Raw genomic sequence first — 104,435 nt, 5'->3', positions numbered from 1 at the left:
ACATTTCCAAATATATTTTGAGGTTGCACCAATTAAATTTCAGAATGCGACTAAAATGGGTGCAATTTCGAGCCCTGAAAATGATGATTATTTGTGGGTGAACTATCCCTTTAATGCCAAAAACATATTTCATAAATACAAATCTGCATGTGCATGAATAAAGTTGTCTTTAGTTTAGGAAACAAGTAAATCAGTAGGATAACATCTATCAGAAATCATCTGAATTACAGCTCTTAAAGTCTGATAAAAGTATTTTGCTGAGCGTACAGGTAACAGTTCAATATAAAATGTATAATTCTTAAAGATTTAAAGCTCCAAGAAAATGACTCTTACTTAAATGTATCCTCACATTCGCCACGACAGATGTGTATGTTTCACAAAAAATACTTTGTTTAGACAGCAATCATCTGCATGGCCTGATACGCAGAGTAAGGAGAGATGATGCAGACAAAGACTAAATTGGTTGTTGCAGAATAATTACATTGATGTACAAGCACAACAAAGTCCACTATTTCTGTTTGCAAAATAGCTCTAGACGGCTATTTGGTGTGCAATGTGAATGTGAATGTGGTACATAATATATGTGCATGTGATTTTAAAGACTGACCAAGAGAGCATCACTGAATTAAATAACATGACTTAAAGGGGGGGGGGGGTTAATAATATTTCAAGCATTCTGACTTATTAACACAGTTATAGAGTTGTTTCCTCATGCTAAACGTAGGCAAAGTGTCAAAACCGCAGTTGGGCGTGTTTCAGAGTATTTCTGTGCCGAATGCACTTCGCCAGGGTTCGTACAAGTTTCGGCTAATTTTTTTCGATTACGGTTCTAACTGACGTTTCAGGGGTTTTCGATACGCATCACTTCTTTATATGGGCTTCCGCAGGAAAACTTCCCCCGGAAAACCCCGCCCAGCCGTCAGTCAGCGGGAGACGCTAGAGCTTGCTAACAGCTTATCACGCCACTCAGCTTTGTTTAATTTCAAAGTCAACAATGGCACAAGAAGAAGTGTGTTTTTGGATGTAAGGAGAAGACATCTAGCCTTATGGAAACAACGGATATAGTTTATTATCCGGATTAGCAGCTGAGTTTTGCGTGTGTGTTTGATGCGGTGGATTTTTAGAACCGGGTCATGACGAGTTACACGTGGTAAGTAAGACTTCTGTCTTATGTTGGAAATAGGCGCGTGTATATTATATAAATGACACGAACATGTAGTGAATCATAAGTTAAAACAGTGTTGTATAGTGTTGCATGACTCGTACTCGCTCCTCCTGCGGTAGTAACTCCTCCTTTTTCATTTTTTCAAACGTTATCGGAAAGATTCTGTAAAGCTAATCTTTCTTTTATAAATCTGATTAAACTAAAGACTCTTCAGAGATATAAAGGATGTCATACTACTCTATAGGTACTCCAGATTAACATCAGAAATGCAGAAACAGCGTGTTACGTGAGCTTTAAAGGCACACCATGAAACTTTTTGGCCACTAGGGGGTGCTAGACATGTATTTTTCACGCCTAGCGCCCCTAGAGGCCACAAGCGCCGCAGCACTGTCGCAAAGGAAAGGAACTGGCCAACCTTAAAACTAAATTAAAAACTAAACATTTAAAACGCTAAACGATCAACATTTTGAGACAACAGGGAGAAACGCAGTCATGTTACAACTTTCTGATGAGGAACTCGTCGTGGCAGAAGCCATTTCTCAATCTGAAGGTTGCAGCCTCCGAATGTCGCATTTCTAAGCTGCATACGTCATCAAGACTCTCTTTTTCACAATATTAACAATTATAAAGTTGACTATTGTACTTAATTAATCGTAAATTGTTGCAGTATGCTTATGACTTGCGAATGTAATGCTCAGTTTACCTTAATAAACCAGGCTTGATGACGTATTCAGCCTCCATATTTGACCTCCGGAGGCTGCAGCCTTCAAATTGAGAAACGACCAGAAATATTTCCTTGCCTTTTTCCAAACAAATATTGTTGCATCGTCTCTCTCTCCCTCGCCACCAGGATTTTCCGCAATGGCGCTTGTTTTTCCTCTCTTTTGTGTGAAAATTGTCGCTCCAAATCCAAGTAAACCGATGTGATCCAAGCAGACCTAAAGTCTGCCGCTTTGTAATACGTCACGCGAGTGACAGCGGAACGCAGCAAATGAGGAAGAGAGAAGAGAGAAACGCTCAGATCTGATTGGTGAATGAATAGGGTTTGGTTTTACACTGTGAGCAAGTTTGACTGCTGTAGCATCCTGGATTGTAATGTAAATACCATAGACACAGTAAAAGAAAGGTAAATACGTGAACACAGCATCTGAATACAGGGAACTATAAGCAAGATAATCGCCGTCATTTATAAAGAAGATCGCATTTATGTATGAATCAAGATCGTGAGTTTATATAAAAAAAATTGCCTTAAAGGGGAATCGAACCCGGGTCGCCCGTGTTATAGGTCCGTGACACTAAAGACTGTGCCACAGAGTCACATAATAGAAGTCGCTCTCTACATTCCTTAAGTAGCCTCCAGCAAAATTCACGTTAAAAACAAATTGTGTGGAGGAAGTGACGTATGCCGTAAAGCAGTCGAATTTTGTAGTTTTTTTTGTGCTTTTGTCACAACCAGAAACCCTAAGTTTTAAAATACGAGTAAAAGTGATACAGACCCCGTCAGGCTATGGTAGACATGTCATTCAACCTATTTAAAGTCGATGTACTACCACAAGGGTCTTGAAAATTTATTATGAAGGTTGAAAAATTACATGGTGTCACTTTAAAGGTGCACTGTGTAGATTTTAGCAGCATCTAGCGGTGAGGTTGCGAATTGCAATCAACGGCTCAGTCCACCGCTCACCGTTTCCTTTCGAAAGGCAAAAGAGATGGTAGTGCCACAGGACAAAACATGTCATCGACAACATCATGATGAAACGCACTCTGTAGAGCAGTTTGTCCATTAAGGGCTACTGTATGCCGACTTCCATGTAAGGAGACGTGGTGTATGTAGATAAAAAACGCTCATTTTCAGGTAATTAAAATATACTAATGTATACATCACTGAAAATATAGTTATGTATATTACACTGCATATCTGTCAAGAGATCCTCCTAAAAGTAACACAGTGCACCTTTAAAGGAGAATCAGGATGTACATCTGGTAATTGAGATGCCCAAATGTATTCTTCAGCTCTTACGGGCCCATTATTAAAATATGAGTAAATGGCCTTTTAAGGGCACTTATAAGTCACAAGTATTGTATTTATGACTTCATGACACATATTTGTAGGTTATTTATCAAAATTGCCTGAGGTGAGTTTGGAACAATTAAAAATAAAGAACAAATCGTTCAAAGCCCGAGCACTGCGCCTCTATTTACTAATGTGCTTTTTGGCAGACACATCAACTGCTACATTGTTGAGCGATCAACATTGATCTATATGGCTTTAAAGGCCATCCATTAGGTAGGCTTGTGGAAATCAAGTCAATATTTAGTCAATCTTAAAGCCATATGCAAGTTAATTGCTTTGCTTTGTGCAGCAAGAACCTGTATATGTAGATTTCAGATAACTGAGCCATTCTGTACCATACTGTACTGGACTAGTGGATCAAAATCAATAAAGCAGTGATTTTGTCACAGAAAATAAGCAGAGCAATTACTTAACAGAAACTTTAGCTATACCCATGTATAAAAAATAAATATAAATAAATATTGAAAGCTTTTAAAGTTTATACATTACTGTAGCAACTGATGAAATAAAGAGGAGTAAAAATGTCATTTTCAAAGATCAAAATATTGCATCAAAATGCTGTTTTCTCCTCTAAATGGAAAAATTCAAACAGTATCTGATACATCATGCGGGTTTAAACAGGGAAAAAGTTTGCTGTACTTGCAGGACTCCGGAGGATCTGGGTAATTTTTCAAAAGCCTGTTAATTTTCCTTAACCTTTAAAAAGCGGTTAGTACTGTCTGTCACTCTTTGAATTTTAAATGGAAAATTCAACTCGTTCCAGTCATAATGTCACATTTTAACTTAAAGGACAAAACGTTTTACTGCCTACATAGAGCCACACCAAGTCATCATAAAATACAAAATAGGTTAAAATGGGTTTGTGGACAGTTTATCAAAGAGTTCAGAAAAGACTAAAGCCCTATTCGGATGAGATTAGTTTTACAGGGGTAGATGGCGTAATGTAATTTTACCACAGGACGTCTGTAATATTAATGGTAATTTCGGACGGGATTAGAAATCTCAAACATTCAGAAGTGGGAGGGGTGCGTCACCTTTCTCGTCGTCACATGCACATTGCCTTGCTTCCTGATATCACATGTGCAAACAATATGACACAGACGAGGAAAACGCAAAACACTTGCTGCGTCCGAAACCGCTTACTTCCATACTATATATAACGCGAAAAGCAGTAGGCGAGGCGAGTAGTATGTCCGAATACATAGTTTTCGAAAAACAGTATGCATCCTATGATGCCCAGGGGGAGAGGAGTTCTCCAACGAAGACGACGACACGTAGGCTGAATTGGTGCTGGAATGACATGACGTGATGAAGACGTATGTCACGTGATGTAGCAACATGGCGGATGTAGTACGTCCGAATCTCATTCATACTACCAGGATCCATACTATACTAGGGATGGGCATTCGATTAAGTTTTCTTTGTCGATCGTCGGGAGAATTAACGATCGACTATCGATTAATCATTAATATTTTTATAATAATATTTGTTATTTAACTTTTATACTTAAAAAATGCAATGAATACAAATAAACAGCGTGTTTTTTCTCGATGAGACCTTTATTACAAGATCAACTTGTGGCAGACAGTTAAACTATGTTTCAAACATATATGTGCGTGCATGTGGGTGCTCTAATGCAGCGGAACCTGCAGCTGCGAGCCAGCATTCTTAAACAGAGACCTCATTAGTTCCAAAATAAAAAATAAAAAAAACAGATTCATGTTTAACATTAAATTAAACAAAAAACATAATACTTAGATCTGAAAGGTTTTGTCAAAATGTAACTCAAAATTATTCAAGCCAGAAGAAAGTGCAAGATATTAGCCTTCCTAACATTAGGCTATAACAAATTAGGCATTAAAGCCTCGTGAAAAATAACTAACTTTAGTAACTCGCATAAAACTTCTGCACCAGTCTACTGATTTTTTTTTGAGAAATAAAAACATGTTTTGGGGTCAGACGCGACCGCCGAAAACAGCCGCTCTGAGGAGACTGACTAGGATGCATAAGGTACCTCAGCGCTAACTTATTCCGCATACAGAGTATGTGTGAAACAGCGTGCGTTTTGTGAGCCCCATTCACCATTATTTAATTATACTAACATAGTCTTTTAGTTTTTATTTGTTGTAAAACAACAGTAGACACATTTACTATGGTCTCCAACTCCACAATATAGCCTACCATAACCATGTTATTTGTAGTAAAATTGCGGAAATACAAATCGTTTTTTATCTGGAAAAAAAACATTTTCACAATGATAAAATCATGGCTAATTTTCCTAAGGTAGTAATTACAAAATTATATGTGTTTGAAAGACGGAGATGCGCACCTGTCAATCTATTACATAACAGAGCGAGGCCAGAGACAAACGTGCTCCTAAACGGGAGTAATATGGAATAATGTGTGCATCTTTGAATAACTGTAAGTAAGTATACATTTCTTTTAAATATATTTTGTCAAATAAAGTTTTGAGACATGGCCTAATAATGCTTTTTTCGCTGTTATTGCTCATTTAGACTTATTGTGCGGGTAACAGCGTTTTTGACGCATTTACCTCAGAGATTATTTTAGCAATATTGCTTTTTTCCGGTAATAATAATACAATTTATATTTCAATCCTGTTTCATTGTCTGTTTATTCATTTCATTATGCTGTTATGTTAATGTGAGGATATTTATTTGCCACATGAAACGTGCCGTTAATTGAATACTTTTATATAATATTCAAATTATATGCGGAATAATGTCTGCATCTTTGAATAACTGTAGGAATACAGTTGATTTTTGTCATAAAGTTTTGAGAAATAATAATATTGTGAGGATTTTTTCCATATGAGACGCTTTTTGTCGTTGAATACTCTCGTTTATTATTTGGAAATCATATACATACATAGTAGGAAATATATAATGTGGAAGGGTAGCAGTTACTCTGCTTATTTTTATTTATGATATATGTGGAGATAATTAAAGCATTGCAAAACTGCTGATTTGATCCATTCAGATCCTGACCACCAGGCTAGAGATTTTAAACATCCTTATTCCACACGTACTAGTCTGTCAAATAATATTTAAAATATATTGTTTTGTGAAAAAAAATTATGCTTTGTTCTATTGTTTATGCGGAAAAGTGTTCACATAAAGTGTCAATCACATGAACGTTTTATATGCAGAATAACCGGTCTGCAGCGCACTGCAACGGGTGCTTGACGGATTCGCCGCACATATATGCAAACGCACTGCATACAGAGTTGTGAAACAGGAGTTAGATAAAAAAATGCATTCGATTAATTGATGATAAATTAACGTCATCGACGAAATTCTTAACAATCAATTATCGATCGTCGATTAATTATGCCCATCCCTATACTATACAGTACCTACTGTTTTAACGGTAAGTAACACTTCATCTCATTCAGTACCTCCTGTACAGTATGCGGTTTCAGACGCAGCCACTGTGTTTTATTTCAGTTTGGGGAGAACGCTAGTTTCGTGCCAAGGAGAAGTAAATTAGATTTTTTTTAAGTTTGTGTCGTGTTATGCAAGTAAATGCTTCAAGTGCTTTTATATTTAAAAGAAATCCACAAATTAACAGGAAATGACGCAATTTACGTGTATATTTACAGCTGGTCAATTTGCACTGGATTAGTATTACCTGAAGTAATTTCTCCAGACCTTTTTACAGAAGGTAAAATTTGCCGTAATTATTACTGACATGGAATATTCAGACAGAACTAAAATCTCTGAGAAGCTCTGATAAAAATTGCTTTACCCCACCTCCCTATTTAAAACTAATCCCGTCCGAATAGTACTAAGGTTGATGTTTCTCAGTAAGAGCTGAATTTCAATCGAAAAGGTTAAATATTGAAGGCACCTGGTGCCACACTCTAATCAGCTAATTAACTCAAAACACCTGCAAAGTGCCTTTAAATGGCCTCTCTTGCTGCGTCCGAAACCGCCTACTTCCATACTATATAATACGCGAAAGGCAGTAGGCGAGGCGAGTAGTATGTTCGAATACATAGTATTCGAAAAACAGTATGCGAAAAGTACCCGGATGACCTACTACTTCCGGTTAGATTTTGCAGTGTGCATACGATGGACACTTCACTATTCCATGACGCCCCGGGAAAGGAGTTATCCAACGAAGAAGATGACGTGCCGCGGCTATATTCGCGCTGGGATGACATGATGTGATGATGACGTGATGTCTTAACATGGCGAATGTAGTATGTCTGAATCGCATTCATACTACCAGGATTCATACTATACAGTACCTACTGTTTTAACAGTCAGTAAGTAAGTACTTAATCTCATTTAGTACCTACTGAACAGTATGCGGTTTTGGATGCAGCCTCAGTCTAGTTCTGTAGGCTACCCAATCATGGAGAAGACTGCTGACTTGACAGATGTCCAAAAGTCGACCATTGACACCTTGCACATGGAGGGCGAGACACAAAAGGCATTGAAAAAGAGGCTGGCTGTTCACAGAGCTCTGTGTCCAAGCACATTAATAGAGAGGCGAAGGGAAGGAAAAGATGTGGTAGAAAAAAGTGTACAAGCAATTTGGATAACCACACCCTGGAGAGGATTGTGAAACAAAACCCATTCAAAAATGTGGGGGAGATTCACAAAGAGTGGACTGCAGCTGGAGTCAGTGCTTTAAGAACCACTACGCACATACGTATGCAAGAGATGGGTCGCATTCCTTGTGTCAAGCCAATCTTGAACAACAGACAGCGTCAGAAGCATCTGGCCCAAAGCTATGTTTTCTGATTGAAGTAAATTTAGAATTTCCTTTAGAAATCAGGGGCCTCATTTATCAAACGTGCGTACGCACAGAAGTGTTCGTAAAGTGTGCGTAGGAACAGTTTTACGCAAAGTGTGGAATTTATCAAATTGCACTTATACGTAGAAATGTGTGTAAATATACTCACACCTCTGAGTATGCGTACACAGAGCATCTAGTGGTAGAATAGCGATACTACACAGGACCCTGTTCCAGTGAGTAAAGAAGTGTCTATTTTTTATCCACAAGCAGGTGTTAAAAATGATTAATGTCAGTATGGTAACAGCAAATAATTATAATGATTTATTTGTGATATGTATCTGTAACTGTGAAAGCTCTACATGTGATTTGTATAAATGAAGTCTCCGACAAATGCTTGACACAGTGCAATGGCTTATCTTGCGTTATTGGAAGACTTGGCAAATAATCCATTCCGCCGGTAGCGCGTTTTCAAAGATCGCGCCAATGATGCTGGTTATATATGCTGCTGTCCAAGGTGGAAAGTTGTCTGTCCTCCTCCAGTTGCACTCGTTTCACGTCGGTGTGCTGTGACGCGTTTTTTTTTTTTTTGCTGATAATTTAATGTCAAACCACTTTTTATTTCTGGAAGTGTTCTCTCCTCATATTCAACGGAATTAAACTCAATGGTAACATGTAGATTTGTTTTCTTTTGTTAGTCATTCCTCCCGCACTAAGTAAACCAAACAGGATGTGTTATTAGGATTTAACCTCATCCAGCAGTAACTCAATTTCTGTGTCTGTAAAATTCCTCTTTTACACTCTCTTTGTCATTATTGCGATGAGGGAAAAAGCACAACCACGTGACATATAACGGGAGGTGTTGTCACCATATATGGTTCATTGGAGGCGTTTCGGAATGCAAATAACTATGAACGTGCACGAGCATGATGCTTAAGAACAAGTGGGATTTATCATCAAGGATTACTTACTGATGTGCGTAAGAACCACGTGCGCACGTTTGATAAATCCCGATTTTTTTGTACTTAGGCACATTCTAAATTTCATTCGTAGGTACAAATATAGAACATTTTCTACGCAATGTTGATAAACGAGGCCCCAGGGTCCCAGAGTCTGGAGAAAGAGAGGCACACAATCCACTTTGCTTGAGGTCCATTGTAAAGTTTCCACAGTCAGTGATGGTTTGGGTTGCCATGTCTTCTGCTGGTGTTGGTCCACTGTGTTTTCTGAGGTCCAAGGTCAACACAGCCGTATATCCGGAAGTTTTAGAGCACTTCATGCTCCTTATCCATTTACATGTGTGTGTATATATACATCCCAAGGGTTTTTTCCTCCTAGGACTTTTTTTTATTTCCTCGGCTAAAAAGCCTGGGGGGTTTTTTCTACTAGGGGGTTTTTCAACCCGGGGAGGCAGCCTTCTTGGGCTTAACTTAGCACCCTCCTCTATACGTTACATTAGTAATACGCTCGCTTATAATGTTGATTCATAGCCGCAGCAAATTTAGCTGCTTATGCTATCGTGTATTATGTTGTGCTATCTGTCGTTTTTCTGTGCTTTTCACTGCTTTTATTAATGTAAAGCTGCTTTGAAACAATTAACTATTGTAAAAAGCGCTATATGAATAAAATTGAATTAAAAGAATTGAATTGCTGCTAACCAACTTTATGGAGATGCAGATTTCATTTTCCAACAGGACTTGGCACCTGCACACAGGCCCAAAGCTACCAGTACCTGGTTTAAGGACCCCCTGTTCTTAATTGGCCAGCAAACTCGCCTGACATTAACCCCATAGAAAATCTATGGGGTATTGTGAAGAGGAAGATGCGATATGCCAGACCCAACAATGCAGAAGAGCAGAAGGCCACTATCAGACCAACCTGGGCTCTGATAACACCTGAGCAGTGCCACAGACTGATCAACTCCAAGCCACACCGCATTGCTGCAGTAATTCAAGCAAAAGGAGCCCCAACTAAGTATTGAGTGCTGTATATGCTCATACTACCAAACAAAAATTTAGGGGGGAGGATATTAATTAATCAATTTTTCGACAATACAGCCCAAGGGTTTAAGGGTGTGCAAGTATTTGTGGTACCACCAGTCAATCATTGTTGTCGTTTCCTAAAGCAGAAAACCATTAAATCACATGGCAATTAAAACTGAGGTGATTGGCTAGGAAAAGAACAAAACAATACATGCAGGTTGTCGAACTGCCACTGAGTTAAACAAAAAATGACAATGGATAGCACTCACTAAGTCTCATAGACCTTCATGGCTGGATTTCAATAAAATAGTTTCATTTCGTCTCCCTATTCGCACTCATATCTCTAAAAATAAAAAGCCTTTTAATCCTGTGATGTTTTCTGCATGAGCTGCCTATCCAGTTCCTCAGTTTCTTTGCTAAACCTTCAAACCAGTCTGCTGCTGACCTCATTGAAAAACCTGATTGCTCCTGCTGGATTAAGTCTAAGTGCAGTGTTATGAATAAATAACAGGAAGATGATAAAGGACAGAGAACTGCTCATTACTTATAACAAGAATAAAGTTTCAGTGAAGGCCATTGTGGGTCATTGATCATCAAAAAAGTAATACCAATGTAATGCGTGCTGGATATAATGGCGTGCTTATGACCACTTGAGAACCAATGACAGGATGATTACACAGACGTCACACCTGTGATGAGATGAAACGTGTTTTTAGGATGTCACTGGGTCATTTTTCATCCATTTGAAAAGCCGGCATTGACGATGGGTCTCATGGTGATGTGACATGATCTGGGAGGGTAGAGGACAATTCTCTGGGAAACAAAAAGAATCTTCTTTTGTTTAATATTACTACCTGAACCCCCTATCTAATTATTTTTGTTTTCCACAGTCCAGCATGCAGACATCTTTTAATGAAAGCCTGTTTGCTGACTGCGCTGTCTGCAATCTGTATTTTTAGCTGTTCACTTGCCCTGTTTTTATTTAGAACGTGTGCCATTTTGATGAACTAAACATTAACTAGAAAAAGAAAAACCTTAAAGGAATAGTCTGCTCATTTTCAATATTAAAGTATGTTGTTGCCTTAGAGGCGGAGTCCATGATGTTTGAAAGCCAATGTTGATATTTGAAATCACCTAAACAAACACGCCCCTACCCCAATAGAATCTGGACCTTCTGTTGATAGACCCGCCCCACACATACGCAAACCGGCATTTGATTTGATTTGATTGGCTATAAGTGTGTTTTGGTAGTCGGCCCGTCTCCTTCTCCAAACCGTTTTTCAAACATCGTGGACTCCGCCTTTAACTAGGGATTGTTGATGCATCCCTCTATCATCTGGTGCGTGCACGCAAGCGCTGGAGCGCGCTGCGACGCTTCGACAGCATTTGGCTTAGCCCCATTCATTCAATGGCACCATCCAGAGACAAAGCCAGAAGTGACCAAACACATCAACGCTTTTCCATTCAAGACGAGTAGTCACACGAGCAAGCTTGGTGGCACAAAATAAAATGTAGCGCTTTTCTAAGCAGAGGAGCTATATTTTATGGCGTAATAGCACTTTTGGGAGTACTTCGACTCGGAGCAGTAACACCCTCCCTCTCCCATTATGAGAGTGAGAAGGGGAGCGGACTTTTCAGGCGAGTCGAAGTACTCCCAAAAGTGCTATTACGCCATAAAATATAGTTCCTCTTTTAAATCCGCTTAGAAAAGCGCTACGTTTTATTTTGTTGATGTATTAAATTCAATTAATCATTTTTTTCAGTGTGGGTGAAACGCTCAGCTCGTCAATGTCACTTCTTGGCAGTCCAATCACAGTGCAGGAGGGGGGGGGACAAATATTCCAACAACCAACCGGGCACATCATTCAACGACTGATAGCCAAAGCAGAAGTATCATAGCAACCAAAGCGCTCAGCTGAAAAAAATCAGTCATTTAAACGCTTTGGTATACATATTTTCTAAGTCAGTCTGACATGTATTCTAGTAAATTAGCATTTTGTTTTATCAGACTCTAATGAAGTTTTTATCTGTTGAACAGAAAAGAAAATATTTTGATAAATGACCTTTACAACAAAGTTGAGGGTATACACATTGACATCCTTATAAGTAAAACAAATACTAAGTCAATGGGTACTGTCAACTGTGTGCTTACCATCATTTATCAAAATATCTTCTTTTGCTTTTGTGTTCAACAGAATAAAGAGACTCATACAAGTTTAAAACAACACAAGAGTATGTACATGATGACCAATGCTATCTCACAAGAATTCGTTCATATTTTACGAGTTGGCTTATTAGTATTAATTCATACAACCACATTCGTAAGTTTTGGTACGATTTCCCTTGATCCCTGTGACGTTGGGGTTAGGTTCGGGGTTTGGTTCATTGTTGTTTTTTATCATGAGAATCGTACGATTTTGCATGTTTAACTTCGTATAAATTGATACGAATTAACCAACTCATAAAATATGTAAGATTTCTTGTGAGATCATGCGGTGGTGACCGATATTTTATTTTTGGATGAACTAATCCGTTTTAATCATTGATTTTATTTTCCTCTTATTTATAAATTCATTCAATTTACTCAAATTTTTAAGGTGGTTGCAATCAATTTATTTAAGCTACATTAAAACAAAAGGGTTTTTTTTCAATTTTTTTGTTGTTGTTGTTGTTTAAATGTAGCTTAAATAAATTGATTGCAACCACTTACATTAAAAAATTTAGTAAATTGAATGAATCTTTTTTTTTCGGTGTACTTTCACTTAAAAGGAAAAATAACAAAAAATATAAGCATTAAAAATAAATATAAATAAAAAGACAAACAAGTAAATCAATAAAAACAAAAATATCACAATATTTTATCCACGGCTCTTTTGATTGGTCAGTGTTGCCACTAATCTCTAAATTGTATAACTGTTGTCCTACATTGCTGTACTGGTTTCACGCTCTCTTCTTTCATATTAGCATTACTTCAACTCAAACAAATATTTAATTTCCTTTTTTACTATTTCTTTACAGATCTGCCATTTAATGAGATACAGTACAGTGAGCCAGTCATTACCATACAAGGTCATACAAGTACTCTTCACCCTGTCAGTTAATTCGGAGATAATTACTGGATGATTGTATCCTTTACTTATCCAGCATACAAATATAGAGTTCAAGGTGTTTCCATGATGAGAGAAAAAAATTTATCATGCCTTTTCTAAAAAATGCATTAGAAAGTTCATTTATTTGTCTAATCAAGAACGCATTAAAATAGCTTAACTGCTGTGTTAAGCTTCAATGCAGGCTTTGATCCTTCTTGACCTCTATTGAAATTTTAATAGATTTCACCATCATGTACTAAGCTGATTTATCCCAAATCTCAGGTTTTTCAGTTGTATTACCTAAATAAATTTGTGCAGACAGAGCTCTTTGGTTGCTCATTGGCAGCTTTACAAAAATATTTTGGTAAGACTTTACAATAAGGTTGTATTTCTTAACAATTAGTTAATGCATTAATGAACAATACTTCTACGACATTTATTAATGTTAGTTCATGTTCATTTCTCTATTATTAATACTTTTTTTAAAATCAAGCGTTGTAACTGTTGACATTAATTAATGCACCATGAGCTAACATGAATACCTGTATTGACATTAACAATTAATACATGCTTAGCGTGACCATAGTCCCATTCTTCCCGGACAAGTCCTTGCCAGAATTCCGGGAAATTGTATTTGTTGACTGCCTGCATCAATGTTCTATAACATTTCAGTTAAAACATAAGACACACAATCGTAGTTACTTACCGTATTATTATTCCAATATTTATTCACCCTCGAATTGTTTCAAACCTGTACAAATTTATTTGCTCTGCCTAACACAAAAGAAGATATTTTCTGCAATGTTTTGGAGTACCATTGATTTCCATAAAATTTTTCCTACTATGAAAGTCAATGGTGCTCCTGTTACCTGTTGGATAACAAATATCAGTAAATGGGAATTTTCTATCCTTTAAATATATAACAAAAACTGGTTAGTGTGAGTTCCCAACAGAACTATTCACAATAATATTATTAATTAAAATTAATAAACTGTATTTTAGGAGAACGCTTGATTACTCCCCATATAATAAACAATTTTCACTTTTTTTGGAAATATTTCAGGTCACCTTTTAATGGATAATGTACTGTCTGAATCCTGAAGCAAAACCACCTGCTAACCAACAACTTCTTTTGCAGTTCACGTTTGAATAAAGCATTGTGAAGCAAAGGCGACGTCTCTATTGCATAATTCTTTTTTTTTAATAACGCTTTATGCATTTTACTGGTTTCCATGGCAATCCTTTTACTTAGCTTTTGCTTAATGGAAGATAATTATTACAGAAAAGAAATTGACATGGCAGAGCAAGGGCTTAATTTTACAGCAACATATTTCTTTTGAATGCCGCTTTGTAAGAACCCGGATTCGTTTCCTTTTCACAGAAATTTTCAAAGCGATAGAATAGACACCTTAAAGTACAACTTCTAGACTTGTTAGCACTGCACACAACTGTCATATCACCACTATAATGTGATCACACACTTTTGACTGCTTATCCATTACTCACTTACCTTTAGGTTATATAGTAAGGAAGTTCACACACACGCACACGTTAAAGGAAAACAGCACCGTTTTTCAATATTTTACTATGTTCTTACCTCAACTTAGACAAATGAATAATACACCCCTATATTTTTTTAATGCATGCACTTAATCTTTGTACAGCGCGTCGTGACTGTCTTAGCATCAAGCCTAGCCATACAATTATACTGCCCTACAAAGGCTAAGCAGTAACTACGCAAACATTGAAAACCGAGAAAAATGCCCCTTAAAGTTTTTTACACCAGCCAGTGAAACATGTTACTGCAATTTTGGCACACACGTTTCTCTGAAATGTGACAAAATTGAACCAGGAGACTTTGTCACAAGACACAACAGATCTCACAAAGCCCATTTCAACCCTCAATTTTGACCAAATTCGTAGTTACTGCGCTTTGGCTTTGTAGGGCAGTATAGTTCAAATTTTTTATCCACTTAAAAAAATCGCCACGTTTTATTTTGTGCCACCATACTTACTCGTGTAAGTCTTTGAATAGGGAAAACATGGAAGTGTTTGGTGGCTTCCAAATTTATCTCTGTTTGGATCCTAAGGAATGAATGGGGCTAGGCTAAATGCTAACACATTCACGAAGAACTGCGCAAAGATTTAGTGCACGCATTGAAAAAAGATAGGCATGTATTAATGTGTCTAAGTTGAGGTAAGAACATAGTAAAATATTTAAAAAATGGTGATGTTTTCCTTTAAAGGTTTTTAATTTGTATGAACTCGGTGGGTAAATCTCAGTAAAAAGTAAAACAGCTTAAATACTATAGCAGCTCACTTAAGGGAGTTTACTCATGTTAAATATTTAACCATTTTAACTATTTATTCTGAATCCCATATATGTGAACATGGATCACAAAAAAAAACAGGTATATTTGTAGCAATAGCAAAATTATCCATTTTTCTTTTATGCCAAAAATCATTAAAATATTAAGTAAAAATCCATGAACCAATGTTCCATAATAGGATTTGGTCATTTCCTATACCGTAAATATAACCAAACTTTTGTGAGTTGATGCAGTTGCTAAGGACTTCTTTGGAGGCAAAAGGCAATTAATGAAAATATTTCGATTTTATTATTATTATAAAAAAAATTTCACCCTCGGATTCCAGATTTTCAAATCAGACTGATCCCACTGAAAGTCGTGTTGTAGTCAATTTGATCAATTTATTTGTGTCCTTGAGCAGGAATGTCTTTTTTGTGACACTCGCACAAATTTCTAAAAATAGTTTTTCGTGTGCGTTGCACGACCTTCTTTTTCGTGTAATTTTATGTATTGTATTGTATTTTCTTACCATTGTCACTTGGTGTTGGGGTTAGAATTACTTTCTCTTACATTTTTAGACATCCTAACCCATACATGGGCAATATACGGTGCTTCAATCCGGCCCCCGCGATGCGCTCACAATTTGTATGAAACTGTCATGGTTGCAGTGTTTTCCATACATTGATTTATCTGTGGCGGGCCGCCACAAATAGTCTTTTCATGTTTCCCATTTACATTTTACTATTTAAATTGTCTTAATTCATTGCAGCGAGTGCTTAGAGCGCTTCCTTCCCCTTCTCTCTCTCTCTCGTTGCGTGCAGCTTAATGTAAATGTATGATGATTTTTTCAGACAATGTCGCGTTTTTAGCAGCAGTTAATAAAGAGCTGGTTGGATTAAACAAAGAGTTACTGGGTCCGGTTTAGTCACTATTTTATAGACAACAGAACAGATAATATGTAAAAATAGCATTTGGTTGTGTTAAAATGCAATATAATGTGACAGATCAAAGAGTAAAACACGACCCAATGACGTCACATATATGCTAATTGACGTGTGACGTTATTACCGCCACAGTCTCTCAAAATCCTGTGGGAAACACTGCCTGGTGGTTAATACAAAATAAAAAAAAAGAAATAATAATAATAAATTATCTTCTCACATCTTGTGTGTTCGTATGGTGTGTGTGTTAGGATGGTTTGCATGTGGGCATATTGCTGTAGTATGAATGAAAGTTGAACAATATGCAGGGTAGGAAATTAATCCTTGAAAGTAAATCCAGTTATTCTAATGTTAGAGTAGCCTAGGTCAGACAGGCCTAGCAAAAATAAATATCAGGCCTTGAAATAGGCTGACAAAGTCAAAGTAACTGTAGAGTAGCCTTATACATGTTTGCATTGAATTATTTTTAACCTTTTAATCATGTAACTATGTTTAATTAAAATTTTTCCAAGTGTGGCCCTCCGCTTACTTTGCCCAACCCTGTCCTAACCCAAACCCAAATCATACCCCAATCCCAAGCGACAATTATTTAAAAATAGTGGAAAAATAAGAAAAAAATACATAAAATGACACGAAAAAGAAAGTCTTGCCACGGACACGAGAAACTATATATAGAAATTTGTTTGAGTGTCACAAAAAAGACATTCGTGCTCAAGGCCGGAAAAAAGCTGATCTTATTTTGCGTGACTATAACATGACTTTCCATGAGATCATGTTGTTTCAAATAGTTGTATCTTAGCCAAATATTGTATATCCTAACAAACCATACATTTTTGACCCAATGCTATCTATTTTCTGTCATCTACTCATCGTTTACGTAAATTAACTGCACCGTAAAAAAATCTGTAGAAATTACAATGTTATTGCAGCAGGGGTTGCCGGTGAATTGCTGTAGAGTTGAATTTATGTTATTTGCTGGCGGGAGTTTGTTCAAAGTTGAATAAATTATAAATTTTAACAAGTCTTTATCTTTACAGAACAAAACTATACAATAACAGCCTCATGCAAAGCATTCTGGGAACCAGAAATCATCATCAAACTTTTTCTGTTTTTTGCTTCAGATTTTGTTTCCCAGAATGTTTTGCTTGATGCCGTTTTTCTAGTTTTATTCTGTAAAGACAAAGACTTGTAAATGATTAATGTTCATATAACTTTGAACAAAATGTAGCCAGCAATAACATAAATTTAAATCTACAGTAAGTTACCGGCAACCCAGTTGCAAATTTCTACGGAATTTTTTTACAGTGTGGTCACCCATTATTTGCGTTATTCATATTATATAATTATTCCCTAATTTTTGTGTGCATTAATCCTTTAATGTCCGTCTTGCAAAAATGACAGATGGTACACAAATATCTCCTTTGAAGACATCGAATTATTATAAAAAACAGCAGAAATGTTTACCCTGTAAAGTTTGCATCCCTTGTACTGTGAAAATGAACAGATCCTGTGAAGCGTAACATTTTCCTTTTCCGCTCTTACATTCTTATTCTTTGGTCTAATGGCACTCAGTGATTCATCTGTTGAAATAGTCAGCCTTTTATTGCTGGTGCATTTATTATATGCAGTCACCAATCCAATAGCCATTAAAGTGCACGCCCTGTACAAAAGAGCAAATACGTCTGCTTAAAAAAAGACTTGGGCAGAAGTAATTATCACAAATTGACTATGTGCATTCAGCTATATTTGATGATGCCTGGATGCATTTTAAGGCCATTTAAAGTGCTCGATGGACATACTGAGTTTGTGGATCTGTGGAGCAGAGTGTTGTTTAGGGCTTTACAGCTTGCTGCATATATAGGAACATATTGTGCAGAGGAGGAAGTGAGTCATCAAAGAGATTTAAATTATTTTTTTTATTTCTTGACTAAGCAGTAGAATTGATGAAATGTACTTTCAATCTGAAATGCTTCAGAGCAGATGGCACTTTGTGTGCTGGCTGGCAGAATGACACCGGCGGATTTGCATTATACTTTGTGTCGGCACAGTGACCTACAGAAAGGCTACGATCATCTGAGGAAGTTAGAGATTCATTACTTCTAATGAGCTTAATGAATCAGCTCAACTAGACACACTGGGCAAAAGACAAACATTTATTAAATATCCTTCGTACCCTTGAGCAGTTAAAAGGCTGGATTTTTCATATGAGGTCTTTTATGCAATGAGATGAGAGCCATTAAAGTCTTTGCAGGTCATATGCAATAGAAAAAAATGAGATCTTCATTAACACAATTACTTTTCAACAATGAGAGCAAATAGAGGAAAGTGTTTGATTCAATCTCCTGATAGTAATTTCACATGTCTCAGACGAAAAATATCTCTTTTTACTGTAAAAAAAAAAACAAATGTGTGTCAAATCAACATATATTCTTCTGTTACTTTAACTTAAAGGTGCAATTTGTAAAATATTTGCAGTAAAATATCCAAAAATATATATATTTTGTCCAACTGATTACTATCAATATCTGTAATGTTTTCAACTACTTGTAAATCGTGAGAAAATTGCCATTCATAACATTGACACGGGGCAGTGCAGTCTCCTGTCAATGACGTTAATATCCATGTGACCCTTTGTCACTGCCTTTACTGACATAAAAAGCAAATGACAAAAGTGTCGTGTACAAATGCGGAAGTATGCGTTAGCGCCTGTCGGCTACGCGCTTGTTTATGGACTAAGATTACTCTTTACCGTCTGCCGCTGGTTGTGTCAGCGTACACGTAAGCGTACGGGCCAAGAAGAGTTTGAAACAAGATGGGATAAAGAAAAAAAGAATAAGGATCAATATCAGTTTTGCACTGGATGGAGATAGCTTTGCGACAACATTTAACTAGACAGAGATGCTGATCTTGCTTGTGTTTTACCCGACGGGTGTGTTGTTTTGATTCGTAACTCTTCAAAAATCGTTTGCTATTATATCGATCACAACATTAGTGTGTAGATTAATCAGTGCGTCTTCCCGCGGACCATATAATGCACATCAAGTATTGTACAGCAATAAGACACTCACTGATAGAGTTTGGTACTGTACCGTCTATCATAATTTTACATCATAACCTCACAATAAGATTTGTACTGTCAATACATTATGTGAAAAATCATTTTAGATTGTAAGTATGAACACTTAATTCTGTGCTGTGTTAACACACCATCGAATTTGGTCTCATACTGTAACATCTATGACTAACAATTTCGTTTTGAACATCAAATATAACCTTAGATAGATAATGAAATACGATGTCATCAAACGCAATATTTATAAGACTTGATTATCTTATCCGTCAACGTGATTTCTCGTTCGCGTTTGATTAATGGCCATCAGCGGTTGAGTTAAAGACTACAAATCCCATAATTCCACGCTGCTTCAGAGCGTCATTAATCTACGTCATTTGTTATTATTGCTGTTTTGGCGGCATCTAAGTGGCGAATTCTACGTATTCCACCTTTTACAAATTTATTTAAACAATTCAACTTGTTTTTACACGTTATAACAACTTATCACATGTTAAAAGGGGACATATCATGAAAATCTGATTTTTCCATGTTTAAGTGCTATAATTGGGTCCTCAGTGCTTCTATCAACCTAGAAAATGTAAAAAAGATCAACCAGTAACATAGTTTTGGTAAACCATTCTCTGCAAGCATGTGAAAAAATAGGTCATTAAAATTTGGTTCTACTTGTGACATCAGAAGGGGATAATACCGCCCCTTACTCTTCACTATCCAACCACAGCACTCCCATTTAAAGCAGAGATCAGCTCATTTGCATTTAAAAGGGCACACCCAAAAAAAAAACATTTTTGCTCACACCTACAAAGTGGCAATTTTAACATGCTATAATAAATTATCTTTATGGTATATTGAGCTAAAACTTCACATACGTACTCTGAGGACACCAAAGATTTATTTGACCTCTTAAAAATTACTTGTAAAATGTCCCCTTTAAAATAGTAGGTTTAACTGACTTGCAAAACCAAGTTGTTTTAACTTCATACTGCATTTTTTTTACAATGCAGCAGAAAGAAACAAATACATCCGTTGGGTTGATATTTTACTATGTTCTTACCTAAACTTAGACGAATTAATACATACATATCTTTTTTCAATGCATGCACTTAATGTTTTACACATTTTTTTTATTTTTATTTTTTGAGTATACAGACAGACATGTACTAAAAGCCACAATCTCCAATTCAGATATCATGGGAGTGAATATTTATTGATGCCCAGCATGATTTTATACACTGTTAAAAAGATGGTTCAATTTAAAATAGTAAGTTTAAAAATATTAGTTGACATAATTTTACACAACTATTTTGAGTCAACTATACTCTAAAAATGTCCATGTTTTTAACCCATAATGGGTAAATATTGTACAGAACACATGCTGGGTTAAAAATGACCCAATGTTGGGTTGTTATTATGCAACCATTGGGTCCCAGCACTGGGTCAATTTTAGCCCAGCGGTTTGTTCTGTCCAATATTTACCCAACATGGCTTAAAAATATAACCCAGCTATAGAGTGTAATGTTTTTAAAAATAATTACACAACTAGATCTAAAAGTCGAAATGCTCAGAGACGGGTGTCAAAAACCCATATTCAAAAGTTTATAACTTCTCACAAAATCTGTCGAATACGATTACTCTTCACTGTGACATGCAATAAATGAAGATACCCCGGGCCAGCTAATACTTCCACAGAGCAGAGCTGGTGTTAAAAAAATGCTGTTAAGTCAACTCCCCAGGCTTGTTATGTAAAGCCAAATCTGCTTTCTGTATTCGTTCCACACAAATGACAATGCCAATTTTTCAAGCCAAGCCTGAATGTCACAAAAAAGACATTCTTCTTCATAAGGGAGAGACAAAGAGAAATAAAAACGCATCAATTCCAGTCAGCCCCATCACTGATGAGGACGTTTTTAGAAAACAATAGTAACCATCTGTAGCCATTTCTGATTTTGGCCTCTGAGGATGTTTAAGCATTTCCCCACATTTTAAATTTGACGTTATCCTCGACTTTTGAGGTTCAGTTATGAACAAAATATAGCTCAATCAACCTTCTATTCATTCATGTCTAAGAGCGTAGATTTGGTTTAAGGGAAGGGATGTCAATTGTACGTTTTTCTTAATCATTTCATAATTATTGTGGTGGTGGGTTGACAAAATTCTTACAGTCAAACTTAAGGGGCCCTATTTTAACAATCTAAGCGCATTGTCTAAAGCGCAGCGCGACATCTAAATGGGTGTGTCCAAATCCACTTTTGCTAATTTAACGACGGAAAAAATGGTTTGTGCTCCGAGCGCATGGTCGAAAAGGGTTGGTACAATTTTTTTAATGAGAAATGGGAGTATTTCGGGCATAACGTGCAATAAACCAATGAGAGTCTCAGCTCTCATCCCCTTTAAAAGCAAGTTGCGCTGGCGCTATGTCTAATCCCTAGATGACGGACTTTGTAAACTTAAAAACTAGGCGAAGGAAGAAGATCCAGTTTAAGATTAATGTTAAATAATTGTGTTGTTTATCACTTGTATTGAAATTGTTATTTTTTGGATTAAAACCTTTAAAACTCGTTTTCTTTTAGTCATGGAAGTAAAAATGCAGGCTTTTAATTGCTTTAAATGTATGGCTATCCAATATCATCAAAAATTATTTACAAGTATGTAAGAAAAGGTTTGTACTCTAAAAATACTTTATTTGTGACAAACGGGAGATAAAGAATTTACAAACGGCTCTCCGCGTGTTTCGGAACTTGGACAGCGTTTTTTTAAGCAAAGAGTTTTTTTAAGCATTACTTAAAAATGTTTCCCATCTCACCGTATATACAGGTACAGAGTCATCATATACAATAAATCTGTGAGGTAGCATTTAAAAAAAAACATTTAAAAACAGATGCATTTGTTTAAAGCAAAGCATTATTTACTTACCAGACTACAGGTGAACAGGGCCGGCGTCATCGCGGGCAGTGCCCCCTTCAAACAGGTTGTTGTGCCCCCCCTACAAAGTTTTTTATTAATTTAATATATATCAAGAATAATTAAAATAAATTAAACATTGAATGTTTCATGACTTGTAATGTAATCAAATGAGAAAAATATTGATATATGTTTTCTTTAATTAAAATAGACCAGTTTCTCTGATTGGATTTATAGTATGGAAGCATCTCACCCGTCTTACGTCTTTAGCATATTTGTGACTTGATAGCAACGTGTTTTTTCGCGGCATTTTATGGATCGTGTAAAATATGGATATTAGAACATTTAGAACCAACCAGCACCGCCTGCTTCATCTTCATGCAAACACAGACTGGCTCAAACTCAGAGATTAGAGGTCGAGGAGTAATTTACAAATCTACAGGAAACTGTTTTAAGGAAGTTTAATGTTCGTACACGCCGTCTTTAGCTATTTTAAAGGTAAGTTAGCATTTTTTTAAATTACGTAAGCTTAAATGTGAACTGTGGCTATAGACCGTTAACAGCATTACGATGTGACTATGGTAAAGCTGCTTTTTTAAGCTAGGACGCGGTGTGCGCTGCGCTATGAAACCCATTCATTTCAATGGCTTGCGGCGCGCGAGGGCGGTTTGTTGTTGTGTCGAGCAAAGCGCGAGCGCAGCGGAGCTCAGCTTGCGCTTACGCCGCGGTCAAAGTTCAATAGTTTTGCGCATAGTTTGTGGTCTTTTGCATTTTATACGGGAAATGAGCTGACAGTCTGTACCAGTTGTATGAATGTGTGCTTGCTGCTTGTTTTTGCAAGTTAATGTTGCTATTGCGTGCCCCTCCGTTGGAAGCCAAGTGCCCCCCTGTTAGTTATGGTCTGGCGCCGGCTCTGCAGGTGAAGCAGCTCTTTGCACCTTCTAACGTCTCATAAATAGTCCTAATTTATGTCCAAGAGATTCAATAATAATATTTTACATTCATATTTAAAAAACGTTTTTGTTCTGCTGGGCATTCATGTGCAAAAAACATATAGCGCCATTGACTTTAGATCAGGTTTTTGTTGGTCAATGGTGTAGTCTATTTTAGTTGCCTCAAAATAGCAACGCGCCAACAATGCGCCTGAACACACCTCGTTTTTAGACCAAGCACGCCCATGGGCACAAAAGGGGGCGCAAATGAATTTGTTATTTAAACAACGTGGTGCTAAACGTGAAAATTATAATTGCGCAGGGTGGAAACTAGCAAAAGACACTTGCGCTGCATTGTGCCGGGTGTAAGATAGAGCCCAAGGTCTTTCACTTCTGCCAATGAATCAAAACATTTTATAACATCACTACTACATGCTAGCTTCTCATCAGATTTTTCTGACCAATAAAATGCTCTCTAGATTCTGAAGCTTCCCACATTTATCAATTTCAGTATGAACTATTTCTAACTATATTTATAAGCCGGGACACACCAAAATGACATCAAAACAAAGAAAACTGCAGTTTCACCTACGACAGGGGTGAAAAGTGGAGCTTAAACACAGCGCAAAGACTACAGCCAAGTAGTGAAGGGCAATATCCCTCAAACACCAGTAGTAGCTGATGTAGTGGGTATTCATTCATTCAAAACCAAACCAAAACTGTGGATATACAAACAGCAGCTCTTGCTTGCCATTCACACAAATCCTGCACTTTGTATAGCTTCTTTAAATATCACAAATACGTAGTCCTTGATTATTACGCCAGAATGAGAGCACAGTCCCAGCCATATCTGGCTAGAAAATCGCAACTTATAATTTTCTGTTGGTTTTAGTACACGATGTAACTACAGAAGAGTCAAGTTTAAAATAGGAAAAATATCGAAACTCTTTGGTTATTTTTTAGCGCAATGCTAAAGATTCAATGAATTGTGCTAAACTATGCTAAAAGTGGTACTGCCAGACCCGGAGATCAGCTGAATGGATTCCAAAAAGGTAAAAATCAAATGTTTAACTCTAGGGGAGCTAGAAAATGAGCATATTTTCAAAAAACGTGGAGTGTTCCTTTAAATAACGACATTACGATATCTTTGAGAAATTATTATTGAAGAATAAATATTTGCAATTATTTTCATATAGGAATCTGGAAAAGTGATAGAGTCATGGGCAAAAATAATACCAAACTTTGGAACACTTTACGTGTTTGTCCTTTATTCAAATATCATTAAATCAATTATTAGAAATTTTGTGTTGTGTTTGGAATATGAACTAAAGCTCAGCATGTTGTTTAAAACCTGTGTAAATTTTCTGATGACCACAGAAAAAGATATGTTGAGAAATGGTGGTAAACACACAGCATATAGTGTCCATTGACTATAGGAAAAAAATATTTTGGAAGAATTGTGATAAATGATGAAGAAAATATTTTGAAAAATGATGGTAAGCACACAGTTGACGGTACCCATTAAATTCCATTTTATTCCTACTATGGAAGTCAATGGATGCTGTGTGTTTACATCAGAAAAAATACATTCATACAGGTTTGAAACAACATGAGGATGAGTCAATGATGACAGAAATTTCATTTTTGGGTGAACTATCCCTTTAAGGCTTGGCAAAATATTACACACAACACAGGCAGTCTGAGTCGATGCCCAGAAGAATGACTTCTCAAATGTAGTCAAAAAGAACAACAAAATATGAAAAACTGATTAAACTGAACATAATTTATTTCCTTTTAGCTGTTAGTCTTTCTATGAATTTTTGTATATTAAAAAAACTGAATAATACAACTGATAAGTTGTAATTCGCCTTTTTTGCTTAAAACTATGAGACTGTAAGAGACAGGAGATCACAATGTGGATATGTACAGTCTAGCAGCTCAGCTCAAGCTATATTTGTAAAATTACTTTCTCATTATTATTTTATTTACATGTAACCTTTTGCAATGAGGGTTATTGTCTAAGAAGACTCGTAATGTACATGCAAAGTAAATACCCCCCCCCACACCTCTTTTGTACTTGTTATTTGTTTTTAACTTCCTTCACATTACAAGAAGAACAGCATTCCTCTTACACATTTGAGAAGTTGAAATACTTATGCATGTCACTGTTACTGAATAAGTGTGTTTACAAAGCAGAAAGAGTGAAACTTTACTGAGATAATCACATTGAAGGTGAGTTTGATTTTAACACAAAGTCTTTCTCATAATCTGTAAAACTTGTGTGCTACTGAAAAAGAAGAAAACAATTGTTTTGATGAAATCTGACATGTTGAGCAGATGGATTTTTTTATACACACTTGAGAGGGACTTAAAATCGGATGCAGGTGAAAAAACTGCAGTTAGCAAATGCTGTTACATTTAGATCTGCATTACCATAAATTTTACTTAAAATGTATTTTTGTATTTTTCTGGAGACTTGTTTGTTTATCTTCCAGAATTTAATAGTAGTTGTTATAGAAAAGTTACGTCAGGTGAACATATTTGATCGGGCAAGTGATGTTCCAAGAGATTTCCTACAAACGGAGCAACAGTGTTTTCTTTTCCTCCGGGATCAAATGGAGCAAAACTTCCCTCACCAGTGAGCTGGGAATGTAAAATGGGAAGCCTGAAGGTGGAGCTGAGTGATTAGAAAATGCTTTAAAAGGAAAAAAATCTGAATAGACATGATTATACACTCACCTAAAGGATTATAAGAAACACCATACTAATGCTCAAACTGATTTTGCCAAGTGGTTGATGTCCTCAGGGCAACATATTGTGTTGACCCAAGGACAACATTTTTCTAAATAAAACCTAAACCCACCCCAAACCCCAGCCCTAACCATAACCAAACCCTAAAATCAGAGGGACATGATAAGTGAAAAACAATGGTCTAGAAACAGCTAATCCTGGTTGTAAGCTTAAACTTAAAACAAACTGTAAACTTATTTCTGAAATCTGATTGGTTGACTGCAATGTTGTCCCAGGGTCAACATAATGTTGCCCTGAGGACATCAACCACTTGGCAAAATCAGGAGAGCCCCATAGCTCTACTGTGTTTGGCCCCCTTTCGCCTTCAGAACTGCCTAAATTCTACATGGCATTGATTGAAAGCATTTTTTTTTAGAAATGTTGTCCCATATTAATAAGATAGCATCTTGCAGTTGATGGAGATTTGTGCGATGCACATCCAGGACACGAAGCTCCCGTTCCACCAAATCCCAAAGATGCTCTATTAGGTTGAGATCTGGTGACTAGGGGGGCCATATTAGTACAGAGAACTCATTGTTATGTTCAAGAAATCAATTTAAAATGATTCGAGCTTTGTAACATGGTGCATTATCCTGCTGGAAGTAGTCATCAGAGGATGGGTACGTGGTGGTCATAAAGGGATGGACATGGTCAGAAACAATGCTCAGGTAGGCCGTGGCATTTAAACGATGCCCAATTTGAACTAAGCGGCACTAACAAGGCATGATGGATCCAGGTTCTCATTCTGTTTACGCCAAATTCTGACTCTACCATCTGAATGTCTCAACAGAAATCGAGACTCATCAGACCAGGCAACATTTTTCCAGTCTTCAACTGTACAATTTTGGTGAGCTTTTGCAAATTGTAGCCTTTTTTTCCTATTTGTAGTGGAGATGAGTGGTACCCGGTGGGGTCTTCTGCTGTCGTAGCCCATCCGCCTCAAGGTTGAGCGTGTTGTGGCTTCACAAATGCTTTGCTGCATACCTCGGATGTAACGAGTGGTTATTTCAGTCAAAGTTGCTCTTCTATCAACTTGAATCAGTCGATCCATTCTCTTCTGACCTCTAGCATCAACAAGGCATTTTCACCCACAGGACTGCTGCATACTGGATGTTTTTCCCTTTTCACAACATTCTTTGTAAACCCTAGAAATGGTTGTGCATGAAAATCCCAGTAACTGAGCAGATTGTGAAATACTCAGACCGATCCGTCTGGCACCAACAACCATGCCACGCTCAAAATTACTTAAATCACCTTTCTTTCCCATTCTGACATTCAGTTTGGAGTTCAGGAGATTGTCTTGACCAGGAACACACCCCTAAATGCATTGAAGCAACTGCCATGTGATTGGTTGTTTAGATAATTGCATTAATGAAAAATTAAACAGTTGTTCCTAATAATCCGTTAGGTGAGTGTATGTGGAGATATACATGCAAATACTAAAACTGAGTTTGTGTTAGTATGGTCAAATGTGGTTGTCAATAAACAGTTCATTGTCATTTCAGAAAGGTTTAATATTATCACTTGAATGTGTCCTTTGTTTCAGAATGTCTTTGAGTGCGTCACAGGGCGAAGGATTGACCGTATTCCCTATCACCACAAATCCAAAAAGCAAATGGCCCACATTGTGTCACATCCTGGGTAATCTGTGCCTCAGTCCAGTGTCTTCAACACCTCATGACCTCAAAAGTGCAATGTATTGCCCCACAGCAGTACTAGGGGTGAGCCAGAGTCTGATATAGACATGACACAGCTTACATTACTGTGCCCCCAATGGTTTCTAGACACTTGTGAAAAGTTCACCAAAATATGAAAATTCTTCCTAATTTACTTACCCTCATGCCACTGAAAAAAATGTATATGACTTCTTTTTTCAGTAAAACACACAAATCATTTTATATTAAAGTGCTGCCATGTTGTCTTATATGGGGATCAAAATGGCAAAGTTTTAAAAAGCATTTATAAGTGTAAAGTACCTATTTACACATTTTTGGGGTGCCAAGGTGCATTTATTGGACATTAATTTTACAATAGCATGCGATTATCATAAAATAACAATAACGAAACCCAAACCTTAATGTCAAAAGGGGGAAAGCAAATTTACGAATGTGGTTGTATGAATTAATACAGATTGAACACCACCTAGTAAAATATGTATGAATTGAGATAGCTTTGGTATAAACTTGTTCTCTTATTCATTAGGTTTTGCAGATTATAGTGGGAATCCTCAACATCATAACAGGGATTTTGTTTGCAAACTGGGGGATACATGATTACATTATGATGATTTATGCTCCATTTTGGCTTGGTGCTGTGGTAAGAATTTAGTCTTTTTCTGCTTATTCTTTATATTCCAATGAAATAAGTAAGTCCATTAAGACAGTAAATTATATGACACTTGGTTGTTTTGTTTAAATCCCCACACTTGAGCATTAAAGTGCCCCTTAGATGGATTTTCTAAAATGACCTTTATTGCGGTGTAATGTAGCCAGACAATAAATAAAGTTATTGTCTTCCAAAAGAAGGAGTAGACTATGAATCGCCTTAACGAGTCATCAGTAAGTCAAATCTTTATGGATCTACGTCACTAAGTATCACTTTTGCACTATGCAATGGCTGGTTCCCTTTCAGTCGGTCACTACGACGTCACGTCGTGACCGACGAATTGGGAACTCGCTTAGAGAGACCAATCTGCTTCGAATACTACTAAAATGCCAATGAACTTGGCATTGAGATATTTGCATAATGCTGGCGCCGCCCCGCCAGGTGCGTATATAAGGCGCACGTGCAAATAGGGAAATCAGCTTTTTATCGCTTCGAAAGCCGGCAGTATCTGCTACTGAGAAGCTACTTTACTCTGTTGGGATCGATTGCGGAAGTTGGTTGGACTGGCAGTACCACAGCGGACGCTTCGCAGTATTCCACAGGCTCTGCATCTTTTTGTTTTGAGTTTAGTGTGTGCGTTGCCTTTCCCTGTGCGCATCATCAACTGAGCATCTGAGTGAATTTCCCTAAAAGAGTGATACGAGAGAGCTTTGTGCCTTGTTAAAGGCAGCCACTCTCTCGTATATCCGGAGATTAGCGTCCTTTTCAGGATGGCTTTTCGTCCGTGCGATCTTGGATGCGGGAAATATATGGGTCCGAAGGACGGTCACGAGCGTTGTCTTTCGTGCTTGGGCATCGAGCACGCAGAGGCAGCGTTTGCTGGGGGTAAGTGTTCTCACTGCGAGAACATGTCCCTTGTGGATTTGCGGAGACGGTTGTCTTTCCTCCGGGAAAAATGCAACCCACGTCCGACAAGCTCTGAACGCCGCCACGGAGCGGCCGTGAAGCTCTCGAAAGACGATCTCCGCATCACTGTGCTGAGCCGGTCGGGGGATTCGTCCTCCGGCTCTCAGCCTCCTCGTCCACAGCCGGTTGATGTGCCGATGGAAACTTCAGAGTCGTGTTCTACGATGTCTGTTGGATCTGTCGTGCCTCCCTCCGGGTCCACGGAGACCGCAGCATCCGAGGGTGGGCCCTCTCCCTCTGAGGATCCGGATGTCCTCCCCCCTTCCGGACGGGTCGTGACGCCGGATTTCGATCCAGAGATGGTGGCCGTGCTCTCTCGAGCGGCGGAGACCGTAGGGTTGGAGTGGGTTCACCCCCCACAGCCCGAACCGTCCCGCCTGGATGATTGGTTCTTTGGAGCTGCCCGGGTTTCACAGCCCTCTCCGCCAGTACCTTTCTTCCCCGAGGTGCACGAGGAGCTGACCAGGACCTGGAGGTCGCCGTATTCTACCCGTTTACGGCCGTTTCAGCCCTCCCCCCTCACCTCCCTCACCGATGGAGCCGCTAAGGGTTATACGGGGATCCCCCCCGTGGAGCGTGCGGTCGTGATGCAGCTGTGTCCGGCCAACGCTCCCACTTGGAAGGATCGCCCAACCCTCCCCTCCCGTGCTTGCAGACAGTCTTCCGGTTTAACGGGGGCTGCCTATCAGGCATGTGGAGAGGCGGCTTCAGCCCTGGACACTATGGCGTTGCTGCAGGTCCACCAGGCTAAGGCCTTGAGAGATCTGCACGAGGGAGGACACGACTCGCCTGTGCTTTCGGAGCTCCGGGCCGCTACGGATCTGGCCCTCCGTGCTACGAAGGTCACGGCACAGGCGATTGGTCGTGCGATGTCCACGATGGTGGTCCAGGAACGCCATCTGTGGCTCTGTCTGGCCGACATGACGGATGCAGAAAAGAACAAGTTCTTGGATGCTCCCGTATCCCAGGCAGGCCTGTTCGGCGAGTCGGTGGAGTCGTTTGCCCAGCAGTTCTCCGCCGCCCAGAAGCAGACGGAAGCGATCACTCAGATCATGCCCCGGCGCAAGCGACCTGCATCTCGCCCTCCAGCGCCGGCGGCCCCGTCTGCTCCTCGCCGAGGGCGCCCTCCGGCGGCTGCCTCCGCCCCCCCCGCTAGAACGTCTTCTAGACCACGGAGAGGGAACAGCCGTCGGCAGCCCGCCCCGCCCGCACCACCCGCTTCCCGTGGCAAACGGAAATCGAAGCGGCCCTGAGACGGGCGACCTGGAGTTGGATGGGATCACTCAGCGGGAGACGGTGATGGCACCGCTCCTTCCACCGGTAGAGGGCCGGGTGGAAAATCTTTGGTTTCGTTTTGTTTCTGTTCCGCCGGCTTCTCAGCCGGCACCCACAAAACCACAAAAAGAGTGCATTCCTATTCCTTCTCCAGGTCTCCAGAGGATCGAGAGAGATGTGAGCGGGCAGTCAGATGCTCTTCCTCCCTCTCCTCTATCGCCAGTGGGTGTTCTGAGGAGTTCGAGCTCTCCGCTACGGAGCCGGACCACCAGCAACCCCTTCGGAGTCTGCGTCCTCAGCTGAGGAGACCGGACGACCGTTTCCCTCAGCGGGCTCAGGTCAGTGTCACACACACACATACTGTTGATGCTTATGCTGTCACGGCAGACGCACCGGCAGTCCCGCCTGTCCCGCCTCGCTGCCCCGCCGTGGGTACACCGGTAGTGCCGTTAATTCCTCTCGTACGGTCCCTGGGGGCTTGGCTTCAGCTTCCCAGTCCGTCTCGTTGGGTTTTACGCACGATCTGCCTCGGTTACGAAATTCAATTCAATCGGCACACTCCCAAATTTGCGGGCGTACGTTTCACTACGGTGAAAGCGTCCGTTGCACATGTACTGCGTGCAGAGGTCGAAGTCCTGCTGGCGAAGGACGCGATCGAGCCGATCCCTCTTACCGAGATGAGATCGGGTTTTTACAGCCCGTATTTCATAGTACCCAAGAAAGGCGGCGGGTTACGACCGATTTTGGATTTGCGTGTCCTGAACAAATCTCTTCAGAAGAGGTCTTTCAGGATGATTACACCGAAACAAATTTTCAGTGCAATACGCCCCCAAGATTGGTTTGCAGCGATAGACCTGAAAGACGCGTACTTTCATGTGTCCATTCTCCCTCGTCACAGACCGTTTCTCCGGTTTGCGTTCGAGGGACGGGCATATCAGTACAAAGTTTTACCGTTCGGGCTGTCTCTCTCTCCCCGTGTGTTCACGAAAGTAGTAGAGGCGGCGCTAAAGCCCCTCAGAGAGAGCGGTGTTCGCATTCTGGCTTACCTCGATGATTGGCTTAGAATAGCGCATTCTCGGCGGACGCTGTGCGAACACAGAGATCTAACACTTCAACATCTCGCCCGTCTGGGTCTTCGGGTCAACTGGGAAAAGAGCAAACTCTGCCCCACGCAGAGGATCTCTTTTCTCGGTATGGAACTGGACTCGATCGATTTATCGGCGCGTTTAACAGAAGAGCGCGTCCAATCAATTCTGACTTGCCTCGGTTCATTCCGAGGGAAGAATGCGGTCCCTCTGAAACAATTTCAGAGACTCCTGGGGCGTATGGCAGCAGCAGCGGCCGTGACACCGCTCGGGCTGCTCCATATGAGACCGCTTCAGCGTTGGCTTCACGATCGAGTCCCGAGGAGAGCGTGGCGCGCTGGCATCCATCGTGTAACCATTACACCTGCGTGTCGCCTAACATTCCCCCCGTGGTCAGACCCCGCGTTTCTCAGGGCCGGCGTGTCCATGAGACAGGTCTCCCGGCATGCTGTTGTCCACACAGATGCCTCCGACACGGGCTGGGGAGCCACGTACGACGAGCTCACGGCTTCGGGGGTGTGGACAGCACCCCAGTTGCATTGGCATATCAATTGCCGCGAGTTATGGGCAGTATATCTGGGACTCGTACGCTTCGCTCCGGAGCTGCGAGGGAAGGATGTACTAGTGCGCTCAGACAACACTGCGACTGTAGCGTATATCAACCGTCAAGGCGGTTTGCGCTCTCGTCACCTGTCGCATCTCGCTCGTCATCTCCTCCTTTGGAGTCAGAAGCATCTGAGGTCCCTTCGTGCCATTTACATCCCGGGCTCGCTCAATACAGCGGCAGACGCGCTTTCCCGAGCGGCGCGCCCCGGCGAATGGCGACTCCACCCCCAGACGGTCCAGCTGATTTGGAGGAAGTTCGGTCGTGCGCAGATAGACCTATTTGCGTCACCGGACGATACTTATTGTCGCCTGTTTTATTCACTAACCGAGGGCAGCCTCGGCGTGGATGCGTTGGCACACATGTGGCCGCGGGGCATGCGCAAATATGCGTTCCCCCCAGTGAGTTTAATAGCACAGACACTGTGCAAAGTCAGGCAGGACGAGGAGAGCCTTTTAATGATCGCCCCATATTGGACGACCAGGAATTGGTTTCCGGAACTAATGCTCCTCGCGACAGCCCCTCCCTGGCGGATTCCCCTGAGGAAGGACCTTCTTTCTCAAGGAGGGGGCACATTATGGCACCTGCGCCCCGACCTGTGTAATCTCCACGTTTGGTCGTTGAGCGCGCGCAAGGTTTAAGTGATTTGCCCCAGGCGGTATCTAACACTATTGACGCGGCACGAGCTCCATCTACGAGACGGGCTTACGCGTTAAAATGGAACCTTTTCGTCACCTGGTGCTCTTCGCAACGCGAGGACCCCAGAGAATGCCCTATTAACATCGTGCTTTTATATCTTCAACATAGACTAGATGGTAGGCTGTCACCGTCCACTATTAAAGTTGATATCGCCGCTATATCTGCCCATCACTCACTTATTAACGGCAGATCAGTGGGCCAGCATGATTTGGTTATTAGATTCCTGAGAGGCGCTCGTAGGCTAAACCCCCCGCGCCCCCCTTCTATTCCTCCCTGGGACTTGTCCATGGTGCTGAAAGCGCTGCAGAGTCCTCCGTTCGAGCCTTTGCAGTCTGCGAGTCTGAAGCTTTTATCAATGAAGGCTCTGACCCTACTAGCATTGGCCTCTGTGAAGAGAATAGGAGATTTACATGCATTCTCTGTTGACGATTCGTGCCTTCAGTTTGGTCCTTCTGTCTCGAGCGTGACTTTGAGACCCAGACCAGGCTACGTGCCCAAAGTTCCCACTACTCCCTTTAGAGATCAAGTGGTGAGCTTGCAAGCATTGCCTTTGGAGCAGGCAAACCCAACCGAGGCTTTGTTGTGCCCCGTACGCGCACTGCGATTCTACGTGGACCGCACGCAAAGCTTCAGGACCTCGGACCAGCTCTTTGTTTGTTATGGTGGTCAGCAGAAAGGGAAAGCTGTCACTAAGCAGAGGATGTCTCATTGGATAGTTGATACTATCGCCCTAGCTTACAATTTGCAGGGCATTCCTTGCCCCTTTAATTTGAGAGCGCACTCCACTCGGAGTGTTGCCTCATCTTGGGCATTAGCTCGTGGTTCCTCGCTAACAGACATCTGTAGAGCTGCTGGTTGGGCGACACCTAATACGTTCATTAGATTTTACAATGTTCGTATCGAGCCTGTATCCTCTCGTGTTCTTTCCTCACCAGGGAGGGCACGGAGAGCAGACTCGCAAGTCGGCTTGCAGCCTCCGACTGAGGCTTCAAATTGAGTTTCAGTATGGAAGGCTAACAGAGCAAAAATGCGTAATGGTTTGATTTGCTCTCTCCACTGCCTTGACAGCCTTTGTTGCGGAGCATTGGCTGTCAGCCTTTCACTAGCTGTATTCTTACGAACCTACGTGTTTGGCTTGGGCCCCACATTGCGTCCCAACGGGTTCCTTTGTGAGTATTATTCCGTGGGGTTAATCCTACCAGCCCACGTTTCCCTTAGCAGAGCACTGCTTTGCTTACACAGCCACAGCTGTCATTTATACCTCAACTACGGTTGACTTTCGCCCACCAATAGCCCTTAACGGGGCGGTGGCTTCCGCAGCGTCCCTATACCGCTCAGTTAGGGCGCTTCCCAGTCACTGGCACTACTGTGGGTTAAAGGAACATCTAGTGCCCGGCCTTCTGCCTTATTTCTCCATTTCCCGAGGGAACTTGGAGGGCTTTGCAGACACTGGAAGAGGTCAGCCCCTAGTGGCGTTTTGGTAGGGATTCCCAATTCGTTGGTCACGACGTGACGTCGTAGTGACCGACTGAAAGGGAACGTCTCGGTTACGGATGTAACCCTCGTTCCCTGAAGGAGGGAACGGAGACGTCACGTCCCGTCGCCACAGGTGCTGCCACCTGCTGTTTAGGCCGGTCACCTTCCGGCTTTCTCAGCGAACAGAAGCTGATTTCCCTATTTGCACGTGCGCCTTATATACGCACCTGGCGGGGCGGCGGCAGCATTATGCAAATATCTCAATGCCAAGTTCATTGCCGTTTTAGTAGTATTCGAAGCAGATTGGTCTCTCTAAGCGAGTTCCCAATTCGTCGGTCACGACGTGACGTCTCCGTTCCCTCCTTCAGGGAACGAGGGTTACATCCGTAACCGAGACGTTCACCGTGAATGATGAATTAGTTTGTGTGGTTCACGTCATGTTTAGAAGTACTCAGTAAATTAGCAGAGATGCATTTTCATGAAACAATCAATGTATGTAACATTATAATAAAATAAAAAGACCAATCACAACAAACTGGATCGGCTGGCTAGTACGCTCACAGAAAGGAGGGGCTTAGACTGAATCTTTTTAAACTATTTCGAATGAACTGTTACAGCATCTTAAATAAATTATGTGATATATAAATGTATATTTAAAAGAAAAAACAGTGTTTTTTGACTTTATATGCATTTTAATCTGTTGTATGGGATCCCCAAGATACACTTTAAGGGTGTTTTCACACCTATCTTGTTTAGTTCGATTGAATCTTACCAGAGTTCGATTGCTCAAATGGTGTGGTTAGTTTGGGCTTTTGTTATTGAATCGCATTCAAACTACCAGGATTCATACTATACAGTACCTACTGTTTTAACGCCAAGTTAGTAGGTACTTCATCTAATTCAGTACTTACTATACAGTATGCGGTTTCGGACGCAGCCGAAGTGTTTGTTGACAGTTTCTATTAGCAATATTAGCACAATGACAAATCGCGGACATACCTGGAATTGCGAGGAGGTGCGGGCGGAGCCTCAAAAATTTGGTGTCTTCGCCGTTTGTAGTACATTAAACCGTTGTTTTCAAGCCGCATCCGTGATTCATTCTGGAAATAAACAGTTTGTCTAGAGTGCTGAATACAAACTATGTATAACAACCACATTCTTTTGTTTACTTCCGGGGGTTCCGTTGGAATTTCGCGCACGTTGATTCTGACAAACCGAGAAGCAGTTTAGGAAATACATTCAAATACATGTGGCCAATGAGTGATGTTGATCTTATCACGTGACAGATATTTGGTTCGTTTCAACTCTTGTTAGGGTGGCCATTCGTGCCAGTTCCGCCGGACACGTCCCGAACATGTTTTCGGGTTCGTTCTCCGGAAGTCGCGTTGGTCGACCGCATACGTCATCAAGGTTTAATATTTCAGGTTTAATTTCAGTAAAACAAACGTTACATTTCAAGATAAGAATGAAACTACAATGATTGTATGTCTTAAAATAAATACATCTTAATTTTCTAATGTACTGTATTTTAACTGAAATGTGAGAACCTCGATGACGTATGCGGTCGAGCAACGCGACCTCCGGAGAACGAACCCGAAAACATGTTCGGGACGTGTCCGGCAGAACTGGCACGAATGGCCACCCTAACTGGTGTGGACCAGAGCAATCAGTGTGGTGTGAAATGGAACCAAAACTGGTAAAAAAGTTACAATGTATAATTTTTTGCTTTTGGTCCGGACCAAATGAACCGAACTACAGATGTGAAAACACCCTAAAAGACCATCTAAAGGGGCACTTTAAAGACAACACATGCTACCAATTAAATTATCAAATGTGAAATAAACTAAACACTTTTTATGTGCTGTCATGTGGTATACTGACAGACTGATCTCACAGAAAGTCGTGTTATAGTCACAAAAAGTTTGTTTAAAGGCAGGGTGCATGATCTTTGAAAAACTTTGAAAGTCAGGCCGAGTACCAAAACACACTAGTAGCCAATCACCGGTAAGGGGCGTGTCTACTAACCGACATTGTTGCCTGGGTTGTATTCGTGTGGGGAGGGTCTATCAAAAGAAGGTCCAGATTCTGTTGGGGTAGGGGCGTGTTTCTTTAGGTGATTTCAAATGTCAACATTGGCTTTCAGAGATCATGGACCTTGCCTTAAATTTATTTATGTCCATGGCACGAAATGTAGTTTTCTTCATGGCTTGAGCATGAATGTCTTTTTCATGTCACTCGCATGAATTTTTATAAATAGTTTTCTGTGTCGGTGGAATTACTTTCTTTTTCATTTTATGTTTTGTTTTCTTATAGTTGTTTTTTTCCTATTTTCTTGCCATTGTCGCTTGGTATTGGGGTTAGAATCACTTCCTGTTACATTTTTAGACATCTTTACCCAAACCAAATCTAACCCTAACCCCAAGTGACAATGATTTAAAAATAGGGTGAAAAAATGAGAAAACAATGACACGAAAAAGAAAGTTGTGCTACGGACACGAAAAACTATTTATATTAATTTGTGTAAGTGACACGAAAAAGACATTCGTGCTCAAGACATAAAAAAAGCTAAATTTCGTGCCATGGGAAATTTATCAAATTTTTCATGACTATAACACAACTTGCATTGATGTTGTATACAGAGGAGAGATGGGCTTTTACTTTTCCTAAATTATCATATTTGTGATCTTTCTCCTTTTTGTGTTGCACCCCTAAATACATTTTATGTGAACTTGTTTTGATGGACCGATTTTAAACTAAACATTTGTTTGCTTTGCATTTTAGTTCCTCATATCTGCAATCACTGTCTTTCTTACACAATGCAGTGACAGTTATATTTGGGTAAATGTTTATCAAACACATCTTACATTTATTTCATTGACACTTCTGGTTTGGTCAATGAATCGCATGCTTATGGTGTTTTTTTATATTACAGGTTACTTTAGCTAACATCGTAAACCAAGTCACTGGTTTTGTGGCTGTTATAGGTGTTGCATTGTATTCATGGGATTTGGTGAGCACGACCTATTATTCAGCCAACGAATATTCAGCAACACTCATCCAAGAACAGATCAAAGGAGCTGATTCAATTCTGTACTTTGAGGAATCAAATATGGTAATGATTCTTTTATTTAGATGGGTTAGTTAGTGCTTCTCAAGTGGTGGGCTTCAATGCAAACATTTGACACAAGAAACATCAGAGAAAAATATAAATAAGTAAACTCTTTATAAAATAATGGTTAAAAAATACCTCTGTATTTTTTGTTTTGATATCAAACCAAATGTGACAGTAATTTGGCACAAATGTATTTCTCACTTGGCTGCATTTAGTCAGACTAGGATGGTAACCTCACCGTATCCAAAAAACTTTCATTTGTAAACAGGGTTTATGACGATCATAATTTGTTTTGTGTCGTGCATTTTAAAAAGCCATTTATGTGTACTTGTGTATAATTAAATTTTTTGTGCCGTGTTAGGTCTCCGCTTGATATTCAGTGTAACATCTACATCCTAAACCAAAACCATTTCAGAACCTCTGCTGTGGAAATTTGCTCTACAAAATGTGTTTTATTCCAAGACTTACTGACCTTTTCCATCTTTAGATGTTTCGTAGGACACTAGATGTCATGATGATAGCTTTTGCCGTACTTCAGCTCTGCCTAAACTCCATTTTTATTGTTACGCCTTGAATCGGGAAAAATGTGAGTGCAAAAACTATAGAATCTCCTCACAATTAAAACACAAAAACACAAACCCACAAAATCACAATGTCTAAAATATTGTCTGTGGTTTTTCAGTCTGCAGAAGACCCTCAACTTCACAAACTGCTCCCAGAAGACACCACTGGCAATCCTGCATGTTAAAAAAATAAGAGACACAAAAATATAAAGATAATTTTATTTAAATCAGTTTCTCTCTTGTATTAGAATAGCAGCACTTTAAATCTGAAACACTACCATTATTCATGTCTATCTCTGTTGATTAATTTTTAACCCAAAATTGACCAAGACTCATGATGAGAATACCTGTAAGTTTTATTTGTGACCCTGGACCACAAAAAAATTGTATTGGTCAAAATTATTGATTTTTATAAAAAATCAGGATTTTAAGTGATGATCATGTTCCAAGAAGATATTTTGTACATTTCCTACTGTAAAAATATCAAAAATGTATTTTCATTAGTAATATGTGCTGCAAAGGACTTCATTTGCACAACTTTAAAGGCCATTTTCTCAATATTTTGATTTTTTTTGCAGATTTAATGTGATGTATAAATTACATTTTGAAACATTTACCATTATGGTTTTGCAATCCAGGGTTCTGCAGTCAGCCATCACAATCACATCACATCTATTTATGTATGTGTAAAGTAGTGTACAGGTCAGTAAAGTAAAGTCAGGCCGAGTACCAAAACACACTAGTAGCCAATCACCGGTAAGGGGCGTGTCTACTAACCGACATTGTTGCCTGGGTTGTATTCGTGTGGGGAGGGTCTATCAAAAGAAGGTCCAGATTCTGTTGGGGTAGGGGCGTGTTTCTTTAGGTGATTTCAAATGTCAACATTGGCTTTCAGAGATCATGGACCTTGCCTTAAATTTATTTATGTCCATGGCACGAAATGTAGTTTTCTTCATGGCTTGAGCATGAATGTCTTTTTCATGTCACTCGCATGAATTTTTATAAATAGTTTTCTGTGTCGGTGGAATTACTTTCTTTTTCATTTTATGTTTTGTTTTCTTATAGTTGTTTTTTTCCTATTTTCTTGCCATTGTCGCTTGGTATTGGGGTTAGAATCACTTCCTGTTACATTTTTAGACATCTTTACCCAAACCAAATCTAACCCTAACCCCAAGTGACAATGATTTAAAAATAGGGTGAAAAAATGAGAAAACAATGACACGAAAAAGAAAGTTGTGCTACGGACACGAAAAACTATTTATATTAATTTGTGTAAGTGACACGAAAAAGACATTCGTGCTCAAGACATAAAAAAAGCTAAATTTCGTGCCATGGGAAATTTATCAAATTTTTCATGACTATAACACAACTTGCATTGATGTTGTATACAGAGGAGAGATGGGCTTTTACTTTTCCTAAATTATCATATTTGTGATCTTTCTCCTTTTTGTGTTGCACCCCTAAATACATTTTATGTGAACTTGTTTTGATGGACCGATTTTAAACTAAACATTTGTTTGCTTTGCATTTTAGTTCCTCATATCTGCAATCACTGTCTTTCTTACACAATGCAGTGACAGTTATATTTGGGTAAATGTTTATCAAACACATCTTACATTTATTTCATTGACACTTCTGGTTTGGTCAATGAATCGCATGCTTATGGTGTTTTTTTATATTACAGGTTACTTTAGCTAACATCGTAAACCAAGTCACTGGTTTTGTGGCTGTTATAGGTGTTGCATTGTATTCATGGGATTTGGTGAGCACGACCTATTATTCAGCCAACGAATATTCAGCAACACTCATCCAAGAACAGATCAAAGGAGCTGATTCAATTCTGTACTTTGAGGAATCAAATATGGTAATGATTCTTTTATTTAGATGGGTTAGTTAGTGCTTCTCAAGTGGTGGGCTTCAATGCAAACATTTGACACAAGAAACATCAGAGAAAAATATAAATAAGTAAACTCTTTATAAAATAATGGTTAAAAAATACCTCTGTATTTTTTGTTTTGATATCAAACCAAATGTGACAGTAATTTGGCACAAATGTATTTCTCACTTGGCTGCATTTAGTCAGACTAGGATGGTAACCTCACCGTATCCAAAAAACTTTCATTTGTAAACAGGGTTTATGACGATCATAATTTGTTTTGTGTCGTGCATTTTAAAAAGCCATTTATGTGTACTTGTGTATAATTAAATTTTTTGTGCCGTGTTAGGTCTCCGCTTGATATTCAGTGTAACATCTACATCCTAAACCAAAACCATTTCAGAACCTCTGCTGTGGAAATTTGCTCTACAAAATGTGTTTTATTCCAAGACTTACTGACCTTTTCCATCTTTAGATGTTTCGTAGGACACTAGATGTCATGATGATAGCTTTTGCCGTACTTCAGCTCTGCCTAAACTCCATTTTTATTGTTACGCCTTGAATCGGGAAAAATGTGAGTGCAAAAACTATAGAATCTCCTCACAATTAAAACACAAAAACACAAACCCACAAAATCACAATGTCTAAAATATTGTCTGTGGTTTTTCAGTCTGCAGAAGACCCTCAACTTCACAAACTGCTCCCAGAAGACACCACTGGCAATCCTGCATGTTAAAAAAATAAGAGACACAAAAATATAAAGATAATTTTATTTAAATCAGTTTCTCTCTTGTATTAGAATAGCAGCACTTTAAATCTGAAACACTACCATTATTCATGTCTATCTCTGTTGATTAATTTTTAACCCAAAATTGACCAAGACTCATGATGAGAATACCTGTAAGTTTTATTTGTGACCCTGGACCACAAAAAAAATTGTATTGGTCAAAATTATTGATTTTTATCAAAAATCAGGATTTTAAGTGATGATCATGTTCCAAGAAGATATTTTGTACATTTCCTACTGTAAAAATATCAAAAATGTATTTTCATTAGTAATATGTGCTGCAAAGGACTTCATTTGCACAACTTTAAAGGCCATTTTCTCAATATTTTGATTTTTTTTGCAGATTTAATGTGATGTATAAATTACATTTTGAAACATTTACCATTATGGTTTTGCAATCCAGGGTTCTGCAGTCAGCCATCACAATCACATCACATCTATTTATGTATGTGTAAAGTAGTGTATGTGTATTACATTTATTTGTCACAGTCAATGATGTCTGTATCACACTGTATTTATTAAGTTGCTGGTAAAGAAGAGCAAAATTGGTTTGAGATTTTATCACAAAGTCAATAGACTGCACACTTTTTCAAAGCTATAACAGCCACACATTGGTCAAAGTGAATTGCAGAAACCGATTAAAAAGAAAGATTTTTCATGTTTGAATTAGGGCTTTCAGTGTTTGTTAGGGATGTGACGAGATCTTGTGCGACGAGATTAGTGCAAGTCCTAGATTAGTTAAAACGTTTCAAAATAATGTGATTTCAGTTTCCCATTCATTTATTTTATCATTGAGGATTTCTTAAAAAATGTAAAAATCTTGTCTCGTCTCGTTCTCGTGAACCCAATCTCGTGTCTCGTCTCGTCTCATAGATTAAGTGTCTCATCACACCCCTAGTGTTTGTTATTATCAGTAACACTATAAAGCTAATAGCAAACACTAAACTGAAGTGCAGTCTCCTACAGGAAGTCACTCGCTGAAATGGTCTTTTTAGTCTTTCATAAAGTAACAGTAAGCTGAAATGCATGTTAAATAATGACGCAAGGATATTTTTGACAAATTGTAATTATATAAATTAACATTTGCATATACATTGCAGATTGAAAAGTAGTGGGTAAAAGTGGTGGTTGGAATTTTGTATGCATAATGACTGAAGTATAAACTTAAGTTCAGCTTTGGGAAGAACACGTTCGGTTGTAATTTAACCTAAGATGGGTTGATTTAACCCAACAAACTGAATTGTAAAAAAAAATTCTTGGTTAATTTAACCCAGTGGCTGAGTTTGTCCCTTTTTGACACAACACTGGATTAAAAATAACCATGCAATTTTTTTGTTTTTAAGTAACTCTAGCAGCTCAGCTTACACTATGTTTTCATAATTACTTTATAATTTACATTTAATTAAATTATTCGTGCATTGAGGCTTAAATTGTTGTTGAATATGTTAAAGGAATATTAGCCAAAAATGATCATTTTCTCATCTTCAGGTTGTTCTAACCCGGTATGAATTTCTTTTTTTCTGATGAACACAAAAGAAGATATTTTGATAGATGATGTTAAGCACACAGCTAATTGTAACCATTGTATGTGGTTTTCCTACTATGAAAGTCAATGGTTAGAATCAGCTGTGTGTTTACCATCATTTTTCAAAATATCTTCTTTTGTGTTCATCAGAAAAACGAAATTCATACAACATGAGGATGAGAAAATGATGACAGAATTTTTATTTTTGGGTGAACTTTCTCTTTAAAGTCATCTGCAAGATCATGCAAAGTGGAACCCCCCCCCCCCCCCCCCACAGGTATTTATTTACATTTACTGTAACATCCTTCTAACTTCCTTATCCCTACAAGAAGAACAGCATTCCTCTTACACATCTGAAAAGTTGAAACACTTATGCATGTACGCATGTCACTGTTACTGTAAATGTGTATTTACAGAGCAGAAAAGAGTGAAACTTTATCGAGACAATCACAAGGTGAGTATGATTTAACACAAAGTCTTTCTCATACAATCTGTAAATATTGATAAATGAAATCAGACATACGTTGAGCAGATGGATTTTGATATAAAGACTTGAGAGAGACTTAAAATCTGATGCAGCAGGTGATAAGAAACCTGCAGTTAGCAAATGCTGTTATATTTTAGAACAATTGCCATGAATTTATGTCTACTTAAAATGGATTTTTGTATATTTTTCCAAAGGCTTGTTTGTTTATCGTCAAGAGTTTGATGGTAATTGTTATACAAAAGTTAGAAAAAATTTGATGTCTGGGGTGATGCAAGTAATGTCTGTAGCTAGTCGTAGCCTAGTGGGAAGAGAGTCGGGCTTGTAACCTACGAGTTGTCGTTTTGAGTCTCACTGCAGTTGCAAACTTGCAACCGAGGGTTCTTGAGCAAGGCACCTTAACCCCAATTGCTCCCCATATGCTTTAGGGATAGCTGCCCACTGCTCCGTGTGTGTGTTTGTTCACAAATTGCAGCGCATGTGTTCAGGTATGCATTTCATACTTGACAAGCCTGTCACTTTAACTTCACGTTCCAAGAGATTTTTATAAACGGAGCATTAGTTTTTCTTCTGCTCCGGGATCAAATGGAGCAAAACTTCCCTCACCAGTGAGCTGGGAGTGGAAATGGGAAGCCTGGGGGTAGAGCTGAGTGATTATAAAAATGCTTTGAGGTAAAAAAAAATATATTACTCTAATCATTTACAGTACTCAGTTCCAAACAGGCTCTCGGGTTTGGTGTCTGTTTTGTTATTTAAACTTCTTTATTTTCATTGGCAAACAATACTGTCAAAATTTTAACTGAAGTGCAAGTTTTTCAATATTGTTCACAGAACTGCTGTAAAAAAACAGGTTTCATGCTTTCATGCAACAAGTCATGCTGTTGAATTATATGTAAACACTTTCAGAAAAATGGTTCCCATTGTGTCACTGTGGCATAATCATTTATGCAGAGTTGTATATTTACTTTCTACATAAAAGTAAATTTTCAATTATTCGTATTTTATTAGTGTTTTTCTTTGGAAAACATATATTCCAAAACATATTATCATAATTTTTACTCCACTACATTTCATAATTTCAAGTTTTTGGTTTATACCTAATTTTTAAGTACAAGAAAGTACTCACGAAAGTAAAAGTACACAATTTTTAGAATGTAGTGAACATTTTTTAGTAAAGAAAAGAAAATTTTTTCCCAAGACAAACACTCTGATAAAGCACAGATGCTTGGAAAATGTAACTAAAATACTTATTTATAAAATACCCAGTTAGAGACCATTTTTTGGCTATTTTTCTGAGTGCACAGTTTGTGTTAGAATGGTCCCTGGTAGCAATAAGCTCCGGGGCGGATCCGCAATGGATCCAGCCCGGAGCTGCTGACTTCAGAGCGGCTCAGTTACGGATCCGCCCCGGAGCTTATTGTTACAAGGGAAAGTGTTTAATCTTATGTTTTACTCCAATAAACAGACAGAAAGACCGTTCATTGTCATCTGCAGAAAGGTTTAACATTATCACTTGCATGTGTTCATACATGATGACTGTGAGGATGCCCATCAATACAAATCCAAAAAGCAAATGGCCCTCATTGCGTCACATCCTGGGTAATCTGTGCCTCAGTCCAGCGGGTTCAATACCTCAGGACGTCAAAAGTACAATGTTGTACCTCTTAACAGCATTAGGGGTGAGTCAGACTTTGATACAGACATGACAGCTGACAGTACAGTGTGGCCCTAACACGTTTTCAGAGACCTAAGCCACATTACAATTGTGAAATTCATGCCAAAACAAGCTGGTGGTTTATAAACTTCTCATATTCTCATATTTATTAGATTCTGCAGATTATAGTGGGAATGCTCAACATCGTAACAGGGATTTTGTTTGCAAACTGGGGAATACATGATTACATGATGATGTTTTATGGTCCCTATTGGCTTGGTGCTGTGGTAAGAATTTAGTCTTTTTCTTATTCCATAAAAATTGATTTTATGAAAGTAAATTATATATGATATTTGGTTGTTTTGTTTAATTTCAAACATTTGTTTGCTTTGCATTTCAGTTCCTCATATCTGGTATTATGACTCTTCTTGTAGGCTGCTGTAGGAGTATCGTTTTGGTAAATGTTTATCAATCACTTTCATTGCATTGACACTTCTGGTTTGGTAAGTTTGCAGTTTTTGTATTACAGGATATCTTATCTTTGATCCTGAACCAAGTCAGTGCTTTTGTGGCTTTGATGGGTGTTGCATTGTATTCATGGGATTTGGTGAGCGCGAGCTATTATTCAGCCAATGATTATTCAGCAACACTCATCCAAGAACAGAGGAATGGAGATGATGCCTTTGTGTACTTTAAGGATTCAAATATGGTAATGATTCCTGAATTTAGATTCTAGTATTTATTTAGTGCTTTCCAACTGGTGGGCTGCAAGTAAAAACATGTTACTAGGAACATCAGAGACCATAATTTATAGCATTTCATTTTTTTGTGCCATGTTAGGTCTCCACTTGATATCTAGGCCCTGTTTACACGTACATGGTTATTTTTAAAAACTGAGAGATTTACCTTCGTTTGTGCCCCTCGTTTACACGCAAATGGAGAACTCGCCTCTGAAACCGATTGTTTCTAAAAACTCCGGCCAGAGTGGAGATCTTGAAAATCTTCGGTTGCTCAGTTGCATGTAAACTGAGACAAACGGATGTTTAGGCAGGCAACGTTACAGAGAGCTCACACCTACGTCAAAAGTGCGACCTATGTTTACATTTGACTGCTACTCTGAACGCTTCCAAGATCACATGTATGTTTGTGCAAACTCGTTTCGTTGGTTTGTATTTGCAAATACAGCTGCTCCATTATGTCGAGGGGCAGAGACAAGTGCTCGGAGATCAGCAATTTTACGCGTTTGACTTCATGCGGCGTTGCAAGAACCGACAGACGGATGATGTCAAAGTACCGCGAGAGCGATTCGAAATTAGACCTCTACGTGTGATTCCTCAACTCGCTCTCGCGGTACTCTGACGTCATCGATCACCTACTGCAACAACTCCTCCCTCCAACATGAAGAACCAGTTCGCGTCACCACCAGCGCTGCCGGTGAGTGGCTTACGTGGGCTTGAGCTTCTCTTGATGGCATATATGCACGGATACGTGTAAATAAACACTTATTTGAAAACTGACATGTGTGCATGATATTACTTTTGAAACCGGAGAGGTTGAAATGTCCGTTTATGAAAATAGCCGCCCACGTGTAAACAAAGCCCTAGTGTAGCATCTATATCAGGGATGGGCAAATTCGGTCCTGGAGGGCCAGTGTCCTGCAGAGTTTAGCTACAATCATAATTAAACAAACCTCCCTACTGAAAAATCCAGCTAGGACCGGCATGTGCTGGTGAGCTGGTTTTGGCTGGTCCCCAGCTTGGTTTTAGCTGGTTTTGCTGGTGTAGGAAGCTGGTTTTGCTGGTGTAGCAAGCTGGTCTAGGTGTGTTTTGGTCACATTTTAAGCTGGTCTAGCTGGACTTAGCTGGTCATGCTGGAATACCAGCTGGCCCACCAGCATGACCAGCTTTGTCAGGCTGGGAGGACCAGCATAAACCACCTTAAACCAGCTAGAGCCAGCTACCAGCTTGTGCTGGTTTTGGCTGGATTTTTCAGTAGGGCTGAAGCAGCCAATTAAGGTCTTACTAGGCATACTAGAAACTTTTAGGCAGGTGTGCTGAGGCAAGTTGGAGCTAAACTCTGCAGGACCGAAGTTGCCCATCCCTGATCTAGATCCTGTAGCAAAACCAGTTGAGAACCTCATTTGCTTTACAAAACTGCCTTTATTTCAAGACTCACTGTTCTTTTCCATCTTTAGATGTTTCGAAGGACGCTAGATGTCATGATGATAGCTTTGGCTGTCCTTCAGCTATGCCTAAACGTCTATTTTATTGTCATATTAGTGAGAGTATTTGTCGAGAAGAATGTGAGTAGAAAGATATGAGATCAAAACACAAAACAGACAAACCTATTAATGTCTGAAATCTTGTCTGTGGTTTTTCAGTCTGCAGAAGACCCTCAACTTCACAAACTGCTCCCAGAAGACACCACTGGCAATCTTGCATGAGGATTCTCTCTTGTAGTAGAATTGCAGCACTGACACACTATCATTATTCATGTCTATCTCTGTTGATTTTTTTTCTCCTAATTTTATTACTCATGATAAGGATATGTCTTATTTGTGGTTGACTATCACAGTGACATCATTCGGGGTCCAAAGGAGATGAAAACATCACAAAACCAATGTTTCTATTTGGGAAAAAAATTATATCTGTATATATTAAGTATTATATGTATTATTTTTACTTGCAGTCAAAGTCAATGATGTCACTTTCTTTATGAATTTAGTAGTAAATAAGAGTTACTGGTAAATGAAAGCAAGGATAACCTACTGGTTTGAGACTGTAAAAATTCCTTGTCCTTAGTCAAAATTAGCAACTCCTCACTAGTCAAGAAAGTTGAAATGAATAGTAAATTCAAGTTGATTAAACATAACAATTTAGGTGGTGCAACAAGGAATAGTTTACAGGCTGCCCACATTTTCGAAGCAATAATAGCCACACATTGGTCAAAGTGACTTGCAGAAACCGATTAAAAAGATTGATTCAAATCAGATACCATTAAAGTCACTTTTAAACCGCAACCTGTGGGGTTTTTTGTTTTGTGAATTTTTGTACATTTCATGTTTGGATTAGCATCGTGCATAACAATAAACACACTTCTTTTTCTGGGCTATTGTGGCAGAGCCAGTATTTATTTTCATTAAGCACACGTTATCGTCTCCCCTCACATGTTTGCTTGTATATAAAGAGCATCACAAAAAGTCTATTTTGGAGTTTGTTTTGCTCTGTGTATTTATCTAATGAACAACACTGAGGCTCTGACATTAGAATATAAAAGAAAACAACATCAGTAACGTGAGGAGGTTCTGGATGGAAAGCCAGGTGCCATTCAATTGAAGGACATAATTTAGAAAATCAATAAGAGATAAATTGCATAGAATGGGAGAAATCATCAGAAATAAATGATCATCCAGCCCGCATAGCATTACGCCAGCTCCCACATGTCAAGTCCATGAATTCAGTCACAAAATCCTCCAGAGGACGTCCTTTTTGCTGTAGGTGGAAAAGCAGGGAGTCCTCTGGAGAATCCTTATCCTTTTAGATCCGTTCTTCTGTCGCAGTTGGTGGTGGAGGATGAAGTGGAGTACGACGGGAATAAACAAACATATCATTTTGAATGAACAGTATACAGGTATTTTACATTTGCTGTAACATGTGTTACGTTCCCCTTAAGTCTAGGGGTCAGGAGGGGAGGTAACGAATAAAAATAAATGGTGAGAACACACTTCAATCCTCTGTCCCAGAGTGAAGACAACAACAGGTGGTATAATAAATGAAAAAGGTTTTATTCAGTATAGAAAGACAAAACAAAGTACTAGGAAGCAATGGCTCAGGGGAGAGCAAGGCCCAAAATAACAAACAAAACACCACACTAACTATTTTTGGGAGGAGTCCTAACTAACCTAAGAGAAGTTAAATAAAAAGAAATAAACAACAAAAACTTCCCTCAACTCCCTGGCTATACAAAAACAGGGGTAAAACAGTATTAAAGAAAATAGGCACTCACCCCCTACAGCTTCCCTTAAATAAAACTATTAAACAGGTTAACAAAAGAAAATACTTTCTGCTTAATTTTTAGTTGTAGTCAAATCACTACAGGCACTACTTAACTCAGGCACTACTAAACTCAGTTAGCCACTGCTAACTCACAACTACTGTCTTTCAATGTCAACACATCAATACAGCATTCAGTCTGGAGCAGGGGAGTAGTGTGTCCCCCTCTGCAAACACTGGACTGCACTTTTATGCTCTCCGTCTCAGGTACACTCACAAACGAGTCACAGGTGCTGACGATTAGGCCTGAGAGGGAGTAGAGAGAGAGACAGAGAAGCAAACAAAAACACAGGGCACACAACCACGCCCACACTTTCATAAAGTATATTAAAAAGGTTCAGGAGAAAATAAATCATAATACCAATTGAGAAATATGTCCTGGGACGTAACACATGCTTCTAACTTCTTTCTCCCTACAAGAAAAACAACATTCCTCTTATACATTTGACAAGTTGAAACTTATGCATGTTACTGTTACTGTATAAGTGTAGTTTATATACTGTATAACTTCCATTGTAATGAATTGAAGCCAAAAATGGCTGACCATGGTTGCCGCCATGTTACGTAAAAACATCAGTTTGGCGCAGAAGGAATCGTCCGTGGACAAATGAGGCGGAATCTCGTGAACCACGCTGCGCTAAAGGCCTCATTCGCCCCGCGAGACCTCCAGACACGTGTCAACGCGTCTTTACATTGACTTAACATTAATATCACTCACGCTTGACGCCTCTACCGCGGCTGGTCTGAATGCAGCACAACACGATGCCCCGCATTTGGTGTGTACATAGCATTGGAATGGTAGAAAAGTGGTTAATCTTACGTTTTAATCCAATAAACAGAAACAAACACCATTCAGTGTCATCTGCAAAAAGGTTTAACATTATCACTTGCATGTGGTCATTGTTACAGGATGACTGTGAGGATGCCCATCAACGCAAATTGCATGAAACAAAGTTAAATCGTGTGAGTAATCTAGAGAGAGTAACCGTGGGTTCACAACAGCCGCGTTTGAGTCGTCAAATTCGCGTCTAACGCATCTAGTTTACATTTTGAGTTTACGTTACTCGCTTTATTCATGGGTGAAAGATTAGTTTTTAGTTATTGAGAAATTCGCATCATGGGAAGGGCTTCTGCGACTCTGCTCGCTTTCTGTAATCACTTCACTACTTGAGCAAGCTCCTGATTGGTTAACTAGGCGCACGAATGACCTCGTGTACCGCGCCGCGCTAAAGGCCTCATTCGCCCCGCGAGACCTCCAGACCTCCAGTCAACGCGTCTTTACATTGACTTAACATTAATATCACTCACGCTTGACGCCTCTATCGCGGCTGGTCTGAATGCAGCACAACACGATGCCCCGCATTTGGTGTGTACGTAGCATTGGAATGGTAGAAAAGTGGTTAATCTTATGTTTTAATCCAATAAACAGAAACAAACACCATTCATTGTCATCTTCAGAAAGGTTTAACATTATCACTTGCATGTGTTCATTGTTACAGGATGACTGTGAGGATGCCCATCAACGCAAATCCAAAAAGCAAATGGCCCACATTGGGTCACATCCTGGGTAAACTCAGTCCAGCGGGTTCAATACCTCAGGACGTCAAACGTACAATGTTGTACCTCTTAACAGCACTAGCGGTGAGTGAGACTCTGATACAGACATGACAGCTGACAGTACAGTGTGGCCCTAACACGTTTTCGGACACCTAGCCACATTACAACTGTGAAATTAATGGCAACACAAGTTGGTGGTTTATAAACTTGTTCTCATATTTATTAGATTCTGCAGATTATAGTGGGAATCCTCAACATCACAACAGGGATTTTGTTTGCAAACTGGGGGATACATGATTACATTATGAAATTTTATGGTCCCTATTGGCTTGGTGCTGTGGTAAGAATTTTGCCTTTTCTGCTTATTCTTTTTTTTTAAGTATGTTATGAACATAAATGATAGATGATATTTGGTTGTTTTGTTTAAATTCAAACATTTATTTGCTTTGAATTTCAGTTCCTCATATCTGGAATTATGACTCTCCTTGTATGCTTCTATTTGAGTAAAGTTTTGGTAAATGTTTATCAAACACGTCTTACATTCATTGCATTGACACTTCTGATCTGGTAAGTTTGTAGACTTGCTGTTTTTGTATTACAGGAAATCTTAGCTTTGATCCTAAACCAAGCCAGTGCTTTTCTGGCTTTGATGGGTGTTGCATTGTACTCATGGGATTTGGCGAGGGCGAGCTATTATTCAGCAACACTCATTCAAGAACAGATGAAGGGAGCTGATGCCTTTCTGTACTTTGAGGATTCAAATGTGGTAATGATTATTGTATTTAAATTAGTTAGTTAGTTAGTGCTTCTCAACTGGTGGGCTGCAAATTTGTCACTAGGAACAGCAGAGACCATCATTTGTTTTGTGCATCAATTGCCTATATTGTGTTTCTTTTTTAACTTGTTTATTGTGAAAAATGAAAAATGTTGGACCATGTTAGGTCTCCACTTGTTATCCAGTGTAACATCTAGATCCTGTAGCATAACCAGTTGAGAACCTTATTTGCTTTACAAATCTGCATTTATTCTAAGACTCACTGATCTTTTCCATCTTTAGATGTCTCGAAAGAAGCTAGATGCCATGATGGTAGCTTTGGCTGTTCTTCAGCTCTGCATAAACGTCTATTTTATTGTCATGTCAGTGAGAGTATTTGTCAAGAAGAATGTGAGTAGAAAGATGAGATCAAAACACAAAACAGACAAACCTGTAACATCACAATGTCTGAAATCTTGTCTGTGGTTTTTCAGTCTGCAGAAGACCCTCAACTTCACAAACTGCTCCGAGAAGACACCACCGGCAATCCTGCATGAGAGACACAAACATAAAAAGATCATTTTATTAAATCAGATACCACTAAAGTTAGAAGTCACTTTAAACCGCAAACTGTGGAGTTTTTCGTTTTGTATTTTGTGCATTTTTTGTATATTTCACGTTTGGATTAGTTGTGATTCTGAGTACCGTGCGTAACAATAAACACACTTGTTTTCTGGGCTATTGTGGCAGAGCCATTATTTATTCTCATTAAAGCGCACGTTATCGTCTTCCTCACATGTTTGCTCGTATAAAAAGAGCATCACAAAAAGTCTGTTTGGAATACAGATAGTTTGTTTTGTTCTGTATCCTTATCTAATGACGTAAACACGTAGTCCTTGATTATTACACCAGAATGAGAGTACAGTCCTAGCCATATCTGCCTAGAAAACCGCAACTTATCATTTTCTGTTGGTTTTAGTACACAATGTAACTACATAAGAGTCAAGTTTTAAATATGAAAAATATCGAAACTCTTTGGTTATTTTTAGGCGCAATGCTAATGGTCTAATCAGCAGTGGTGGACAGTAACGAAATAAATGTTATTCGTTACTGTACTTAAGTAGTTTTTGTGCGTATCTGTACTTTACTCAAGTACTTTTATTTTGGGAGACTTTACTTTACTACATTTTAAAGTCAAATATCTTACTTTTTACTCTACTACATTTTAAAGTCAAATATCTTACTTTTTACTCTACTACATTTTAAAAAATCAGTCGTTCCTTTTTATTTATCAGTGGATAAAAAAACTTAAAGAGTAACTAAACCCTAATCCAACTTTTTTTAGTTACTGGTCTGTAAGAATGATGCTTTATTAGTGCTGTTCATTGATTTTAGTAAGTTTTTTGACATTTGGATATAAAGTGTTTCAATACTACAATATATGGTGTAAAAACGTCTGAGTGCTGCCCTCTTCAGGTTGAACGGTGGCTACTGCAGTTGAATTTTCCTATTGGATGTTGGGTCCAAAAAATGACTCGTGACGTAAGCAGGTTCAAGCTTACCACGCCCTTGTTACGATCTCACCACAGACTCTGTTGGGATCTGCCCACTTTTCTTGCATTTTTCAAATATTGCCAGTGGGTGGAGTCAGGCTCTGACCAGGGGTTTAGTTACGCTTTAAACTGGGCAAACTAAAGGTGTGTTCGACTTCATGCGGTGCTGCGCAGACCGATCGGCGGCTGACTTGAAGCAGTGCATTCCGGTTAGTAATTTGTCATATGGTTTTTAAGTACCGCGAGAGCGGTTCGAGATCAGCCGCCTGAGTTAGCCAGCGCAGTTCGCGAAGAGGAGCTGCACGGGCTGTAATGACGCCACAGCTGTTTCAAGATTCGGATTCACCACATGACAACAATCACGTGTGTTTCGTGTGTATTTTCACGCCCTCAGTTCCACAAATGCTCACAAATCTGTATTTTTATAACAGTTAAAGCTCTTTTCATGTAGTCGCGATGTTATATTGTATCATCTTCATCAAAATAAAATGGATAAAAAGCATAGACCCAACTACATTGGTATTTAAATAATATATGCTTATGTTGAACTTTATTATTGTAAAAACAGATGCTGTAAGCCTCTTTAGTTCCACTTATGCTCATACACGGGCATTAAAAACAGTATAATTCACTTTTTATGTAGTTTTCATCTTACAAATCATGTTTAATGCGATTAAGCAAGCAAACGACACGTGATCAGCCATGCCTGACGTAAATGCAGCAAACTACGGGAACCACGGCGCGTCTGACTTCACGTCTCCGTTTTCAGCTCCTCCCCGCCTGCACGCGGCTAATCTCGCCGATCGGTTACATCCAGCCACAGCCGATGTCGAACACACCTTAAAGCTGCACAAAAAAACTAAGATGCACACGTGATGCGTCAAACCACCAATCAGGGTACAGCACGCGCTTCGTTTGAACTTGTTTTGGTTGCCGCGGTGGACAGTGGTTTACGTAAGCGACGCGAGTGCCGCAGCCAGCCTGTGTATCGTTTGGAGAATGAAACTGCATTCAAAAACAACGGAGGAGATAACTGACCCGCCACAACAACAATGGTCTTATTTACGCAAGTTTTTTAAGTCCTTGAATAAAAGAACGATTAATTTGTGTCTTCTCTGCCTGCCTTGAAACTGTGCTATTTCTTTTAACAAGAATACTCCTTCAAATCTAAGGAAATGCGTAGAGGTAAGGCATTTTTATTCTGGTTATATTTTTAAATGAGCAATCTTAACAGTAGTTTGCAGAAAACTGTTTCATTGTGTAGTTAAAATATATACGACGTTATCATGAATGAATTTTAAGCAAGTTAGCTATGCAGGCTGGAGCTATTTTTAGCCGTATAGTTAGCTGTTTCACTTAAGTTCATTGTGAAGTACTCAGTACTGTGTTATTGTGAAATGACAATCAATCGCTATCAACAATGTTGTAAAATATAAATGACATTTTGACTGGCCATGCAGTGTACGATGGTAGCCAAAATTAAAAGGTATGTTACTGTAACATCATCAAGGAAAAGAAACCTGGAAAGTGAGGAAGTTTTTACTACACTTAAACTGTTAAATTATTTAACAAATAAATCTTGAAATGAGACTTTCTGCTCTCAAATCCTGTTATTTCATTTGGTGCTAAAAGAAATCAAGGTCAAGGTAAACTTTATTATCCACAAGTAGGAAATTCATATGGTCACCTTACACGCTCCAAACAGTATAAACATAAATATAAATACAGAAGACATTAAAACATTTAAACATTGAGAACATTAAAGAAAAGGAAATTTTTTGGCTTTAACGTTTTAGGCTTATGATAATTGTAATAGACATCAGTGTCTGAATAATTAATGTCCTTCTTTTAATAGATTAGTGAGCCAAGAGAGTTTTTTAACATAATTTGAGTTTCGTGACAATATGATGCAGACATAATAAATCACAATACTTTTGTACTTAAAGAGTAACTAAACCCTAAACCAACTTTTTTAAGTTAATGGTCTGTAAAAATGATGCTTTATTAGTGCTGTTCATTGATTTTAGTAAGTTTTTTGACATTTGGATATAAAGTGTTTCAATACTGCAATATATGGTGTAAAAACGTCTGAGTGCTGCCCTCTACAGGTTGAACGGTGGCTACTGCAGTTGAATTTTCCTATTGGATGTTGGGTCCAAAAAATGACTCGTGACGTAAGCAGGTACAAGCTCACCACGCCCTTGTTACGATCTCACAACACACTTGGTACGAGCTTAGTTCGTCCCCTCTATCTCCGTTGGGATCTGCCCACTTTTCTTGCATTTTTCAAATATTGCCAGTGGGTGGAGTCAGGCTCTGACCAGGGGTTTAGTTACGCTTTAAGTACATTTTGAGGCAGATACTTCTACTTTTACTTGAGTAATATTTTACCCTGGGTATCTTTACTTTTACTCAAGTACACGATTTGTGTAATTCGTCCACCACTGCTAATCAGATTCAATGGATTATGCTAAACTATGCTAAAAGTGGTAGCGCCAGACCCGGAGATCAGCTGAATGGATTCCAAAAAGGTAAAAATCAAATGTTTAACTCTAGGGGAGCTAGAAAATGAGCATATTTTCAAAAAACGTGGAGTGTTCCTTTAAATAACGACATTACGATATCTTTGAGAAATTATTATTGAAGAATAAATATTTGCAATTACTTTCATATAGGAATCTGGAAACGTGATAGAGTCATGGGCAAAAATAACACCAAACTTTGGAACACTTTACGTGTTTGTCCTTTATTCAAATATCATTAAATCAATTATTAGAAATGTTGTGTTGTGTTTGGAATATAAACTAAAGCTCAGCTTTGCTAAGAATTTAAAGAGATAGTTCACCCAAAAATAAAAAATTCTGTCATGATTTACTCATCCTCGTGTTGTTCTAAACCTGTATAAATTTATTTTTTCTGATGAACATAAAAGAAGTTATTTTGAGAAATGATGGTAAACACACAGCATATAGTGTCCATTGACTACCATAGTAGGAAAAAATATTTTGGAAGTATTGTGATAAATGATGAAGAAATTTTTTGATAAATCATGGTAAGCACACAGTTGACGGTACCCATTAAATTCCATTTTATTCCTACTATGGAAGTCAATGGATGCTGTGTGTTTACATCATTTCTTAAAATATCTTCTTTTGTGCTCATCAGAAAAAATAAATTCATACAGGTTTGAAACAACATGAGGATGAGTCAATGATGACAGAATTTTCATTTTTGGGTAAACTATCATTTTAAGGCTTGGCAAAATATTATACACAACACAGGCAGTCTGAGTCGATGCCCAGAAGAATGACTTCTCAAATGTAGTTAAAAAAACAACAAAATATGACAAACTGATTAAACTGAACACAATTTATTTCCTTTTAGCTGTTAGTCTTTCTATGATTTTTTGTATATTAAAAAAACTGAATAATACAACTGATGAGCTGTAATTCGCCTTTTTTGCTTAAAACTATGAGACTGTAAGAGACAGGAGATCACAATGTGGATATGTACAGTCTAGCAGCTCAGCTCAAGCTATATTTGTAAAATTACTTTCTCATTATTATTTTATTTACATGTAACCTTTTGCAATGAGGGTTATTGTCTAAGAAGACTCGTAATGTACATGCAAAGTAAATACCCCCCCCACCTCTTTTGTACTTGTTATTTGTTTTTAACTTCCTTCACATTACAAGAAGAACAGCATTCCTCTTACACATTTGAGAAGTTAAAATATTTATGCATGTCACTGTTACTGAATAAGTGTGTTTACAAAGCAGAAAGAGTGAAACTTTACTGAGATAATCACATTGAAGGTGAGTTTGATTTTAACACAAAGTCTTTCTCATATTCTGTAAAACTTGTGTGCTACTGAAAAAGAAGAAAACAATTGTTTTGATGAAATCTGACATGTTGAGAGACTTAAAATCGGATGCAGGTGAAAAAACTGCGGTTAGCAAATGCTGTTACATTTAGATCTGCATTACCATAAATTTTACTTAAAATATTTTTTTTCTGGAGACTTATTTGTTTATCTTCCAGAATTTAATAGTAGTTGTTATAGAAAAGTTACGTCAGGTGAACATATTTGATCTGGCAAGTGATGTTCCAAGAGATTTCCTACAAACGGAGCAACAGTGTTTTCTTTTCCTCCGGGATCAAACGGGGCAAAACTTCCCTCACCAGTGAGCTGGGAATGTAAAATGGGAAGCCTGAAGGTGGAGCTGAGTGATTAGAAAATGCTTTGATAGGAAAAATATCAGAATACACATGATTATACACTCACCTAAACGATTATAAGGGACACCATACTAATACTGTGTTTGACCCCCTTTCACCTGAGAACTGCCTTAATTCTATGTGGCATTGATTTTCTAATTTTCTCAATATTTAGATTTTTTGCAGATTTTATGTGATGTATAAATTACATTTTGAAAAATGTACCATTATGGTTTTGCGGTCCAGGGTTCTGCAGTCAGCCATCACAATGACATCCTTTAGGGGCTAAAAGTATTTATTTACAGGGAGCTACACTGCGACCAAAATGGTCGCATATGCGACCTTTTGAACTGCCGTTGCGACCCTAATTTTTAATGGGTCGCAAATGTGCTACCTAATGTTTTAAACAATATTCTATGATTTACTATGAGCATTTATTTATTATATATTATATATAAACAGAAATGTGGATTTTAAGAATACGTTGTATAACGTGCTCTGAGCCATCAACACGTTGGCTTCATTTTGCATGAAAGCACGTCGTGTCTCTCCCTATGAGTGTGCGTTTGCGTGCTCAGCTGTTTCTCAATGAATTGGGTGGGAAGCGACGCAAGCGCAGTGTCTTCCATGTTTCTGAACTTGAGCAGAGGTCTTTCTTCACTGAGGACGCGGGACCTGTATGGTTCCGGGTTTATATTTTAAATGGTCTGTCGGGTCCGGTTAGGTCCTAGTTTAATTACTTTGGGTCCCAAGTCTGATTAATATTGTGTTTCTAACCCGAGTCGATCGGAAAACGGCCATGAGCGCTACCGCGCTAAAGCACGAGTGCATTTTCAGCTCCGGTTTCTATGGCGATGGTTCTTGTTATGACCACGCGCTGCGTTTTCTTTCTCACGTTTTTAACAATCTTATTATTAATAAACCATATATTTTCTAAAACCATATCCATATTAAGTTTGCACAGAGATTGTAGCAAAAAAGCAGTGCTAATGTCAAGCCCATTGCACTAAATGAGCAAAGCAATGTAAAGTTTGTCACCAGGACAGCAAGTAGATTTGAAAATAAAATAAGTGGAATAATATTATTGAAATAATAAGTGGATTAAGCTTTTTAAATCGGCAAGAGAGAAATAGAAAGATAGAGCAGAAGCAGTAAAAGTGCCTATTTAATAGAAATTATTACCATTATAACATCAGTCATAACATCAGTCACATTTATTATCTATAGACCTGCACTGTCTATTAATATACTATACATAGTATTGTATTATATTGAGTTTGATAAAAGGGGTCTAATTGCTTCATATATCAGTGCAAAAACAGTAAGTGTTTTCGTGGTGCTTTGGCAAACAGTGTCAGCTTTGTTAATAGCAAAGAGAGTTTGGAGTGGTTAGATTAATGAAATATAATGTGAAATTAATATTAATTTTCAATAAATCAAAGTATTGTGTTGTGTCACACATTATTAGTTCTTCGTCATATGTATAGTAGACCATTATTTGTCAGTGGGTAATGATTGCCCTTTTTACCGTTTACCACCACCAAGTAAATTTCAGATCTGTGGGAAACACTGACTGCAATGTTTAAGAAAACAAGGCGGCATGTGGTTTAAAAGATGGCAAGTAAAATAAAAAGCATATCTGTATGCAATACAGTTTCATTATTGTTCATTATTATCCAGAGCGCCTTAATATAACTTGAAAAAAATATGTGCGACCAAATCATATTTTGCGCCAGTAACTGAAAAAGTTGGTAGCGCAAGTGCCACCAGTGGAAAAGGTTAGTGTAGTTCCCTGATTTATGTTTCTGTAAAGTAGTGTATGTGTATTACATTTATTTGTCACAATCAATGATGTCTGTATCACTCTGTATTTATTAAGTTGCTTGAGAATTTATCACAAGGTCAATAGACTGCACACTTTTTCAGAGCTATAACAGCCACACATTAGTCAAAGTTAATTGCAGAAACTGATTAAAAAGAAAGATTTTTCATGTTTGAATTAGAGCTTTCAGTGTTTGTTAGGGGTATGACGAGATCTTGTGCGTCGAGATCTCGCGAGATTATACATAACGCAAAATTAATTATGTCACGAACAAACAAAAAACTGCCTTCTTTTGGAGGTCCTTTGGAGGTTTAACTTTGTGTCATGCAAATTTTTTGCTCAAGTTGCATATTTTCAACTTGGGCGAATACGAGATTGAGGCGAATAGCGCGTGTTTTCGCGGCAAACGCGCCACCCATATCGCGTCATTCGCATCGCCCCACTCGAGGACAGGTCTGATTGTGTCTTTGCATTGACTTTGTATGTAATCTACTCGCGCAAATCATTGAACTCGCGTCTGGTGTGAACCCACAGTAAGACGTGTTGCAATTGTATGTTAATCAGTGTCAGATGTGAAGTGTCTTAGCAGATTGAACTCATTTGGAGTTGATTTTATCTTTGCATATTCTTGCTTGAAATAACAGTGGCTACATCATTTCTATTGTAAAGAATTGGACAAATATTAAGATTTAAATGGATTTAAACTTTGTTTGGTTAAAAGCATCTAAAGTTTAGATTCTAAAGTGAAAGTAACAGAAGCAGGTCCGTTAGCGCCCCCTGCAGGCATTTGTTATAATACATAATGCTGTTTTTTGTTACAAAGGCTACTTATTACTGTAATGTGTTTACTTGTTTTGATACTTTATTTGAACAAATTATTATTGCATCGTCATTATTATGTAATTTAAAAGGTTATTGCTAACTTGGGTCTATTTTTATTACCAAAAATATCAAAATACTTCATTATCAATTAGCAAAATAATTGTTAGGGACAGTCCTAGATTAGTTAAAACATTTCAAAATAACGTTATTTCAGTTTCCTATTCATTTTTTTTATCAATGAGGATTTCTTAAAAAATGTAAAAATCTCGTCTCGTTCTTGTGAACCCAATCTCGTGTCTCGTCTCATCTCATAGATTAAGTGTCTCATCACACCCCTAGTGTTTGTTATTATCAGTAACACTATAAAGCTAATAGCAAACACTAAATCGAAGTGCATTTGGAATTTTGTATGCATAATGACTGAAGTATAATCTTAAATTCAGCTTTGGGAAGAACACGTTCGGTTGTATTTTAACCTAAGATGGGTTGGTTTAACCCAACATCCTGAATTGTTGGGTTAAATATAAACAGTTTCTTGGCAAATTTAACCCAGTAGCTGAGTTTGTCCCTTTTTGACACAACACTAGATTAAAAATAACCATGCAATGTTTTTTTTCATTTTTAAGTAACACTAGCAGCTCAGCTTACGCTATATGTTTTCATAATTACTTTTTAATTTACATTAAATTTAATTATTTGTAATTATTCTGATGAACACAAAAGAAGATATTTTGATAAATGATGGTAAGCAAGCACACAGCTGAATGTAACCATTGACTTCCATAGTATTTGTTTTTCATATTATGGAAGTCAATGGTTACAATCATCTGTGTGTTTACCATCATTTATCCAATTTTTTTTTTTCAGAAAAATGAAATTTATACAGGTCAAAAACAACATGAGGATAAGAAAATTATAACTGAATTTTTATTTTTGGGTGAATTATTCCTTTCAAGTCATCTGCAAAATCATGCAAAGTGGAAACCCCTAAACACCTTATTTTTTACTGTAAAATCCTTCTAACTTTCTTCTCCATACAAGAAGAACAGCATTCCTCTTACACATTTGAGAAGTTGAAACATTTACGCACGTCCCAAGTGTGTTTACAGAGCAGAAAAAAGTCAAACATTACCGAGACAATCACATTGAAGGTGAGTCTAATTTTAACACAAAGTCTTTCTCATACAATCTGTAAAACGCACATGCTATTGAAAAATAAAATTTAAGATACGTTGAGCAGATGAATTTTTATATAAAGACATGAGAGAGACTTCAATTGTGATGCAGGTGATAAGAAACCTGCAGTTAGCAAATGCTGAATATTTTAGAACCATTGCCATGAATTTATGTCTAATTAAAATGGACTTTTGTATATTTTTCCAAACGCTTACTTGTTTATCTTCATGAGTTGGATGGTAATTGTTATACAAAAGTTAGGTCAGGTGAAAAAGTTTGATGTCTGGGGCGATGCAAATAATGTCTGGGGGACAGGCTTGTAACCTAAGAGTTGCACTTTTTTCTTGTCATTTTTAGTTTAAAATGGTCAAACGTGTGCATGGGGTAAATGCAACTCCGACACTAGGTATCCCGAGAGGCTGAGCGACGTTGTGTATTTTTTATCCTTTCCCAAGCCACATTTCAACTGAGATAACGTTAAGTGTCTGCCTTTGGATTAAGTTATGCGGTAGACCACAACACCAACTAAACGTGGATAAATTAAACAAGGATGTCTACATCTGTTCTAAGCTAAGTCAACAATGTATTTAAATGTTATCTAACGTAGCGTTAGGCTAACATTAGAAAACGTTAACGTTAGCTTCTAGCTGCATTGTACATCATGTCACTTCATTAACGTATCTTTAAATAACCGAGATAGCAAATGTTATTTGTAATGAAATGTTGTGCTGGATGATTCATTTAAATACTGTAGCACAAAACTAACCAATAGGTACTCCCAGCTAGCATGTATAAGCGGCCCAAGCTCGGCTGCCCTGCGGCACCTGCGGCTCAGACTCGGCATCGGCGTGTGTTAACCGGGCCAATTGTGCCCCAAAGCTCGATCTGGCACATTCATTTTTGTTACGGCTGTAAGCTCTGGGTCGATTCATGTTCACCGTAAGTAACCCAGCTCTGGCTGCCCAGCTAACATGTATAATCGGTCCGAGCTCGGCTGCCCCGCGGTATTGGAGTGTGTTAACCTGGCCGATTGTGCCCCGCAGCTCGATCTGGCACATGCATTTTTGTTACGGCTGTAAGCTCTGGGTCGATTCATGTTCACCGTAAGTAACCCAGCTCTGGCCGTATGATCTGGACCACTTCTGGAAATGACTCAGCTTATGTTAAATCAAGGATGGTTTTAATGGAGGCCAAAGATGTAGGTGACACAACACAAATGTGGATTTTGTAACTCCAACCGTTTTAGTCCAAAGCGAAGTTTATTTATATCATTTTTACCCCGAATACAATGCCTTCTTCTTTTGAGTTTTAATGGCGGGTTGCGAAACAAGTTCATAGTTCCATACTGCCACCTACTGTATCGGGTGCACGGCTTGAGGGCTATACAGGGCCACCGAAACATTAGGTGGCTGTATGCAACTATGAACTTGCTTCGCAACCCGTCATTAAAACTCAAAAGAAGAAGAAGGCGTTGTATTCGGGGTAAAAAATCAAAATAAGAAGGTGCTGTGCATGGGCTCATTTGTCTAGGCATACTATACTGTGTTTGAGGTAAAAAAAATATATAAATACTGTTCGGTTTCTCGCTCAAAATGATCGTTTCATTTTGGAGGACATCATTGTGTCGTTACGAGCAGCAGGGTTTAATTTGGATTTGTCTGTGCATGTTTTTTTTACGGTCTGAGAGTTTCAAACAGAATGATGTTTCTTGAAAATCTAAGGTAGTAGAAAGTTTTCTGTGATGGTTGGGGTTTGGGTTAGTGGAAGGGGAATGTACAGTTTGTACGGTATAAAATGCATAACGTCTATGGAATGTCCCCACAAAACGTGTGTGTGTGTGTCAAAGAAAGAATGTGTGTTCAAGTGAATAAAAAATGCATTTAACATGAAACTCGTCTTCCTTGTGCTGTTTTAATTTTAGTTTATGTTGCATTACAGTTGCTTAGCAATTTTAGTATTAACCAAACAATAAAATCAATAAGGTTTATACAAGCCTAAATAAGGAACGTGATTGGAGGGGAGCTTACGTCCTCTCACTCGGGGTTCTGCAATCGGGCCACGTTAAAAACGAGTGCTCTGCCGTGTGTTCGGGCCACGTTATAACCAAGTGCTCGGGACTAGTTATAACCGAGTGCTCGGCCATGTGTTCGGGCCGCGTTATAACCGAGTGCTCGGGACGCGTTATAACCGAGTGCTCGGACGTGTGTTCGGGCCACATAATAACCGAGTGCTCGGGCCGCGTTAAAACCGAGTGCTCGGCCGTGTGTTCGGGCCGCGTTAAAACCAAGCGCTCGCAGAGCAATCGGACCTAGATTCATGCCGAGGATCGGCCGACTGTTTCAGCCTTAATCGTTCCGCTTTCGGCCCGCACAATTTTTGCTAGCTGGGCTCTTGGTAAAGATGGTAAAAAGGCTTGTCCTGGAAACGTATGCAGCTTATACCTGTACATATTTAATTTGATCATGATGGCAACGAGATGCGGTTTATAGCGTTTACACTGTGACCTGTAAATTTTTTGTCTGTAGCTGAAGCTGGTCATCGACATTCACAACAATAAAATTATTAATATAACCCTTCAATGCATAGTTAAGGCTCTTTTGGTGATTTCGAGATGATATATAGTCTTTCTGTCTCCAAAAATCATGCGTTTCATACTTGACAAAGCAGTCACTCTAACTTCACGTTCCAAGAGATTTTTATAAACGTAGCATCAGTTTTTCTTCTGCAAAACTTCCCTCACCGGTGAGCTGGGAGTGGAAATGGAAAGCCTGAAGGTAGAGCTGTGTGATTATAAAAACGCTTTAACGTTTAAAAAAAAAAATATATATATATATATATATACTCCAATCATATACAGTACTCAGTTCCTGACAAACTGAAGTGCAAGTTTTTCAATACTTCTCACAGAACTGCTGTAAAAAACAGGTTTCATGCTTTCATGCAACAAGTCATGCTGGTGAATTATATGTTAACACTTTCAGAAAAATGATTGCCATTGTGTAACTGTGGCAGAACCCTTGTACCATTTAGGTCCTAATATGTACCATTTAGGTACAGCTATGCATTTGGCACCAATATGTATCTCTGAGATACTAATGTGCACGTTTTAAGTACAAATGTGTACTTTTTTGAAAGGGTACTTCCCCAATCACAGCTAGAAACCATTTCTGGCTATTTTTCTGACAGTGCACAGTTTGTGTTAGAGTAGGAAAGTGGTTAATCTTACGTTTTAATCCAATAAACAGACAGAAAGACCGTTCATTGTCATCTGTAGAAATGTTTAACATTATCACTTGCATGTGTTCATTATTACAGGATGACTGTGAGGATGCCCATGAACACAAATCCAAAAAGCAAATGGCCAACATTGGGTCACATCCTGGGTAAACTCAGTCCAGCGGGTACAATACCTCAGGACGTTAAACGTACAATGTTGTACCTAACATCACTAGGGGTGAGTCAGACTCTGATGCAGACATGACAGCTGACAGTACAGTGTGGCCCTAACACATTTTCGGACACCTAAGCCACATTACAATTGTGAGATTCATGGCAACACAAATTGGTGGTTTATAAACTTGTTCTTATATTTATAAGATTCTGCAGATTATAGTGGGAATCCTCAACATCACAACAGGGATTTTGTTTGCAAACTGGGGGACACATGATTACATTATGATGTTTTATGGTCCCTTTTGGCTTGGTGCTGTGGTAAGAATTTTGTCTTTTTCTGCTTATTCTTATTTCAAAAAAAATAATATTATGAAAGAAAATTATAGATTTGGTTGTTTTGTTTAAATTCAAACATTTGTTTGCTTTGCATTTCAGTTCCTCATTATGACTCTTCTTGTAGGCTGCTGTAGGAGTGTTGTTTTGGTAAATGTTTTTCAAAAAAAAGTCTTACATTCATTGCATTCACACTTTTGGTCTGGTAAGTTGCAGAGTTGTTTTTGTATTACAGGATATTTTATCTTTGTTCCTAAACCAAGTCAGTGCTTATGTGGCTGTAAAGCGTGTTGCATTGTATTCATGGGATTTGGTGAGCGTGAACTATTATTCAGCCAATGATTATTCAGCAACACTCATCCAAGAACAGAGGAAGGGAGCTGATGCCTTTCTGTACTTTGAGGATTCAAATATGGTAATGATTTCTGAATTTAAAGTTTAGTGTTTATTTAGTGCTTCTCAACTGGTGGGCTGCAAGTAAAAAAAAATGTCACTAAGAACATCATAGACCATAATTTTTACCGTTTCATTTTTTTGTACCATGTTAGGTCTCCACTTGATATCCAATTAAACATCTAGATCCTGTAGCAAAACCAGTTAAGAACCTCATTTGCTTTACAAAACTGCCTTTATTCCATGACTCACTGATTTTTCATCATCTTTTCAGATGTTTCGAAGGACCCTAGATGTCATGATGATAGCTTTGGCTGTTCTTCAGTACTGCTTAAGCATCTATTTTATTCTCAAAGTAGTGAGAGTACTTGCCGAGAAGAATGTGAGTAGAAAAAAGTGAGATCATCACCACAATTAAAACACAAAACAGACAAACCTATAAATGTCTGAAATCCTGTCCGTGGTTGTACAGTCTACAGAAGACCCTCAACTTCACAAACTGCTCCCAGAAGACACCACTGGCAATCCTGCATGAGAGACACAAACATAAAAAACATTTTATTTAAATCATTTTCTCTCTTGTATTAGAATAGCAGCACTGAAACACTATCAGTATTCATGTCTATCTCTGTTGATTATTTTTTTTCTCCTAATTTTTTACTCATGATAAGGATATGTCTTATTTGTGTTTTGTGGTTGACTATCACAGTGACATCCTTTGGGGTCCAAAGGAGATGTAAAATCACAAAGCCAATGTTCCTATTTGGAAAAATTAATATATGTATATGCATCTGGCAACTTTATTTTTGGCCATCTGCTAATGTCTTCTATCCACTCCACTATAGGGACAATTGGACAAACAGACCCAGTTCCGGTAGATGTGAAAGTCGGCACACCTCTGATCTACTGGTCGTCCTTCAACGTGATGCCCAGCTGATGCCTGACCAACGATCACCCGCTTAATCTCCGCTTAATCTCCTTATCCGTTTATATGTGTGTATATACATATATATCTCCCAAGGGTTTTTCCCTCCTAGGACTTTTTTTTTATTTCCTCGGCTAAACAGCCCGGGGGTTTTTTTCTCCTAGGGGTTTTTTTTTACCCCGGGGAGGCAGCCTTCTTGGGCTTAACTTAGCTTCCTCTTCTAGACGTTACATTAGTAATACGCTCGCTTATAATGTCGAGTCATAGCCGCAGCAAATTTGACTGCTTATTCTATCGTGTATTATGTTGTGCTATCTGTCGTTTTTCTGTGCTTTTACTGCTTCTATTAATGTAAAGCTGCTTTGAAACAATTAAGTATTGTGAAAAGCGCTATATAAATAAAATTGAATTGAATTGAATTGAATTATAGTACACGGATCTGGTAGCTGTGTTGAAAAAGTTGTTAAAGTTAACTTTTTAAAAAAACTTTCTCTGTTTTGCTTCACTGCTGATTCTTGCCATATTTCCGTTGCCAATATGCACGCGCATACACTGTAAAAAGTCATTCTGCAGGCTTGTAGATTTTATGAAATTGAATATGTAAACTTTATTTAATAAAATTAATTTCATGTAGTTTGGAACTTTTTTGTCTTAAAATTCTTTAAAAATGACTCGAATAAAAACAACATTGTTTTTATGAAGGATTTAGCTATTCTTATTGTGTATCTGCGCATGTAGCGAATACTGAATAAATCCAACGCAATACGAATCAGCTGTTTTTTAAATTAAAAACCTTTCCGGGTTGATATGGAGGTCGTGAGCGCTGAGCAGACGGATTTAGGAAATATTTCTGTTATTGTACCAAAATTCATAGTTTTGAAAGGATTTCAGTCGAGAAATTTTTAAACAAGAATCTGCAGTAGGTTCATAAAGATATCGCCTATTTAAACATTTCCTTCGCGTTTTTGGCGATGGGAGCTCCAGATAATTAGCGGGCGCTCCGCGCTTATATATACCGGGACAATGACGCCTCACCTCGGCCAGTCTTGCTGAAAATCTCTGCTGGCTGTGACGTCAATGTAGTGTTTAAACTGGATAAAATTCATTTCGGGTAAATTTAAAGGGCAATCCTTGGTCGTATAAGTCTATAAGCAGTGTGTCTTTGTATAATTTGTTTGTAATTTGTAAATATTAATTAAAATAAGGATTAATATGAACTGGGTTTGGACGTAACTTCAGCTTTAGGACCTAGGAGGTCGCATATCTAGGATGCATTCGTCGATTCGCATGCTGCGATTGGTGGTCCAGATGCAACTCATTTTGAGTGACAGAAAAACTGACCATCATACTGTTCTTCTGAATGGCTGGGTTCTCTTATCACTTATTCTCATAGATGTGTCTATTATGACAAATTCTGCTCGCTCGCTCGCTCAGTTCGTGTTTTAAAGATAAATGTGACTTTACTGCGGTCTTTTTCGGTTTATTTAGTTTTGTGTTAATTATATCCACAAAGTATTTGAATAAATTGGTAATGTAAAACTATTCTCCACTGTAAATTAATTGTGTGCTCAACTGCGACGCCCTGTGTTGAATTTTCCTGCGGAAAACATGAATCATTGCTGACTGAATTGTTTGACAAAGGCCTCTTACTGGAGTACAGTATCATTACTGAGGGGAAATATAACATTATTCATTTAATTCCACAAAAGGTGAGTAAGATATTAAATGTATAAGTTGTCTTTTTAAAATGTTTAAGCTTTCTACATAATGTAAATTGAACATTTATTATTATTATTATTATTATTATTATTATTATTAATTTTGCGACCTATTATCTAAATTGTGTGTTCATGAAGGCCTGAAGCAACGTGAAACGTTGCTGAGGGAGAACTTTATTCACAACAAAAGGTGAGGAATATTATTAAATAAATATATTGTACATATTATATTGTGTATAGTGTATGTGTTTGTATATACACATGTGAGTAACTTGGTTAACAAATAAATATGTGACCGTATCCTATCGTGTGACAGAAAAAAATGTAAGGAAAAGATTTGCCCTAATTATAAAGATTATATATCTTTTCAAACTTTTTTTATATTATTTGTAATTCCAATGAGAATTTATTATCAGTTTTTAATATTACTGCACATTTCAAACACACCTAATAAGCCACAAACTCAGATGAACTCCATTGCACATATCTTCCAGTTTTCTTTAAAACATTTTAATATACAAGTTTAATGTGTTGATTATTTCAATATTCACGCTGTATACATTTATAAAGGTTTTAAGACATAATTGCTGTTTAATGTTGCAGGATAATGATGAATAGGTGGGACTTGAGCAGCTTGTGATGGCTGTAATTGTAAAGAATGGATTTTCTAGGAGTGGAAGCCCAAAGGATGCTGGAATTTTTATCGAGGCCTTAAAGGTGTTCCCAGGGCATGATTTATCCTCACTGGATTGGATTGGATCTATGCATTGAATCTCCAGTATCCCAGGCATCTTTTCAGGTGTTTCAGAAACTTTTCTTGGAGCTGGATTCTTCAAAGTTTATAAACTGATTACAGTACAGTAAGTCTAAACTGCTGTCTGATTTTCTGGGTGTGAATCAATGTAACAGAACACAAACATGGAACCTTTCGTTGGGAAATGTGGACAGTTTTCTTTAAAGACTGTAAAATAATTTTTGAAGTGTACACTGTTACAAATACACCGTTAAAAATGAGATGCTTTCCTGTTCTTTTGACTGCAGTAAAATAAGAATTGATTCATCTTTGTCTGTCATTCTGAAATCAGATATAATACTCATTACTAATAATAATATTAATGGATGATGTTAAATTTAAATAGTATAATTGAATAGTATTTATTGTATAGTGCTAGGTCTTTGTCCTGTATACCCAATATTTTGTTTAATTTTAAATTAATTTCTAATTGCAAATTGCAGATTACCTTTTTGAATGGGTTACTATTAAGGAGTTTATGGAGTGATTCTAACTCAATTTTTATTTGTTGAATTTCATTAATGATATTGCTTGTAATCTGTTGCCACACTTTTATTTAGTAGATATGGCATAATATTTTTTATTGTATAGTGCTAGATCTATGTCTAGTATACATAATATTTTTGTTTAAATTTTAATAAAAAAAATTATTGCAAATTGCAGTTTGGCTTTTTGAATATGTTAATATTAAGGAGTTTATAGAGTAAATCTAAATCAATTTTGATTTGTTGAATGTAATCACTGCTTTAAGTGGCCCGAAAGAAGTCCCGGTACTCTATTGTTCTTTTTTTTTTTTGCTGACTGGACTTCTATATTGAAGGGGTTTTATATTCAGCAGTCAACAGACGAGCTTGTAAAAAATAATAAATCCTTATATAAGTTTGTGGATTTGCTTGAGCTAAAAATAGCTATTCAACATACATAAAATGTGCAAAAGGTAGATATATAAGTACAATTTTCAGCACGGTCAAATGCTAAAACTAGTTGTTCAGATAGAAAGAGCTTAAAAACAAAAACTTTAAAATGACACCAAGACCATGTCTATGGGTTTAAGAATAACAAAATACTGGCAATTTAAAACTAGAAAGTCATCACTTTATTTTTCCCCATTGTTTTCCATTTTGCGTGTGGTAAAACTACTGTGCGCGTCGTTCAAATTCATTGAATTTTCGTTGGGCAGTGTCCCAAACCAAAAAGGGCACCAAAGGGGGTGGTACTATTAGTTAGCATCAACTTAGACAAGTGGGAAATATTATAATGGGAAATATAATAACAAGAATTAAAGTGTGACAAAAAATATTCAATATGATTTACCTGCTGGCTTGATGGATCTTTGAATCCTGTTTGCAATGTTGAACTGCCTTTAGAAGCAGCCTCCCTTGCCGTTCTCTGTCTTTGTTTTGTGAAGGCATTTGTGTTTTTTTTTTGTATTTTTGCCTACAAAGTGTGCCAACAACAGCAAATTTAGTGTTTATATTAACTTAGATCTGATCGGGAACATTAAATCCATTAGACAAGCGATAATAGTAAGAATGTGGATATTTTGTTGTTGTTTGCTTGCTAAGTTGTTAGCACTTTTACATTTTACAAATACATAAACAAACTTCCAAATGAGTAATTCTGCGGTAAAAAACAGCTGATATAATGTAATAAATCTACCTGTTAATGCAACGAACTTCAGAAACTGTCGTCCAGGCAGAGAGTGCACACAGAGATGCTGCGGAGCGGGCGGGAAAACACGAAGTGGATTAGCGGAATCAGTGGATCTTTAGCGATCTTTTTATAGATCACAACCTTTGCGTGCGAAATTACGGAAGATAAAATACGGGAGATTTAAGGGAAAATACTAATACAGGAGGACGGTGGGAAAGAAGGGTAAAATATGGGACTTTCCCGGCCAAAACGGGATACTTGACGGGTATGAGTCACACCTCTCCACACCACGTTGAGACTGACGGACAGCAAAGGCGACGCATGCGCTTTTAACTTGTAAACTCAAGGGTGTATGGGTAATGTAGTCTCTGCTCTCGGTGGGACGAATTAGGAAGTGTACATTGTGAAGAGCGCTCTGAAAAGCGGCAGCGCAGCCAAAAGATTAAAACCTCTGATTTAAACAGATGTGCAAATGAGCGTTCTGGTACGCTAAAAGCACGTTCTGGGCTCAGGGAGAGGTGGTGGTACGCTCAAGAGCTATTTTTAGAAGTGGCGGTACTGAGTGCCGGCGCGTTCCGGCCCACATAAGCACTGAATGTAATTAATGATTTTGCTTGTAGGCCTAATCTGTTGCCACAATTTTATTGAGTAGATGGGGCATATTATTTTTACAGTGTACATTGCCACGTCATCATTGTGTACAAACAGTAAAAGAATCTATACACTATACAAAGACGAGAACGGACCAAGACAAAGGGTACAGCAGGGTATTTAAACAATGGAGTGATGAGGGTGATGGCTGCCGGGTCAGGAAAACAAACACAGTTTAGGTGAGGGAGTGAAGAGGATTATGGGAATTGGAGTCCAAAGGGCGAAGACTGGGGAAACAAAGGGAAACTGGAAGGCAGACAGAACGGGACTGTATACAAGTATTTTACATTTGCTGTAACATGCTTCTAACTTCTTTCTCCCTACAAGAAAAACAACATTCCTCTTACACATTTGACAAGTTGAAACTTATGCATGTTACTGTTACTGTATAAGTGTAGTTTATATAGACTGTAAAATAAATTGGACGACACGACACCGCCTCCTTCCATTGTAATGAATTGAAGCCAAAAATGGCTGACCATGGTCGCCGCCATGTTACGTAAAAACGTCAGTTTGGTGCCAGGGCATGCGCAGAAGGAATCGTCCGTGGAGCCTGAGGCAGAGCCGCGGTATCAAACTTCTGCCCAAATGCTTGTGCGCCCAATTTAACCACGCCCCTTGAACGTCGTCTGTTAAAATAAGGTAAGTTAATACAAATACAACTAATTACTTAAATCTAAATTGCACCGATAAATGCCGATATGCACAAAAAAATACGTGGCCATAACTATTATGAATCGCACAGCCGATATTATTCACAGCTATTTCATGTACTACGGCTTTTGATCAGTAAGTCCTTATCGATCTGAAATCACTGTTAGTTTGAGTCGTTTATAACATGCATTTGAAAAAGCAACACTCGTCAAACATAATCAGCATACTTATTCTTTATTATCATGAAAATACATGAAAAGGTTAAAAGAACAGCAATATAATATATGCTTAAGCCATTTCCTGGAGCTGCGTGATAGACGTTACCTCCATCGTCCAATCCCACAATTTTATGCATGTGCGCGCATGGGGAATGTGATTGGTCAAGTTCGAAAAAATAAAATGGCAGCCAAGAAAGCGACTGGAGCACAAATTTAGCGTAAATATAAATATATATTTTCACTTTTTACACAATTTAATAGCATTTCTAGTGAGAAATTAGTATTTTAGTTTTCAAATATGTGATTAGTTATCACAAAGGCGCTCTCTGTTTATATTTCAAACACGCTGCCTATGAAGTGTCTTTAAAAGTGTTTCTCTGAGCTGCCTTCATGCCTCTGAAATCATTTCCTCATGAGGCAGCGAGGTAACATATCAGCTGCCTAAGTTTTCAGACGCAGACGAAGTGGGGGGGGGGGGTCTGTCTATATAAACATCCCTCGTTCACTTGACAACAGTGTTTAGGGAAGTTCCCAAGTGCGTGTCTAAACTGGAGTGAAACGCAGCCCCGGTTGTTACAGAGGGGAAGAGAGTCAAACTTTACTGAGGCAATCACATAGAAGGTGAGTCTGATTTTAACAGAAAGTCTTTCTCATACAATCAGTAAAATGCACATGCTATTGATAATGAAGAAAACGATTGTTTTAATGAAATGTTGAGCAGATGGATTTTGATAAACACTTGAGAGAGACTTAAAATCTGATGCAGGTGATAAGGTTTAGATCCATTGCCATGAATTTATGTCTAGTTAAAATGTACTTTTCTGAAGGCTGTTTGTTTATCTTTTAGAGTTTGATTGTTGATTGTTATACAAAAGTTAGGTCCGTTGAACAAATAGAGGTTTCATTTTGAGTATGCGTGCCTTACTTCACTACCTTTCACTTTCACTTCATGTTCCAAGAGATTTTTTTAAACGGATCATCAGTTTTTCTTTTGTTTCGGGATAAAATAGACCAAAACTTCCTTCTTTTCTTTATTTTCTTTGGACAAAAAATACTCTCATAATTTTGACTGAAGTGCAAGTTATTCAATATTGTTCACAAAACTGCTGTAAAAAACAGGTTTCATGCTTTCATGCAAAAATTCATGCTGTTGATTTATATGTTAACACTTTCAGAAAAATGGTCCCCATTTTGTCACTGTGGCATAATCCTTTATGTGCCATTTAGGTTCTAATATGTACCATTATAGGTACAAATGTGTATACACAGGGGCGTCATGCACCAATTTTTTTTAAGGGGGCACAGTGTCAACAGCTCACAGACATTTGTGCATACACAGACATCAAACGAAATATTATAGAGCTTTCAGTCTTTTCCATGGCACTTACATTTCTACCAATCTAAAAAAAAACCTGCTTTCATGCAAAAACCTCCAAAATAAGAGTGATGACTAACTTTCATATCAAATACTATTCAATCGGAATAATGACACATTTGCATCATATTTACATCTGAAACGGCATGTTTTATTTATTTAAGTCTTAATGGCTTGTTTAATTGTGTCATTATGCATTTTGCACAACAACTGCATCATATAAATTAATGTAATTTTAAATCCATAAAGAATATAAACAACGAAAATGACATAAGCTATAGCCACGTGATTGATTTTAATGTTCAATAATGATTTTAAAAAATATGTTTAGATAAAATTATTAGAGGAACGGATTTTTGCATTAAATTTTACCTTATATGTGAGCATGTGAGATTCCGCGCCCGCGTGAACTCTGGCGAACTTTGGCGTTGTGCCAAGAAGATGAATCTCTACTAATATAACGTTGAGACGGTCACATTTAAAACCATACATTTTCTACACGGAGGAGGTTAACTGCACATTACTGTATTGGCGTTTGGAAATGTTGTGAGCGTTTCTTACACGTTTTCATGGTTCAGATAGCCAAATGCAGCAGCAAGCCAGCAACAGCAGAGAGCTTGTGAGCGCGCCCAGACGCTGATGATGTCTGCGACTGCGCTGACTGCAGCGCCAGCTGCCGCCAGACTAAAAGTAATGTAACATGATCAAAACACTATCAAAACGGCGAAAATCTCCGAAAAGTGACAAGGATGCAGCACAGAATGTATAATATTGTGCCTATTAATCAGATTAAAAGTCAAATAACAGATTAATGGACGCTTATTTGATTTTGAGGTTGGATTCAAAATCCATTGGCTCAAAAAAACCAAGGGGGCACGTGCCCCCTCAGTTTGAATGGGCATGACGCCTCTGGTATACGTTTGGCACAATTTGACTAATATGCACTTTTTAGGTACAAATGTGTACTTTTTTGAAAGGGTACTACCCCAGTCACAGCTAGAGACCATTTTTTGGCTATTTTTCTGACAGTGCACATGCGCTATTCGCCTTAAACGTATCTTCGAGCGAAAAATTAGCATGAAACGAAGTTAAATACCGCAAGTAATCTAGAGAGAGTAGCCGTGGGTTCACAACAGCCGCGTTTGAGGCGTCAAATTCGCGTCTACCGCATCTAGTTTGCTTGAACATTTTGAGTTTACGTTACTCGCTTTATTCATGGGTGAAAGATGCGTGTAAAATTTTAGTTATTGAGAAATTCGCATCATGGGAAGGGCTTCTGCGACTCCGCTTGCTTTCTGTAATCACTTCACTACTGGAGCAAGCTCCTGATTGGTTAACGCTGCGCGGTTTTCTGCCAAAGTAAAAAATTTCAAACTTGTGTTTTTCCCGCGACAACTATTTATTTATTTTTTATTTATTTATTTATTTATTTATTTCACACACATCCTCATTCTAAAGGCAATATAGTAATTATATAATGCTAGTGTGCGAAAAGGGAAAACCCCAAAGAAGCTACTGAAAGCTTATAGTAGGGGACCCAAAAGTATCATACAACATATAACATACAGTAACAAATAAATACATCAAAACACATTCAGTACAACAACAAACAACAGACGATCCCAGCACAAATATAACACTTATAAATTATCAAGAAGTATATGTAAACAACAGTTTTCCCTTGAGTTTTTCCTTAAAAACGGAGACAGGATGTAACATTTTAAGGTTTTCCTCCAGCTCGTTCCAAATCTGCGCGCCTCTACACACTACACTCAGGCTCGTACATTTTAATCGTCTTATTTTACCAGTAATTAAATGTTTATCCCGTGTGTGATAAATGTGCTGGGGTCGGCTGATTGGAACAAGTTCACATAATCTATAATTTAGCTTATGTACAACCTGGAAAATCATACAGGCATTCTGAAAAATATTATATTCGGCAAGTCTTAATAGACCAAGGCGATAAAACAACGCTCAATTCCCGCGAACTAGGCGCACAAATGAGGCGGAATCTCGTGAACCACGCTGCGCTAAATGCCTCATTCGCCCCGCGAGACCTCCAGGCGCGTGATAATGCGTCTTCACATTGACTTAACATTAATATCACTCACGCTTGAAGCCTCTACCGCGGCTGGTCTGAATGCAGCACAACACGATGCCCCGCATTTGGTGTGTACATAGCATTGGAATGGTAGAAAAGTGGTTAATCTTACGTTTTAATCCAATAAACAGAAACAAACACCATTCAGTGTCATCTGCAAAAAGGTTTAACATTATCACTTGCATGTGTTCATTGTTACAGGATGACTGTGAGGATGCCCATCAACGCAAATCCAAAAAGCAAATGGCCCACATTGGGTCACATCCTGGGTAAACTCAGTCCAGCGGGTTCAATACCTCAGGACGTCAAACGTACAATGTTGTACCTCTTAACAGCACTAGCGGTGAGTGAGACTCTGATACAGACATGACAGCTGACAGTACAGTGTGGCCCTAACACGTTTTCGGACACCTAGCCACATTACAACTGTTGGTGGTTTATAAACTTGTTCTCATATTTATTAGATTCTGCAGATTATTGTGGGAATCCTCAACATCGTAACAGGGATTTTGTTTGCAAACTGGGGGATACATGATTACATTATGAAATTTTATGGTCCCTATTGGCTTGGTGCTGTGGTAAGAATTTTGCCTTTTCTGCTTATTCTTTTTTTTTAAGTATGTTATGAACGTAAATGATAGATGATATTTGGTTGTTTTGTTTAAATTCAAACATTTGTTTGCTTTGAATTTCAGTTCCTCATATCTGGAATTATGACTCTTCTTGTATGCTTCTATTTGAGTAAAGTTTTGGTAAATGTTTATCAAACACGTCTTACATTCATTGCATTGACACTTCTGATCTGGTAAGTTTGTAGACTTGCTGTTTTTATATTACAGGAAATCTTAGCTTTGATCCTAAACCAAGCCAGTGCTTTTCTGGCTTTGATGGGTGTTGCATTGTACTCATGGGATTTGGCGAGGGCGAGCTATTATTCAGCCTATGATTATTCAGCAACACTCATTCAAGAACAGATGAAGGGAGCTGATGCCTTTCTGTACTTTGAGGATTTAAATGTGGTAATGATAATTGTATTTAAATGGGTTAGTTAGTGCTTCTCAACTGGTGGGCTGCAAATTTTTCACTAGGAACATCAGAGACCATTATTTGTTTTGTGCATGAATTGGCTATACAGTGTTTCTTTTTTAACTTCTGCTGGTTTATTGTGCATAATGAAAAATGTTGGACCATGTCAGGTCTCCACTTGCTATCCAGTGTAACATCTAGATCCTGTAGCAAAACCAGTTGAGAACCTTATTTGCTTTACAAATCTGCATTTATTCCAAGACTCACTGATCTTTTCCATCTTTAGATGTCTCGAAAGAAGCTAGATGCCATGATGGTAGCTTTGGCTGTTCTTCAGCTCTGCATAAACGTCTATTTTATTGTCATGTCAGTGAGAGTATTTGTCAAGAAGAATGTGAGTAGAAAGATATGAGATCAAAACACAAAACAGACAAACCTGTAAAATTACAAAATCTTGTCTGTGGTTTTTCAGTCTGCAGAAGACCCTCAACTTCACAAACTGCTCCGAGAAGACACCACCGGCAATCCTGCATGAGAGACACAAACATAAAAAGATCATTTTATTAAATCAGATACCACTAAAGTTAGAAGTCACTTTAAACCGCAAACTGTGGAGTTTTTCGTTTTGTATTTTGTGCATTTTTTGTATATTTCACGTTTGGATTAGTTGTGATTCTGAGCACTGTGCATAACAATAAACACACTTGTTTTCTGGGCTATTGTGGCAGAGCCATTATTTATTCTCATTAAAGCGCACGTTATCGTCTTCCTCACATGTTTGCTCGTATAAAAAGAGCATCACAAAAAGTCTGTTTGGAATACAGATAGTTTGTTTTGTTCTGTATCCTTATCTAATGACGTAAACACGTAGTCCTTGATTATTACACCAGAATGAGAGTACAGTCCTAGCCATATCTGCCTAGAAAACCGCAACTTATCATTTTCTGTTGGTTTTAGTACACGATGTAACTACATAAGAGTCAAGTTTTAAATATGAAAAATATCGAAACTCTTTGGTTATTTTTTAGCGCAATGCTAATGGTCTAATCAGCAGTGGTGGACAGTAACGAAATAAATGTTATTCGTTACTGTACTTAAGTAGTTTTGTGCGTATCTGTACTTTACTCAAGTACTTTTATTTTGGGAGACTTTACTTTACTACATTTTAAAGTCAAATATCTTACTTTTTACTCTACTACATTTTAAAGTCAAATATCTTACTTTTTACTCTACTACATTTTAAAAAATCAGTCGTTCCTTTTTATTTATCAGTGGATAAAAAAACTTAAAGAGTAACTAAACCCTAATCCAACTTTTTTTAGTTAATGATCTGTAAGAATGATGCTTTATTAGTGCTGTTCATTGATTTTAGTGAGTTTTTTGACATTTGGATATAAAGTGTTTCAATACTACAATATATGGTGTAAAAACGTCTGAGTGCTGCCCTCTTCAGGTTGAACGGTGGCTACTGCAGTTGAATTTTCCTATTGGATGTTGGGTCCAAAAAATGACTCGTGACGTAAGCAGGTTCAAGCTTACCACGCCCTTGTTACGATCTCACCACAGACTCTGTTGGGATCTGCCCAACTTTTCTTGCATTTTTCAAATATTGCCAGTGGGTGGAGTCAGGCTCTGACCAGGGGTTTAGTTACGCTTTAAACTGGGCAAACTAAAGGTGTGTTCGACTTCATGCGGTGCTGCGCAGACCGATCGGCGGCTGACTTGAAGCAGTGCATTCCGGTTAGTAATTTGTCATATGGTTTTTAAGTACCGCGAGAGCGGTTCGAGATCAGCCGCCTGAGTTAGCCAGCGCAGTTCGCGAAGAGGAGCTGCACGGGCTGTAATGACGCCACAGCTGTTTCAAGATTCGGATTCACCACATGACAACAATCACGTGTGTTTCGTGTGTATTTTCACGCCCTCAGTTCCACAAATGCTCACAAATCTGTATTTTTATAACAGTTAAAGCTCTTTTCATGTAGTCGCGATGTTATATTGTATCATCTTCATCAAAATAAATTGGATAAAAAACGTAGACCCCACTACATTGATATTTAAATAATATATGCTTATGTTGAACTTTATTATTGTAAAAACAGATGCTGTAAGCCTCTTTAGTTCCACTTATGCTTATACACGGGCATTAAAAACAGTATAATTCACTTTTTATGTAGTTTATATCTTACAAATCATGTTTAATGCGATTAAGCAAGCAAACGCCACGTGATCAGCCATGCCTGCCGTAAATGCAGCAAACTACGGGAACCACGGCGCGTCCGACTTCACGTCTCCGTTTTCAGCTCCTCCCCGCCTGCACGCGGCTAATCTCGCCGATCGGTTACATCCAGCCACAGCCGATGTCGAACACACCTTAAAGCTGCACAAAAAAACTAAGATGCGTCAAACCACCAATCAGGGTACAGCACGCGCTTCGTTTGAACTTGTTTTGGTTGCCGCGGTGGACAGTGGTTTACGTAAGCGACGCGAGTGCCGCAGCCAGCCTGTGTATCGTTTGGAGAATGAAACTGCATTCAAAAACAACGGAGGAGATAACTGACCCGCCACAACAACAATGGCCTTATTTACGCAAGTTTTTTAAGTCCTTGAATAAAAGAACGATTAATTTGTGTCTTCTCTGCCTGCCTTGAAACTGTGCTATTTCTTTTAACAAGAATACTCCTTCAAATCTAAGGAAATGCGTAGAGGTAAGGCATTTTTATTCTGGTTATATTTTTAAATGAGCAATCTTAACAGTAGTTTGCAGAAAACTGTTTCATTGTGTAGTTAAAATATATACGACGTTATCATGAATGAATTTTAAGCAAGTTAGCTATGCAGGCTGGAGCTATTTTTAGCCGTATAGTTAGCTGTTTCACTTAAGTTCATTGTGAAGTACTCAGTACTGTGTTATTGTGAAATGACAATCAATCGCTATCAACAATGTTGTAAAATATAAATGACATTTTGACTGGCCATGCAGTGTACGATGGTAGCCAAAATTAAAAGGTATGTTACTGTAACATCATCAAGGAAAAGAAACCTGGAAAGTGAGGAAGTTTTTACTACACTTAAACTGTTAAATTATTTAACAAATAAATCTTGAAATGAGACTTTCTGCTCTCAAATCCTGTTATTTCATTTGGTGCTAAAAGAAATCAAGGTCAAGGTAAACTTTATTATCCACAAGTAGGAAATTCATATGGTCACCTTACACGCTCCAAACAGTATAAACATAAATATAAATACAGAAGACATTAAAACATTTAAACATTGAGAACATTAAAGAAAAGGAAATTTTTTGGCTTTAACGTTTTAGGCTTATGATAATTTTAATAGACATCAGTGTCTGAATAATTAATGTCCTTCTTTTAATAGATTAGTGAGCCAAGAGAGGTTTTTAACATAATTTGAGTTTCGTGACAATATGATGCAGACATAATAAATCACAATACTTTTGTACTTAAGTACATTTTGAGGCAGATACTTCTACTTTTACTTGAGTAATATTTTACCCTGGGTATCTTTACTTTTACTCAAGTACACGATTTGTGTAATTCGTCCACCACTGCTAATCTGATTCAATGGATTATGCTAAACTATGCTAAAAGTGGTAGCGCCAGACCCGGAGATCAGCTGAATGGATTCCAAAAAGGTAAAAATCAAATGTTTAACTCTAGGGGGGTAAAAAATGAGCATATTTTCAAAAAAAGTGGAGTGTCCCTTTAAATAACGACATTACGATATCTTTGAGAAATTATTATTGAAGAATAAATATTTGCAATTACTTTCATATAGGAATCTGGAAACGTGATAGAGTCATGGGCAAAAATAACACCAAACTTTGGAACACTTTACGTGTTTGTCCTTTATTCAAATATCATTAAATCAATTATTAGAAATGTTGTGTTGTGTTTGGAATATAAACTAAAGCTCAGCTTTGCTAAGAATTTAAAGAGATAGTTCACCCAAAAATAAAAAATTCTGTCATGATTTACTCATCCTCGTGTTGTTCTAAACCTGTATAAATTTATTTTTTCTGATGAACATAAAAGAAGTTATTTTGAGAAATGATGGTAAACACACAGCATATAGTGTCCATTGACTACCATAGTAGGAAAAAATATTTTGGAAGTATTGTGATAAATGATGAAGAAATTTTTTGATAAATCATGGTAAGCACACAGTTGACGGTACCCATTAAATTCCATTTTATTCCTACTATGGAAGTCAATGGATGCTGTGTGTTTACATCATTTCTTAAAATATCTTCTTTTGTGCTCATCAGAAAAAAATACATTCATACAGGTTTGAAACAACATGAGGATGAGTCAATGATGACAGAATTTTCATTTTTGGGTGAACTATCCCTTTAAGGCTTGGCAAAATATTACACACAACACAGGCAGTCTGAGTCGATGCCCAGAAGAATGACTTCTCAAATGTAGTCAAAAAGAACAACAAAATATGAAAAACTGATTAAACTGAACATAATTTATTTCCTTTTAGCTGTTAGTCTTTCTATGAATTTTTGTATATTAAAAAAACTGAATAATACAACTGATGAGCTGTAATTCGCCTTTTTTGCTTAAAACTATGAGACTGTAAGAGACAGGAGATCACAATGTGAATATGTACAGTATAGTGACTCTAGCAGCTCAGCTCAAGCTATATTTGTAAAATTACTTTCTCATTATTATTTTATTTACATGTAACCTTTTGCAATGAGGGTTATTGTCTAAGAAGACTCGTAATGTACATGCAAAGTAAATACCCCCCCCACCTCTTTTGTACTTGTTATTTGTTTTTAACTTCCTTCACATTACAAGAAGAACAGCATTCCTCTTACACATTTGAGAAGTTGAAATACTTATGCATGTCACTGCTACTGAATAAGTGTGTTTACAAAGCAGAAAGAGTGAAACTTTACTGAGATAATCACATTGAAGGTGAGTTTGATTTTAACACAAAGTCTTTCTCATATTCTGTAAAACTTGTGTGCTACTGAAAAAGAAGAAAACAATTGTTTTGATGAAATCTGACATGTTGAGAGACTTAAAATCGGATGCAGGTGAAAAAACTGCGGTTAGCAAATGCTGTTACATTTAGATCTGCATTACCATAAATTTTACTTCAAATATATTTTTGTATTTTTCTGGAGACTTGTTTGTTTATCTTCCAGAATTTAATAGTAGTTGTTATAGAAAAGTTACGTCAGGTGAACATATTTGATCGGGCAAGTGATGTTCCAAGACAGGGCCGGCCCGAGGCATAAGCGAACCAAGCGGCTGCTTAGGGCCCCGCTGGCCACCAGGGGGCCCCCGCCCCAATCGTTTTTTAAATATTTTTTTATACAATTAAATAACTTAAACAGGTAATATAAATGGATGAATTAATGAATACGAATTTATAAATGAATAATTAAAGACAATAACATTTTGATTTGCAGACAACTATGTGTCTGCAGTGCTAGCGTTTTAGTCAGGCGCAACATAGACACCTGCGCCACCTGCGCGTCGGTGCGCAAGTGCACGACGTCGTCACTCACTGTAAACAATGATGAGCCATTTGACATGTCACAAACAAGGATAGATCTCTCTGGGGCCGAAAAGAGAACAAAGAGAAGGACCGAGGATGAGAAAAAAAGAGCAAGATAAAGGTATGTTTGCATGATTATATACAGTATGTTTAATTTGTGTTAGTGGTGTGACAGATCGACGTTAATCCCATGGTTCGGCTCGCATGCGCTTAAATAGTGAAAGTTTATCATTTGCACGTGTTTCAAAGGCTTGCAAAAGTTAACATTTCAAGTGATTTTAAACAATTTATCCCGCAAAAAGGCGCTAAAGTGAGCAGTATTCTGCATGCCCATGCGGTTGAAATTGTCCAGCCCAGCTCCCTTCAGAGATCAGAACACTAACACACTTGATGTTTAAACTTTAGAGAGAGTTACGCTATGTTTTGTCATACTGTAGTCCATTAACATACATTTGAGGAATAAAGCACTGAAAACAACATAACGTTTTTATGCTCCGCCATCTGTATTTCCGTCTGTGTGAGCGCGCGGCGTATAAGTGCACTTAGTAGGGCACACATGGAGAGACGAACATAAAATCTTTCTGTTCTTGACAGGGCACATACAAACAAAATGATCTCCACAGAACTCTTTTCCATTAAAAACATTTGTTTATGTCTTTGGACGGTTTATGTATAGTTGAGGCAGAACCAGGTCCGTGCTTCTCTTAAAGAGACAGTACCTTAATTAACCTACTTAAGTCTGTGTCATTATGTTAATCAAACCTTCCAAGACAAAGAGAAAATCACTTCTGTAGCTCTAAAAAAGAATAATTATATTTAATTCATACAATAAAGTGTTATGATTCATTTGATTTGATTTCTGTACCTAATGCTGATTTTAGCCCTTACTTAATGTGCAACTTTTTTTTATAAATGTTTGTAAGTAATTTCCTCATTTTTTGATAAGTTTTTCCAACCCCTTATTCTGCTGATCCGAAAAATGATCAGATCTGTGCCTCAAAAAACATAATTTGATCCGAACCGTGAGTTTTGTGATCCATCACACCCCTAGCTAGCATTGCTGTATGTGTTGAAGTGAACGTTCCAACATCGGTAACGTTCCAGCTTCATAGGCAAAGCACATGCGCTCTCTGTCTAAGATCTTTGGTAAGAGATGGTATTGGACTTTATGAGAATATATATACCAATACCATGTTGAGTAGGGAGATTTCTGTGATGAAAATAGACTTCAATCTTATTTATATGGTGGGTAGTGATGTAACAGTGCTATACTAATATTTATTTATTTATTGCTTGTTGTGTAAGTAATGAAAAATTAGCAAAATAAACTCATTCTACTCGATCAACTATGCACTTATCCAATGCTATTTTTTTCAGGAACACTGTTGAAGTACTTTGGAGCACAACCAACTCTACCCGCCCCTGATGTGTCATCAAGTGTCAGTGCCTCCACAGCTGATGATGCAGCAGATGAGGTTTTTCTTGTTGGCCAATGTTAACATTCCATAGCCTGTTAAAATGACATGACACATTGAAGAATAAAGTATTTTATTTAAGTATAGATTTTTTTCATTATTTAACCTCACTGTATTCATTTATAATGTAACATTAGAGCGTGACATTTGTGTCCGCGTGGTGGGAGGGGGGCCCCCAAACACATTCTGCTTAGGGCCCCCAAGAGGCTCAGGCCGGCACTGTTCCAAGAGATTTCCTACAAACGGAGCAACAGTGTTTTCTTTTCCTCCGGGATCAAATGGAGCAAAACTTCCCTCACCAGTGAGCTGGGAATGTGTCTCTCCCTATGAGTGTGCGTTTGCGTGCTCATCTGTTTCTCAATGAATTGGGTGCGATGCGACGCAAGCGCAGTGTCTTCCATGTTTCTGAACTTGAGCAGAGGTCTTTCTTCACTGAGGACGCGGGACCCGTATGGTTCCGGGTTTATATTTTAAATGGTCTGTCGGGTCCGGTTAGGTCCTAGTTTGATTACTTTGGGTCCCAAGTCTGATTAATATTGTGTTTATAACCCGAGTCGATCGGAAAACGGCCATGAGCGCTACCGCGCTAAAGCACGAGTGCATTTTCAGCGTGCCTCCGGTTTCTATGGCGATGGTTCTTGTTACGACCACGCGCTGCGTTTTCTTTCTCACGTTTTTAATAATCTTATTATTAATAAACCATATCTTTTCTAAAACCATATCCATATTAAGTTTGCACAGAGATTGTAGCAAAAAAGCAGTGCTAATGTCAAGCCCATTGCACTAAACGAGCAAAGCTTAAGCTGACCCGGGATATAACAACCGCAAAGCAATGTAAAGTCTGTCACCGGGACAGCAAGTAGACTTTTAAATCTGAAATAATAAGTGGATTAAGCTTTTTAAATCGGCAAGAGAGAAATAGAAAGATAGAGCAGAAGCAGTAAAAGTGCCTATCTAATAGAAATTATTACCATTATAACATCAGTCACATTTATAATCTATAGACCTGCACTGTCTATTAATATACTATACATAGTATTGTATTATATTGAGTTTGATAAAAGGGGTCTAATTGCATCATATATCAGTGCAAAAACAGTAAGTGTTTTCGTGGTGCTTTGACAAACAGTGTCAGCTTTGTTAAGGGCAAAGAAAGTTTGGAGTGGTTAGATTAATGAAATATAATGTGAAATTAATATTAATTTTCAATAAATCTAAGTATTGTGTTGTGTCACACATTATTAGTTCTTCGTCATATGTATAGTAGACCATTATTTGTCAGTGGGTAATGATTGCCCTTTTTACCGGTTACCACCACCAAGTAAATTTCAGATCTGTGGGAAACACTGACTGCAACGTTTAATAAAACAAGGCGGCATGTGGTTTAAAAGATGGCAAGTAAAATAAAAAGTATATCTGTATGCAATACAGTTTCATTATTATTCATTTTTATCCAGAGCGCCTTAATATAACTTGAAAAAAATATGTGCGACCAAATCATATTTTGCGCCAGTAACTGAAAAAGTTGGTAGCGCAAGTGCCACCAGTGGAAAAGGTTAGTGTAGTTCCCTGATTTATGTATGTGTAAAGTAGTGTATGTGTATTACATTTATTTGTCACAATCAATGATGTCTGTATCACTCTGTATTTATTAAGTTGCTTGAGATTTTATCACAAGGTCAATAGACTGCACACTTTTTCAAAGCTATAACAGCCACACATTGGTCAAAGTTAATTGCAGAAACTGATTAAAAAGAAAGATTTTTCATGTTTGAATTAGAGCTTTCAGTGTTTGTTAGGGGTATGACGAGATCTTATGCGTCGAGATCTCGCGAGATTATACATAACGCAAAATTAATTATGTCACGAACAAACAAAAAACTGCCTTCTTTTGGAGGTCCTTTGGAGGTTTAAAGTTCGTGTCATGCTAATTTTTTGCTCAAGTTGCATATTTTCAACTTGGGCGAATACGAGATTGAGGCGAATAGCGCGTGTTTTCGCGGCAAACGCGCCACCCATATCGCGTCATTCGCACAAGGACAGGTCTGATTGTGTCTTTGCATTGACTTTGTATGTAATCTACTCGCGTCTGGTGTGAACCCACAGTGAGACGTGATGCGATTGTCTGTTGATCAGTGTCAGATGTGAAGTGTCTTAGAAGATTGAACCCTCACTTGGAGTTTACATGATTTTATCTTTGCATATCATTCGATTCTAAAGTGAAAGTAACAGAAGCAGGTCCGTTAGCGCCCCCTGCATGCATTTGTTATAATACACAATGCTCGTTTTTTTTACAAAGGCTACTTACTTATTACTGTAATGTGTTTACTTGTTTTGATACTTTATTTGAACAAATTATTATTGCATCGTCATTATTATGTAATTTTAAAGGTTATTGCTAAGTTGGGTCTATTTTTATTACCAAAAATATCAAAATACTTTATTATAAATAAGCAAAATAATTGTTAGGGACAGTCCTAGATTAGTTAAAACATTTCAAAATAATGTGATTTCAGTTTCCCATTCATTTATTTTATCATTGAGGATTTCTTAAAAAATGTAAAAATCTCGTCTCGTGAACCCAATTTCGTGTCTCGTCTCGTCTCATAGATTTAGTGTCTTTTCACACCCCTAGTGTTTGTTATTATCAGTAACACTATAAAGCTAATAGCAAACACTAAATCGAAGTGCATTTGGAATTTTGTATGCATAATGACTGAAGTATAATCTTAAATTCAGCTTTGGGAAGAACACGTTCGGTTGTATTTTAACCTAAGATGGGTTGGTTTAACCCAACATCCTGAATTGTTGGGTTAAATATAAACAGTTTCTTGGTAAATTTAAATTTAAGTTTAAGTAACACTAGCAGCTCAGCTTACGCTATATGTTTTCATAATTACTTTATAATTTACATTAAATTTAAATATTTGTAATTATTTGTATTTGTAAAAAAAATTCTGATGAACACAAAAGAAGATATTTTGATAAATGATGGTAAGCAAGCACACAGCTGAATGTAACCATTGACTTCCATAGTATTTGTTTTTCTTATTATGGAAGTCAATGGTTACAATCAGCTGTGTGTTTACCATCATTTATCCAAATTTTTTATTTTTGGGTGAATTATTCCTTTCAAGTCATCTGCAAAATCATGCAAAGACACCTCATGTTTTACTGTAAAATCCTTCTAACTTCCTTCTCCCTACAAGAAGAACAGCATTCCTCTTACACATTTGAGAAGTTGAAACATTTACGCATGTCGCTGTTACTGTATAAGTGTGTTTACAGAGCAGAAAAAAGTCAAACATTACCGAGACAATCACATTGAAGGTGAGTCTAATTTTAACACAAAGTCTTTCTCATACAATCTGTAAAACGCACATGCTATTGATAAATAAAATTTAAGATACGTTGAGCAGATGAATTTTTATATAAAGACATGAGATAGACTTCAATTGTGATGCAAGTGATAAGAAACCTGCAGTTAGCAAATGCTGTTATATTTTTGAACCATTGCCATGAATTTATGTCTAATTAAAATGGACTTTTGTATATTTTTCCAAAGGCTTACTTTTTTATCTTCATGAATTGGATGGTAATTGTTATACAAAAGTTAGGTCAGGTGAAAAAGTTTGATGTCTGGGGCGATGCAAATAATGTCTGCGGGACAGGCTTGTAACCTAAGAGTTGCACAGCAGATGCGAACTTGCGATTGAGGTTCCCTTGAGCAAGGCACCTTAACCCCAATTGACCTATGGCTAAGCCACGCCCCCAAACGCAATGAGCCAATCACAGTGCACATAGCTAACCCAATACACTCGGACATTCTCTGCTTACACGTCCATTGAAATGCATTGCAGTTAGTTCGTTTTTATTCGTTTTAATGGTCAAAGGTGTGCATGGGGTAAATGCAACTCCGACACTAGGTATCTCGAAAGGCTGGGCGACGTTGTGTATTTTTTATCCTTTCCCGAGCCACATTTCAACTGAGATAACGTTAAGTGTCTGCCTTTGGATTAAGTTATGCGGTAGACCACAACACCAACTAAACGTGGATAAATTAAACAAGGATGTCTACATCTGTTCTAAGCGAAGTCAACAATGTATTTGAATGTTATCTTTAACATCTCTAACGTAACGTTAGCCTAACATTAGAAAACGTTAACGTTAGCTTCTAGCTGCATTGTACATCATGTCACTTCATTACCGTATCTGTAAATAACCGAGATAGCAAATGTTATTTGTAATAGCAATGTTGTGCTGAATGATTCATTTAAATACTGTAGCACAAAACTAACCGATAGGTACTCTTGGTAAAGATGGTAAAAAGGCTTGTCCTGGAAACGTATGCAGCTTAGACCTGTACATATTTAATTTGATCATGATGGCAACGAGATGCGGTTTATTGCATTTACACTGTGACCTGTACATTTTTGCCTGTGGCTGAAACTTTTCATCGACCTTCTCAACAATAAAATTATTAATATAACCCTTCAATGCATAGATAAGGCTCTTTTGGTGATTTCGAGATGATATATGGCCCTATCTTGCACCCATGCAGCGCAATTGACTTTGTCAGTGACGCATGTATCATTTCGTATTTTGCACAGGTGCACAGCGGGTTTTTCCCTCCACAGACGCACGTCGGCAAACTAGTGAATGAACTTGCGCTGCCTGGGCGGTTCAGCGCAAAAAAGGAGGCGTGTTCCGGTGCAAACCATCCCTGATGCTATTTTGCAGTTTCAAAAAACAATTGCGCTACTAACAAAACAAAACTAGTCTAAAGTCAGTGGCGCGTTGCGCGTAGTTCATTATGCTATTTTAAGGGCGCATGCTTGACCATAATGTATAGCGTGCACAACGCGCATTGCTTATCTAATCTACACATATGCAACAGTTAATTTTGCAAATCATGAATTGTTACAATAAAAAATATTAACACATGAGATAAGGGAAACCATTGTGGTGAGCATTGTGGTGATAGTTGTTATGTATTGTGTAGATGCGTTAAAAAATTCTCATGCAAATAACGATTAAAATAATTTCATAAGTTTGTTGAGTGGCTGTATTACGTTTATTTTATGTAAATAATAATTAAAATGTTTTCATAAGAAACCTTAATGTATGTGAACTTGATTTGTAAGTGTATTTTGGGGTTGGACCTTGCTTGTATTTCCGATTTCAAAGCCCCCAAACCTTTTCAGCGATGAGGGTGGACGCAGCGATGTCCTCTGCTGCCGTCAGGTCATGTGTAGAGGCAGATCCACCTCCCGTTACACGGCGTGCCCAATTTATGCTGGCAAGCTTGGGATTCCCCCGTCTCCTGACATCATTGTAGCGCTTGGCGCAATGATGGGGAAGCCAGCTAATGAAACAACTGTGGCTATTTCCTCTCACGTCTGTTTAACCTACACTGATTTGGGCGGGTTTCTCCCATCCCCATACAAAACAACTTCTCTGTCTTTGACTACTCTTACAAGAACGTCAGTCTCCTCGGCTGTGAACCGCTCCTGACGTGTGCCTGGTAAATCCGTCATTATAATAGCAACCCGCCATGGAACTTGCGCCCTTGCGTTTAAAGGGAATGTTGGATAGCGTTCTAAATGGTTTATTTGACGTTACGCCCAAACCACACCTATGAATAATGAACCTACTTCAGAACATCCCCTTATTGATTTGCGCCTGGTGCAAAAGTTATTTCTCCCGCCGGGAAAATAGCAACAGCGCCCAAGATCCGCTCACAAAGTCACTTGCGCTTCGCACTTGCGTTTTAGATCGTTAAAATAGGGCCCATAGTCTTTCTGTCTCCAAAAATCATGCGTTTCATACTTGACAAAGCTGTCATTTTAACTTCACGTTCCAAGAGATTTGTATAAACAGAGCATCAGTTTTTCTTCTGCTCCGGGGTCAAATGGAGCAAAACTTCCCTCACCGGTGAGCTGGGAGTGGAAATGGAAAGCCTGAAGGTAGAGCTGAGTGATTATAAAAACGCTTTAAAGTTAAAAAATATACATATATTAACTCCAATCATATACAGTACAGTTCCTGACAGGCTTTCGGTTTGCACTTCAGTTAAAAAATACAGTTTTTAACTGAAGTGCAAGTTTTTCAATACTGCTCACAGAACTGCTGTAAAAAAACAGGTTTCATGCTTTCATGCAACAAGTCATGCTGGTGAATTATATGTTAACACTTTCAGAAAAATGGTCGCCATTGTGTAACTGTGGCAGAACCCTTGTACCATTTAGGTCCTTATATGTACCATTTAGGTACAGATATCTATACATTTGGCACCAATATGTACCTTTGAGGTACTAATGTGTACGTTTTAAGTACAAATGTGTACTTTTTTGAAAGGGTACTGCCCCAATCACAGCTCGAAACCATTTTTGGCTATTTTTCTGACAGTGCACAGTTTGTGTTAGAGTAGGAAAGTGGTTAATCTTACGTTTTAATCCAATAAACAGACAGAAAGACCGTTCATTGTCATCTGTAAAAAGGTTTAACATTATCACTTGCATGTGTTCATTGTTACAGGATGACTGTGAGGATGCCCATCAACACAAATCCAAAAACCAAATGGCCCACATTGGGTCACATCCTGGGTAAACTCAGTCCAGCAGGTTCAATACCTCAGGACGTTAAACGTACAATGTTGTACCTAACATCACTAGGGGTGAGTCAGACTCTGATACAGACATGACAGCTGACAGTACAGTGTGGCCCTAACACATTTTCGGACACCTAAGCCACATTACAATTGTGAGATTCATGGCAACACAAATTGGTGGTTTATAAACTTGTTCTTATATTTATAAGATTCTGCAGATTATAGTGGGAATCCTCAACATCACAACAGGGATTTTGTTTGCAAACTGGGGGACACATGATTACATTATGATGTTTTATGGTCCCTTTTGGCTTGGTGCTGTGGTAAGAATTTTGTCTTTTTCTGCTTATTCTTATTTCAAAAAAAATAATATTATGAAAGAAAATTATAGATTTGGTTGTTTTGTTTAAATTCAAACATTTGTTTGCTTTGCATTTCAGTTCCTCATTATGACTCTTCTTGTAGGCTGCTGTAGGAGTGTTGTTTTGGTAAATGTTTTTCAAAAAAAAGTCTTACATTCATTGCATTCACACTTTTGGTCTGGTAAGTTGCAGAGTTGTTTTTGTATTACAGGATATTTTATCTTTGTTCCTAAACCAAGTCAGTGCTTATGTGGCTGTAAAGCGTGTTGCATTGTATTCATGGGATTTGGTGAGCGTGAACTATTATTCAGCCAATGATTATTCAGCAACACTCATCCAAGAACAGAGGAAGGGAGCTGATGCCTTTCTGTACTTTGAGGATTCAAATATGGTAATGATTCCTGAATTTAAAGTTTAGTGTTTATTTAGTGCTTCTCAACTGGTGGGCTGCAAGTAAAAAAAAATGTCACTAAGAACATCATAGACCATAATTTTTACCGTTTCATTTTTTTGTACCATGTTAGGTCTCCACTTGATATCCAATTAAACATCTAGATCCTGTAGCAAAACCAGTTAAGAACCTCATTTGCTTTACAAAACTGCCTTTATTCCATGACTCACTGATTTTTCATCATCTTTTCAGATGTTTCGAAGGACCCTAGATGTCATGATGATAGCTTTGGCTGTTCTTCAGTACTGCTTAAGCATCTATTTTATTCTCAAAGTAGTGAGAGTACTTGCCGAGAAGAATGTGAGTAGAAAAAAGTGAGATCACCACCACAATTTAAACACAAAACAGACAAACCTATAAATGTCTGAAATCTTGTCTGTGGTTTTTCAGTCTGCAGAAGACCCTCAACTTCACAAACTGCTCCCAGAAGACACCACTGGCAATCCTGCATGAGAGACACAAACATAAAAAACATTTTATTTAAATCATTTTCTCTCTTGTATTAGAATAACAGCACTGAAACACTATCATTATTCATGTCTATCTCTGTTGATTATTTTTTTTCTCCTAATTTTTTACTCATGATAAGGATATGTCTTATTTGTGTTTTGTGGTTGACTATCACAGTGACATCCTTTGGGGTCCAAAGGAGATGTAAAATCACAAAGCCAATGTTCCTGTTTGGAAAAAAATAATATATGTATATGCATCTGGCAACTTTATTTTTGGCCATCTGCTAATGTCTTCTATCCACTCCACTATAGGGACAATTGGACAAACAGACCCAGTTCCGGTAGATGTGAAAGTCGGCACACCTCTGATCTACTGGTCGTCCTTCAACGTGATGCCCAGCTGATGCCTGACCAACGATCACCGGCAGAACCCTCTTAATCTCCTTATCCGTTTATATGTGTGTATATCCATATATATCTCCCAAGGGTTTTTTCCTCCTAGGACTTTTTTTTATTTTCTCGGCTAAACAGCCCGGGGTTTTTTCTCCTGGGGGTTTTTTACCCTGAGGAGGCAGCCTTCTTGGGCTTAACTTAGCTTCCTCTTCTAGACGTTACATTAGAAATACGCTCGCTTATAATGTCGAGTCATAGCCGCAGCAAATTTGACTGCTTATGCTATTGTGTATTATGTTGTGCTATCTGTCGTTTTTCTGTGCTTTTACTGCTTCTATTAATGTAAAGCTGCTTTGAAACAATTAAGTATTGTGAAAAGCGCTATATAAATAAAATTGAATTGAATTGAATTATAGTACACAGATCTGGTAGCTGTGTTGAAAAAGTTGTTAAAGTTAACTTTTTAAAAAAACTTTCTCTGTGTTGCTTCACTGCTGATTCTTGCCATACTTCCGTTGCCAATATGCACGCGCATACACTGTAAAAAGTCATTCTGCAGGCTTGTAGATTTGATGAAATTGAATATGTAAACTTTATTTAATAAAATTGATTTCATGTAGTTTGGAATTTTTTTGTGTTAAAATTCTTTAAAAATGACTGGAATAAAAACAACTTATTGTTTTTATGAAGGATTTAGCTATTCTTATTGTGTATCTGCGCATGTAGCGAATACTGAATAAATCCAACGCAATACGAATCAGCTGTTTTTTAAATTAAAAACCTTTCCGGGTTGATATGGAGGTCGTGAGCGCTGAGCAGACGGATTTAGGAAATATTTCTGTTATTGTGCCAAAATTCAAAGTTTTGAAAGCATTTCAGTCGAGAAATTTTTAAACAAGAATCTGCAGTAGGTTCATAAAGATATCGCCTATTTAAACATTTCCTTCGCGTTTTGGGCGATGGGAGCTCCAGATAATTAGCAGGCGCTCCACGCTTCTATATATACCGGGACAACGACGCCTCACCTCGGCCAGTCTTGCTGAAAATCTCTGCTGGCTGTGACGTCAATGTAGTGTTTAAACTGGATAAAATTCATTTCGGGTAAATTTAAAGGGCAATCCTTGGTCGTATAAGTCTATAAGCATTGTGTCTTTGTATAATTTGTTTGTAATTTGTAAATATTAATTAAAATAAGGATTAATATGAACTGGGTTTGGACGTAACTTCAGCTTTAGGACCCAGGAGGTCGCATATCTAGGATGCATTCATCGATTCGCATGCTGCGATTGGTGGTCCAGATGCAACTCATTTTGAGTGACAGAAAAACTGACCATCATACTGTTCTTCTGAATGGTTGGGTTCTCTTATCACTTATTCTCATAGATGTGTCTATTATGACAAATTCTGCTCGCTTGCTCGCTCGGTTCGTGTTTTAAAGATAAATGTGACTTTACTGCGGTCTTTTTCGGTTTATTTAGTTTTGTGTTAATTATATCCACAAAGTATTCGAATAAATTGGTAATGTAAAACTATTCTCCGCTGTAAATTAATTGTGTGCTCAACTGCGACGCCCTGTGTTGAATTTTCCTGCGGAAAACATGAATCATTGCTGACTGAATTGTTTGACAAAGGCCTCTTACTGGAGTACAGTATCATTACTGAGGGGAAATATAACATTATTCATTTAATTCCACAAAAGGTGAGTAAGATATTAAATGTATAAGTTGTCTTTTTAAAATGTTTAAGCTTTCTACATAATGTAAATTAAACATTTATTATTATTATTATTATTAATTTTGCGACCTATTATCTAAATTGTGTGTTCATGAAGGCCTGAAGCAACGTGAAACGTTGCTGAGGGAGAACTTTATTCACAACAAAAGGTGAGGAATATTATTAAATAAATATATTGTACATATTATATTGTGTATATAGTGTATGTGTGTGTGTATATACACATGTGAGTAACTTGGTTAACAAATAAATATGTGACTGTATCCTATCATGTGACAGAAAAAAATGTAAGGAAAAGATTTGCCCTAATTATAAAGATTATATATCTTTTCAAACTTTTTTTATATTATTTGTAATTCCAATGAGAATTTATTATCAGTTTTCAATATTACTGCACATTTCAAACACACCTAATAAGCCACAAACTCGGATGAACTCCATTGCACATATCTTCCAGTTTTCTTTAAAACATTTTAATATACAAGTTTAATGTGTGGATTATTTCAATATTCAAGCTGTATACATTTATAAAGGTTTTAAGACATATTTGCTGTTTAATGTTGCAGGATAAAGATGAAGAGGCGGGACTTGAGCAGCTTGTGATGGCTGTAATTGTAAAGAATGGATTTTCTAGGAGTGGAAGCCCAAAGGATGCTGGAATTTTTATCGAGGCCTTAAAGGTGTTCCCAGGGCATGATTTATCCTCATTGGATTGGATTGGATCTATGCATTGAATCTTCAGTATCCCAGGCATCTTTTCAGGTGTTTCAGAAACTTTTCTTGGAGCTGGATTCTTCAAAGTTTATAAACTGATTACAGTACAGTAAGTCTAAACTGCTGTCTGATGTTCTGGGTGTGAATCAATGTAACAGAACACAAACATGGAACCTTTCGTTGGGAAATGTGGACAGTTTTCTTTAAAGACTGTAAAATAATTTTTGAAGTTTACACTGTTACAAATACACTATTAAAAATGAGATGCTTTCCTGTTCTTTTGACTGCAATAAAATAAGAATTGATTCATCTTTGTCTGTCATTCTGAAATCAGATATAATACTCATTACTAATAATAATATTAATGGATGATGTTAAATTAAAATAGTATTATTGAATAGTATTTATTGTATAGTGCTAGGTCTTTGTCCTGTATACCCAATATTTTGTTTAATTTTAAATTAATTTCTAATTGCAAATTGCAGATTACCTTTTTGAATGGGTTACTATTAAGGAGTTTATGGAGTGATTCTAACTCAATTTTTATTTGTTGAATTTCATTAATGATATTGCTTGTAATCTGTTGCCACACTTTTATTTAGTAGATATGGCATAATATTTTTTATTGTATAGTGCTAGATCTATGTCTAGTATACATAATATTTTTGTTTAAATTTTAATAAAAAATGTATTGCAAATTGCAGTTTGGCTTTTTGAATATGTTAATATTAAGGAGTCTATAGAGTAAATCTAAATCAATTTTGATTTGTTGAATGTAATCACTGCTTTAAGTGGCCCGAAAGAAGTGCCGGTACTCTATTTTTCTTTTTTTTTTTGCTGACTGGATTCTATATTGAAGGGGTTTTATATTCAGCAGTCAACAGACGAGCTTGTAAAAAATAATAAATCCTTATATAAGTTTGTGGATTTGCTTGAGCTAAAAATAGCTATTCAACATACATAAAATGTGCAAAAGGTAGATATACAGTCTTGTTCAAAATAATAGCAGTACAATGTGACTAACCAGAATAATCAAGGTTTTTAGTATATTTTTTTATTGCTACGTGGCAAACAAGTTACCAGTAGGTTCAGTAGATTCTCAGAAAACAAATGAGACCCAGCATTCATGATATGCATGCTCTTAAGGCTGTGCAATTGGGCAAGTAGTTGAATTAGTTGAAAGGGGTGTGTTCAAAAAAATAGCAGTGTGGCATTCAATCACTGAGGTTGTGAAGAAACAGGTGTGAATCAGGTGGCCCCTATTTAAGGATGAAGCCAACACTTGTTGAACATGCATTTGAAAGCTGAGGAAAATGGGTCGTTCAAGACAGTGTTCAGAAGAACAGCGTACTTTGATTAAAAAGTTGATTGGAGAGGGGAAAACCTATAAAGAGGTGCAAAAAATGATAGGCTGTTCAGCTAAAATGATCTCCAATGCCTTAAATGGAGAGCAAAACCAGAGAGACGTGGAAGAAAACGGAAGACAACCATCAAAATGGATAGAAGAATCACCAGAATGGCAAAGGCTCAGCCAATGATCACCTCCAGGATGATCAAAGACAGTCTGGAGTTACCTGTAAGTACTGTGACAGTTAGAAGACGTCTGTGTGAAGCTAATCTATTTTCAAGCATCCCCCGCAAAGTCCCTCTGTTAAAAAAAGGCATGTGCAGAAGAGGTTACAATTTGCCAAAGAACACATCAACTGGCCTAAAGAGAAATGGAGGAACATTTTGTGGACTGATGAGAGTAAAATTGTTCTTTTTGGGTCCAAGGGCCACAGGCAGTTTGTGAGACGACCCCCAAACTCTGAATTCAAGCCACAGTACACAGTGAAGACAGTGAAGCATGGAGGTGCAAGCATCATGATATGGGCATGTTTCTCCTACTATGGTGTTGGGCCTATTTATCGCATAACAGGGATCATGGATCAGTTTGCATATGTTAAAATACTTAAAGAGTCATGTTGCCCTATGCTGAAGAGGACATGCCCTTGAAATGGTTGTTTCAACAAGACAATGACCCAAAACACACTAGTAAACGGGCAAAGTCTTGGTTCCAAACCAACAAAATTAATGTTATGGAGTGGCCAGCCCAATCTCCAGACCTTAATCCAATTGATAACTTGTGGGGTGATATCAAAAATGCTGTTTCTGAAGCAAAACCAAGAAATGTGAAAGAATTGTGGAATGTTGTTAAAGAATCATGGAGTGGAATAACAGCTGAGAGGTGCCACAAGTTGGTTGACTCCATGCCACACAGATGTCAAGCAGTTTTAAAAAACTGTGGTCATACAACTAAATATTAGTTTAGTGATTCACAGGATTGCTAAATCCCAGAAAAAAAATGTTTGTACAAAATAGTTTTGAGTTTGTACAGTCAAAGGTAGACACTGCCATTTTTTTGAACACACCCCCCTCAACCAAAACCCCAATTGCACAGCCTTAAGAGCGTGCATATCATGAATGCTGGGTCTTGTTTGTTTTCTGAGAATCTACTGAACCTACTGGTAACTTGTTTGCCACGTAGCAATAAAAAAATATACTAAAAACCTTGATTATTCTGGTTAGTCACATTGTACTGCTATTATTTTGAACAAGACTGTATAAGTACAATTTTCAGCATGGTCAAATGCTAAAACTAGTTGTTCAGATAGAAAGAGCTTAAAAAGAAAAACTTTAAAATGACACAAAGACCATGTCTATGGGTTCAAGAATAACAAAATACTGGCAATTTAAAACTAGAAAGTCATCACTTTATTTTTTCCCATTGTTTTCCATTTTGAGGGTGGTAAAACTACTGTGCACGTCGTTCAAATTCATTGAATTTTCGTTGGGCAGTGTCCCAAAGCAAAAGGGCACCAAAGGGGGTGGTACTATTAGTTATATTACTAGCATCAACTTAGACAAGTGATTATAATGGGAAATATAATAACAAGAATTAAAGTGTGACAAAAAATATTCAATATGATTTACCTGCTGGCTTGATGGATCTTTGAATCCATGTTTGCAATGTTGAACTGCCTTTAGAAGCAGCCTCCCTTGCCGTCTTTGTTTTGTGAAGCCATTTGTGTTTTTTTGTATTTTTGCCTACAAAGTGTGCCAACAACAGCAAATTTAGTGTTTATATTAACTTAGATCTGATCGGGAACATTAAATCCATTAGACAAGCGATAATAGTAAGAATGTGGATATTTTGTTGTTGTTTGCTTGCTAAGTTGTTAGCACTTTTACATTTTACAAATACATAAACAAACTTCCAAATGAGTAATTCTGCGGTAAAAAACAGCTGATATAATGTAATAAATCTACCTGTTAATGCAACGAACTTCAGAAACTGTCGTCCAGGCAGAGAGTGCACACAGAGATGCTGCGGAGCGGGCGGGAAAACACGAAGTGGATTAGCGGAATCAGTGGATCTTTAGCGATCTTTTTATAGATCACAACCTTTGCGTGCGAAATTACGGAAGATAAAATACGGGAGATTTAGGGGAAAATACTAATACAGGAGGACGGCGGGAAAGAAGGGTAAAATACGGGACTTTCCCGGCCAAAACGGGATACTTGACGGGTATGAGTCACATCTCTCCACACCACGTTGAGACTGACGGACAGCAAAGGCGATGCATGCGCTTTTAACTTGTAAACTCAAGGGTGTATGGGTAATGTAGTCTCTGCTCTCGGTGGGACGAATTAGGAAGTGTACATTGTGAAGAGTGCTCTGAAAAGCGCCAGCGCAGCCAAAGGATTAAAACCTCTGATTTAAACAGATGTGCAAATGAGCGTTCCGGTACGCTAAAAGCACGTTCTGGGCTCAGGGAGAGGTGGTGGTACGCTCAAGAGCTATTTTTAGAAGTGGCGGTACTGAGTACCGGCGCGTTCCGGCCCACATAAGCACTGAATGTAATTAATGATTTTGCTTGTAATCTGTTGCCACAATTTTATTGAGTAGATGGGGCATATTATTTTTACAGTGTACATTGCCACGTCATCATTGTGTACAAACAGTAAAAGAATCTATACACTATACAAAGACTAGAACGGACCAAGACAAAGGGTACAACAGGGTAGCCTATTTAAACAATGGAGTGATAAGGGTGATGGCTGTCGGGTCAGGAAAACAAACACAGTTAAGGTGAGGGAGTGAAGAGGATTATGGGAATTGGAGTCCAAAGGGCGAAGACTGGGGAAACAAAGGGAAACTGGAAGGCAGACAGAACGGGACTGTATACAAGTATTTTACATTTGCTGTAACATGCTTCTAACTTCTTTCTCCCTACAAGAAAAACAACATTCCTCTTACACATTTGACAAGTTGAAACTTATGCATGTTACTGTTACTGTATAAGTGTAGTTTATAGACTGTAAAATAAATTGGACGACACGACGCCGCCTCCTTCCACTGTAATGAATTGAAGCCAAAAATGGCCGACCATGGTCGCCGCCATGTTACGTAAAAACATCAGTTTGGTGCCAGGGCATGCGCAGAAGGAATCGTCCATGGAGCCTGAGGCAGAGCCGCGGTATCAAACTTCTGCCCAAATGCTTGTGCGCCCAATTCAACCACGCCCCTCGAACGTCGTCTGTTAAAATAAGGTAAGTTAATACAAATACAACTAATGACTTAAATCTAAATTGCACCGATAAATGCCGATATGCACTAAAAATACGTGGCCATAACTATTCTGAATCGCACAGCCGATATTATTCACAGCTATTTCATGTACTACGGCTTTTGATCAGTAAGTCCTTATCGATGTAAAATCACTGTTAGTTTGAGTCGTTTATAACATGCATTTGAAAAAGCAACACTCGTCAAACATAATCAGCATACTTATTCTTTATTATCATGAAAATACATGAAAAGGTTAAAAGAACAGCAATATAATATATCCTTAAGCCATTTCCTGAGCTGCGTGATAGACGTTACCTCCATCGTCCAATCCCACAATTCTATGCGTATGCGCGCATGGGGAATGTGATTGGTCGAGCCTGGTCGAGTTCGAAAAAATAAAATGGCGGCCAAGAAAGCGACTGGAGCACAAATTTAGCGTAAATATAAATATATATTTTCACTTTTTACACAATTTAATTGCATTTCTAGTGATTTCCAGTATTTTAGTTTTCAAATATGTGATTAGTTATCACAAAGGCGCTCTGTTTATATTTCAAACACGCTGCCTATGAAGTGTCTTCAAAAGTGTTTCTCTGAGCTGCCTTCATGCCTCTGAAGTCATTTCCTCATGATGCAGCGAGGCAACATATCAGCTGCCTAAGTTTTCAGACGCAGACGAAGTGGGGGGGTCTGTCTATATAAACATCCCTCGTTCACTTGACAACGGTGTTTAGGGAAGTTCCAAAGTGCGTGTCTAAACTGGAGTGAAACGCAGCCCCGGTTGTTACAGAGGGGAAGAGAGTCAAACTTTACTGAGGCAATCACATTGAAGGTGAGTCTGATTTTAACACAAAGTCTTTCTCATACAATCAGTAAAATGCACATGCTATTGATAATGAAGAAAACTATTGTTTTAATGAAATGTTGAGCAGATGGATTTTCATAAAGACTTGAGAGAGACTTAAAATCTGATGCAGGTGATAAGGTTTAGATCCATTGCCATGAATTTATGTCTAGTTAAAATGTACTTTTCTGAAGGCTTGTTTGTTTATCTTTTAGAGTTTGATAGTAATTGTTATACAAAAGTTAGGTCCGTTGAACAAATAGAGGTTTCATTTTTAGTATGCATGCCTTACTTGACAAACCTTTCACTTTCACTTCATGTTCCAAGAGATTTTTTTTGTTTCGGGATAAAATAGACCAAAACTTCCCTCTTTTCTTTATTTTCTTTGGACAAAAAATACTCTCATAATTTTGACTGAAGTGCAAGTTATTCAATATTGTTCACAAAACTGCTGTAAAAAACAGGTTTCATGCTTTCATGCAAAAATTCATGCTGTTGATTTATATGTTAACACTTTCAGAAAAATGGTCCCCATTTTGTCACTGTGGCATAATCCTTTATGTGCCATTTAGGTTCTAATATGTACCATTATAGGTACAGATGTGTATACACAGGGGCGTCATGCACCAATTTTTTTAAGGGGGCACAGTGTCAACAGCTCACAGACATTTGTGCATACACAGACATCAAACGAAATATTATAGAGCTTTCAGTCTTTTCCATGGCACTTACATTTCTAACAATCTGAAAACCCCTGCTTTCATGCAAACTAACTACTAACTACTAACTTTCATATCAAATACTATTCAATCGGAATAATGACACATTTGCATCATATTTACATCTGAAACGGCATGTTTTATTTATTTAAGTCTTAATGGCTTGTTTAATTGTGTCATTATGCATTTTGCACAACAACTGCATCATATAAAATTAATGTAATTTTAAATCCATAAAGAATATAAACAACGAAAATGACATAAGCTATAGCCACGTGATTGATTTTAATGTTCAATAATGATTTTAAAAAATATGTTTAGATAAAATTATTAGAGGAACGGATTTTTTCATTAAATTTTACCTTGTATGTGAGCATGTGAGATTCCGCGCCCGCGTGAACTCTGGCGAACTTTGGCGTTGTGCCAAGAAGATGAATCTCTACTAGGGATGTTAACAATTAATCGATCTTCGATTAATTGTCGATAAGAATTAAATCGATAAAACTTAACGATTGTCGAAAAAGCAAGCACGTGTGTCCGGCGCCTGCGCAAAGCACATACACAGCTGGTGAAAAAACTAACCAAGCGCGAAGAAGTTAAACTAGCCATGATCACAATGATGCTCGATGCCAAACACACACTTGGGCTTTTTGTCCTCATTCGAGACGAGGCTGGCTGCTAACGTAACAAAATTGCATCCGCAGAGGATCTGAGAGGGTCCAATGCCGAAAATCTAATCACAGTTAGGATACTGAAAGCAAAGACCCTCTTCAGGGAAGCCTGCAAGATTAGCATAGCAGCGCTGCTAACGCTGCTTTACACAGGGAAGGCGTCCAGAAGCCGTTTTTAATAAACAGATCAAAATGAAAAACTTAAATTCTGGCAAGAAACTGTTAAATGTAAACTGTAACTGACTGTCGGTACACTCTGAACTCCCGCAACATATATCATTGATCATCATCATGACTGGCTGAGGCGCTACACGCTAAACACTGTTGCGGGTTTTCTAATGGAAGGTTGAAGTCTTCATAACATAAGCATCTTTGCTGAAAGTACGCTGCAGGTCTAAAGCTGAGGTGACGATGGGAAAAGTGCCCTTTCGTGTTCTTCTTGGATATAATTACAACAAGCGGTGTATCGACGACTCAGAAAGCGAGGTGAACAACTAGAAAAATAACACTTGATGATAATGAAACTTATTTTGTCATGGATGCATGCGACTGTGCGGAGTGCCTGTTATGAGGCGGAGTTTACTGTGTCTATTAAGTTAGTCATTATATTTCGTTACGAGATTAAATTGATGATTTTTATCAAAACACCAACTACATTGACTCATTTTACAATCCCACTAGCATATTATTTAGACAAAATACAATCTTTTAATTCGCGTGAGGAAGCTGGCGTTTTTATGCACACTTTTATGTCATTGGCTATATGCCACTGCTGTAATGGCTTATTGCACTGTTACTGTTAACGATTATTCGATTGATTGATCGTTAATTTAAATGATCATCGAATATGGGAAAATGCATAATTTGACATCCCTAATCTCTACTAATATAACGTTGAGACGGTCACATTTAAAACCATACATTTTCTACACGGAGGAGGTTAACTGCACATTACTGTATTGGCGTTTGGAAATGTTGTGAGCGTTTCTAACACGTTTTAATTCCTCAGATAGCCAAATGCAGCAGCAAGCCAGCAACAGCAGAGAGCTTGTGAGCGCGCCCAGACGCTGATGACGTCTGCGACTGCGCTGACTGCAGCGCCAGCTGCCGCCAGACTAAAAGTAATGTAACATGATCAAAACACTATCAAAACGGCGAAAATCTCCGAAAAGTGACAAGGATGCAGCACAGAATGTATAATATTGTGCCTATTAATCAGATTAAAAGTCAAATAACAGATTAATGGACGCTTATTTGATTTTGAGGTTGGATGCAAAATCCATTGGCTCAAAAAAACCAAGGGGGCACGTGCCCCCTCAGTTTGAATGGGCATGACGCCTCTGGTATACGTTTGGCACAATTTGACTAATATGCACTTTTTAGGTACAAATGTGTACTTTTTTGAAAGGGTACTGCCCCAGTCACAGCTAGAGACCATTTTTTGGCTATTTTTCTGACAGTGCACACGCGCTATTCGCCTTACACGTATCTTCGGGCGAAAAATTAGCATGAAACGAAGTTAAATCCCGCGAGTAATCTAGAGAGAGTAACCGTGGGTTCACAACAGCCGCGTTTGAGGCGTCAAATTCGCGTCTACCACATCTAGTTTGCTTGAACATTTTGAGTTTACGTTACTCGCTTTATTCATGGGTGAAAGATTAGTTTTTAGTTATTGAGAAATTCGCATCATGGGAAGGGCTTCTGTGACTCCGCTCGCTTTCTGTAATCACTTCACTACTTGAGCAAGCTCTTGATTGGTTAACGCTGCGCGGTTTTCTGCCAAAGTAAAAAATTTTCAACTTGCGTTTTTCCCACGACAACGTTCAATTCTCGCGAACTAGGTGCACGAATGAGGCGGAATCTCGTGTACCGCGCCGCGCTAAAGGCCTCATTCGCCCCGCGAGACCTCCAGACACGTGTCAACGCGTCTTTACATTGACTTAACATTAATATCACTCACGCTTTAAGCATCTATCGCGGCTGGTCTGAATGCAGCACAACATGATGCCCGCATTTGGTGTGTACGTAGCATTGGAATGGTAGAAAAGTGGTTAATCTTATGTTTTAATCCAATAAACAGAAACAAACACCATTCATTGTCATCTTCAGAAAGGTTTAACATTATCACTTGCATGTGTTCATTGTTACAGGATGACTGTGAGGATGCCCATCAATGCAAATCCAAAAAGCAAATGGCCCACATTGGATCACATCCTGGGTAAACTCAGTCCAGCGGGTTCAATACCTCAGGACGTCAAACGTACAATGTTGTACCTCTTAACAGCACTAGCGGTGAGTCAGACTCTGATACAGACATGACAGCTGACAGTACAGTGTGGCCCTAACACGTTTTCAGACACCTAAGCCACATTACAATTGTGAAATTCATGGCAACACACGTTGGTGGTTTATAAACTTGTTCTAAAATGTATTAGATTTTGCAGATTATAGTGGGAATCCTCAACATCGTAACAGGGATTTTGTTTGCAAACTGGGGGATACATGATTACATAATGAAGTTTTATGGTCCCTATTGGCTTGGTGCTGTGGTAAGAATTTTGCCTTTTCTGCTTATTCTTATTAAAAAAAAAAAGTATGTTATGAACGTAAATGATAGATGATATTTGGTTGTTTTGTTTAAATTCAAACATTTGTTTGCTTTGAATTTCAGTTCCTCATATCTGGAATTATGACTCTTCTTGTATGCTTCTATTTGAGTAAAGTTTTGGTAAATGTTTTTCTAACATGTCTTAAATTCATTGCATTCACACTTCTGATCTGGTAAGTTTGTAGACTTGCTGTTTTTGTATTACAGGAAATCTTAGCTTTGATCCTAAACCAAGCCAGTGCTTTTCTGGCTTTGATGGGTGTTGCATTGTACTCATGGGATTTGGCGAGGGCGAGCTATTATTCAGCCAATGATTATTCAGCAACACTCATTCAAGAACAGATGAAGGGAGCTGATGCCTTTCTGTACTTTGAGGATTTAAATGTGGTAATGATTATTGTATTTAAATGGGTTAGTTCAGGGGTGGGCAACTCCTGGTCCTGAGGGCCGGTGTCCCTGCAGAGTTTGGCTCCAGCCCTAATCAAACACAGCTGAAACATCTAATTGAAGTCTTCAGGACTGTTTGGAAATGACATTCAGGTGTGTTCGATTGAGGTTGAAGCTAGACTCTGCAGGACTGTGGCCCTCGATGCCCACCCCTGGGTTAGTTAGTCCTTCTCAACTGGTGGGCTGCAAATTTGTCACTAGGAACATCAGAGACCATCATTTGTTTTGTGCATCAATTGGCTATATAGTGTTTCTTTTTTAACTTGTTTATTGTGCATAATGAAAAATGTTGGACCATGTCAGGTCTCCACTTGCTATCCAGTGTAACATCTAGATCCTGTAGCAAAACCAGTTGAGAACCTTATTTGCTTTACAAATCTGAATTTATTCAAAGACTCACTGATATTTTCCATATTTAGATGTCTCGAAAGAAGCTAGATGCCATGATGATAGCTTTGGCTGTTCTTCAGCTCTGCATAAATGTCTATTTTATTGTCATGTCAGTGAGAGCATTTGTCAAGAAGAATGTGAGTAGAAAGATATGAGATCAAAACACAAAACCTGTAACATCACAATGTCTGAAATCTTGTCTGTGGTTTTTCAGTCTGCAGAAGACCCTCAACTTCACAAACTGCTCCGAGAAGACACCACCGGCAATCCTGCATGAGTGACACAAGCATAAAAAAAATCATTTTATTAAATCAGATACCACTTAGAAGTCACTTTAAATTGCAAACTGTGGAGTTTTTCGTTTTGTATTTTGTGCATTTTTTGTATATTTCACGTTTGGATTAGTTGTGATTCTGAGCACCGTGCATAACAATAAACACACTTGTTTTCTGGGCTATTGTGGCAGAGCCACTATTTATTCTCATTAAAGCGCACGTTATCGTCTTCCCTCACATGTTTGCTCGTATAAAAAGAGCATCACAAAAAGTCTGTTTGGAATACAGATAGTTTGTTTTGTTCTGTGTCCTTATCTAATGAACAATACTGAGGATCTTACATTAGAATATAAAAGTAAACAACGTCAGTAATGTGAGGAGGTTCTGGTTGGAAAACCAGGTGCTGCGGAGCACAACTACTTACCCTCTAAAAAAATTGTGCTAAATAGCACTAAAAGCTTATAATCATATGGGAACCATTTTTAGTACTATATAGCAGTGGTTCCCA

At 38.0% G+C, this 104,435-nt stretch overlaps 6 protein-coding genes and 3 long non-coding RNA genes across 15 annotated transcripts; 8 read left to right on the top strand and 1 right to left on the bottom strand.

Moving 5' to 3' along the window:
* Positions 1-19,140: 19,140 nt before the first annotated feature.
* Positions 19,141-51,550, top strand: LOC129450697 (uncharacterized). 3 transcript variants are annotated; one of them, XM_073859407.1, is made up of 7 exons: positions 19,141-19,253; positions 27,564-27,738; positions 28,220-28,333; positions 37,229-37,285; positions 37,380-37,559; positions 38,047-38,145; positions 38,242-38,780. In XM_073859407.1, the coding sequence occupies exons 2-6, from the start codon at positions 27,565-27,567 to the stop codon at positions 38,131-38,133; spliced, it is 612 nt and encodes a 203-aa protein (XP_073715508.1). In that variant the 5' UTR covers positions 19,141-19,253; position 27,564; the 3' UTR covers positions 38,134-38,145; positions 38,242-38,780. The 3 variants fall into 3 exon arrangements, with proteins under 3 accessions (XP_073715508.1, XP_055069645.2, XP_073715507.1); XM_055213670.2 differs by lacking the exon at positions 19,141-19,253 and adding an exon at positions 25,364-25,459; XM_073859406.1 differs by lacking the exons at positions 19,141-19,253; positions 27,564-27,738; positions 28,220-28,333; ... (2 more) ...; positions 38,047-38,145; positions 38,242-38,780 and adding exons at positions 25,367-25,459; positions 50,000-50,141; positions 50,284-50,397; ... (2 more) ...; positions 51,115-51,222; positions 51,306-51,550.
* On the top strand, positions 39,597-42,299 carry LOC141353338 (uncharacterized). Its single transcript, XR_012360407.1, has 4 exons — positions 39,597-39,712; positions 39,807-39,986; positions 40,474-40,572; positions 40,669-42,299. It is a non-coding gene; the product is annotated as an uncharacterized lncRNA (long non-coding RNA).
* On the top strand, positions 44,327-47,557 carry LOC141349108 (uncharacterized). Its single transcript, XM_073859405.1, has 6 exons — positions 44,327-44,473; positions 44,622-44,735; positions 44,849-44,905; positions 44,978-45,157; positions 46,643-46,750; positions 46,829-47,557. Exons 1-6 carry the CDS (start codon positions 44,327-44,329, stop codon positions 46,889-46,891), a joined length of 669 nt encoding a protein of 222 aa, XP_073715506.1. The 3' UTR covers positions 46,892-47,557.
* On the bottom strand, positions 48,214-51,363 carry LOC129450687 (uncharacterized). Its single transcript, XR_012360076.1, has 2 exons — positions 51,263-51,363; positions 48,214-48,913 (listed from the first exon to the last, which is right to left on the bottom strand). It is a non-coding gene; the product is annotated as an uncharacterized lncRNA (long non-coding RNA).
* A 4,513-nt stretch (positions 51,551-56,063) lies between the features above and the next one.
* Positions 56,064-66,079, top strand: LOC129450671 (uncharacterized). The gene is made up of 7 exons (XM_073859402.1): positions 56,064-56,179; positions 63,718-63,856; positions 64,000-64,113; positions 64,231-64,278; positions 64,364-64,543; positions 64,796-64,903; positions 65,367-66,079. The coding sequence occupies exons 2-7, from the start codon at positions 63,719-63,721 to the stop codon at positions 65,397-65,399; spliced, it is 621 nt and encodes a 206-aa protein (XP_073715503.1). The 5' UTR covers positions 56,064-56,179; position 63,718; the 3' UTR covers positions 65,400-66,079.
* On the top strand, positions 60,364-76,352 carry LOC129450718 (uncharacterized). 3 transcript variants are annotated; one of them, XM_073859399.1, is made up of 8 exons: positions 60,364-60,377; positions 73,087-73,198; positions 74,811-74,952; positions 75,074-75,187; positions 75,305-75,361; positions 75,449-75,628; positions 75,922-76,029; positions 76,108-76,352. In XM_073859399.1, the coding sequence occupies exons 3-8, from the start codon at positions 74,812-74,814 to the stop codon at positions 76,168-76,170; spliced, it is 663 nt and encodes a 220-aa protein (XP_073715500.1). In that variant the 5' UTR covers positions 60,364-60,377; positions 73,087-73,198; position 74,811; the 3' UTR covers positions 76,171-76,352. The 3 variants fall into 3 exon arrangements, with proteins under 3 accessions (XP_073715500.1, XP_073715499.1, XP_073715498.1); XM_073859398.1 differs by lacking the exon at positions 60,364-60,377 and adding an exon at positions 71,567-71,754; XM_073859397.1 differs by lacking the exons at positions 60,364-60,377; positions 73,087-73,198 and adding an exon at positions 71,583-71,754.
* A 4,131-nt stretch (positions 76,353-80,483) lies between these two features.
* LOC129450661 (uncharacterized) lies at positions 80,484-91,778 on the top strand. 2 transcript variants are annotated; one of them, XM_073859401.1, is made up of 7 exons: positions 80,484-80,581; positions 89,183-89,321; positions 89,465-89,578; positions 89,696-89,743; positions 89,829-90,008; positions 90,261-90,368; positions 90,833-91,778. In XM_073859401.1, the coding sequence occupies exons 2-7, from the start codon at positions 89,184-89,186 to the stop codon at positions 90,863-90,865; spliced, it is 621 nt and encodes a 206-aa protein (XP_073715502.1). In that variant the 5' UTR covers positions 80,484-80,581; position 89,183; the 3' UTR covers positions 90,866-91,778. The 2 variants fall into 2 exon arrangements, with proteins under 2 accessions (XP_073715502.1, XP_073715501.1); XM_073859400.1 differs by lacking the exon at positions 80,484-80,581 and adding an exon at positions 85,883-85,975.
* Positions 80,889-82,731, top strand: LOC129427945 (uncharacterized). Its single transcript, XR_012360406.1, has 2 exons — positions 80,889-81,291; positions 82,548-82,731. It is a non-coding gene; the product is annotated as an uncharacterized lncRNA (long non-coding RNA).
* A 6,870-nt stretch (positions 91,779-98,648) lies between the features above and the next one.
* LOC129450648 (uncharacterized) lies at positions 98,649-104,107 on the top strand. Of its 2 annotated transcripts, XM_055213588.2 has the most exons (8): positions 98,649-98,805; positions 101,217-101,328; positions 102,358-102,499; positions 102,643-102,756; positions 102,879-102,935; positions 103,023-103,202; positions 103,682-103,789; positions 103,867-104,107. In XM_055213588.2, the coding sequence occupies exons 3-8, from the start codon at positions 102,359-102,361 to the stop codon at positions 103,927-103,929; spliced, it is 663 nt and encodes a 220-aa protein (XP_055069563.2). In that variant the 5' UTR covers positions 98,649-98,805; positions 101,217-101,328; position 102,358; the 3' UTR covers positions 103,930-104,107. The 2 variants fall into 2 exon arrangements, with proteins under 2 accessions (XP_055069563.2, XP_055069555.2); XM_055213580.2 differs by lacking the exon at positions 101,217-101,328 and having other exon boundaries at positions 98,651-98,805.
* The last annotated feature ends 328 nt before the right edge of the window (positions 104,108-104,435 follow it).

Source organism: Misgurnus anguillicaudatus, chromosome 21, assembly GCF_027580225.2.
Source record: "Misgurnus anguillicaudatus chromosome 21, ASM2758022v2, whole genome shotgun sequence".
In the NCBI taxonomy this organism is placed as follows: Eukaryota; Metazoa; Chordata; class Actinopteri; order Cypriniformes; family Cobitidae; genus Misgurnus; species Misgurnus anguillicaudatus.
Note: the sequence above shows the minus strand (reverse complement) of the source record. Positions and strands in the feature narration are given on the sequence as shown.

What these genes read in the sequence shown, in the direction of transcription:
- LOC129450648 (XM_055213588.2), top strand. Translation starts at nt 102,359, where the DNA reads ATGACTGTGAGGATGCCCATCAATGCAAATCCAAAAAGCAAATGGCCC. An exon ending in TCTATTTGAGTAAAGTTTTG is followed by an intron (nt 102,936 to 103,022) that starts GTAAATGTTTTT and finishes TTTGTATTACAG; the next exon opens with GAAATCTTAGCTTTGATCCT. An exon ending in GAGCATTTGTCAAGAAGAAT is followed by an intron (nt 103,790 to 103,866) that starts GTGAGTAGAAAG and finishes GTGGTTTTTCAG; the next exon opens with TCTGCAGAAGACCCTCAACT.
- LOC129450718 (XM_073859399.1), top strand. Translation starts at nt 74,812, where the DNA reads ATGACTGTGAGGATGCCCATCAACGCAAATCCAAAAAGCAAATGGCCC. An exon ending in ACCTCTTAACAGCACTAGCG is followed by an intron (nt 74,953 to 75,073) that starts GTGAGTGAGACT and finishes CATATTTATTAG; the next exon opens with ATTCTGCAGATTATTGTGGG. An exon ending in CCTATTGGCTTGGTGCTGTG is followed by an intron (nt 75,188 to 75,304) that starts GTAAGAATTTTG and finishes TTTGAATTTCAG; the next exon opens with TTCCTCATATCTGGAATTAT.
- LOC129450661 (XM_073859401.1), top strand. Translation starts at nt 89,184, where the DNA reads ATGACTGTGAGGATGCCCATCAACACAAATCCAAAAACCAAATGGCCC. An exon ending in TGTACCTAACATCACTAGGG is followed by an intron (nt 89,322 to 89,464) that starts GTGAGTCAGACT and finishes TATATTTATAAG; the next exon opens with ATTCTGCAGATTATAGTGGG. An exon ending in GCTGTAGGAGTGTTGTTTTG is followed by an intron (nt 89,744 to 89,828) that starts GTAAATGTTTTT and finishes TTTGTATTACAG; the next exon opens with GATATTTTATCTTTGTTCCT.
- LOC141349108 (XM_073859405.1), top strand. Translation starts at nt 44,327, where the DNA reads ATGACTGTGAGGATGCCCATCAATACAAATCCAAAAAGCAAATGGCCC. An exon ending in ACCTCTTAACAGCATTAGGG is followed by an intron (nt 44,474 to 44,621) that starts GTGAGTCAGACT and finishes CATATTTATTAG; the next exon opens with ATTCTGCAGATTATAGTGGG. An exon ending in ACTTTAAGGATTCAAATATG is followed by an intron (nt 45,158 to 46,642) that starts GTAATGATTCCT and finishes TTCCATCTTTAG; the next exon opens with ATGTTTCGAAGGACGCTAGA.
- LOC129450671 (XM_073859402.1), top strand. Translation starts at nt 63,719, where the DNA reads ATGACTGTGAGGATGCCCATGAACACAAATCCAAAAAGCAAATGGCCA. An exon ending in TGTACCTAACATCACTAGGG is followed by an intron (nt 63,857 to 63,999) that starts GTGAGTCAGACT and finishes TATATTTATAAG; the next exon opens with ATTCTGCAGATTATAGTGGG. An exon ending in GCTGTAGGAGTGTTGTTTTG is followed by an intron (nt 64,279 to 64,363) that starts GTAAATGTTTTT and finishes TTTGTATTACAG; the next exon opens with GATATTTTATCTTTGTTCCT.
- LOC129450697 (XM_073859406.1), top strand. Translation starts at nt 50,001, where the DNA reads ATGACTGTGAGGATGCCCATCAACGCAAATCCAAAAAGCAAATGGCCC. An exon ending in ACTTTGAGGATTCAAATGTG is followed by an intron (nt 50,824 to 51,114) that starts GTAATGATTATT and finishes TTCCATCTTTAG; the next exon opens with ATGTCTCGAAAGAAGCTAGA. An exon ending in GAGTATTTGTCAAGAAGAAT is followed by an intron (nt 51,223 to 51,305) that starts GTGAGTAGAAAG and finishes GTGGTTTTTCAG; the next exon opens with TCTGCAGAAGACCCTCAACT.